This window comes from Glandiceps talaboti, chromosome 16 (assembly GCF_964340395.1).
Source record: "Glandiceps talaboti chromosome 16, keGlaTala1.1, whole genome shotgun sequence".
Classification (NCBI taxonomy): Eukaryota; Metazoa; Hemichordata; class Enteropneusta; family Spengelidae; genus Glandiceps; species Glandiceps talaboti.
Window position 1 is genome coordinate 10,689,877 of NC_135564.1, and position 121,897 is coordinate 10,811,773.

Here is a 121,897-nt window from a genome sequence, read left to right on the forward strand (position 1 = left end):
ATAAATACCTGCCAATGGGCTGATGGAAACAGCGCAATATGGATGGAAGAGTGTATCAGAGTATAGAACACATGGGTACCATTAACCTAGCCCATTAACATCCGTGTAAATCATGTTATCAACGCACATACAATTTTGAAGTAGGTGTTCTTTACTAGATTGTAATAATTGATTGTGGGGAAGCTGTTCTGTTGTAAGCACACATAACAATAAAAAGCGATGAACATATGACTTACCGTATATGCAATAAATTTGAACACAAGTAACTGTTCAAACCAGGAAAGACTCTTCAATGACACCTTCAACTCTCTCACCCGTTCCTCTGTTTCTTGCATGTCCTCCATATGGTCAATTGCCATTATTAGGTGCATAAAATGGGAGATTCCTTTTCGGAATGGTAACACTTTTCCCGTTTTCCCCTCACTTATTGTTTGCACTGTTGCCTTGGCTTTTTGTATCATCTCTTTGGAATACTGCAGGGTCATTTCTTTATAGACTGTTTTCTGTGAATGGGAATTCTTCACTAGTTTTCTGTTAAAGTTGAGTTTCAAGGCTGTCGTGTGGGTTTGATCACTGCATGCCCAAGCAAGAATCAAGCTGCAGATGATGTTGCAGTACACCTGCATGTTCAGCAGTAGACACGTTGCTGTGTTCATAGACACCCCGATGGTGCTTTCCAATACCAGCAAATCAGTCAGTGATAGAATCTTCAGACACAGTAAATGACCAAGAGATTCTAATGCTGCCTTTTGTACTCGTTCAGTAAACTTACAGCATATCTGTGATAGGGTTACATAGTCCGAGTCGTTTTCCGCAAGAGGAATAACTTTACCTATGAGATAGTTTTCAGCGATGGTCTGCCCTGGTGGCTTCGTAACGAAATTTTTGAGAAAATTCTCGCCATGGCTCTGTTTGTCGAAGTCAAAGTGTTCGAATTGTGCTTCTGTAAAGTAGTATGGAGAATGTGTTGAAAAGGAGCAAATCAACAAACCATCAAATGACTTGAATATGTTGAGATTATTTTAAAGTTTTGACTGGAACTGGAACCTATAGTGTGACATAGCTGTCAAAACACTGTTGATAATAATAACATACAGGCAAGTCCATCACAAGCTAGGCAAATACTGTCAATTAAATTGCAAGGAGGAGCATATGGCTTATACTTCAAACTACAATATAGTGACAGATACACATAAATCTAGAGAACGAGACTGATGAACACTGTGGCCAATAAAGATGGCGACTACACTAGCACCTCTTGACACCCAAATGACATGAGGAAGGCGCTTTAGGGATAGGCATGTTTGTTTGAGCTTTTAAGTGTTAGATGCACATGGGGAAATTGGGCTCAATGTCCTTTGAGGTATGGTCATATATTTCTGTCAACTAATAGCAGTAGTACAGATACAAACATTTGGGAAAGTGGGAGTAGATTTGTGGGAGTTACGGAGCCTTCAGTGATTAATAAGTCATGGTGGGGGGGGGGGGGCAAATTTTACAAAGCGGTTGTCGGGGGAGGGCCACATTTTATCAAGACCTTTGTGAGTGCTGCCACCTCTCACCCATGCCACCATTGTTCCATACTATCAGAACATTTCATTGAGGTCATTACTGACAGCCATCAATTGGTGTCAGAAGAGTAGGTCTCACAGAAGAGAAGGCAGAATAGCGTTGTAAGACATGGAGAGTGTTGTGGAGCAAGGATGTTGACCTCAGCCCAGACAATATCGGTAAAGTATTTTCTAGTCTTTTGAGGTCTGGCCTTCAACGTTGCCATTTAGACTCGGATCAAACACAAGGATTAGTTAATAAAGAACGCCTTCACACAAATTCAATGTGGTGGCAATAGTGGGAACAACCACTGCATCGATGTGGTGGCAGCGGTGGGGTTGAGTAATACCATTTTAATTTCTGACAGCATATTAATCCATGTTTTTGAAATAGTAGTATTTGACAATGAAGGGAATGGGTCATATTTATATTTTAGGAAATGGAAATGGGGGATAAACACACTGATTGCACTTGATACCCTTTGTAGTGCCTTATAGCAGTTCTGAAAACCATGTATACATACTTTATATGGTTCGATAGTCTAGTTTGGATCTTATCATAAGTTGGATTTATGGAATCGAATTACAATGAAGTTTTGGACTCTTGTTGATGAATTTATTCTTGCTTGTACCATAGACCCTCACGGTCTATGCTTGTACTGAGTAACAAAATATTGAACCACATTTATAACCCCCTATAAATGTCTCGGGGTTTTAAAACTTGGACATGCTGCAGTGAACCTTGTAAATAATACAATGTCGTTATTAAATATTATACCTGTTTCCCGCAGAATATCAGAAGAGATATGCGGTCCGAACTCCTTCCGGTCACCAGACTGTATTGACACAAACGCTACATTGTTGCAATTTGGCAAACTTTCATCATCATCTATCATATAACCTGCGCTACTCTTTACCTCTAAACGACGATAAACATAGAGAAAACACATATTTAATGATATTGTACAAAGGTATTACAGTTCATATTGTATTTTTATTGAATTCAGTACAGATTTGTTAAGTTTACAGTCGCTATCAGTGAAATCAATACTTCTAGGGATATTTGCAATGACTTCCATCACTCAATCTCATGTCGTGCCTTTAAACTTTTCTTTTAAGGTGTTATGTGTTAGTGAGCGCCCACTGAGCACTTCCCCAAACGTTGCAAGTTCTCATTATCCTTTTGAAAATCGACTAATAAAATCACAGTCCATAGACAGAGTGTCTTTTATACTATCCATCTCAATTCTTTTTCTGATATGGCTGTCTCTGTTACCGAAATTAACTTTGAAGTCGTTGAAAAGTGACTTGATGGCAAAGCTTTCGAAGCAGATTTGATCCAATGCCATTTAAGTAATATTGGAATGTCACTGCAGAAATCTGCTCTGGCTTGTGAGAATAAGAATCGACAGGGTATTGGCCTTGTCATCTAGTAAGCACAACGAAGCACGTCCACTCAATTGCCCAATTGGGCATCGATGAGTCGTCGATGGCAGCCAATCAGCTTAAAAGTGTGGGGCGTACTGCCAGGAACACTTTGAAAGCAATTAATTACAAAGTACCAAGACATGTATGTGCGAAAGATAGGGGAGTAAGAATGCCTTATTCAAGAGGAATACATGAACTTACTTACCTGTCTTATCAGTGTCATCTTCTCTTTTTCGCTTGAAATGTTTTAGTCTTTTCTTTGATACCCTTATCATTTTGGCCTTTGCTTGCTCATATTCCTCGGCAGTGCCAGTGAAATCTAGAGGTCCGTTGTTTAACAGAGAAGGAATGGTCGCGTCCTTCTCTAATAACACACATACAAAACGTCTCAAGTTTCGAGGTATGTTGGTATCTTTCTGCTGTAAAATCACCTCATGTATCTCTGAATCTGGTATTTCTCGATTGAAGTTTGCCGTGATGGCTAATATCGTCATCGGATGGAACTGCATTGCTTTCTTTCTTATCTGCTTTCTCGTATAACCCGGTAAGCAGTCACGTGGTTCGAAAAAGTATTCAATTAGTTCCTCTTCCAATGGTTTGACAATTTTGTTTCTGACTAACTCCTTGTCGCCAGTAGCATGCAATATATATACACCATATGTCTCATTGATGTTCTTCACATCAGAACCTGTACGTAATAAGATAAGCAACAGTGTGATTTCAGCAGTCGGTCAGTCCCCAGACCACTATATTCTCTATAATAGTGGTCTGAGGTCTGTCGGAGTGTATAGGATGTATTTTTGAGTGGATAGATTGATGGATGCATGGAATGGCAAGTTAAGGAACAGCAAGGTAGGTTGGTAGGTATATTATAGCTAGGTAAATGTAAATAGAGCGGTAAAAGGGGAGATGTGGTAGGTTGATTGGTATTTACAGCTAGCCTGGTCGCTAGGCAGTCAGGTAGCTTTAAAATAATATAACTAGGTAGCTAGCTAGATAGGTGGGGAGTGGATTGATTGATTGATTGACGGATTGATAGATACTGTAGATAAATATATACTTTTGTGTCACTTTATCATTTTGTGTATCACTGTGCATAAACTCTCACCTGCAGAGGAAGAACTTGAGGGAACAGATTCCTGATCTCCATTAGAAGTTGTTCTTCTACTTGAAATCGTATCTGCTGGATAAACAGTTGAGGATGAATTTTCAGAATCTTGTTCCGTTCTCCGAAACTGAAAAACAACAACGGTTACCGTTACTTAGTTAATTAAAGTGATTTGTTGGTTAGTTTCAGTAGCTGAGTCTAATTATAACAATTGATAGCTGACGTATACAATAATTGATAGATAGCTGACGTATCAGGTAGATTATTAGTTATGTATGTATGTATGTATGTATGTATGTATGTATGTATGTATGTATGTATGTGTGCATGCATGTATGCGCGTGCGCTTGTGTGTGTGTGTGTGTGTGTGTGTGTGTGTGTGTGTGTGTGTGTAGGTAGGTAGGTAGGTCTAGGTAGGTAGGTGGGTGGGTTGGGGAAAGTTTACACAAAGGTAGATATTTCAATATACATGTGTCTCGTCGTCATTGGCATCTTGTTGTATCTGTTCGCAGTAGCAGTTATAACTCTGGATTTAGACAATACAGAAGCGCTAGCGTTGATGCTCAAGGGTGGGGGGGGGAGAGACAGCACATCGTCGTAGAATGACAGACCCCGAGTCTTTGCGGCAAATGTACATCGGCTAGAAAATATTCTTGCCAGAAAGCTACAGCTTAATTTTAAAGTTTGCCATTTGCTGTAAACTCAGAATAGTCACCCCATCTATTAGCTCAGTTTATCTTCTGAAATGTAATGGTTTCCATGCCCCATCTCATGAAAATTGAACATATTTCAAGTTAGAGGTGCCTACCGTTCTAGCTTGTGGTGAGGTTGTCACATTGCGATTGTTTGGACCTGGGCTTACGTTCTTCTTCATGGTCGTCACAATGTACGTCCCCGACTCGACCCTTTATTCGCATTTATAGTAATTTTGTGATAATCTATGAACAGAAAACGAACGATTAACAAGTTGAGTCATTACTCCATTGTAAAATGTTGTTATGTGCCGCATAAAGCCGTCTACTATTTTTTAAACAAAAATTTCACAATTTTCTAGGGGGGGGGGGGTCAAGGGAAAAAACATGATTATTTAATGCAACATAAATCGACCTGCGATTCTGCCACTTCTCAAAGTAACTTGTAACAGACAGACAGACAGACAAACAGGCAGGCAGGCAGGCAGGCAGACAGACAGAGAAGACAGACGGGCAGGTAGGCAGGTAGGCATACATACATACATACATACATACATACATACATACATACATGCATGCATGCATGCATGCACGACATACATACATACATACATACACACACACACACACACACACACACACACACACACACACACACATATATATATATATATATATATATATATATATATATATATATATATATATATATATATATATATATTGTGTATGTATAGTGTGTTTGTGTATGTGTGTAAGTCTATGGGGGGGCATGGAAAAAAATCAAGAACTTGCGGGGGGGGGGGGCAGCAATTTTTTCCAAGCTTTTGTGTGTGTGTGTGTGTGTGGGGGGGGGGGTTATGAAAAAATACACAAGGAAAAGGGAAATCCTCCGGGATCCCCCTGGAAGTAAAATCTGGACACTCCCTAATTTCTCTCTGAATTAAAAAATACAACACTTGTACAGCGAAAATGCTTGTTGTACGAAAAATATGCTTAAATCTATGAACCTAGAGTACACTTGAAAATTACTGATGGCTGGTTGTGGCAAATAAATCTACTCACAATGTTCGACGTACAATCTCTTTTGTCTTGTATGGAAGCAAAGACTTGACACTGTGGCACTGCAGCACGCACAACTCAAATACAAAGCACTGTTGCTCACAATGTAGTATTGACAGTCCCGGCAAAACGTTGAGTTTCCAAGCAATAACAGAGTTCAGAACTTCTCCACACAGGAATCCAGCAGCATACTACTACAGAACGTGTAGGTTTATCATAGATCAAATTCCGAGGATCTATTTTCCAGAACTGTCAACACATTTATCCTTTTTATACTAGTACCAAAACAAATGTCTTGCCGCACATGATTGGATGATCCTTATGGCCACCAGGTGTCCTTCATAGTATATGCAAATTCAGTCAACTTCTTTATCTACTTTCCAGCCATCTATCGAAACAAGTTATGCTAAATTATATGCGAGTAAACATGTGCTTCTGATTTCAATTTTAGCCTGACCGGTCAACCGAATGTCGTCAACCCAGGCCAATAAACTTTAAAGATCACCACTTTGTGACACATAGTAGGTTATTTGTAAAAAAGACTCTAAATATTAAAACTAATGATAGAGAACGTAGGTGATAAATAGAGTCAGGAAAACCACCATGGTTCAGACACGAACATACTATTGTAGAAATTAATTATTGTTCTATCACGAACCAAAACACATTAAACCCCTCCCCCCCCCATTTGAAAACAGCATCCCCCCCCCCCCACTTCCAATTTCAAAGACGGGTGACCACCAATACATCAATTATCCCACCTCTCCCCCCCCCCGTCGAAGAAAACGATCGGTACCTTATTAAGTTGGCGAAACATTTACTATGAAGTAATACTAATAGAGGGAAATCACCTGACCGTCTATGACATCATTTGACCCTAGAGGGCGTCAATGACCTCTTATTCGTCACTCTTTTCATGTGAACAAGATACTAGTAGTTTCAACAAAGCAAGTGAAGAACAAAATGATATATAAATGGCTTTTGTTGCGAAAAAACTGTGTGATTCAAAATAATGCATTTTTCAGTGGAATGTCATTTTAATCGCTGTTAGTGCCATTTGCGTATAAAAATGAAATGTAGTCGTCGCTGGCCGAAAAACACACGTACGCCAAAGTACAAACATGGGAAACAATAGATTAAAACATCCTTGACCTCTGACATGCATTGCCCTAAAAAAAACAATATCTGTATGAGAAAGTTTGATGACTTGCACTACTGTCTACTGTCTGAAGCAAAGAGCACTCGTTGTAGAAGTTGCAAAATGTGGTGCTTTGGTTTTGGTCGTTGCAAACTTGAGGGGGCATAGTTTTCAGAAACCCCAGTTCAATTTCTTCAAAGAAACCCCAGCCACTTCAAATAAACCAGCAACTTAGTGGTCATTGTGTAGGGGGCGTATACGCATATTGCATATGCAGAAACAACAATACTAGAAGTCATAATTTGGAGTTGAGCCGCTATATTCGTATATCGTAGTTCCAAACCTGTTGAAATGGCATTTTGGATTAGCTGAATGCTAAAGTATCATCGATTTATTACCAGACAGCATTGCTGACGAAATAACGTCACCTTTTAATAGCAAGGAATATCTCTGATTGAGATAATTAAAGTTTATCCCGATCGTGGGACATTGCTGACTGAACTTAGTAAAAGACAAGGATTAAATGTTACATTTTGAAGAGTAAGAAACCCGGAAAGGGCTAATCCGAGTCAACACCCTTAGACCTGTTACAGTATACGGTAAGCTTATAACCTCAAACTACTAAAGATTGTAGTGGTCTGAGATATAAAGTGCGTTCTTACCTGTTGTTTGAGTTCTCCGTCTGTCCACGTCACACACCACACGACCCTGTCAAAGTCAAATGTGTGGCAGCACGTAGATAGGATGCCAACGTAACCAAAGGGACATTCCAAAGCAAATTTACCGAATTACGACAATGTGAACCCGGAAAAAGTACTTCCATTTATTACTGTGTCACCACTTGAAGACTCAGTGTAACAATGAAAGACTCGACCCAAATACCAAATGAACGCCTCACTAATCTAGCTAGAAATTCCAAACAAAACGTACTATAAGAGCGGCCGTACTTTACCACTGTGTTTCTTATGACCCGACCGTATATTTCCCCAATCTGGTGAAACAGTAAGAAAATTGACACCCCTTTACGGCAGGATTATAAAACAATGTCATCTATTGTACGATCCGAGCGAAAACCTTATCGTGTTATTGTTGAAAAAGTAGTAGTTTCAACGTTTCCCTGACTTAAATTGTAATTAATAAATCATTTGGAATACTAAAGTAGGACTATGAAAGGAAAGTATCATCATGTACACATACTGGTACTTTTATTTCGAAAACTCTGTAAAAAAAATTGTTAACCGACCGTCTGTGCAGTAATTGTCCAATAAGTAAATCTATGGAGAAATAGGTAAAAGTGTTATAGATACACTGGTCATACTTGCAGAGGAAATGCTGACACAAATCAACTTCACCATTACATGTTAAATTACAGCAGTCAATGCAAGTTTTTTAAGTATCATGATTCTTGAAAATGGCTCAGCTCTGATGACATCAGGGTAGGTAGACACTTGAACTGAGTCTCTGTAATATCTTACATAAGCCATTGTACAAAAATAGTGAACTTTAATTTCATACGACAATGTGACCACCATCTATACAAAAAGGACACAGAAGTAAACGATGTATAAACCCCTATTGGATGTCACATTTGTGCTAAGTTTGAATGTAATTGGTTTATACAAGTAAGAGATATGGCTGGTTATAGACATACAAATGCATGTAGATGTGCTACTTTTGTGCTAAGTTTGAATGAAATTGGCTTTATACGTATGAGATATATGGCTGCTATGGATATACAGAGGTATGCAGACATGCATACAAGGACAAAACTGATTCTATTGGTTCCTGCAAATTTCATTTGTTGTGACTTTTCATATCATTTTGTGCAGCCAATCATGAGATGAAAATGAGAAGTAGAAGATATAAAGGGTGAAACTGTATTTATGTTGCAGCTTTTGACTTGCCACCAATGCTTAAATGCTTTACAATGACCACATCAACATATCTTGTACAGGTGGCAGTTGAATTTAAAAGAGGTACCTGAAATAAAAATACTTGCACACATCACATTTACATTGTAAATAGTAATAGCTACACCCATTTCATGTTCGTGTTCACTGGCTCTGTCTGATACAACCATGCAGAAACCAGCATGATTGCAATTTCTTGCTACATTTTGTCTGAATGAGATAAATCATTCAAAAGTACTGCAACTAGATGCAGACACGTGGGCACCAATATTTTGATGTCTGCATGGTGGAATTTAGTCTGTAAGGTACGCTGTGATGGGGCGCCCTCACACATTGGTCAAGAGAGGAGGTCGGTGAGGGCGTAACAACATGATGTATCTTAGTCTATGTTCATTTCAGTTAGACAAAATGTTATAAGAAACCATCCATACAATGTTGCTATCTGAAAGTGTAACGTACTGTTTCTCACTATTTTCTGTGCGGTTGCGTCAAATATAGCCAGTGCATGATAACCTGAAATGTATGCTAAATGAATATTACTATACACAAATTGAGCTTGATAAAAGTGAGTTTATTTTCTTTCACAGTTATTTGATATGACAATGGTATATCTCTGAAACATTGTTTGTGTGGCATAGTACAAAAGTATTACAATTTACTAAGTGTGTTATGTTGACCATTACTAATTATCATAAGTACAGCTGTCTGCTATAACCTGAAACTTACTTTGCTTTCCCTAGCAATATGGTACTTACAACTGGTAACATCATTAACTTCATACTTTCAGAAGTAATTTTTCTTCACTTTCGCATTTCGCTTCATGGTGATGAAGTATCGACCTATGGCTATGAAGTATCGCCCTATGGCGGTGAAGTATTGACCTATGGCGGTGAAGTATCGACCTATGGCGGTGAAGTATCAACCTATGGCGGTGAAGTATTGACCTATGGCGGTGAAGTATCGACCTATGGGGGTGAAGTATTGACCTATGGCGGTGAAGTATCACTTGCAGGTGTAGGAATAAGAAGTGACTGAATAGGATACAAGTAGCCATTGCTTAATATGTTAATATAATGTACCATATATTACCTAACACATTCCTGGTGAGCTATGTGGTTAAACCATGTACAAGTTAATCAGAATAAAGTCAAGATGACAAGGCAAGTCTATTTTTACACATATAATGATCTCTCTCATCTATTTGACTTTCCTTAGATTCACACAATCCTTGTAACACTTTTTACCAATTCTGTAGTTTATTATACAATGCGCGAGCCAATTTCAACAACAAAATATGGAATTTATATTCTGGTCGTTCTACATCATGACAACGCATGTCAATGTCACTATTTCTGCTGTGTTCGAAATATGAGTCAAAACTTTCAAAATGCCATTACTTTCCAATATCTTTCTTCATTCAGCTGGAAAATACTCATGACCTAAGGGTTTTGTCACTATGAGTCACTAGACGAGCAGTGACAAAGACCCCTTAGGTCACTTGTATTTTTCTTGGCTGAATGAAGAAAAAATTGGGGAATAACAGCTAATTAAACCATCTATGCACTGTTCAAATATTACTTGCATAAACTGTTCATGTGATGATGACAAGTGTTTCATTTACGGTAGAATGCACCACGGGGACCAATTTTAGTAAATCAAAATCTCTCCAAATTATGCGACATAAAAGTTTGTTACTGGTTCTTTTGCAATAGTAAAAGAAATTCAGATGTCCACCATCTTGTTTTCAAGGAAATCCTCAAACTATTTTTCCAAAGAATTACCACAGTATTCTGCGACCATATTGGATTCTAAAATGGCGTCATTTTATATCACTTGTCCTCTGTTTCAAAGCTTGTATGGTGACTACTGTATTTTTTTACTTGATGTTTAACCAAGAACTGGTTAGAGTTTTCTTAGTCCAGTTCCTGACTAGACATAATGTGTGAAGATAATGTAGTGTAAAATCGGAATACGGTCGTCAGGAACTAGACTAGAGTTTTCTTGAACAAGGATACAGTAGAATTTAAGACTTCTATTTCTGAGACTCATACTAACTTAAAACCATCGATGGACAAATGACATAATTCTAGTTTTAAAAAAAAGATCTATGCGACATTGACAATTCTCTGGCTCAACTATCAAGTATTGAATACCTAGTAACTAAAAGATGACATATTTATTAACTTTACACTTGAACAAGTGAAAAACAACAAAAGGTTAGTACATTTTCTGTTTTATTAAAAGATGTAGTTTACTTATGTGCAAAAAAGGTCTTTAAGATTATAAAACATGATTTCATGGTTTTGATGATGAACACTAAATTTGGATGCAAATGTTGACACTCTTAGTTCAGTTTTTAGTTTGACACACCTTAAAGTAGTTAAACAAGTTGTTTGTGTTGACTTATTAGTAGAACCTGAGAATTTTACAAAGGGTGAATAGGATTTATTGTTAAACTCACTTATTTACATTTGAATAGTTTATATTTGTTCTTCACCAAAACATATATGACAGTGGCAAGTCAGCTATCATAAAGATAGCAGAGACACAAATTTAAAACTATGGTTGCAACATATTGATATAAGCAAGTGACAGACATTGATATAACAACACTCACGATAGGGTGGTTTCTAAGAGAGAAAGTTTCTCTCAAGTGGCCACACATTCAATGTTTACACTATCTTGATTACAGGATGATTATAGCCATGTAATCAAAACATCGCTATCACCTACTTAACTAATCTACCACACAGTTTCAATAATTACACCCAGAGTAGGGTGGTGTCTCCGTTAGCGAATTTACCTCAAATGGCCACACATTCAACCTCATTCACTATCTTGATTACAGGGTAATTATGTCCACATAGCAGAGACTTTGCTATCGCCCACTTGTGTAGTCTACCACACTGCACTCAGTGAACAATAATAGTTTTAGTTTGTGTCTGTCTTCATTAGCCAATAGCTTACTCTCCATAGTAGCTAATAGTAGCACACACAAATCGACAAATGAACAAACCAAGAATCAGTAATGATAATAAGTATCAATCATTCTCACACAGTGTCGGTAGAATCAAGTTGAAACCTTTTTTTCCCCATTTACACTTGTTTGCTTTGTTCAATATATATGCTAAATTGAACATGATAAAGCTGTGTGCATATTGACAGAATAATTTTACGAATACAATATCATTTCAACTCAGTTAACTGATTTAAATATTAATGTTTACAAAAAAAACCCCATAATTGCACAAAGCATTTTTTTTCTATATTCACAGTATCAATTTGGGATTACAAAAAAAATGATTTTTATAAATCTTGTTTATTCCAAATTTACATAATATTGTTTCTTATTACTCCATGTAAATGTTCTTTCCCTTTACAATGTCACCTTAAATCAAAAGTATATATAAAGTATGGGTAAATAAAATTGCCATAAATTTACATAATTTTGCATAAATTTGCATGCTCCAGTGACAACACTGCAAAAATTGTACGTGTACATAATTAGATGGCACCGATGACTTTTTAAAAATGAAACATGCATAACAAAAAACAAAACTTTTACTTCGGTACCAAAATCGTGAACTGTTAATGTAAGACTAAGTGTCTAAATGGTACACTTTTTCAGAATTACGTAAAGCAAAAGATAGAAATTATGTCCTAATAATAACAAAAAAAGAAGAAGATTTATCATGACCTTTGACCTTTCGTTTCTCGTATTATCATGAAATCAAGAAACCAAAGTTAACTCCAGCTTGGAATGATCAATAGTAATGACTACATTCGTATTTATTTGAAGAGACCATTGAAAGTAAGTTTTTTAGAAGGCAGTATACTATACACATCAGTCAAAAGACTGCCTTCATATTGCTAAGTATTACCTTTGTGTTTACACATGAAACACGAACCAACACTATAATTATTTTCGTCAGGTATTTGGTCCTGTCTTGTATGTGATTCTCTTGGATATCAACTATGTGTACATGTGTTTTGTGTACAAACTGTCATGCGTTTGTGTACAAACTATCGTGTCTTTGTGTAAAAACTACCAAGTGTCTTGACTATAAAAAGTCTATCGGAAATTTCTTAAGCACAATTTAAACACCAATATTGTCCTTGTCCTTGTATGTATGGATAAAGACCGACATGTACACAAAACACATTTCATTGGGAATACTGAAAGCCTTTGGCAAGTGTAACCATGGCAACAGCATGGTACATCATGACATTCAAAACTCTACAAACATATCATTGAAAGCAAAAAAATAAACTTGCAAACACTAAACATATCATTCAAAGAAAAGATCGTAAAAATTCAACAAACTTGTGGCCAAAGTAACTGTTTGATCAAATTTTTCAAAGATGTTGATTTTTTTTTCTTTATCTAAACACCAAACAATTTTAATTTAATGATTTGAAGTAGCACCTCATATGTCTCCTAATATATCTCTGTTGACTGCACTGATAGGGTAGTTGCTATGACTACATAAAAATATGCATGTGAAAAATTAAGTGTTTACAGCACTATGCTTACATTCAGTGTAGGTGGGCATGACTTATACATATCATGTACACATACATCTGGTACATGACTTTACAAAGTCATGTATGATCTTATATGATGTCGGTGGCATCTGAAAGCCTTGTACATATATAACCTATAAACTGAAAAATGAAATAAATTGATGTTTCATACACGAACTTCCAACTTCTTACAACGTAAATACATTGTTGTCAACGTACAGTGAGAATTAAAATAGCTGTGTATTGCTCTGCAAACATAACCAAAAGTGACCCTTCTACCATCCACACTAGACAAAGAAAATAAAAACACACACACTTATAACTGATTGCCTACTGCACTTCGTAGCAGTATCATGGCATGGGGGCAAGTTAAAGTTAATACATAGCTAACTAAATCATTTAGTCTGTGTATACAACTTACATATACATCAAACTACATGTGATCATGTATGCTTACAACAAAAGTATAATTTCAACAGAATTCATGTAAACACAGCTACTTAGAGTCAACTGTAAAGGTGCCATGTATAGCTTATAACATAATAGTATATCTATGTTTATACATCACTATTTCTGAGTGCGACTGGTCTCAGACCACGACGTCAAACCGAGATCCTTTCCGTTTGCATACTGGTTCTTTCCTTGTGCGGTTTTTATCAATAATTTGATAAGTCAGTTGGATCTGACTTCCGTTGAAGTGTAGTGGAAACCTGCAAGAAGGGAGAAAGAAACACTTATGAATGTTTTACACAAGACTGATTTCAGAAAACTTGACTCTTGTGGTACACAACCTTGTATTTCCATTGTTACTTTGGACACAAGACGAATTGAAAATGACAATGTGTGCTTAAACGCTAACTATTCACCATCATGACTCCACTAATGATGACAAACAGTGTCAAATAAATATCTGCCATCCTCTTGTTTTAAAAATCAATTATCATCATATTATTAATCAGGAAAAATAGTAAAATTATAATAACTTACTTGTTATTAACTTCTACTGACACGGCTCTGTTTGTAGCTTGTTGAATAGATCTGTACAACTTAGTCACAACCTCAATGACTCTTTCTGACACAAACAGGAAATCACCTTTCTTATTATTGGGATTACTCTGAAAACAGAAAAAAATGAAACGAAAATTCTAAACTTGTCCGAAGATTTTGACAGTAGTTTTTATCAGGCTAACAGTCATAAAAGTCATGAAATGAAATGAGATATGACTCTCAAGAGCCCAACATTTATGAAAATGTCTTAAAGCTGTGTGCCCCTTTAACTGAGAACTTAAACATACAACTGATGGTGCCTGGGACCCTATTTTGCATATGACTGACTGTATGTTTGGAGGTGGAGAACTTGTGATGACTCACTGGCAAGTTATCACCAAAATATAAACATTCCCTATATCTGGGGTTTTCACATGCAAATGCTGCATATTTGAATAATCAGACACACAATCTAAGCAGCTGTTTGCAGGGGAATTTGTCTCATTTGGAAAGGTTTTTTCATTCTATGAAACAAACAGACTGATTTTCAACTAATTTGTGTATCAAGTTACCATCCTACGACATTCACAAACAATTTGTACATGATACATGACCTGTGTGTTTCTCGAAGCATAGAAAAAATGCTGAAAACAAGACCCAGAAGCTCGTGCTTTGTACAGCAGTTTGAATTTCCCGCATTTGCATAGATTAGCCAAAATCCTCTTTTTATAGGGCAGTTCTGTCTTTAAAGACTTTTTTTTATTGAAATTTCATTTTAGCGGTGTCTTAAAACTCTAAGCCTTTCTATTCCATTGGAATATCTGCCGGACTGAAATGTCACAGATTTATTGCTAAATTTGTATATTAACTTGGTTTAATTTGCATAATTTATCAACTTGACAGTTATCCCATTTAGTAAAATAGGCCAAATAAAACATGGAGAATATGGAATCATAATAAAAGCCAATTGTATGATAACCTATTTCAGATTTTTTCCCCGACAATGAGTGATATAAGTTTACCTTGTTGAGATGTAAAGCAAACAGCCCATCATTGTAAGGACTGACTGATAGACTCAGAATTTCTGGTAATGGCATACGATGTTTACGTTCCAAAGTCTTGGAGTCCATTAATTGCACTGATGCTGTACTCAGAACAAATAGTTGAGATACGGCCTGGAAATAGACAACAAGTTTAACATTAATAACATTTATTTGTAGTTTATGATTTTCGATTATAAAATCCCTTAACCTTCTCCCACTACATACCCGTTTTGTGTGGTGTAGGCTCAATACAGTGTTTTTGCTAAATTTGCAGGAATGCCAATAACAGAGGCTGGTAGTACGGTAAAATTTACATACCAAGGTATATTTTATCTACCATACTGGATGCTGTGATCTTGTTCATTACAAGAAATCTTACGAAAGATGTCATTTCCTGACAGTAAATTAGATCTCTGCAGGTAGTCTCTACAATGTATTTACCTTTACTAATGATACTCAGGGTTGGAAGCGAATTCCGATATATATGACATCCCTGATATGACAACAAGTAAAGGGGTTGTCCAATCATATAAGGATATTAAGAAATTGTCAGAAAAAAGAAAGAAAACAATATACAACCAGATATCAATCAGAAGCCTTCATTATCATATTAGTTTACAATTTTACAACATATTAAAGGTGATTCAAAATGTATATCTAGTCTAGCCGTTTTGATTTATTTTGCCATAATATGGGGACATAATATTTTAGCTTTTATACCCACAGACACTGACAATTAGTCAGAAAGTGTGAGTAAATATCGGCAAATGTTGGTTAGTAAGACATGTACACTGTAGTTTTTGTTTACTGATGTCTATTTTAACCACCAGCAATGTATTTTTTCACAACGCTGTTGAGCTTTATTCACCTAGAGACTACGCTCATCATAGCCTAGTGCTAAGGAGTACCCCTTATGACATCACAAAATCCTGTGGTCTAGGTGGGACCGGAAATACCCGAAAACTCTCGAAGTAAATCCGAAGGGAACTGACTGAAAAAAGGTCATTTTAAGGTGTTTGCAGACGCTTTTTTAAAGTTTTAAAACCAGAATGCGTTTCACAAACATGTCGTCTAGCAAATTAGCGATAGTGAATGTGAGCATTTTGAATCACCTTTAATTTGATTAGAAACTGAATGTAAAAATGTAATGTAATCTGAATAAATAATGTTAAAAAATACTAAAAGTTTCTATTTCAAAGGAGTGTTCTACAATCATAGTAGATCTGTGATTATGAACACTAAAACGTACCTTTCCATTGGATCTATTGAGTTTAACTAGAATATCACTAAACTGGATATGTTGGTCATTGCCTTCCTGAGATATACGTTTATATTTGGCATTATTGCGTAAGCTGACGTAGTCCCCACTGAATGGCACGGCTACACTGAAATTAGAAAGACCAGAAGCATTGTAAATTATTATTCAACAAATTCTCAGTACCTGTAATCACATTTTAAGTCATACTAGAGGGTCAAAATGGAACAAGAAGTTGCACACATCCATAGTGATGCATATGTAGTGCATGGAGCAGAAGTAATGGTGTCAACCATGTGCTGCTAGATGCCAAGTATAACAATGTTAATGGCACTTTATTATTATTTCTTTATATTTTGTTGACCGCTCTGTGTGCTGTCATGTGATTTTAGCCATCATGTGGGGCGCCCTCTTGTGGCACTAGGTAGATGACTGCAATATGAGGTATTGTTTCTTGGAGCAAATAGCTACTGTGTTTGTGATAACTTACGTTCCTGGATAGAGTTCTTTCTTATCTTTGAATAGATTGCTTGCAGTGACTTTCTCACCAATTCTATGTCTGGTTGTTTCATCAAATTTCTGTCTGTATTTCATTGCCTGTGGTGAAAAACATGTGAGTATTACATGTAAATATCCACAAAGTCACTGTGGAAAACACACTTGTCACAATGTCTGTGTGTGCTTGAAAACACACTTGTCACAATGTCTGTGTGTGCTTGAAAACACACTTGTCACAATGTCTGTGTGTGCTTGAAAACACACTTGTCACAATGTCTGTGTGTGTGCTTGAAAACACACTTGCCACAATGTCTGTGTGTGTGCTTGAAAACATACTTGTCACAATGTCTGTGTGTGTGCTTGAAAACACACGTGTCACAATGTCTGTGTGTGTGCTTGAAAACACACTTGTCACAATGTCTGTGTGTGTGCTTGAAAACATACTTGTCACAATGTCTGTGTGTGCTTGAAAACATACTTGTCACAATGTCTGTGTGTGTGCTTGAAAACACACTTGTCACAATGTCTGTGTGTGTGCTTGAAAACATACTTGTCACAATGTCTGTGTGTGTGCTTGAAAACACACTTGTCACAATGTCTGTGTGTACTTGTCAATATACTGTCTTTGCAGTATAGTGTGTGCATGATGTCTCTCTTAGGGGCTTCACAGTTGATAAGTTGTGTTGACTCTGAGGAGATTCTAACCTGACATTACAGAAAAGTTTCCTAGATAAGGGTTCAAAGGGACCATTACAGGGTCAAAGTTCACAGTTACTGCCAAATGACTGGAACAAATGGAGGCTACGCTAACATTGCATGATTTTGACCTGTGATTTTTTTCAACACTGAGTGAGGTACAAAATACAATGTCAGCAATGGGGCCAAAATACAGTTTATTAAATTAAGTTTTTCAACTTATGTCGCCTTAGCATTGAAAAATGATTTTGGACCATTGTATTTTGTACCTGACTCAGTGTTGAAACTCACATTTGCAGTCTAAACATACTGCTGAAAACATCGTTGCGAGTAAATTTCCCCCATCATGAAAGTCAAACAGACCTACATGACTCAACATGAGCCTCATCATTGCCATTTGTTTCTGATTGAATCAATAAGAGGCAGTAATACGTTGAATGCTCCCAAGGGATTTGAGGAATTCACATTGTGAAGTTGGGCAGATATAGGTCTGTGTCTTGGGTGATAATTGTAAAGTGCTATGATCATGACATCCATTGCAGAAGGCATTTTATATGTATGCTATTAATTCTCTTAAAACAAAGAGTACACAGTGTAACTTACCCTCCAGCGTACAAAGATGTGTTTGAGCTCTTCATTGGCCTGTCTGTGCTTGGTACCACATTGAGGCCATTCAGGGGCAAGTGGAGACATCGATGGTAAGTTACTTCTCAACTTTAACAAGTATCTCACTTGCTGTAATCAAACATAGTATTATCAAATTGATGAAACATTAGTTATTGACAACATCAACATCGTCATGCCAACCAGCAAAGTTTTGAACCATTACTTAGAGTGATTATTTAGCTTCTGGAAGGTTCACCTCCTGAAACATCAGTTATTTTTACAGCAACTTTGTTGGACAAAAAACTTTTTATATCTTAACAAGTTTTTAACAACTTTTCCATCACAGTTTAACATTAGAAATATAATGTCAATTAAAAATACAAGTATCTATTGTGTGTGTGTGTGTGTGTGTGTGTGTGTGTGTGTGTGTGTGTGTGTGTGTGTGTGTGTGTATGTGTGCATATGTATATATGTACATGTATGTATGTATGTATGTGTTGTGTGTCTGTGTCTGTGTCTGTCTATTGAGGGTGTCTGTGTCTCTGTTCATCGTTTAGCAAGTGATGGCCTTGTATCCATTGTCCACATAGTATGTATAACTGTTCATCGTACAGAGGATGACATATATGAGATGGAGGTATTGGATATAAGTATTATTATTAGACTGAGAGATTTGTAATTTTGTTTTCATTACTCATTAAACTTGCCCTAGCTGCAACTGGAGCATTCTTTAAAACTGTTTTGTTACATATATTAACTTACTCATAATATTGTACACCCTGAACAGTATTGAATCATCTGTGAGTAAACATATCTATTTATGTATAGCTGTACACATAGCATGGGTCCATAAATCCAATTAAATTGAGTTTTGGGACCGAACCCTAAAATCAGAACCCCAACACGATAATGATTTCAACCTGTTATTTTATGACTTAAGAATAAAATTGATCCTTATTTAACTTGTAAAATGTCTAATTATTGGTATTATAAGTTTTCAGTGAATGTATTGTTGGTTATCGTATCGAAAAATTGAAACTCCAGTTACAGTTAGTGTAGCTGTAACATATTTAGCCAATGATTAACAGGAGCAACAAATCTTTCAATCTATGCAATTATACCACCAAATTTAAACTTTCAATGAACTGCTAAGTGTAAGGTTCAAAGGTTAAAGTTAAAAGGTCAGTAGTTCACACAAAAACTTACCATTCTCCTGTTCAGGAAAGCAATAACCTTAGGACCAGCATTGGAACGGAATTTCTTCCTATATTCCCTTCGTACCTGACAGACAAATAAAACATGTCAAAAATTAGGTATGCTGTGTAGCTGTCTTTATTTACACCATTTATTTATTTTTATTTTTTTGGGAAGACATCAGTGAATATTATTGACAGGAGGGAGGTATTGAAATGATTATAATGTATTACTTTGAATGAAATAAGATAAGGATAAATTTTATCAGATTTAGTGAATCATAGACAACAGTACAACAAATCATCACACAAACAGACAGAAATTTAAATTTTCCTGACCAGTTTTAGTCTTCTAATATTCCAGACATTTTTTCATACCTTCATAGTGACATACATACACCACAACAAGTGAAAAGACAAAAGTGGTATCCCCAATGTACATGAGACAAGTATAAATACAAATAAAGCATAGATACTTGCAGAATGTCTTTGTGAAGTGGAAATGACAAAGTGAATTTCAAAGGTGGAATACAATAAAGACAAAGTGTACTGAAGTGGAAATGCCAGAATGCTATTTCAGTGGAAAACTGCAGAGAGCAAATTCAGGAGTCTACAAAACAGCAGAGTGCAATTTCAGAAGTTGAAAACAGCAGGGTGCAATTTCAGAAGTTGAAAACAGCAGGGTGCAATTTCAGAATTTGAAAACAGCAGGGTGCAATTTCAGAAGTTGAAAACAGCAGGGTGCAATTTCAGAAGTTGAAAACAGAAGGGTGCAATTTCAGAAGTTGAAAACAGAAGGGTGCAATTTCAGAAGTTGAAAACAGCAGAATGCAATTTCAGAAGTTGAAAACAGCAGAATGCAATTTCAGAAGTTGAAAACAGCAGGGTGCAATTTCAGAAGTTGAAAACAGCAGGGTGCAATTTCAGAAGTTGAAAACAGCAGAGTGCAATTTCAGAAGTTGAAAACAGCAGGGTGCAATTTCAGAAGTTGAAAACAGCAGGGTGCAATTTCAGAAGTTGAAAACAGCAGGGTGCAATTTCAGAAGTTGAAAACAGCAGAGTGCAATTTCAGAAGTTGAAAACAGCAGAGTGCAATTTCAGAAGTTGAAAACAGCAGGGTGCAATTTCAGAAGTTGAAAACAGCAGGGTGCAATTTCAGAAGTTGAAAACAGCAGGGTGCAATTTCAGAAGTTGAAAACAGCAAGATGCAATTTTAGAAGTTGAAAACAGCAGAGTATGATTTCAGAAGTCTACAAAACAGCAGAGTACAATTTCAGATGTTGAAAACAGCAGGGTGCAATTTGAGTGGAAAACTGCACTGTATAACTGTGTGAAAACCAGGACTAAAAGAGCACATTTCCTGTGAAAAAACTATCATAGAGTCCAATTTCAGAGGGAAAACTCCAAACTGCATTTTTTTTAAAAACAACAGAGTGCATTTCTTTGGAAAACTTCAGTGTATATATGTGGAAACTAGAAGTCTCAGAGTGCAATTGTCAGAGGAGAAACTGTAATGCATTTCTGTGGAAACTGGTTGAGTGAATTCCTGTGGAAAACTACAGAGTGCAATTTTGATGGAAACCTACAGGGAGCATTTAGAGATTTACTATTTAGCATTGATAAACCAAAACTATAGTCTAAGCACATTAGATCAATAATTCTACTTCTAATTGGATTGTTTTAGCCTCTAATACAGTAATAGCTTATATTCATGTCCTTTCAATGAAAACATTCTAACACAAAGACCACACCTCTACCAAATCAATATTACACATCTGTGCAAAATTTTGAATCTTCATGTCTAGCTCACACAAAAATAGTTGGGTATAATTTTCGGTTAAATTTGAAAATAACTTGTGTATATTACAGTTTCATTTCGGGCATTTTTGTATGCTTAGTTGCTGAGCACTCAAGAAATTGACTAATATATCCATAGTAGCCATGACCAAAAAGTGTTTTGTACATTTATATACAGATTATATACAGAACTAACCACTAGCAACAATGTAAAACCTGGATGTATTTGACTACATACTAGCAAATGATTACAATGTAAGACCTGGATGTATTTGACTACATAGTACCAAATGATTATAATGTAAAAAAACCCCACCCCACCCCACCCCCCCCCCCACCCCCACCCCCCCCCCCCCCACCCCCATGTATTTGACTACATAGTAGCAAATAATTACAATGTAAGACCTGGATGTATTTGACTATGTATACACAGTGGCAAATGATCATAATGTAAAAGTGAGATGTTATAGGCGATATAGAATGAAACCACTAGTAGTATAAAACTGAGCTCCTTCAGATGACATAGAATGAATGCACTATAGTGTAAGTCTGAGATGTTTGAGATGACATAGAATGAAACTACAATGTAAAGCCATGCATGTTATGTTACTACTACACATCAACTAAACACTACAATAGGCAAAAGTGTAGAACAGTGGACTTGTAGTACAATGGGCACATTTTATAATCAAGCTAGGGAGTCAGGGTTAGTATCAGTGGTTTGTACCTATGGTTAGTAAAACAAATAGGGTAATAAAGACTCCCTAGCACAAGTTGATTTGTATCGTCCACACTGTTTTACACCTGCCTCCTACAATGTGCAGCCTGGATGTGACAAGAATCAAAGACTAGATGAGGTTTGATTCCTACCCTCCATCCCATGAAGTACTTCTTGATGATAATGACAGCTCGTAAGCATTTGGCTTCATACTGCATTCTCCTATACTCTTTTCTTACCACAGTTCCACGCCAGTATGAGGCAATCATTATAGCAGCTGCCCTTTGTTTCATGTAGTTTTGACGGGTCTGGTAATAAAAAGCAAGTTAAAATAACGTGTCAACAATTTTTTGTGTTAGAATATATGCTCATAGACTCTGGGTTCATAGCAATCTGATTAAAATCCGATGTAGTGTACACACGTCATTTCTTTTTGGCTGTTACGTTAACTGTTGTTTGTTCTTTTGTGAGTGCTCGTTACATATATCTGACACAATACATATACATGTAGGTTTTCCCGAGCCACACAAGAGCACTGATTGAATTCACTCAACCAATGAAAACATGTAATGTCCTGAAACATACAAGTACAGTACTTCAAAGCGCTCTGTTCAAAAAGAGCATGTGCACAGAGCGCAGATAATGATATTATCGTTATTGTTTGGTCGTTCTCTTTCTTTCAATTTTGAACATTGAGTATTATAATGCACACAAAACTTAGTAATAATGTTTCTGGAGTTTAGCCTTGAAAGTATCAGTGTCCTGACAGGCTTTCATATCATGATTTAGTGAATTCCAGTCACTGATAGAAACTGTGTTGATATACTTGGTGTTTAAACTCCAGGCGTTTGAAATGACCTCTTCTACTAGTGCTACCGGTGCTAGGAGATCAGTGTCTGAATTAAATCAGTTTATTTATAAATCAAATTATCAGGATAAACACACTACACGGCTTTTGTCAAACAAACAAATAAATCTAGTAATATAGTAGTTTCACCTCTTCACAAAGCAGGGTTTATGTTGACTCTAAACAAACTCATTTCTAGTAATTAACAAATCTCAGAGATTTTTAGCATGATTTAATGTACAAAGAATCATTGTTCTCCCTCTTTACTTGTTTGACAAAAATATTAAGACTAAATGGCTAGGGGGAAAATCAATCAATTTAGCAAGTGTTTTTGTTAACGGAGTTCTCATATTTGTTTACCAGATTCCCTACAAATTATATGGAATTTATGCAAGTTATACAATCACGCCCCTCCCCCCATTATTTTCCCAACACACTCATCAGCAACCATATTGGAGTCTAAAATGGCTTAATTAATTTTGATATTGATTGTACTCTATTTAAAAAATATGTGTAGTGACCCAATTTTTAATTTTATTTCTCAACTGACCAACTGAGAATTGGTTTGAGTTTCTTGAACAAAGTATTCGCAAAACTTAATGAGATTTATTTTTTTTCTGAGGCATTCTTCACTGTATAAATATTTCAAATGAAGATGAATAAGTACAAAAGATATGCTACTACAATGAGCTGAACTAGAAAACAAAAAGATCAAATCAATGAAATTTAACGCAGCTGAGATTTACATGTAATCCAAAGTCTTGATAACAACTTAGTCTCTATATCTGACTTCAAAATCAAAACATCGACACATTGAATATACAGTATTACAAAATAAAAAGTCATTTTTGTATCCGTTAATGTATGTTAACAATAGCTGACCACTCCCCTGCCTAATGTAATATACCATGATCTGCATAAATACTAAAGACATAAAGACTTCTAATATCTCTCCTACCTGATATCCCTTTACTCTTGTCTGTATAACAATAGCTGCCTTTCTCTGTTGCTGGTACCATCTCCACTGTCTCCAGCCACGGTACATCTTCTGAATGACGGTAGCGATGTCTTCCATTTTCTTTCGCCTCCAATCCTCCAAATCAAAGAGCTAGAATGATGTACAAAATGAAAGCAAAGTCAATTAGTCGCCTAGATCAATAAACTGTTCAAATTTACATAATTGGGACAAAGAGCAGCCAATCGTGTATAGTGAATAGCAGACATACTGTAGAGAGAGAAAGAGAGAGAGAGAGAGAGAGAGAGAGAGAGAGAGAGAGAGAGAGAGAGAGAGAGAGAGAGAGAGAGAGAGAGAGAGAGAGAGAGAGTGAGTGAGAGAGAGTGAGAGAGCGAGAGAGAGAGAGAGTGAGAGAGAGAGCGAGAGAGAGGGGGGAGGGGGAGAGAGAAACTGAGACAGACAGACAGACAGACAGACAGACAGACAGACAGACAGACAAAGTGCAAATAGAGGAGATACAGTCCCTGTGATAGAGGGACTGTGGAGGAGAGTAGAGAGAGAATGAAAGACAGAGACCGATGTGTCCATACATATACCTGAAACACCACATGCACACCACACATGTAGGCACACATAAACACATACAATCACACATGCATATATGCATACATCTCCATACACATACACACATTATATCATGTAAGCCATAGATTATACAAAGTGACAGATATCAATCAATCCATCCATCCAACCAACCAACCAACCAACCAACCAACCATCCATCCATCCATCCATCCATCCATCCATCCATCCATCCATGCATCAATCCAACCAACCAACCAACCAACCAACCACCCACCCACCCATGATCATCATCACTTACTGTTCGTGGATTCCTTATAAAGACCTTTGTTCGTCCAAAGGCATACTCTTTCTTATCTAACTTCTTGTGTATGAGTATGTTTGTGACACCAGCTCTGGGGTCCCCTTGCCAATTAGGCCATGTCTGTGGTGACAACATCTTGTATCTCTGCAGACATAACTCATAGGGGTGTCTGAACGCATAGCCTGCCCGGCGGACACGAACATTCTCCATCAAACTATCAACAAAAAAGTAAAAACGACTTTCAAAACTTTTATCCATAAATTTGTCTAAATACATTGAATAAACTCAAATTGTAGACAGATACACCATGTTGAAATGACCTTTGACCTATGACCTTTGACCCATCTAACATAGAGAAGGCTCATGTTTCATATTAATCCAGCAACATAAAAGGGTATCTGATATGATACGATTGTTATGTGATCGCTTTAGTGGTAGCAGAGATTGTAAGTTCTCAGGAAGTTTACAAAGTTTACACAGGTATTCCATGTTGGACCATTGCACATGTAGGGCCGTATCAGAGGTAACAATTGTAACAATTTTAAGCAGTGCTTAGGGAAAGTTCATAATAAAAATTTACCACATAGTTGATATGAGTGACAAAATTTAGACTTACCCCAAGTATCGCACTTGATGTTTAACGATGGACTCATTGAAATCATCCGGTCTCTTGAAGTCATTTGGCTAATGTCAAAATAAAAGAAGAACAATATTCTAACATACTGATATACAAAACTTCACAAATTACATCAGCCACTTGTTCAAAAGACACATTGTACTTTCTTGAGTTAGCACCTTTAAGATAACATGCATGTAATACATGCTCTTGATGGTGATTGGTTGGTTGTTAAATATGAATTTAAATGACTGGTCACTGATTGGTCACTTTAAAAGACATGCATTTATCCCTAATTGGCTATGCAAAAGTAACCACACTTCCATATAATCACAGATTGGTTCATTGGTAAATATAACATTTTATGCAAATTACATTAATACAAATGCTGATTGGCTTTTTGGTATAGATAATATGCAAATTACATTCATATAATCACTGATGTGGCTTATAGGTTAGTTTAATATGCCAATGGTCTAATTTGACAGATGATTGGTTTGTAATACATAGAAAGACTTACCTTGATGGTTCTGATATAGTTTGGACTTTTGGCAAGTAGATTTGTCATCAATGAAGAAATGGAGCTCTGTTAGGAAAATAAAATATATAAAATTCAACTTTTTTCAAACGTTTATGACTGCATAACCTTAAACTTTAAAAGGGCTATTATCAGAGGCTCAAAAAAGTAAAACTATTATGACTGAAAACTAGTGTCTTTCGAAGGTTTCTTGTAATACTGTACTGTCATCGAAATCAGAGGGCACCAGGAATTTGAAGGGCTATTGTAACAAGTGTAACTACTGACATTGGAACTCCAAAAAATTATCAACTTAGGGTTGTTGTAAAACTGTACTCTCAATTATAGAGGGTGTTATGAATTGGAAAGGTCTATTGACAAATTGTAAAACATGGAATATAACTTTCAGACTGGTATTAAATTGAACCTTGGGTTTTCTAAAGTAGACACAAACTAAAACTATTGTCACAACATGTTGATACAACAGTGATAGTATATTGAATGGATGCTGGTTTAACTGTATATAGTCTCAGGTAGAGAGGCATCCCAGAGTTTTATTGACTAGAGTTCCATAAACTTGCAATGTACTGTTTTTGGACTTCCAATGTTTACACTATCTCGATCACTGGGTGTTTAGAATTGCACAACAGAGGAACCACTATCACCCACTTGTGTCATCTACCACATTGAAGACCAATAGATTTAGTGTGTGCCTATCTTAGTAAATGAAGGCTCCATTACCAGAGTCATAAATTCAGGGTTGTTGTACAACTATACTCTCACTAGACGGTGTCATAAATTGGAAAGGTCTATTGTCAAATTGTAAAACTATTGAGGGTGCCACGAATTTCAAAGGTCTATTGACAAATCATATGGTAACAGAGAGTGGCATACCTTGAATTGAGAGCCAGCAGTTGGTGGTCTCTTCTTGTTGTGATATTTGGTATTCCCTTCAGGAAACAATTTTTTCAACAAGAGATGTTCAGCTTTGTACATTGCTTGTGACAAATCTCTGAACAGCAGATCATTGTTCTTGTCAATGAATCCAGTTGTGTTGTAAGTCACCTATTGGTTGAACAGAAAACAGGGTCAACCAAGTGGTATTGTAAGTCATCTACTGGTTAGGGAGAAAACACAGGTGAACATACAGGCATTGCAAGTACCCTATTGGTTGAACAGAAAACACACAGGTGAACCAAGTGGTATTGTAAGTCCCCTATTGGTTGGGGAGAAAACACAGGAGAACATACAGGCATTGCAAGTACCCTATTGGTTGAACAGAAAACACACAGGTGAACCAAGTGGTATTGTAAGTCCCCTATTGGTTGGGGAGAAAACACAGGTGAACATACAGGCATTGCAAGTAAACAGAAAACACACAGGTGAACCAAGTGGTATTGTAAGTCCCCTATTGGTTGGGGAGAAAACACAGGTGAACATACAGGCATTGCAAGTACCCTATTGGTTGAACAGAAAACACACAGGTGAACCAAGTGGTATTGTAAGTCCCCTATTGGTTGGGGAGAAAACACAGGTGAACATACAGGCATTGCAAGTACCCTACTGGTTGAACAGAAAACACACAGGTGAACCAAGTGGTATTGTAAGTCCCCTATTGGTTGGGGAGAAAACACAGGTCACCCTAAAGGTATTGTAAATCATTTATAGGTTGAATAGAAAAGTTATTTATTGGTTGATCAGAATATACAGATGACATTATAAGTAGTTTTGTAAGTCAGCCAACAAACAAAAACATAACTTGCAGCTACATGTATCACAAAATGTTATATTATCAATATTGTTGTATTCTTTGGATATATAATTTCTTTGTCAAGCTGATGTTTAGAAAGACAGAGACACTCACTCACATAAATGTCATGACAATGTTGAAGATCTTTGTCAAAGTGATATTTATAACACACACACACACACACAGACATACAGACAGACACACACACATACACCGACACACACAGACAGACAGACACACACACACACATACACACAGAGACAGACACACACACACACAGACACACACACACATACATACATACATACATACAGACACACACACATACAGACACAGACACACATACACACAGACAGACAGACAGACAGACAGAGACACATACAGACACACACAGACAGACACATACACACATACACAGACATACACACATACACACACATCATACATATACACATTATGATTTACACAGATTATAACTCACAAGCAGTTCAAAGTTTGTTAGCATTGGACTTATCTAGGTCGTGGACCCTCATGAGAATGACAAATTCCATAGTTACAGCTGACCACATCTGGTTATTTACATACAAATTATGGCAATATATATTATCCTACATGTATATGAATGCCTTACAGAGAGTTACATAAGAGCTTTGTCATACTGACATTTCTATGAGACAGACAGTCACACACACACACACACACACACACACACACACACACACACACACATACACACACACGCACACACATACACACATGCGCGTGCACACACATATACACACACGCGCATACACACACACACGTGCGCACACACGTGCGCACACACACACACACACACACACACACACACACACTCACACACACACCGTGACACTTATATAGACCTTGTCCTACATGTATATGAATGAATGCCTTACATAGAGTTACATAACACCTTTGTCATACTGATACCTATATAACACATACATCATGACACAAAGATCAATATTTTGACTTTCTTAATTAAACCATATTGATTATCTAATAATAAACACACCAATTTGATAAACACTATATTTTAGAATGATCTATTGCTATGGTTACTACAATTTGAATACCTATAAAACCCATATTTTAGAATGATTCATTGCTATGGTTACTACAACTTGAATACCTATAAAACCCATATTTTAGAATGATTCATTGCTATGGCTACTACAATTTGAATACCATATTTTAGTATGATTCATTGGTATGGTTACTACAATTTGAATACCTATAAAACCCATATTTTAGAATGATTCATTGCTATGGTTACTACAACTTGAATACCTATAAAACCCATATTTTAGAATGATTCATTGCTATGGCTACTACAATTTGAATACCATATTTTAGTATGATTCATTGGTATGGTTACTACAATTTGAATACCTATAAAACCCATATTTTAGAATGATTCATTGCTATGGTTACTACAACTTGAATACCTATAAAACCCATATTTTAGAATGATTCATTGCTATGGCTACTACAATTTGAATACCATATTTTAGTATGATTCATTGGTATGGCTACAACAATTTGAATACCTATAAAACCCATATTTTAGTATGATTCATTGCTATGGTTACTACAATTTGAACAGATATTGTGGAGATATATGAAGTCAAGATGTAGCTTTGGTTAATTCTGAAGTACAAACCATGGTGTAGGTCACACTGAGCTGCTAAAAGTGAACACACAATAACTGATTTTAGGTGCAATTGATATCAAGACATTCCTACACTGTATTGAGCCAATTCGACATCATTAATCAAAACCCTAGCTGTGTCATTATATTTTGTGATTATTTTATTTAACTGGACAAAGGAAAATATTTGGAAATACAATGACAGAACCTCATGACGTGTGAGTGCAAGTGTGGCGTACTTGGGGTATTTGCACGAGTGCTTGCAGTGTTCTCTGCAGCAGTATACTTAATAAAGTGCAGTACACTGCAAGCATGAGTGCACCCCCCCCCCCCCCCATACCCACACTGGCACTCATATGGCTTGAGGTTCTAATATTAATTACACATGTTTATCTGAAACAACAACATTTTCATGAAAATGACACTATGCGGTCACACGCTTTTGTGTAGAATGAACTAGTGTCCTCATTTGCATATCATTAGCATACAGGTATGCAATAATGTTTGTGGTATCACACTGCAGTGTAAATACCGCTAGTATATGCACGCACCAGTGCAAGTAATCTCTGGTACACAATATAATCTTTCTAATATGTAGTTTATAAAGAACTTGTACTTACATCTCCAGCGTAATGCTTTAACCTAAAGCAGTTATGGGGAATGGTTTTATCTGACTTCAGTTTGGTCCGACTATCATAGTGTTTGTGACGTGAGATGTATTGGTGGGAGTTAAGTTTCTGAAGGAATGTCAAGTCTGTTACATTTCCTGGCCGCAAACATTCCTCATCCAACATTGCCAGGATGCCATGGTTACTCTGTAAAGACAACACAGAGAACAAATCACTGATCAGTGATGAAGAATACTGATTGAATGTGATGATAGAGAGAAGGTTGGCATGGCAACACCTGAATTCAAACACCGTTTACAATAATAATTGTAAAATTTTCACGGTCCAACAAAAGTTTTAAAAAATACCTGATGTTTCAGAGGTAACCTAGCCCAGAATCCAGTAACATGTGTTTTACCTTTTCAATGAGATCACAGATGACAGCATTGTTAAAGAAGTCAATCTTGGTCCATTCAATTCCTTCCTGTATGTACTCCTCTTGTTCTTCCTTCAATGTTAACTCTATAAAGATCTGTTGTAGTTTCTCATTGCAATAGTTGATGATGAATTGCTCAAAACTGTTGTTCTGTAGATACAAGGGGGAAAAAAATCATAAAAATTGTGCCAATGGTGTTGTAGTACAACTGATACAGTATGGGCAATGATTGGTGATGAATTGCTCAAAACTGGTGTTCTGTTGATACAAGGAAAAAACCCATAAAAATAGCACCAATGGTGTTGTAGCACAACTGATACAGTATGGGCAATGATTGGTGATATGAATTGCTCAAAACTGTCAAAGGTCATTAATAACGAAAATGCATACGGTACGACATGCATAATTTGCATTTAAGGGTAATGAGGAGAGGTTGGTCTCAATTAAGGTAAGGGAGTTGGTCACAACTTTCTGGGGGTTGCAATTAAGAGGAGGCAGTAGGTAGAGGGGGGGGGGGGGGAGTTATGTGCTTACCTGAAAAATCTCAAAACCATAAATGTCAAGTACACCCATGACTTTGTTAGATTTGGCTTTTTTCACCTACAACATAAACACATACATAAATTGGTTGATTTCCGCCAATAAATTGAATGTGACATGACAACTTGGAGTTGATAGTAGTCGACGGCTGAGCAGAAAGTCTGGAATGTGACAGTCTATATTGAATTAAACGTACACACAAACATGATAATGTACTTTAAAGTCAAAATTTGCTGTTTAAGATAAACATATAATATCTGCACACCAGTGTTGGTATTGGGACAATTGCGCTCTTGCTTGCGATGCACTATCACTCGCTACCATTGTGCAAGTAAAGCCATGCACAGAGAACTTGCTGAGTACATCTCACTGGCTATCAAGCATCATGATGTTATCTTTATTAAGTTTGAACATAACTTCAACAAATGTCTGTCATTTCTGTAGGAAATGTGGAGACAACTTAGAAACCACTACTAGTAAATCTATCAACACAAATCTAAACATTTTGTCCATTCTTCTACAATGACTTTAAGTCACTTGGAAAGTACTATCTACCATACCTTCATACTTTCGTTGATGGTATCAACAATCCATTCAAACATTCTTGCATAGATGGCTTTACAGATAGCATCTCTGGCATACACAGCTGTTGATGGGTCTAGAGACGTAACTACACGGTCACCTTTACCGCCAACCATACTACGTTTTGTCAATGACTGCAGCAATTCCTCGGCATTAAAGTCCAGTAGGTCACAAATCTCATTCATGTCTGACGTAAGGAAGAGTAAGCAGAGGTCAGAGGTCAGTGCAAAGAATGTCTGATGTAACTACACTGACGAAGTAGATATATATTTATATATACTGTATGTATGTATGTATGTATGTATGTATGTATGTATGTATGTATGTATGTATGTATGTATGTATGTATGTGTGTGTATGTATGTATGTATGTATGTATGTATGTATGTATGTATGTATGTGTGTATGTGTGTATGTATGTATGTATGTATGTATGTGTGTATGTGTGTGTATGTATGTATGTATGTATGTATGTATGTATGTATGTGTGTATGTATGTATGTGTGTATGTATGTGTGTATGTGTGTATGTGTGTATGTGTGTATGTATGTATGTATGTGTGTATGTATGTAATAAATGCCGTCCGGGTAAATACACGCCGACGTAGGAGGCGTGTATTGCCAGGATGGCATTTATCTTGTACCCCGGCTAATAATTCAATGGTGTCATATTCTTACCAGGAAAAAGTTCATACACCCATTGTTTATGTTTTGATTTTCGACAAGACACCCTGACGCCAACGTGACTTCCAATCGAAGCTGACACGTGTCAACAAACTGGATACACGCCTGTGTCAACATTCAATGTCACACACGTATATCGCTATGTTGCACGACGAAAATAGCAATTTACATCCCAATGTACAGTGTATTTCATACCACTATGTATTTGCTCGATATTATTATGCAGGACATTCATACTACAAACTACTCAATACAATCACATCCATCATGTGTATGCAACTAGTGATATGAAATTTAATCGCCACTGATAAAACGTAAACCTGGCTACTGACATCAAAAATACAACTTTCAGCGAAATTGTTTATATGTGTCTAGTGTAAAGAAACAGCATATTAATTACATGCAAATGAAATACATCATTCAAACTTTTGAAATGTCGTGTATTACGAAGCAATAGAAGTACCGTCTACCTCTCGCAAGTTGTAGTAAAATACACCATTCAAACTACAATGCAATACCGTCCACAATTATTGTGACTTTTTGTCCATTCCGTCTTCATCCCTATCTTCGGCCCAACTATTCCAAACTTGCATGATGAGCTAGTATTTTTTTCAGTGTGTTTCTGAGGTAATGTTTATTATTACGAAAATAGTGTTCAACGTGTGAACGGAAGTCTTATCTGTTCAGTCACAGTCTGGGGTCATGTTTTTGTTATGATTGTCTGCGTCTAATCACTCTTCCCTGGATGCCATTAATTGGATCTCATACACAGAAAATACACTCCCGCCACTAACATTTGATAAATTTGCTACTCTGCTCATACACCTGTCTTCACGCTTTTCCCTGATTGGTCAATAGCCCTCATTTGTAACTGTCAGTTGAAATTTAACGCCCAGCCGGAGTACAAGTATGTATGTATGTGTGTGTATGTGTGCGTGTATGTGTGTATGTATGTATGTATGTATGTGTGTGCATGTGTATGTATATGATATATATAAATGTGTGTGAGTATATATACTTTACATATATATATATATATATATATATATATATATATATATATATATATATATATATATATATATATATATATATATATATATATATATATATATATATATATATATATGAACTACAATATGAACAAGAAAACAAAACTGAATGTCTTCCATAATAATTCAGTCGTTGTATTTATTCTATATATACATGCTTTTATACCTGTCCTCTAAACATTAAAATTCAATGAAAACAAAATGAAGTCGAAATACTGTGCATCACTTGAAATAAAAACCTGTCAGTATACATACCATCTGGCTGTTTGATTTTCACAGCATCCATTCCATTCTTTGAAGTGTAAGTTTCGAACTCAACATTGCCAAATTTTAGAATTGCTGCTAACAATTTGTATACACCGAGAAGTTCTTCATCAGAGAAACCAAGGACCTGCATAGCACGCTGTGAATACAATGACAAGAATATAGATGGGTTAAAAGTAGGATACAAAATTTACTGATACTATCTGACATTATATCATGCATGTGCCATTTAGAACAAAAAATATGGAATATATACTCTGGTCATTCTACGTCACAACAACATGTGTCAATGTCACAACAATACGCATCTACGTCACTTGTTCTGCTGAGTTCGAAATTTTTGTCACAATGTTCAAAATTACCATTACTTTCCTGGTATAATTATGTTATTCTCCAATATTTGTCTTCATTCAGCCAGAAAATATTCATGACCTAAGGGTTGTCACTACGACAAAGACCCATTAGGTCACTCGTATTTTCCTTGGCTGAATGAAGAAAAATATTGGGGAATAGCATCTAGTAGTTTGCTCTAATAAATACCATGCATACAATCTATGATGGGGAAACTAATGGCTAGAGGGTGATATTAATATACAGCCCCCCTCGGTGGTAGTATCTGACCACTTCTTTTGTTTTTTCATTAGCATGTTGCAATAATTATTTATGACAAACATAAAATCTTGTTCTATTCCATTCTATTTTATTGCTGCATAGTTATCTAAAAGTAAAACAATAATTAGTCATATCAAACATCAAATTCCTAAATCTGTTTTATATCTAAAACCAAACCAATCAACCTGTGAATGAATAAATTTCAAATTCAAACCGACCTGTGTCTCTGCAAAGTTAGCCTTGTCGTCTATGGTATCCACATTTATACAACCACTCTGGTTTAAATACTTGTAAGCTGTGGGGTCCTTCTTTAACTGAAGCTCCTCTGTTAAAATATGAGAAGGGAGTAGATAAGAATAGAGTTGAGAGATAAAGACAAGACAAAGAATGGATAAGAAGGATACAATTGAAGGTACCAAGAAATTTGACTAATGCACCACAGTCTCAGTTGCCAAGTCTCTCTGTGCATACTGTATCATAGCGATTTACTTCAATGTTTCAGTGTGCTTTATTTGCTGTATTTAGCTAGGTGCTAAATATGTGGTCTCAGCTATACACTTAATCACTTTCATAATTTCTATACAATGCGTGTGTTGCATGCTCACTATCATATCATTGTGGAACTGGCAAGGCTTTCTCAGTCAGTTCTCAGTCTGTCCAAGAAGTCACTCACCCCATAGGCGCTACCCTTTTGTGGAGACTGAGTTAAAACCTAGCAATACATGGGCACCTGCAGGCCTCGTGTGAAAAAATGACAAACTTACCCAGAAGTAATTCTGGTGCTCCTGCTATCAGCTGGTAGAACATATGAAAGTTTCTTTCACCTTTACTCTGCACTATAACCCTTGACTTCTCCAGTAAATCTGATAGACAGAAAACAATGACATCATTAGTCAGTAACATACAGCATGTTAGGGCGCCCTCCTCACACACTGCCTATATGTGAAAGAGAACACTGATGCCAGAGGGCAGGATAACACAACAAATCTGACAGACAACAATGACATCAAGTTTCATTTTTTTCAAATACTTTCAATAAATAACAACATTTGTGAAACATATTGTATGAAAGTAGCAAAAAATGCAGAGTAATTCTTGTAGTGATTTCCAGGAGAGAATTGACAAAATATATAAAACTGCAGTTATACAAAAAAAACATCACATGGGGATGCATTTGAAAAGAAAAATGAGGGAAGTCAATTCTGCGACTTCCTAAACATTTTTGTCATTTTTAAAGAAATAAACAGAACTATTTGGACAGGCGGAAAATGATATCAACTTTAGATTTGAAACACTGGGGTGAGTTATTCAAAGGAGTCTACAGTATAACAATCATAGCCCTCATTATCTCACTTCCGGTCCAAAAGATATTTCTGAACAGCACTCCTAGTGGCCAAACATTGCTATCTTTTGTTTTCAAGCATTCAATAACGCCACTAATATTGGGACATTTAATTCATTATCATGTAGCATAATCAAATACTTACAGTTTGTGATAATTCCTCCTAGTGGATGTCCTTTGAAATCAAATTCAATGTCCATATACTTTCCCTAAAAATAAAATATTACACATTTTATAATTTTCAACACAACTTGGCACATCTCTTTCTCACATCTCTTATTACAAATCTACTTATAGACACAATTTGAAAGTCAGCAAAATGAAGACTGGTTATGAATCTACTCTTCTTGGTAATTAATTGTTTACTTAATTATAAGAAAAATCAACAAAATCGTACAAAACAGAACTCATAAATGTAACTATCATTTTTTTTAAGGAGGTATGCTTTGAATTTTGTCTTGTACACAAAATAACTACAAGTGGCCAGAGAACATTATTATCTCTGTAACCAAACTAATGTGTTAAAATTATTCACAGACTTCTTTCTGACATAGCTTTTAACACTATTGACTAGATTTACATTTAAATTAAATTGTGGTTTTACAAAGAATGTTGTAACTTTTGAACATATGTAGTGCTTGACATAGTGACATAAACTTAGAACAAGCTAAAAAAAGACCCTATATAACAACATGAACATATCCTATGTTAAACATGGCAGCGTGAACATACCTCATGTGAAAAATAATGACATGAAAACGGGCTTTGCCCAAAAAAGACAAACTATGAGAACATAAACATATCTACTGTGAAACATGACATAAACATTACAAAAATAAACATAGTCCATGCTAAACATGATGACAGACATGCTACAATTACATGCAAAACATGACAGAACAGAATGTTATACATGACATGAAAGGTAGAAAGTAATTATACAGAAGAACACAAAAAACTGAGTGGCAAAACTTACAAATCTAGAGGAATTATCATTCCTGAGGGTCTTGGCATTACCAAATGCTGAAAGTAAAAGATGAAAACTAAAAATTGTTGCAAAGGAGAGTTCAACAAAAAGATTGAGATTGAAGTGCATGTTCATTCTAAACACAGTGCTGTACATTCTGAAGACAGTCAAAATAGTGTGTGTGTGTGTGTGTGTGTGTGTGTGTGTGTGTGTGTGTGTGTGTGTGTGTGTGTGTGTGTGCATGTGTGTGTGTGTGTGCATGCGTGCGTGTGTGTGTGTGCATGCGTGTGTGCGTGCGTGTGTATGTGTGTATAGAATATGTACCATACATCATGACATTGTATCACTATATGTATGACACTGTAACAATGACAGCAATTTTGTAGCAGTTTGTACCTTCTGATATGGCATTGTATCAATCTCTTTGTGACATTGTAGCAATGACATTAACTTTGTAGCAGTCTGTACCTTCTGAAATGACATTGTATCTATTTCTAACACTGTAGCAATGACATTAACTTTGTAGCGGTCTGTACCTTCTGACATGAAATTGTATCTATTTCTAACACTGTAGCAATGACATTAACTTTGTAGCAGTCTGTACCTTCTGACATGACATTGTATCTATTTCTGACACTGTAGCAATGACATTAACTTTGTAGCAGTCTGTACCTTCTGACATGACATTGTATCTATTTCTGACACTGTAGCAATGACATTAACTTTGTAGCTGGTATTACCTTCTAATACTGGATTGGACTGTAACAGTTGTTCCTTGACTCTATCGATATCTTTGCCTTTTCCGGATACTGCAGCAACATATTGCATCACAATCTTGCTGGCCTCTGAACAATAAAAATATGAATTAATCAATTACACACACATTAACAAGTCACTAATTGAAAACATACATAGGCAAGTCATTCAATGAAAGCATACACTAGACAGGTTATGCAATGAAAGTATGCATTGAACAAGTCATTCAATGAAAGTATCCAATGAAAGTATACATTGAACAGGTCACTTAATGAAAGCATACATTAGACAAGATGTTCAATGAAAGCATACATTGAACAAGTCATTCAATGAAAGCATACATTGAACAAGTCATTCAATGAAAGCATACATTAGATAAGTTATTCAATGAAAACATACATTGAACAAGTCGTTCAATGAAAGCACACATTAGACAAGTTATCCGATGAAAGCACACATTAGATAAATCATTCAATGGGTGCATTAAAAGTCATTCAATGAAAGCATATATTAGACAACTCATTCAATGAAAGCATACATTGAACAAGTCATTCAATGAAAATATACATTAGACAATTCAATCAATGGAAAACTTGATGAAAACAAGTATACAAACTGCCATACAATATAAACAAGAAACATTAATCATCTGTAAACAATACCTAACCTTGAAGTCATTCATGTATAATATACCAGCGACTTCACATCCCTGGGGAAAGTGTGAGGGCGCAGTTTGAAAGTGGGGATTGACGTGAGCATTTTGCACTGCAGTACAATCATTTGCAAGTTAATGGATTGCCTACCTGTTTTACCAGCTCCACTTTCACCACTTATGATAACACACTGGTCCTGGTTTCTATCTCGCATAGCCCGATATGCATCGTCTGATATTGCATAACTAGCAAAACAAAACAGTAACGTGCATAAAAAATCAATCAATTTACAGTGAACTGCACCTCGGAAATAAACTACATGTATTAAAAATTTTGTTGTTACTTTGTTCAAGAAAAATCCAATCAATTCTCAGTTGATATGAAGAAAAAAAATCAAGGGTCACCATACACATTTTTTAAATAGAGGTCAAAATGTTATCAGAATTATGTCATTTTAGAATCCAATATGGCCACCAAACATGTTAACTCTATGGGAAAACAGAATCCAATATGGCCACCAAACATGTTAACTCTATGGGAAAACAGAATCCAATATGGCCACCAAACATGTTAACTCTATGGGAAAACAGAATCCAATATGGCCGCCAAATACTGTGTTAACTCTATGGGAAAACAAAGGATTGTTGATTTCCTTGAAAACAAGACAATGGTCAGTCCAATTTCTTTTAATATTTCAAAAGGAAAAGAAGCAGGCTTCCATATGGCAAAGTTTGGAGAGATTTTAAGAACTTTTGATTTTCAGTGAAGTTAAAAAAAAACAAAAAAAAACTTTGAAGCAATTTTCAAACACAGGCATTTCACCCAGGCCCTTTGGCAGTGGAAAGTTTTCTAGATTGCTCAGCATTACTATCATCACTGTAAACCACAGATAGCCTTTTCAATGCACCATCCATGATGCAGTGTCTCAGAAGAAATATCAGCTCTGGTTTGTGAGAATCAGCATCATAAGTTAATGCAAAGTTTTTGAAGATCATTCCTTCCCAAATACAAGTAAACAAGAGAAATGGCAAGTGGCAACTGAGTATTATGTAAAATAACTTTATATGATATAACAAATCAGTGCAATTCAGGAACTGTAGTTGGGGACATGGTGATACAGGATGGCATATCAAATAACTGTAACTAGAATTCTTGGTACCTACAATAACATTTTACCTCATGCTTGTGGATCAAAATTTGACAACAATGTTGACTCATTTTCACTCACACACTTAAAGTTATACATGTCTAGGGTATGGAGCGGACAGTTATTTCTATAATATCTCCATGGTAAAAATCTATTTCAAGTAATGCAAATTGATACAAGCTATATGGTACTTACATATGTGGTGGCAATTCATACAGATTTCTTCCTCGATATTCAAGTATCTTGTTTTCTCCATATAAAGGTAACTTTTTATAAGGGTTGACAGACACTACTACATTACCTATGTAAGTCTAGTGGGAAGAAAAGAAAACAGAATACAAGACTAGAGTTATCAGTGGTTCATCACCTTCATTTGTTAAGTCAAAAGAAATTACACAGACAGACAGACAAATGAACAAACAAACATACAAACAAACAAACAAAAAACAAACACTATCGTTGGTATCAAAGACAACTCTTAGGTTTTCAACACACACACAAACAAACAAACAAACAAACAAACAAACAGAAACACATTTACATATATATCATTGGTATCAAGGCATATTCTTAGGATTTAAACAACACACATACAAACATATTTAATAAGAACAAACATACAGTGTACTTCCATATGCATCATTGCTATTGGTATCAAAACGTATTCTTAGGCTATCAACAAAACACAAGCAAACAAACAAACAAACAAACAAACAAACAAAACAAACATACTTACATATACATCATTGATATCAAAACGTATTTTTAGGTTCTCAACAAAAGCTTCTTCTGTAAGTGGATCTAAAAGCACACAGTCACTGACTCCCACCATATCATCCAATATGTTCTGAGTCCGATGACCATAAGTTGGGCCATTTTGTAGTGCCATTTTGATGCATCAGTTAATCTCTGTCTGTAACACAGAAAGAAAAATATTATACAGTATAAAAATAAATTCACCGAATCTGATCACCATGATAAGTTGGGTCATTAGTCTATATATGTACCTGTAACACACAGAAATAAATGAGAAACCTTTAACGGGAGGAAATAAGAACTCAGTGGCTGCACAGGATCAACAGACAACTGTCTATGCCATTGACGTCCTGTGTGAAAATTCTACACTTTCACACACATATTTTGAATGCTAGATAATTGTGTAAACAGATATGTGGAATAAACTAGAAATGTAGAAACTGATTTTTGTAACAATATCCGTGTGAAACAATGACAATCACCTGAATACATTACAAACAACCAATGGAAGACTAAACCTATCGTATTATTTATTCATAAACATGTAATGTTCTGAATAGCAATGTAATTTAAGCATACTTTAAACGTATCTGTTTTGGTCAGATTTAAACTCTGCCTGTTTATGATATAATTTATAGACTGTGCTTGGGTAGTCGAGAAGATACAATGGGGGGGGGGGGGGGGGAGTTATCTATTAGGTATTTTAGTGTGGTGCACACCCATGGGTTTCCAACCAAATATTTAGTACATGTACAAGGCACAGTTTACCAATTTTCCCTCTCTGGGTTCCCAAACTCCAACAAAATTAATAGGACAGTTAAATGCTGTATGATGAAATCACATGACATATTATTAATATCAAAACTAAAAACAGTAAGTTTTCTGAAATAGCATTCTCCTTTGGGTTCAAAATATTTTTCATACTTTCATTATGTTGGAATTTCACTCAGGTTACATACAAATGTGTCATACTCTGTGTATCTGGTGAACCAAAGTGTAGGTACTACATAGGGGTATGTTTAATAAACCATGTCATTCCATACATAGTGTAACAGCCACCTCATGGGAATTTGGTGATGCTATATAGCAGAACTGAAAAATGTTTTTGTTTTTAAAAGTTAGGTACACGTACGTACGTACGTAGGGAGGTATACATACATATGTAGGGAGGGGGGAGGCTGGTTGGTCAGGTGGTTGGTTGGTTTTGAAACCAATAGGTCATCTATAGGCCAAAGTACAAAGGCAATTTGGTTAGCAATTTGTCATATGCTGTGATGCTAGCATCTATGGCTGAGTGCATACAGGGCAGTGATAGAACTTAGAAGCAACTTGCAATGACACATAAAATCCTACATGTTGGATTCATTGTGATGCATCTGTCAACATAGTCTGGATGCAAAAGTGGTCTCTAGCTAAACCACCCATAATGATACCATATACATGTACATAGGAATTAGACTACTGTCAATACCAAAAGGCACTGTGATTACACAAATGTATGTGAGTATATGGAGCAATTATTTGCCTGCAATGAATTTCTACATAATAAGTGTGCTGCTCACCAAATTACCTTGTGTATCTCTTAGCCTTATTCCAATTCACTACACTAGAATGTAGAATGTAAAGATGACACAGGTATTAACTGTAGTACACAATATACAGGTACAATCCTACATGCACAACATGGAAATTACAACACAGACACAAGGTATACAAATTGCTAAAACCATCATAAAAACATCGGAAAGTGCTATCTCTTCCTCTTAAAACAACGGCTATTATTGTACATCTTTATGACAGCAGGTTATTAGAAAAGGTAGGGTTTTCAATAAGTTGCATTTTTACTACCCACGCAAAATTGAAATTGTGCTGCCCCTAGGCTAGTCTTCTGACATATACTATAATACACTTGCCGTACACCATTCACAAATGTCACTGTGTTTATCATTATACATACTTTACAGATGTATTTTTTTACATATACTGACTGTACTCAATTTATCATACATGTATGACGAGTTAGTGCCAAAGGGCCTAATGATACTTTTTGTGATTTTTCAACAATACCCCCAGTAACAATTTTGTATACTTTTCTGTTATTGCTGTGATCTCACAAAGAGCTGACCTTTATTCTGAAAGATAGCTATGCATAAAATCATTTCTCGTTATTTCACAATGGTCGCATATTTCTCAAATCGGTCTAAATATGTTGATAGCTTACTGTTTCTCTTCACATCTCACTACTGGGTAGTCTGTGTTTTTGAATGATAATGGTTTGGTAAAGTTCTGAATTAAAGTTGGCTTCGAGTTAGGAAAGCCTCATACTAAAAATGTTGCTGCTGCCTTTTTTTCCTCAAAATGGCATTTTGTCAGTAGGTTCTTTTGGCTAAATTAACCCCTCCACATGCTTCTCACACAAGAAAGGTTGCACAGAAATAACTATACTCAATTTGATTCTTGTTTTATTAGTATCTGACACAACGAGAATTTATAGCAGTTACAATAATACCAGTTCTTTATATTCACTAGTTAGTATCAAAATATTTGAAGTAATGAGAATTTATAGTTGTTGCTGTTAACAGTTCTTCAGTAACTTTGAGACTCTGAAGGCTTCATTTATCATGGGAATAATGATCTCATATTTTAAAGAGCTTGATACTTTGCCAGTTTCCTTCAAAATTATCAAAATACTAAAGTCTTAATATGATTTTTATATTATTGTAAATAAATGTATCACTTCAAAGACAAAATGACCACAATATATTCATAGATGTCATTCATGTCATAAACTATAAATTTTACAATAAAATAACTACAATGTATTTACTAATGTGTAAAGTACAATAATTTTACAAAGCAAGGGTTCTGGTACATGTACATCTTTCTCATAAACTGCGCCCTCTAGTGGCAAAGTCTAGTAGAACAAAAGGTTAGGTAGGTCAAAGGTGAATATTTGAACAATACCTGTCACACATACAGAGGCTAAACAATTCATTTATATTTGCTGTAGAGCAAGACAAATAGGAGATATGAGTACAAACCATTGTTCTATTTGCTACACTCAAACAAATGTGAGATACACTGTAGGAGTATAAGCCATTATTTTATCTGTTTGAAAAGTACATCACATCAGATGGTTGAGTGTTGGAGTAACATATACATGTATTTACATTTCAGGGCTTGAAAATAGCAGAAGTAAAGGGCGCAGAGACTAGAACTCCCAAAATCAATATCTAGACTACCAAATTAACTAGCCCAGGGCACATATACAACTAAACATTGTATCTAGACTATCTAGTCCAGGGCACGTAGACTACTAAACACTATCTAGACTACCAAATTAGCAGTAGTCCAGGACACATAGAATACTAAACATTGTATCTAGACTACCAAATTAGCACTTGTCCAGCACATAGACTACTAAACATTGTATCTAGACTACCAAATTAGCAGTTGTCCAGCACATAGACTACTAAACATTGTATCTAGACTACCAAATTAGCAGTAGTCCAGGACACATAGACTACTAAACATTGTATCTAGACTACCAAATTAGCAGTAGTCCACGATACATAGACTACTAAACATTGTATCTACGTGCAGACTAGCAAATTAATAAGAAATTAATAGGAAATTCTGGTCGAAACAGTTCACTTGCTTAAGACGCTGGGTATATCCGTAGCCATGCATATAATATATTGTAGAACTCATGGCACCTAATCTCACTGCATTTCACAGCAGTGTTCATTGTAAATTTAATTTATTGATTTCCTATCCGAAAAACTTTGGGTTAAGTATGGGATAATGCTTGACAACTTTAACAGCAACAACATTCAAGGAGGTCCTCAGACTTAGGATTATCTAGAGGACATGTGATAAATATTTGGCTGGTAAAGCTTGACAAGTAACAAGCCTGCAGAACAATAGAATAATCCTCATTGTCTCCATACTATCAATTCATCCTATAGTCTAGAGGCTATCCATGGCTTTGAACCATTCTCCAATCTTTCTCTTCTTCTGGAAAAGGCTTCAAAGCCATGGACAGTCTCTGAATCCAATCCTACTGTCTCTGAATTCAATTCTAGTCTCTGAATTCAATTCTACAGTCTCTGAATCCAATTCTACAGTCTCTGATCTCAATTCTAGTCTCTGAATTCAATTCTACAGTCTCTGAATCCAATCCTACAATTTGTGAATTCAATTCTACAGTCTCTGAATTCAATTCTACAGTCTCTGAATTCAATTCTACAGTCTCTGAATTCAAATCTACAGTCTCTGAATCCAATCCTACAATTTGTGAATTCAATTCTACAATCTCTGAATTCAATTCTACAGTCTCTGAATTTAATTTTAGTCTCTGAATCCAATCCTCGTCTCTGAATTCAATTCTAGTCTCGGAATTCAATTCTACAGTCTCTGAATTAAAATCCTACAGTTTCCAAGTTTCTCCCTGAATAGTGTATTTTTTATTTTATTTTTTTGTATGACACTTTTTAGTATTTCATTGTTTGGTACATTTTTGTACTTTAGTCTTCTTGTCATGTATGTAAACAGCCCTGAGACGTACTATACATGAAGTGCGCTTTTATGAAATTAAATAATAATCATAATAGTTTAAATTGAGGTTTTGATCCATCTCTCACCTCTAAGAGAGATCTCCATGAAAGATAGCACCACTGTATGGTTTTGATCATGACTAGTAGTGATTATAGAAAAATAATTGGATTCTGTCTATGACTGCTTCATTGCCTGATGTAATGCTGTGGTTCTACATCAAAGACTAATACTAATCCTATAAGGAATGGGTATAGGATTTGTGGGCATACCCTGGAGTTGTACTACATTTAGCCTGACCTTGTAACCTGTATCGAGTCGGATACACATATATTCATACGAAACATTAAAATACATTAGAAAACTCACATTCCTTATTTTTGGAGAAAACAATGGTTCAACAATTAGAGTAACTGACCTTATTTGGGCATAGTGTGCCTGGGTACGATATGGCAAATTATTGCATGAATGTGAGGGCGCTGTTCCCCACTGAATTACAATGGAGGCGATACGGATGTACGGTAATTCCACAATCAACAATAATCATACATTCAACCAACTGTGGTTTCTTTGTTATGAAGACACACATCTACACCTACATTTGTACAGCTACATCACAAACACCCAGCTTAGCTTGTAAACACTGTAACTATTAAATTCATGTCCTTTTCAATAAAATCCACCTGGAACTTACACATATAATCAATCATCTGTACACAACTGAACTATGCTAATGCCCTGCTTGTGATATGATTTACCAAGCACACACACCTGACTATTGTGAAGAGCTTCGAACTCATCCCATCATATAAATAAAGAAATCAAGGTCCATATGATCCGTTGGCCTCTAGTAACCTACAGACTTCAGTTCAGCATTCTCACCCACAAAAGTTATATAATAGATACCCAATAGGTGAGAAAGATTTTTTCACTTCTCATCTCAGACTCAAAGTAACAAGGCCCCCTAGGTCACTCATATTTTACTTGGCTGAATGAACAAAACTATTGGGGAATAATGTTGGAAAGGTCCAAGATTGGACCTTCTTTGGTAAAATAGGTCATTTTAACTTGGTGACTCTTATCTGTTCTGTGTACCCTATAAATATATTGAAAGATTCAAACCAAAGCTCATTTAAGAAATACAGAGAGAGCATTTATATGGACACTATTATGTGTATATTAAACCAAGAATAGCCAAGGGCCATTACGAGGTGGAAGATAACGTAGAGTAAATCATAACATGGTCATATTGGAACTAGACTAACTAAACTGAAACAAATCATTATTTTTAAATCTACCCATGTGGCGATTCCTATGATATAAAAATAACGTCTCAATTTATTGCTTGATTATAATCTATGTAAATTACACTATCATTGATCATAATCACTAAATAAACCATCATATGCTACCTTTCACATTCAAAAACAGAAAGCTTTTAAACACATTGATGTGATTTTGAAAGTAGTGAACGTCAGTTTATGACAGCATAAAGGAGCGTTGTCAATTACAGTGTGATTTCATAGATAAGACTTGAATGTTGTCTAAAAATAACACTCTTTACTAAAAATGAATTAAATCTCAATATTTCAATAAATACTCAGAAAGTCAATATTCAGTTTCAAAGTGCATACAGCTGAATTGGTATTTTTGTAAATATAAAGTATGTAAGTAGGTAAAATCTATCTGACTTTTTGAAGTGTTTTACCAGGGTGTTATACCCAACCAAAAATAAGGTACAACATATGGAATCTATATGCGTTTTACCAGACCTCTCCTCCTTCTGTTATCAGGGTTCTCAGGGGTTCAGGTAAAATTTTCAAAGTTGTGTTTGGAACAAACGTTAAATTAAACACTAAGGTTTCCCAAACCTTAAGTCGAAAATAAATATTAGATAAATTCAAATAAACAGCAAATGAACAAATTGGAATGTGTTAGCTTGTGTACTGATCTCATTTCAAAGCTATACATTACAAACAGATAAACTTGATGTATTTCTAAAAATAAACTCTTGACTAAAATATGCTGATGTTCTTGAATTAAATCCATAATTCAATGTATATACAGTCTGGTTCATTTTAAATGCATACAGCTTAATATTAGAGGATACAAATCAATGGTAATCTTAGATTCTTATCTTGTATATTGATCTTATTTCAGTACTTACACCTTACATGCCCTATAGATGTGCCACACCCACATGTGACATTTAAATATGAGATGAATACACTGTAGATATACATATAGCTGACAGTTATATATGAATTGGGTAGGCTATTCACAGAAACACAATTCTCTATGTCTTGTCTTTGCCACCATGTACTTTGGAGATGGTTTGCAGATAATCTTCATGGCCCGGATATGGGTTTAGTTGGGCCTGTAAGCAGTACTGTCAAAGTTTTATCATATGCCCCAAGTAGTGGAAACATGATTTGAATCACATACAATTGTAATCATATAAATTGGCACTGAAATATTATTTTATTCATAGAAACGTTAAAATAGTGAAGACAAAACAAAGCCAAATCACTGAGCGAATGGATATCGATGAGTGTGCCACTTGCCATATTTGGGCAAAGTGTGCCGGGTCATGATACAGATAATTATTGCTTGGGTTCGCTACACATGCTCTCCATAGCATTGCAATGGAATCGATACTGGGTATACATGTATGATAATAGTTTTAAAGGCCCTGTTAAGATAAGGATTGAGATTTATCGGCTTTTGGAAACAGGTCGTTGGCAGAGCTGCAGGAAAACTTGGTTAGAGAACAAATAATTGATCCTATGTAATCCTTATAACTCAACTGACAAGATAACACTTACAACATGTATGTAAGAACCTGTGACTGAAAATCTGACCTTCAAAGTCTTACTTTGAATCAGGATTAAAATCTAGGTATGAAAACTGATTGTCTAACAAAGCTATAGAAAAAGTTGGTCCTGATCCTGAACAAAAGAATGATCCTATGTAATCAACATAGCTCCACTGATTAGAAAATGCTAATGTGAGAACCTGGGATTGATTCGCTGGCCTTTAAAGGTCCAGTTCAGATAATGAGATTAGGATTACATTTTGGTATGTAAAATAGCTTTTCGAGCAAAGCAATAGAAAAAGTTGGTCAAGAACAAAGAAAGATCCTATATAATCCTCAAATTAAAATGCCACACAGTGTATATTACTATATTACATGTACATATGACTGCATGACAGTTAGTGCTGCAGCAGGTCCGGTATTTCTGATGTCGACTGCAACCGGAAAATAACCGGCATAATACAGCTTTATCCTGAAGATAATGTAAGGTTTCTATATATCAAATTCTTTTTTAGAGTCTAACAAATAAGGAAATATATGATGACAGATGTGGAGACTGATACAAAGAAAGTTATAACACTTTTTGTAACATGATGCAGGAAGACTAAGACCAACATCTGTTCAGATAACATACAGGTACTATGTGTTGGGTTCGTGTATCACGTTAACGATTTAATGTGTTTAGGTTGAATATTTACATATTTTGTGTGTGACAGGTCACACAAGAAATATGCGTGTCACCATGGCAATGGCCATGTTTTAAGCCAAAATCATATAATGTCTCCCAGTAGTTCAGTAATGGAAACCTGGAGAGTAACTTAATGTTTTGTAGGACAGCTTTATCCTGGAGATAATGTATGGTTTCTATATATAAAATTCTTTTTTTAGAGTCTAACAAATAACGAAATATATGATGACAGACATGGTAGCTGTCCTACAAAACATTAAGTTATTTTCCAGGTATCCATTACTGAACTACTGGAAGGCAAAATGTGATTTTGGCTCAAAACATGGCCGTTGCCATGGTAACATGCATACTTTTGGGGAAGAATGGTTCCTGTGTGCGGGCTACTTCCTATCACACACACAAAACATAGAATGTTCAACCTAAACACATTAAAACTTTAATATGATCCACAAACCCAACACATACATGTAGTATCTTTATTTTAACCGAACAAATGTTGGTCTGAGTCTTCCTACACCATGTTACATACTGTGCTCTAACTTAAGTTGTAATAATTTTTGGCTCTGTCTGGAAGAGTTTGATAGAAGAGTCTAATTTCTTGAAACAGTGACAGGGTTACAGGAGAAATTGGCATAAAAATTTGATCTCTACAAAATAATATTAAAATTAACCTCATTTTAAAAAAAAAATCCAAAATGGCTGCCAAATATTACATGTACAGGTGAACAGATTGTCAATCTCCTTGAAAACAGATGGCGAAACCCAAAATTTACTTTATCATTTCAAAAAGACCATGAAAAAGCTTTCATATGGCAAAGTTTGGAAAGATTAGAATAACTAATTTTCATGGAAGCTAGTCTAGTCCCTATACAGTATTGACGTGATTTACACCAGTCCTCCACTCACGTATAGTCAAAGCCGTTACTCTAGAAATCCTGAGATGCATGAGCCACCCTCACAGTCATTAACATCATGTCTTTGTTAATCAATCACAAAATCCTTACATACAGTCCCTCATAAAGTTAGTGTTTATTGGGGCAGATATGTAATAAATGTTCAAGTATGGTATATTTGTCAACTAAGGGTGCTACTTATACACTGTTTACATCACTATAACAGTTGGGGTTCACTGATTGGATGAATAACTTTTTTGTGCTGATTGAGGGACTTTGACCAGAGGAGGTTTAGTTAGAGACCACATTGGCATCCAGACTCGGAAGTTGCACGTTTTACCTTAACGTCTTTTTAGTAGAGTGTGCAGGCAGGCATACATACATATACATACATACATACATACATACATACATACATACATACATACATATACATACATACATACATACATACATACATACATACACACACACACATACATACATACATACATACATACATACATACATACATACATGCATACATGATACATGCATACATACATACATTCATACATATGTACGTACATACATACATACATACATACATACATACATACATACATACATGCATACATGATACATGCATACATACATACATACATACATACATACATACATACATACATACATGCATACATACATACATACATACATACATACATACATACATACATACATACAGACATACAGACATACAGACATGTACATGTCTAAAGTCCTACAACTATAAAATGCATTCCTTACATACAGAGATATCAATACAAGATAACAAAGATCAGAATCCAACATACCACACCACTTACATCACATGGTATATTTCCAAACAATATACATTATTAATAATATATATATGTAATATATAACTGCCATACATTATTTTTCTCTTTTTTTTTCATTGAATAGCTTTTGTAGTTTATTAGTTTTCTTATGTTATGTAATGCTTCTTTTAGATAGTTTATTACTTTTGTTATTATTTTCCTTTTATGCTTTTGTACCATTAACAACTCCCCAGGGTTTTGTTACATGTAAACTAAACTAAATAGAATGGCAATTCACAATTTCATTTTCATGTAATACTTATTATACCACACACACACACACACACACACACACACACACACAAGCCAAGTTGACTGCACTCAAACAAAAAATGTGGAATTTATACTCTGGTTGCTCTATGTAAAATCAATGTGTGTCTACATCATTCCTTTTATGGTGTTTAAAATATGCGTCAAAATGTTCATAGTTATCAATACAGGTGAGATTACATGTATATTATTCCCCAAATACTTCAATTCAATTGAATTCAATAACTTTATTATCCGTATATGAATGCAGAAATTTGTCTTTAGGCTCAAACTTTTCATCATTCATTACCTAAGTGTTTTGTCACTTCTTGTCTTTTATTGGTTAGTCTAGTAACTATACTCTCTCTCTCTCTCTCTCTCTCTCTCTCTCTCTCTCTCTCTCTCTCTCTCTCTCTCTCTCTCTCTCTCTCTCTCTCTCTCTCTCTCTCTCTCTCTCTCTCTCTCTCTCTCTCTCTCTCTCTCTCTCTCTCTCTCTCTCTCTCTCTCTCTCTCTCTCTCTCTCTCTCTCTCTCTCTCTCTCTCTCTCTCTCTCTCTCTCTCTCTCTCATATAGTCAAATAGCTTTCTCTAGTATGACATTCTATTCTCATCATTGACAGGACTAGTTTAATGCTCTTTGAGTGTTGATATAAACGTGATGACATTATCACATTCTCATTTGACTTACATAATCTAGAGGCTATCCGTGGCTGTGAATCTGTGGAGAAGGTAGCTATGAATAGCCTCTAGACTAAGCCACCAACTCAACCACGCGAAGGGCTTTGAAAACAACGAAATGCTGAATGGCTCCTTCCAAATCAAACATAATTTTATCAAACATTGTATATTTGTATGCATACAACTATCAGCTACAACAGGTACAACATGTACACCCCTATTGTCTCAATGCAATCAATGGATTCCTATTATTTTTGAAAACAAAAAAAATACTTTGCTAAAACTTGCTACCATAACAGAGGTGAAAATCAATCATCAGATGTTACTTAACTACTATTTGTTTAGTAGACCTACACAATACTAGTGTCCGATATCAGTATCAAGTTCACATTTGTGTTTGGCTCTCATTCTACAATGTTCACACTAGCTTGAAATTAATTCATGGATTCCATACTGTAATACTGTCTTTGTGCAGACATACAAAATTTAACAACACATACGATCCACCGAATACTGTGTTAAATCAAAGGGGAAAATAATGATAGTGATGAGGTGATAGCAGAAATAACTACACATCTTGATTAACTATATGCTAAGTAGGTGTTGAATTCTTGAAACAAGATGGTAAACCCTTAGAATTTAATCGTATTATTTCAAAAAGACCAGGAACAAGCTGCAGTACAACACAGTTTCAAGAGAATACCAGAACTTTCAGTTCCCCAGACACAATACTTGCATGTGCAACTAGTGTGTGGTTGTAACCTGTATATGCAAATAGCCAAGGTCAAAGGTCAAAGGACAAAGTTCAAGTGAATGTCTTTAACTTTAAGCAGAGCTAGGGCATGTTTGATTTGCCCAATCATGATTGTGATTAATCTGACGTCATTTCTTGAAACAAGGTTGTAAACAAAACGTGCAATGACAATCATGATTACTTCTTACATATAAACATTTAAAAAAGTTTCACACATTTCCTATAAATTAAATGACTTCACATTGTCAAAATGATTACAATGATAATAAATTACCAATCTCACCAACACACAATTTATTTACAGAATGTTTTCCATCATTTCTAACCTGCCATCAGCCACGCAGCGCATGCACGATCTCCGAAATCATGAATGTGATCGATAAATCATGATTATGATTGTGCAAATCGAATGCGCCACAGATGTATAAAGTTCAACTAATGCTCATGTACATTTGACCAGAGAAGATATACGACTGCATACCATTATTACCTGGTTACACACAATGACTTTGATAATAATGTATAACTTAATGCTGCAGACACCTAGCACAATTGAAATGTTTCACTTACTAATTCTAGTGCCTGATATAACTACTATTCAGGGTTACTAAGTTCAGACAAGCAACAAATTATTTTGTAGTTCTGCCATGTCACACGTCAGTCACAGGGTCAAGGAACAGCTAGCATATGAATTATGCTTTAGGAGTTTAAAGATTTGTTTTTATGGGGACTAGAAGTAATGGTTTTGTTATTTACTTTCTTTTCAGTGTGCTGCTGATTATTCTGTCTGTTTATTACTAAACTCATATATGTATACATGTAGGGGGGGGGGTCACATTGGGCAAGTTGTATCAACTCTGAAGTGAGGGTTTACACGGGACTAGTTATGATGACACTGAGGCGACTACATGTATAATCTTACCCTGACATAATAAAACAAATGTAAGCAATTTAAGCCAACGGGGTGGGGGTGGGGAATGTGTGTGTGTGTGTGTGTGTGTGTGTGTGTGTGTGTGTGTGTATGGGGGGGGGGGGGGGTTAACTGAGTTAGGCCAGGTGCTAACAGAAAATTTCATTGCATTAATACCATTACGTCAGTTGGGTTTAGTTTGATTGGTAAGGGTTCAAAGTTTATAGAGTTAAAGTTCCATGTTACTGCTAAATGATTGGAACAAATGGAGGGTGTGCTAATATTGGACGATTTTGGTATGTGATTTATGCGACACTGGGTCATTACAAAATACAATGTGAATGGGGGTCCAAAATCCAGTTTATCTGAACTGTAAGATATTGCCGCTGTGTCGCCATGTCACCTTGAGTCGGAACAAACATTTGTAGTATACTAATCTCAGATGTAGGTACTTTGAAACTATAGTTTATGGTTGTAACCATACACCCTCCAACTACTATGTTATGACCACACACTACTAGATATTCAAATAACCAATGTCTTGATTTATGCAAATACCACAGTCCAGTGAGTATGCCAGCTCTAAGTCATACTACTGATGCATGCAATTTCTAGAGAAGCACAAATATTTGGTGTTCCACTATCTCTTACTATGTGGTGACTCACAAGAAATCCCAGTTTTTCTCATTTTGACTCACAAAAACAAAAATTTGGTTATCATTTAGAGGGCACACTGTCACAGTTCCTGTAACAGGATTAAGGCTTGACTAAGTCTCTGTCCAGTCTTCCAAATCCCCTTATCTAAATTAAAACATCTATAATCTGATGATTGTAGCCATGGTATCATATCAATGACCTTGTATCTAACTTTTGAGTCTTATCAACACCAGATAACACATTTGAGGTAAGCTGTCTAGGTGAGACATCAACCCCCCCCCCCCCCATCCCACAAAATCATAGTGTACAGTATTCTGCTAAAAATTGTTTCACAATCTACCATGTTACAAACACAGCCTTGGTGTATGTCATTTCACTTTGTTTTGTGAGTCAAAAAACATATTATACCCTTTATCTGTCATAATGTTGACACATTGTTTGACATGTACAGGATTAGCAGTCCTCTACAGAGCTAATATTAAAGTTTGTGTAGCGGGTTATAACCAACTCCTTGTCTGATCGATCAAAATGTCAATATAAAGACCAGTTCCTCATCCATATGGCTACTTTAAGTATAACAAAATCAGTATTTCTACATGTTTGACATTGAACTACAGCCCATTTCATGTTAGTGTTCACTGACCCTGTTTGATACAACCACACAGAAACCAATAAGAAACTGTGCATGCTACACTCTAAGATAGCAAGATTGAATTGATACTTTCTTGCCATATTTGTCTACACGAAATGAACCTGCCACCGTGAAGACAACAAAATATTAGCCTGCAATGTCTGCATCTAGTTGCAATATGTTTAAATGGTTTATTTCATTTAGACAAAATGCAGCAAAGACATTGCAATTTGCTATCTTAAAGTGTAAAATGTAAAGTTTTTTATTTGGTTTCTGTTTGATTGTACCAAACAGAGCCATTAAACACTAACCTGCAATGGTCTGTACTGTATACATGTATGTATATGTATGCCAGATGCTCTGTTGTTTCTAACAGAATAGCCTAGAGTGTGGTATATTTTTAGCATACAAAATTTTACAAGATGGTACCTACTTACACAATATCCTTGGACTTGGTTCTGAAACTCACCGCACTTATGACTAGTACAGATAAGATAGCCCTTAGTCTGAATATACACACACTCTGGGAATGTACAGCTGGGTAAACTCAAGTTTAGAAATACTATCTTTTAACTTGTAGCCATATATGTTTTAAAAAGCGGTGTTTACATTGTATATTTTAACATGGAAAGCATGAAACTTAAGAGCATTTCATTTGCACATGCAATATGGAAAGAATGTGACAAAATGTATACTGGATACAGGCTGGTGTTTGTTGGTTACATTCTGATATCATTCCCTAATTATATTTTTATATGGAGTAAGTGAATCAGCTAGTTTAGGTAAGTAAACTACATAGCTATAGACACATTATGTATTTACTCAAGATTGTTCTATAAATGATATTTACTATGGCTGTAATGTAAACAGGTACACACCCTTAGGAAAGGCTACCATTCTGAGATACTCTGAAACAAAGTACATAAATCAAAAGAACCGTAATTTTGGCTCCAGTCCAAGTTTTGCTCCAGAAGTTGTTATAATTTTACTCTGGAAATTGTGACTTTTTACTTTAGAATTTGTCAAGAGTTTTAATCTGGACTTGTTAGACTTTTTACTCTGCAAGTTGTTAGAATTTTATTCTGGAACTTGTCAGACTTTTTACTTTAGAATTTGTCAAGAGTTTTAATCTGGAACTTGTTAGACTTTTTACTCTGCAAGTTGTTAGAATTTTATTCTGGAACTTGTCAGACTTTTTACTTTAGAATTTGTCAAGAGTTTTAATCTGGAACTTGTCAGACTTTTACTTGGGTAAGTTATTAGAGTTTAACTCTGGAAACTGTCATGAGGTTATGATGGAATGTGTATGGAGCTTGTCAGCATGTTACTAAAGATCATGCTGGAGTTTCATGGAACTTTGAGAAATTTATCTATGGAACGTGTCAGAATGTTACTACATGTATAGTATAGACCTTGTCAGAGCTTACTATGCTAGGAACTGGTCAGCATTTTGTGGTGCAGCTGGTCTGTATTTTAGTCTCCATCATGTTAGATATTAATTGTAAATGTAATACAAACCAGGTAACTAGAGGATATCAATATTAAGGCTATCCCATTTGACACAAATGTCATGTAAATCCAAACATAGATCTGTGAATTTGGTTTTTCACTAGGTTACAGGTCAATGGAAAGGTCAATTATTTCTCATTCTGATATCTATGTTACTGAAAATAGTGGTCTTGTCTGCCATGTACCTGGCAGTTTTATTATGGTGATTAAAAGATGGTTGGGTGTAACCATGGTTACCATTTACCAAGTTTTAATTTTGATGAGGATGGAGATAACCAGCTGTTCTAAACTGGAAAATACTAGGTATTATTACATATTAGTGGTATCTGCACTGCAGTGCAATACCGAAAACATTATTGCATACCTGCATGCAAATTATTCCTTGCACATTAAATCACATGATTGGTACAGTATGATTTTTATGAGAATTTGTTGTTTTAGATAAACATATATAATAATAACAGAACCTCAAACCTTGTTGAGTGCCAGTGTGGGTACTCAGGTGCTTGAAGAGTTTACTACTGTACTTTTACTCGCTTCTCTCGCGAAAGTACAGGTGCAGAAAACACGGCAAGCATCTGTGTAAATACCCCGAGTACGCCACACATCATGGGTTCTGTCATACTGTATTGATTACAAATCTATACACTCTGTAGGGAACCAAAAATTGTTCTCACAGAGTGTAAAGTTCAAACATAATTTATGTGCAAATACAAACATTTTATTGGAAAGTAATATATCACAAAGATATCAAGTACCTCAGCCAGACATTTACTGATTGATTAATTATCAAAAAAGGAAAATATTGGCAGTTTAGGTCTCCAAAAAAACTGTCTGGTTCCAGTTACCCAACCCCACCCCACCTAGTTTTTGACCGACTCTAAACTTTGTTTTACATATTTCGAGAAAAAAATAATAAAATCGTGAAAACTGTGAAGACTTGCAAGAAATAGTGGATGTGGAAACTGACATCAACTTAAAAAGACAATATAAAGCTGTTCTTCCATTCTTTAATGGCTGTACATCTGATGAGAAGAAACCAATAACACAGAGACCATATGCAAAACAACGGAAAACATAACTACCTGAACTAGACACTTACATATGAAAAAAAATAAATATATAAAAAAAATAAAATAAAAAATCTACCTACCCCAACTATTCTAAGATTGAGCGTAATCAGAACCACACAACATTTTTTTTGTTAGGTGTTATATTAAAGACTAAAGTCCAGTCTCAGAAAATAAACAAAACTAAATGTCTATCTTTTTAATGATGGAATATTTCACAATTTCAATTCTTTTCTGAATATACATATATATTAGAAAAAATATCTAAATTACTCAAAACCTATCCCCTTACCATGTGTAATTTAGATGAGAACATGTCTAGGGTGAAAAACATGCTGATAAGAGAGTCCATAATATTAATAATTAGTAAAATCACCAACATTTTGAATTATTTTAATGAATAATATTAATTTACTTTTATACTGGTTAACTCAAAAAATTTCTATCTATGGCAATTATAGTGCTGTTTGTCAAAACTGGCACAAAGGCCCAACATAACTTCCTCAACTACTGGGGTGCATACAATCCATTGAACTGTTGCAGGCTCTGAAACCACATACAAAATACAATATCACATAGCGATATCTGTCCTAAAGTCCCCAAATATTGGTGCAAAAGCCCTACATATTAAACACCCTCAACTCCCTGGGATGCATACAATCCATTGCAGGCTCTGAAACCACATAGGATTTCATTCACATAGCAATATCTGTCCTAAGGTCCTAAAAATTGGTGCAAAAGCCCTATATAACACACTCCCAACTCCTTGGGATGCATACAATCTATTGCTGCCTCTTTAGAGCACATAGGATATCACATAGCAACCTATATCCTAGCAGGTCCTCACTCTTAATTAAACAGCTGGGTTGATTGGAGTAATCGTAGTTCAAATCTTGCCAAAGGACTTATTGGTAAGCTATTCAGAAAACAAGTGGCTCCACTACAAGCTTAAACCAACAACTTGCAACTTCAAAACTGGGCATTAAACCATTCGACCACCACAACTTATAGATTTCTTCCTTTTAATTCACAAAGTTGTTATCAGGCAGTACTCTGTGGTGACTGGCACTTGTGTGAATGGACACAGCAGTAAGGGCACATCAATAAATCAAAAAATAATGACCCATATACATTTGTAAATGTACAACTACATGAAGTCACTACATAATCTGTTTCATTCAACTAAGCTTTGTTTTATGACAGGTCCATTGATAACAAAATACAAGAGTAGCTGGGGACCTTTGCTTGGTTGATTTTGACTCTGTCCTCACAATCAAATCAACCATGCTAAGGTCAAGAGCTAGTACAATCGTGTACATGTACGACAACAACATGATGCAGTCTGTTTCCTACTACAATAAATAGTACGACAACAACATGGTGCAGTCTGTTTCCTACTACAATAAATAGTATGACAACAACATGGTGCAGTCTGTTTCCTATTACAATAAATAGTACAACAGCAACATGGTGCAGTCTGTTTCCTACTACAACAAATAATACAACAGCAACATGGTGCAGTCTGTTTCCTACTACAATAAATAGTACAACAGCAACATGGTGCAGTCTGTTTCCTACTACAATAAATAGTACAACAGCAACATGGTGCAGTCTGTTTCCTACTACAATAAATAGTACGATAGCAACAAGGTGAAGTCTGTTTCCTATTACAATAAATAGTACAACAGCAACATGATGCAGTCTGTTTCCTACTACAATATATAGTACAACAGCAACATGGTGCAGTCTGTTTCCTACTACAACAAATAATACAACAGCAACATGGTGCAGTGTTTCCTACTACAACAAATAATACAACAGCAACATGGTGCAGTCTGTTTCCTACTACAATAAATAGTACAACAGCAACATGATGCAGTCTGTTTCCTACTATAATAAATAGTACAACAGCAACATGACACACTGTAAATCAGTTTCTGGATGAAATCATACAACTATTACTCATCCACTTGTTGTAACACAGTCTTCATACAGATACATGTATTTCTATCTATCTGCTACCTACTTATAAAGGAGCGGATGTGAAACCCTCTCCACCTAATAATATGTATCACCATGGCAACATAGTGTAGCACTAGTCTAACGATGTTTCCGTTCAACCTTCAAGCATCCATTTTAGTATTAAGTAATACTAAGATATCACACTTTGTTTTGACAGAGTGTTTTCTAAAATGGTGATATTTTTTATCACATAATATCAGGACAAATATCAGATATTCTAAATTCAGAAATAAAATGATGACACCTGTTTTGGTAACGATTTAGATTTTCATTGCATACTCTGCGTATCGAGACCAGAAGAAGGGATGGAATTAATTTACAGGGTAGACTTTGTGAATTTTGTTTAATCAACGACCATAATTTTATTGAAATCGAGTATCATTTTCTGTTTATTGGTGATTTGTTTACTCCTCTAAGACAGCAATTCCTTCCATGTAATATTTGGACTCGTCCGTCACTAGATAATTTTTATCATTTAATGGCAAGTAAAAATCCTCATCACCTAAGACAGCTTGCAATGTATATTTATAATGTATTTAGATTTAGAGAAAACTTTTCTGCTTTAAGACTATTTTCACTTCTTACGCTGGAAATTACGCCGTGCAGACATAACCTTTATTTTACTGCCTATTTTATTGAGTATGTTACTGTGTTCACTTGTTTCCAGTTTATCATTTCTTGAGTGGATTTGTTCAAGATTAAATCTGTTTTGTGGCAAGCATTTAAATTTTCCTCAAAGGGACTCAATAAAGTATTATCTTATCTAAAAACATATATATATAAAAAAAGCAAATTGACTCAAGAAATGATAAACGCCAAACAAGCAAACACAGTAACATACACAATAAAATATGCAATAAAAATAAAGGCCGAGCAGCGCGGCATAACTTCCAGTGTAAGAAGTGAAAATATTGTTAAGCAAAAATGTCCAGGTTCACAGTATACTACGTACATCAACTTTATGCAATATTATAACTAAATATCATATTATGGAAACCTTAACACAGACAGAATTCAGATTCATTGCTTACAATTTGCAACGTATTAACCCTTTCATGACTGGAGACGAGTTTTAAATAATTTTGGGACCCAATTTATATGAACATTTTCATAATTACAATAATATTACTTTATTAGGAAATAACATTTCTTTAATTCCAGTCTAAAATGAAGCTGATATATGCCAAAAACTTACATAAAAACAAGAATTTTGTCCACATAATTTTGGCGGCAAAGTTTTCAGTACTGAATGGGTTAAATCTGAAATGATATTACTAAGAAGCCTATGCTGTAGTATAAAAAGAAATGACGTTACTATGTCTATATATTCATAACCAAAAACGACATTTTTCAATAAGCTTTATCAACCATAACACAAAATTATTTTTCTAACCTATATTTCGTAAATGCTCAGTAACAACAATTGATTTGCTACGATGGGAAAATATAGAACTAGAAAATTCCCGTCACAGCAAGCATTCTTAATACACTTATTTATTGTACATGTTATTGGGACTAAGGTTTGTACACCCAGGGGACATACCAAGCCGTATACAAACTTATAGTACTTATTGCAGAGTTTACTACATGTACCGGTACACAGATTCAGTGTATGTGATATCTTGATATCAGAAAACAATATACATTATAACACAGGCTTTAGTTGTAAAAGTTCAAACAGAAAATATTGGATTTGTTTTCTCTAAGATATAATTCTATATAATTGGTTCTGTGGTGCTCAGAATTCAAAATTGTCATTACTTTTCTTTTAACTTGTATATGTATAATATCATCTGATATTTTTCTTCATTCTATCCTGAATATGCTTGTGACATAACAGGTTTTGTCACTAGTCATCGTACAAAGTTCATTACGAAACTTCTATTTTCTTCAGCTGAACATAAATAAAAATATTGAAGAATAATATACATATGATATAGATTTTGTAAACAAGGGGCATAAGCTGTGTTTTTGGGTGCAATTTTTCCTGAATTAAAAAATAAAAGGTAATTGCAGAAGTCTTCATACTGTCAAAGCACATTTAACCACCGCTAGACTGTCGACAGTCGCTTGTGCCTTTTTTGCTAAATTTTATCAAAAACTAAAGTCGTTGCCTCGCTCCGATCCAGAGCAATATTATAACTGTGTACTGAATAGCAACAGCAAGTGCCTATGGCACTCGCAGTTCCTATCAGTACATTGTTAGTATTCAGTGCTATGGAGTGAGGCGATGACTTTGTTTTTATATAGATGAAATGTAGCGAAAAAGGCACGAATGACTGTCGGCAGTCTAACCTCGTATTAAGATATAACTTATAAATGATCTGATGATGTAATTGTTTAATATGTGTATTAAAAACAGTTGATAGAAGGTTGCATAAGGCCATTTTATAGAGATCTCTATAATAGAGGGTGCTAGTATACAATCAATAATTCCAGGGCTTGAAATTAACAGTAGTCCTGTGTCCACAGACTAACAATTCTTGTCATGGGGCTACCATAATTTGTAGCTGGTAGGCCACTCAGGCTACCACTAATTGTGTGATGATATAAAGGATGGAAGATTTATGGACATGAAAGTATTTTCATAACACACATGCACAATGTATTTCCAATAGAGGAACTCTGTTTTCAGTTTAGGAATATAGGACTACTGGTCACCATCCTTGGGCTACCACTTTCTGAAATTGGTAGCCCACTAGGACTAACCCCCCCCCCCTCCCCCCCCCCCAAGTTAATTTCAAGCCCTGAATTCTAACAATGCCAGAACACATAATATCATAGAAGGCATACATTAACATTATACTAGAATAGTTAAATCAAGGTTTTATGTAAGTATTTTCACTTGAATAAAAAATTTATAAACTGAGGCTTGTTCCACTTCACATGTACCCCAGTAAGTCATGAGATAAAGGTAGGGGACAATATATAATGTATCCGCCATCTTGCAATACACCAAGATACTATGGGACAAAGTTTACAAACACACCCTCGATAAGTATGTACATGTATTATAAATCACAAAGTCTAAAGAGAAAATACTTCACTAGAATTCAACATTTCACACTTGAAATTTTTTTTCGTATTTATTTATTTTACAACTGCGAGTTTAAACATGAATTACCTGATAGTTTTTGTAAAGGATATCTTTAATTTGGGCTAAAAAGTTGTACAATATTGATAAATTCTTTCAATGCAAAATTCACAACAACTGAAACAAAATTGGGAAGTCATAAATGATAAAAATGGCAACTCACAAATAGGAGTGCCAGGTTGTCTCTATTTTAGTGTTTTGCCCCAAGACATACCTTTCCCTCATTTGACAGTATTTATTAATGTATGCTGAATATTTCATTATCACCACAGGGGTAATAAACTGAAAGAAAATGAAATATCTGTGATTTTCTACTTCCCTTTCTTGTGTTGTTAGTGCAGTAATTTTAAAATACCCTTCTCCTTGTAAAAAATTAAAATGCAATAATTGTCAGTAAATCCAAAATGATTCCAAAACATATCACGTTACTAACTATACATGTATATGTTTACAATGTGTAGGTGTACTTTTCAACTGTCATAGATTTTTCGAGCCTGAAACGAATTTTAGCATTTAGTCGAGATAATGCAAAATAAATGATAAGTAAATATATAAAGAACTGGGTGTTGGCTGCCATCTGTAGTGCTCAACTTTAAACTCTACACATACACAGACCATCTACATGTCTGTCTTGTTTTATATCAATGGTGCCCCAGGAACAAAAACTAGAAAACTCAAACCTTACCTGATTTTTCTACAGTGCTCAGCTGGTTACTGTAATCATAAAAATAGAGCCTGACACGATCTTTTTAAGGTATATTTATGATGATTACACAGCAGTGAAAAACATGTACCTGTAGCAGTGCATGGATCCCCTGCCAATGTGTACTCTGAACTTAGCTATAACATACCTTGGTAAAATTTAACAGATAACAACTGACTTTATCTATATCCACCTAATGTACAGCAGGTACCAAAGCGTGTAGATGTAGATGCACATGTACACAGAGGTGATATCAGGTCACACAATTCAAACGTTACAATGAGTAAACATTAACAATTTATTATTGTCATTATAAAAATTTACCAAAAACAAGAAGTCAAAGTGTCTCCTTTTTTCCCCTAATGTTGGAGAATTTGATATACTCATGGTACGGACTTTACTTTGGAAAACTTAGTTCAAACCCTAATTTGTAATTATTGACTAAGTCAGTGGTGCCTTTGTTAACAAATAAACATTAAGTAAACATGAATTTTGGATTGACAACTTGACATGGGTACCTCAAGAACAAAAACTGTCAGAATTAAAAGGTCAAAGTTCATCTCTAGTTTTTAGTGTTACAATAGTTGCCATAGTTACATTTGCACTCTACGGCTTAAAAAAATTGAGTGGTTCCAATTACGCTCAATTTTAGAATGAACTCTAGGTAGATTTTTTTTTTAATTAGTTTTTTTTTTCATGTGATTGTGAGAGTCTAGTTCAGGTAGTTATCAGTATTTTCTGTTGTTTTCCATATATGGTCTTGTTGTTATTAGTTTCTTCCCAACAGATATACAGCCATTACAGATTGAAAGTTATATCATCTTTTAAGTTGATGTCACTTTCCACATCCACTATTTCTTGCGTGACTTCACAATTTTCGTGATTTTAATTATTATTTTCTCAAATACAAAAAAAAGAAGTTTAGGCTCTGGAGTGAAAAACTTGGTGGGTTTGGGTAATCGGAACCAAATAATTTTTTTAAAGGCCAAATCATCTTACTGATAGGGCTGCCATTTTGCATTCTTTCTGACTGCTATTTTAAACATTTCTATGGTAACAAATACATGCATAGTGGCTGTCAAATACCACAGATATGATGGTTGACAGCCACCCTATATGCTGGTCTTTGACAGTTTTCACAAACCACCACCATACATGTATCTATTGGTATTTGAGCGTCGTAAAGTGGCCATGTGGATGAGGATTTGGTATCTATTTTAAATTTTTAATATATAAAACAAGTTTGTCATGGCTTCCTACTTGAAAAGTCAATGTAAATCAACATTGACAAAGTCTGTGTTTGTAACTCAATAACATTGCAAAAAGCTTAAAAATGTGTTAAAAGTTTGTTGTTATACGTACAATAACAAAGATTTTACACATTTATCAATCTTTTGCATGTAATTGTATGACAAACAAGGACTTGGCAAATGTTTCACATTGACTTTTCAACTAGGAAGCCATTTTAAAATTGTTTCATAAATAAAAAATCCAAAATAAATACACCCAATCCTCATCTATATGGCCACTCTAAAGAAAAAACATCATAATCTGTGGTATAAGACAGCTACCAGATATATTGGTATTTGATGGTGCTTTTTGTTAAGGCCCTTAAATACCAACAGATATGGTGGTAGTTTATGTGAAAACTCTCTCAAATATCACAGATATCATATCTGATGGTAGTTTTTGTTTTGACTGTCAAATACTAAAAAATATGACACATTCAGTTATGTATTATAACATGTATATATATGCATTTCAAACTGGGTTGTGTCTATCTGAATGTGATATCAATTAATGGAGTTCCAAATGACCTAGAAAGATACTAGGAGACACCAAAGATATCACAGGGTCATTTTTACAGTACAAAGTATCATACCCTGTGATGTGAGCGTGAAACCATGTACCTGTCTCAATACAGAAACAGATAGATAAAACATGTAGTTATGACTGGTAAGACTATGTACCCATCTAAATACACAATATCAACAGGTACAAATATGAGCTGGTTACAGCTATATTTTGTAAATTATATGCACCTGTCACCATACACAAATGTATAGATAATGGTTATGGTAGGTTAAGCCTATCTCACAGATATACATGTATGTACATGTAGATAACTTCATGGCCGGTTAAGAGTGTACCTGTCTCAATACAGAAATGTGTAGATAATAGTTATGGTCGGTTAAGACTGTACCTGTCTGACAGAAATGTATAGGTAATAGTTATGGCCGGTTAGGAGAATGCCACTCCAGGAAATAGACACATTTTCATAAACTATGGGATCTGGAGAGTCATTCATAATGTTACATCAATTACAATTTCTTACAATTTCAGAGAAGCATCAAGTTGATCTTGTGCCTGTATAGGTATCTTTGCTATGGGCTATTGCACCATGGAAGTCAGCAGAAATAATATATTCAAGCTGTACACTGAATATTCATGAGTTTGGATTGACTATACCATTCAGTATAAAGCATCTCTCATGCATATTCATTGTGCAACTTGAATATATTATATTTGCTAACTATCATAATGTAATATCCCATAGCAAACACACCCTTTAAAGGCACAAGACCCACTTGGATGTTTCTCTGAAATTGCAAGTATTTGTAGGTGATGTAAAATCATGAAATGACTCTCTAGTATCTATATTTTGAAAATGACTTCATTTCCTGGAGTGGTGTTCCTCTTTAATATTACTTATACCAAATTATATATCTTACAATATGTGCTATACATCTATCACCTCTCTGAATGGGGACTGACCACTGATTAGCTTAGTTTTTGGTACTTGTCATCCCCAGTTTCAGATACATAACATCATTTTGCCAAATATCAGATTTCAAAATGTATTTGTCATTTGTGCACTAATTATAACAGTTGATCTTAATGATTCCCTAAGAGCCATCATGTCTCTTGAGTTTTGTGTATTTTTTCCTGTGTTTCTTTTATTTTGTAATCTATCTTGCGATTGTGTGTATTTATTTCCTGATTGTGCATGTAATCTTTATTGTTTGACAAATAAATAAAACAACAAATATATTCATTCAAAATCCACCATTACAGTATAATGCTGCAGGTGATATGTCAAATGTTTTGTTGTCATCAACGCATACATCTACATTTGTAGTGTACTTTACTGGGGCAGATATTTATGAAGTAATTTTACGAGTCTTGATTTCCATGGTTGTAGATCCATAGGGAGGTTATAAGTAGAATTCAATGAAGTATACAGTAAGTGTGCCTAACAGCTTCACATTGCTATTCACCCTTTATGCACCAGTATGTTTTCCATGTTAGGACCACTGCATACAGAGTTCAGGGCTTTATGAATAAGACTTTCATACAAAAAGTTCATTTTTCTGAAAAAGACTTTTGTATACAGAGTTCACTTTTCTACCTACATATACCTAAGACTTGTAAACACACAGACTTTACTTGTATGTGTGTAATATACAGACTTATACTTAACTATTCTAAACAAGGATTACAGTAAGTTACATACCGGATTCTGTTTTCTAAACAAAACTTTACAGCATTCACTTTTCTACATCATAAAGACTTTCACAGAATTCACTTTTTCCTGAACAGGACTTTCAGAGTTCACTGACTAAAGACTGTGATTCATAGAATTCACTTTCTTTTTAAAAAGATTTGTCCACAGTTCACATTTCTAAACAAGTCTTTCACTTCTGTACATAAACATTCTCAGCTTTGATTTTTCTAAAGAAGACTTTCTGCAATTGACATAGCTCCGTTTTCTAAAGAATTTCAAAGACCTCAACTTTCAAAGACTTCAAAATTCTAAATAAACATTTCACAGACTTCACTTTTCTATACAAGATATTTTGTGATTCATAGAGCTTGCTTTTCTAAATGGGAATTTCATAGTTCACTCAAATTGAAAATAAAACTTTTAAAATTTCATTTATCTGAACAAAATTTTAACAGACTTCACTTTTCTAAATAAGACTTGTAAGTGACAAGTCTTTCACAGACAAAGATGTTTTCTAAATAGCATTTACATGTAATCATCTTCCTCCTAAGGGGTATTTGTTTGTAAACAAGTAATTACTACTTGGGCATAACATGGACAAGAGGATTAACTGCTATGGATATCGATATTAAAATCTTTCACTTTACAAGATTTCTTTCATTCAATGTCTTCCTTTGAAATGAAGAAGATTCTCTGAATCTGGTTGGTAGAGTATGCATGATGACAACAATACTGGACTGTAGAACTATACATTATGCTGGTTGATAGAATGACATGCAATGAAAGCCTTCAAGGCTACATTTGAATGTAATTCTATACAACTCTTGAAAAAGAAAAATTGGTACTGTACTGTACTGTACTGTACTGTACTGTACTGTACTGTACTGTACTGTACTGTACTGTACTGTACTACACTGTACTGTACTGTACTGTACTGTATTATAACTGCACTGCACTGTACTGCACTGTACTGTACTGTACTGTACTGTACTGCACAGTACTGCACTGTACTGTACTGTACTGCACTGCACTGTACTGCACTGCACTGTACTGTACTGTACTGCACTGCACTGTACTGTACTGCACTGCACTGTACTGTACTGTACTGTACTGTACTGCACTGCACTGTACTGCACTGCACTGTACTGTACTGTACTGCACTGTACTGCACTGTACTGCACTGTACTGCACTGTACTGTACTGTACTGTACTGTACTGTACTGTACTGTACACTTTTGGTGGTAATATGTTCCTGTCAAAGCTACAAACCTCTAACTTCTTCCTACATTTTAAAATCAAATAGGGGGAGAGGTGGCTGTTGACAAACAAATGCAGGGGATGGCTGTCACAATATTCTAGAAAATTCAGAAAATAATATTATCTGGGCAATAAAGTACAACTTGAACTTACTCTGTGTAAATCAATTCAGTTCATATTCTTCAACATAACATATACTGTCAGTGTATTATAATTTGACATATGAATAAATTCAGGGTGACTTCAGTTAGTTACTAGACATATTTTAAATCCTGTATTTCTTTCTATGCTCAACAAACAAGAAGCTTTAGCTACCTGCAAAGTTTCATTGTAAACTAGAAGTTAAAATATTTGATAAACTTAGTAACAATTGTATGGTATTTGTCATTGTATTACCATCACTGTTTGTAAAGGTACGTTGAGACAAACTGGAAAGAAATTATTTCTGTACATTTCATTTTTAATACTTTTTTTTACTTATTTTACTTTTTGAATGAGCAGTGGTTACATATTAATTAATACCCATTCTTAACATTTTAAAATACAATTTATTTCATATAATATACATTGTAATAAAATGTGCAGAGTTATTATATAACAGTATATCCTTGACAGGGAGACTGGCAGTATAAAAACGGTAATTCCTTTTATAAAGTTTTATTTTTAAAAATATTGAATGGAGATTTTGGTATTAACAGGATAAACACGGCAGATGTGAAGAAAAAAAAACAGTAGCCAATTTGACGGTGTAATATTGCCCATCAAAATTTAACGACTGCACTTTGCCATAACATGGATTATTTTACGTTGAACCATAGACCCTCTGTCATTTCGAAACCAACCAGTAACTATTTTACGGCGCAGACCAAAGACGGAAGTGTTGTATAGTAAACTATACTTCCGGGGTTAGGGTTTTGGTACGTTTTAATATGTAGCGTTGTATGACTCAAGGAAGCACTGAAAGTTAACTCGCCGGTAATTGAAAGACCGACAACTTCCACCTTTTCAAAATAAAGTATGTGAGACGTAACGCGAACACACCCAAATACACGGATTCCCTTTTCAAAAAATTACCGTAAACACATTCATACAATATATACAAACACTTTTCCACTCTTCACAAAGACCACTTTAGAACGGCTATTTTCACTTACACGCATTTTATATCGATTTGTCTGTTAAACCGTCATAAATATACCGGCGAACGTTAAAACTTGCACACACTGTATATACACAGTGCAGGTACAATACAGGTACGTTAGCACATATCATACATACCTCAACCACTTTCACAAATCTTCGTGCACTTTCCTGACTTAGCCTCACAAAATTTGACAAAAGGTCGGCCGTTATTGTAGTTCACTTGTTCCCAATGAAGCTCGGTTACTGTTTTGTTAAGTGTGTACCAAACAATTCTGGAATCGTAGGAAATGTTATATGAAGTCCCTACTAACAGTAGCTAGTAGTCAGTCAACGGTCCGCAACCGCAGCCATCTTAGCCTAAATGAAACTGCGACTGCGCAGTCTGGTAGGCCAAAGGTCAATAATACCACGCACGTGTGTCGTAAGGTGTGCACCCAGACTTTGTCTGGATAGATGGTGGGGGTGGCGTGTACTTCATTATTTTGGCATGACTGTATTTTGGTAGACAACCCGTACAGTAGTAGTCAAACCAAGGAATAGGACCCCGTGGTAAAAACCAAATACGTACTGCGAATGGGCAACTTCCTGCTATAGTATATTTATCAAATGATTTATAATATTACTCGTACAAAATGTGATGTTATTGTTAAACATAATAGCCTATATTTCATGGAGACAACATAACTGCTACTGATCCAAGTAGCGTGTTTATCAACGAGCCTATAAGTAGGAGGAATCCATGAAAAAATGAAGATGTTGTGATTGTGCGGTATTGTTTGTTTGTCACAAATATAGATTATTATATTTACAATCGACTTTTTCGTTTAAAGCTTACCTCTATACTGTGTTATCCTGTCAGCTGCTGACTGAATTGGTCACTCTGCTTCGCTCGTCTCTTTACAAGAATAAAAACTAACATAACTTAGTCACGGATTCAGTCAGGAGACAGACATTAGTGGTGTGGGTGTATGCACAGAATATTGGTTCGGTGTATTGTGATGTCATCCGATATACTCACCGTCCATGTCCATATCAGGCATTCTACACCCTTCTGGATAGGTTACAATATATCCGCTAAAACCACAACATTCTTTCAGGGGTGATATATTATTACTACAGAATCCCCATCCCACCCCATCCAGAATATAGTAGGGAAAGAAAGTGATGAGAATACCCCCATATGTACTTAAATAAAATTTTAATAGTTTTAGTAGGTACTGTATCTAAAAATAGTAAATCATGAACAAGGTGGGGCCAACATATACAGAGGTGCATATATACATACATGCATACATACGTACGTACGTACATACATACATACATACATACATACATACATACATACATACATACATACATACATACATACATACATACATACATACATGCATGCATGCATGCATGCATGCATGCATGCATGCATGCATGCATACAGACAGACAGACAGACAGACAGACATACATACATACATACATACATACATACATACATACATACATACATACATACATACATACATACATACATACATACATACATACATACATACATACATACATACATACATACATACATACATACATACATACATACATACAGATTGATACTCACCGAGTTACATACATACATACATACATACATACATACATACATACATACATACATACATACATACATACATACATACATACATACATACATACATACATACATACATACATACATACATACATACATACATACATACATACATACATACATACATACATACATACATACATACATACATACATACATACATACTCTCTCATTCTCCCATTGCGATATTCCTAAGTAGACCACTTAGAATTGTTTAGTCTGTGTCCTAGCTAGTCATAAAAGTGTTATTCTTTCTTCCTGTGATTAGAGTGCATGTATATGAATATGTGGCATAGGTCGGCCAGACTGGATAGTATCCTTTAATTCAAATCAATGAATAAGTTACTAGTTGAAATCTGCACATATACTTGTGATAAAATTGAACATGTCAGTTTCATAAACCATGTGATTTTCCAAAAGTTTGTGAGAAATATCACAAAATGTTTAGTTTTAGACCATATTGAACGTTTACTTTATAGTAACTGATATAAGTCGATCTTTCAGTTCTACAGTAAGAATAAATACTTCATATTGTGAAAACTGACGAATAATCTTGTTTATTTTTAAAACATGTCCAGACTGGTCATGTGATGTCCTCTTGTTGAGTTCTACGCCAATATATATACTAGTATCACATTGTTAATCTACATCGGTATTGAATCAGAATAGTTTCAGAATGAACCTTGCTACAAATGACCTTAAGTACAAAAGAGATATCAGAACTAGAGACGTGTGTAGACAGTGCAGTATTGTCATGAGTTATAAGGTCTGGGTACAAATGACATTGGGAATGCACACAATTTATTGCGAAACCCCCCACCCCCTGAACGCGTTCACATACACGCGCACATATAGCTTGAAAGACATTATGTTGATCCTCTAAATCACAGACAACTAACTAGACCCATACAACTAACTAGATTGTTAGTTGTCTGTGTCTAAATCAATAGTAGACAAAGTCAGAAAATTCTCTCCATCCGTGGGTTCACTACTTTCAGTTTTCATGTTCGTTTCACGATTAACGTCGACATACTATTCACCTTCCCTCCTCTCGTTGAGAGCTTCTGCACGTAAGAATTGATGAATAAAAAATACAAGAAAAAGTAGCCAGAATATATTTTACGTTTGGGCCAGGTGTTGAATACAGCGTTTTGTGATTATGGTAGAGAAAAGAGAAAAGTTAACGTTAGGTTAATTTTATGATAACTTTGTCATCATCGGAGAAATAGTTTATAGGAAAGAACAAGGAGAAAGAAAATATGGACTGGTGCGTCAGGGTTTTAATATAATAAATTCAATTCTTTATTTACTTTGAGCAATTTCTGCTCATCAGTTACAGAACTAGAAAAACAAATATCGTCACAAAGAAAACGAACAAGTGGCCAAGCTTGCCAAATGAATGAATGAATGAATGAATGAATGAATGAATGAATGAATGAATGAATGAATGAATGAATGAATGAATGAATGAATGAATGCAGTACTAACATAAAATTTACTATCCTTGCGGCTAAGGTGTGAATGCACATGGATAGTTTTAATATAAAAACGTTGAATTACGGCTTACTTTTGTATCATTCGAATTCTACAACAAATCTGTCATCGTGATATTGTGATGATCAAAGAAAGTGGACTTGTTTGTGTCTCCATTGTTTCATTGAAATCGAAATAAACGAAGATAAGAAGGCAGCCATCAATTGAAACTAAAACGAAATGTGTGATATTCCCTTATTGGAGCATCTCGATAGCCAAAACAATAACAAAGATAGGAATTGCATGAGACATGACTCACTATGTATCATTATGATATGTACATGTTGGCCTATAATGATAATGACTGTAACGTGACGATTCCCATCTGTCGAAATTTAAAGGCGCAATTTTAGTGGCGAAGTGCAAGATTGAATTCCATCATAATATAACAATTTAAAAAAACGAGAAATAAACAAGAAACTGTCGAAAGTCGTCGGCATACAAATACGCTTGTTTAAGGAGCGCCCGCAACGACAAATCATTCAGATTGTTTTGTTTAATAATAAGCTACGGGCTCGCTAACATTCCCTGACGAGTGTGAAATTTGATCAAAACTGCTGTGGCTATCATTTACAATTACAAATAAGTTAATCCTACGGCCTTTCGAGTAAACATGCTATTCGTAATTCTACATCATTTTTCGATGTAATTTTGCTAAAGATACTGGTGCCAGACTGAATAATGTCTCACATTAGAAAATAACAATATTTTAGTATTTGGTAGTACACAGTACTGGTATTGAGAGAGCATGCCAAGAAAAACATACAAACGTATGATGGTCATATATTCGTTGTCTCTTATCTACTAATATTGTACACACTATCTCTAAAACACAGGCTTGCATACATATATTGTCAATTTGTTTACCCCAGAACTTTTCTTACAAGACATAAGCTAGGTTACGTTTTTAAAACAATTGTGAGGAGTGTGTTCTGTTGTTCTTAAGTACCCACCCATTGGTGAAGGGCATTTGTGCATTTGTGCCCCCCCCCCCCCATTAAGCTACCTACTGGATTTCAAGTTGCCCGCCAGCCCACTGCCCACCCAATATTGTGAATGATTTACCCGATCCCGCCAGAGAAACGTTTGCACTTTCTACTATTCCAAAAATTCACAGTACAACACTCACCGCGTTGTGATTTTTTATACGAAAGCGTCTAATTCTAACAGTGCATAGAACGTCCCGATATGGGATGTTTGATTCATAGCACTTTTATAGCGCCCTCTAGTGTCAATCATACACATGCCTTCTCAGCATCACATCCACACTTCTGCCGTCCTCAGAGTGCAAACAGCATTTATTCATCATAATCACATTTTGGATATTTAACACTACTGAATAGAATGATTTGTTGGTACCAGTGTCATGTCAGGATCAATTCCTAGATTTTTTTTAAATTCAGAAGACATCATTCATGCATACCATACATACATAGATATATACAAACATACACCCGTACATAGTGTAGTACATACATACATACATACATAGATAGATAGATAGATAGATAGATAGATAGATAAATGCATACTGCACAGTAAAGAACATATATACATACATAAATACATACATACATACATACATACATAAACACATACACATATATACATACATACATGCACACACTACATTCATATACATATATGTACATTACACATACACAAACAACCAACCATGAAACATAACATTTAGACTTTTATCTTTTTTATTTCCAAAGTTGTCACAACGCAACTTGACTTTATTTAAATGTTGCATTGATTGTAGGACAATTAACCTTTATGCAACAAATTGTTTTATCTTGTGTGACAGACACACCTTGGGATGTCAAACAAAACCCCCCATCCTGTGGAGCATCACAATAAATAATGTACAAATACAAAAAAATGTTACAAAAATTGGTAGACTTTCACATAGACCATTTCCTTTACATTTTCATTTACCCTTAATTTGCAGTTGTATTTCGAATTATTTACAATACACATTTTTTTTTCTTGTGCAATAACTGTACAGTATACTTATCCATGCTACTCTCATCAACCTCAGCATGTAGGGAAAAGAATAGAAAAGTTACACACACATGAAATGATGAAACGGTATCTTGCCTGCTACCTCAAGGGAATGCATATCAAGAATGTGTTGTTCTTGTCTTGAATGGGACATTTTATACTCTGTTGACCTCATGGAGATTTTGCTATGTTGCCATACATGCAGACATATTTCAGATATCAATGGTACAGTTTACTATGTTTCCATAGATACAGACAATTTAAGACCTCACTGGGACATTTTAATATGTTTCCATGGATGCAAACAAAATTTTGAAATTAGAGATCTCAATGGGACAGTTTGCTATGTTGTTCTAGAAATAACCTAACAGACAAATTTCATATAAATTTCAGATCTCAGGGGGACATTTTGGTGTTTTCAGGAAATCTGGGATCTCGTGGGGGAAATTTTGCTATTTTTGCCATAGATACAGACAATACCAGATCTCAATGGGATAATTCCCTATCATGGTGTTGAACATAGCAACACATTTCAGATCAAAGTGTGTTGAAAAAGACATTCCTGAGATGACTATCTAAGATTACAAGGTTTTACAGTAGTTTTATTGTACTTATACACACACAGATATAGGATTATGAAACTTTGAATTCAATTTAGTTGTGACATGACATGACATGACATGATATGATATGACAGGACATGATCAAATAATCTAATATGGCGAGTAATCTTCATACCTATAAGCATGTATGGTTCTTGAAGCATGCAATCCTGTATGTGACTGACAAAACGCCAAAATTTTGGGGTTTTTTGTTCTTAGCATTAAAGCTGCACTAGCTGCAACTGGCACAATTTGTTAAAACTCTTTTGTTAGGTAGAATGACTTACTGGTAATATTGTACATCCTGAACAGTATTGTGGGTAAATGTATGTGTGCTGCTGTACACCTAAAACGGTACAATAAACCCAATTAAATTGATTTTTGGGTCCACACCTAAAAATCAGTGCCCCAATGCTATTACAATTTCAATCTTTTTCATGTAGTACTTATGGATACAATAGATCTCTGAGTAAAACGCGGTGTCTAATTATTGGTATTTTAACAATTTTCAGTGAAAATACGGTTGATTGTCTAATCCCAAAATATACTACTCTAGTTACAGCTAGTGCAGCTTTAACAAAACTCTACAACACAAAGGACCTGTAATGCTGATAACCATACGAATGCACAACCAACTGAACAGTACAACTTGTTAATCTCCACTAACTCCTTTCCAATGTTGGCATTCTGCATTCGTACTACTTCTAGCAAGAGTTAAGAGAAATGTTTAGTGTTGTTATCTTGTGTGATACGTAACAAAGGGTTACAAGACTACTATACTTGGCTACTCTGGGTGACATAAACAGTTACCATAATTTTTGTATTTCCATAATATAGATATGATATGAATTGACAAAATCATTTTTCGTTTGTTTTTGTTTTTTGGGTTGATTTACAAAATAAACTTCTCAAAATGTACATATTCAAGTGATGTTAATACAAAGTAGGTGCCTTTATTTAATGTAAGACCACTTAAGTGTGCTGTAACTGTGGATGTATCGGTAATAGTTTATAATTTTTGTTGTTGACAGGTGCAGTAACATAAACTAACATTTTCGGCAAACATGTAGTAATTTGTTGTAAACAGTCAAGGTAGATGGTGATTGGAAGACAGAATTGGTATGGATACAAGCTATGGACAGATACTCATACCTGATTGGATAGTGGGTAAGGTACAGGTGCAACTTTTCACATGATATTCTAACCTGATTGGACAACTGGTTTAGAATATTGAGAATACTTGCATTTGATTGGACAATACTGCTAGACAACATGGAACTAAGACCTGATTGGACACTCGGTTTGATACTGCTACAGATTACTATGTACTCACACTTGATTGGACAATAGACTTTTGTACTCTTGTGGACTGTAACATGGAAATGGACAAATAATGAGGTTGTTATTGTTGAATGTAACCTGATACCTAAACTGACCAGATTATAGGTTTTGGTACTAGCCTATACTGCCACCATATCTAGTACAAAATAGCCGTGGTTACAGTAACAGAACTCTGCATTACATGAATCAATATGCCAGCCAAATAATGAACACAACATCGTACATTTCGGATGATACAATACAAAATTTTGGGGGCATATACAAATAGCAACTAAGAAGTGAAGTTCAGAGTTTACTGAGGTTGATGAGAGCTACTAATTTAAACAGATATATCACAATCTTTATACAATAAAAATACTTTAAATCCAGTCAGTGGCATTCACAGATCTTTTCTCTCTCAGAATTCCTGACACTTTCTTGCTTCCTTCACCTCTCTCTTCCACAATGATTCTTCCGTGTTCCTTCCTCTCTTCGTTGCTCACTGTCTGTGAATTACTGCCAAGATAGATCCTTGTACACATTAACACAGCTAAACACAACTAGAGTCAAGTCACTTCCATTACAACTGTTTGGTCATTACCTATACTTGTTAGTGATTTTCTTTTATCGTGTGCTTCTCTGCAACACAAAAGTAAAAGTTGACAAGTCAGTCAATAATTCACCATAAGCAAAGTTCTAGTTACTTGGTTGTAATAGCTGAGCATCAATATTTGTGACTCCTAAGTGCTTATTACCTCAAATAAAACAATATTGATGTTCAGCTTTTACATATGTACGTCTACTGACTCCCTGTCCCATACGACAATGTGTGTCAATGGCAAAGAGTCCAATGAACAATGAAAGAGGAATAAGTTTCAACTTGTTATTTCTCGGTAATCACATATAATTTTTTGTAAGTGACGTCTAGTCATGAAATGACTCTCCATGACGCAATATTTCCGAAAATGCCTTTATTTTCTATCAGCTGTATTCCCTTTTAACCAGATTCAGAAGTATTGCAGTTCAGATTTCTAGTTTTTCTTACCTTGAAAGTCCATCTAAACTGTTTGGCGATGAGGACAGCTTAAACAAAGTACTAGCTGCCGACGTTGATGGCACAATTGATGATGTGACTGGCTTGGATACATTGGATGTTGCATTGAGTGTTGTCACTGTACTGATATTATCAATAGCTGAAGCAGGACTTCGTGATTTGAGCAAGTCTGTTGTGCTGGTTGTTGTTGTTGTTGTTGACACTGCTGTTGCTGTTCTTGTTAACGAGGTTGCATTTAACGTCGAGAGTCCTGTACTCGACGTTGTTGCTGTTGTGGTTGCTGTTGAAATTGGATAATTCAATTGAAGAACTGTTGCAGCAGGTGCAAGGGAATGACCAGGGGCAGTAACTACGGAAAAAAATAAATAGATACATGTCAGTGACTGACAATATCATGGATTTATGACAGATTGCAATAATCAACAACACATATCAACAGACTAGTCTGACAGATTTGTTGTGGATGCTCCCTTGAAATCTGCACTAGCTGGCAACATGAACATTGATAGAAACTGTTTGTTCGATATAATGATTTACTTGTTATATCATATTGTACATCCTGAACAGTGTTGAATCACGTGTGGGTAAATGTATTTGTGTAGCAGTATATATAGTGTGTAGTAATAATAATAATAATAATAATAAATAATGTTGGGTTCTTATATAGTGCTTTCCCACGCTGTGCTCAAAGTGCTTTACAATTACAGGTAAAACAGCGAGGGATCGCAGAACGACTGTGCGTATCATGCACATTTTATGTTCCCTAAGAACAATTTAGATAGATAAGAAACAGGCTTCCCACAGACCACTCAATACAAATATAAACAACACCACACTCCTGCTGACAAGCAGGCACTGTATGTGCACACACATATCACTTGTAACTTAGATTCAATACACATGTATGTGTCAAAATCTGAGCCTGTAATGCAATAACTTTCAATAGCTTGTTTGTTCCAAGGACGATGTGTGTGTGTCTGTGTATCAGAAGTAGTATTACTGATCAAGTTGTCCACATCCAAATATCAGCACCCCTAATGAATCAAGACTTCAAACTTATCACTATACTACTTATAGATAAAATAGACCTTAAATTGACATGTACAAAGTCTAAGTATTGACATTTTCACAATTTTCAGTGGATAAATTATTGGTTGTCTGAAAAAAACAAATAACCTAGTTAACTAGTGTAGACTTAATTACTCACTACATGTAGATTAGTAATTAAAGTCAATTAAAAACACACTGACCTACTTTGAGTACATTCTCTGTAAACCATAGCCTATTTTTTTTTTATCAAGTGAAATGACATATGTAGGTCATATTGACAGTGCAAGTAATATCTGTGATAAACAAGGTAGAATTTGACTTTGAACTTTCGACATGAACATTCTCAATCAAGAAAAAGATGCAAATTTGTGGCTTCTTGAAATGAAACTGGCTGCCACTTGGTAAACAAATGATATGGGTTATCATGTAAAGACAATCATGATGTATCTGTGATTGTACTTTTGTTAAGTTTGGTAACCTTGGAAACAGCAGAATTTCTGTAACAACGGACTTGATGGTTTTTACGATGTAATGGCTTCAACTGTTTACTTTCCTACTGATAAAGTATATCTACTTGTACACCCTAACTGTTTACAGCACCTCTACAATTGTTTTACTTTGTGTTTGAATTTGTTTCTCTTCAAATGTTGCATCTCATCAGTGAAACAGACACCAACCCTGTAAACCAACTCTGCTGTAAACTTGAATATTTAAGGTATGTTACACCAATAAAGATAAACAGGTCATATTTTGATACTGAAATGTTCCTTTAGACAAATAATAGTTTGATTTCTCTTCATCAAAACACAAGAATGATACCATTGCTATGGGCCTGATGATTATAGTTGCTAGGGTTTTTAATATAATTTTGCTCTTGCTGCTGTTCAAACATATGCAGTTATTATGGGTATGATCATGGTTGCTAGGGGTTTTCAGTACAGATTCAAGTAAGTATTCACCTGGCCACCTAAAATACCACATGCAGTTACTATGGGCATGATCATGGTTGGTAGGAGCTTTTGGGGAATAATTTTGAATTATTGTTTTGTTAAAGTAATAAGCTGGTAAGCTGGTAAAATCAATGAGCTCCCCGGGTATTTTACTGGGTTCCTGACCAAACTCATGGTACATTTGTATAGGAATCTATATGTGTTTTACTAGACTTCTCCTCTGTTAGGGTTTCCAACCGTAGCAAAAAATACTGATGACCAATGCCAAGTGTTAGTTTGTCATTTACAGTCTGGCAACCATACAATAAAACACTGCCTGTAGTTCTAGCCCACGAATACCAGTGTACATGTACATGTACATGCAGTTGGAATTTTACTTTCTTAATATAACTCAACCCAACTTGCCTCCATGCTACCTGGAAATCATCTCAAATCACACAAGGATAACAAACAACACTTGGGTATTGCAGTAGTTTTGAAAATCGATACTGTTGCAAGTACGCGACACTGTAATTTAATTCCAAATGTCAGAAGTCAGATGGCCTTTACCTATCATACTTACCACTCTGAATGTTCCAGTACATACCATATGTAATGTTACCTAGTATGGCTGAATATCATTTTCTTTCTTTATTCAAACCAAATCTCTGTAACTGCATAGCAATCATTTTGCTTTCCAAAAAATTTACCAACTAGACATCCCCAATAAAACAATGGTCATAGAAAATTACAATTGGTCAGGCATTTTTATGACTACCACTTTTAGTTTTTAACCCAATCTCCTTACCTGTGTAGCAATCGTTTTGCTTTGAACAATTTCAAAACTAGATACCCAAAATAAAATTGCCATCGAACAAAATGACAAATGGGCTATCATTTTCTAACTGCATGTGGTCTATGCACAGGACAGACATACACAGACTGAACCAATATGCAATAAAATCATGCCATTATGGTAGAGGGAAGACAAGAACCTACAGACAATAATATTCCTCAGTATGGCCTACAAATCTTATTTGTAAGACTACTTCTCATTTGTGCCCACAACATATCTCCATATTCTGGTCATGGCAAAGAAAACAATACATCAAATTGCCATTGCTTTTCAGCAGGTATAACTTTCTTGTCCAGTTCCACAGTTATTTCTTCTCGAGTTGCAACCTTTCGATGCCAGGCTCACAACCATTCACTTGTTTCAAAACAAGGCAACATGCCGCTGTAGTACTGAGATGATGAAATTAGACGCCTAATATAACAAGGCATCTGATGTTGTTTGAATCCTTGCTCTCTGTAGGGTATATTAATCCGTGAGTTGCCTAAAACACAAGTGCTGGCTGGTGCCAATACTTACTTTTGGGAGTTGGCTCATATATGGCACTGTTCGTAACCTGGTTTTTAGAAGTCCTTGAATGTGCTGTGGCACTAGGTTGCACTAGACTGGGACATTGGTCCGTGTTAATTAAAGCCGACACAGCAAATTGAGCACTTGCTGAGTCCAGTGTGAATTTGGAAGTCGGTTGCGAACAAAATGACGCTTCCAAGTTAATTGAGGAATCTAGGAGGGACTTTTCTTGTGTTAATTGTTCAAGTTGCTGTTTCTGCATTTGTGCTAACTGTTCCTGGTGATTTAAAAACTGTTCTGCATTGAATGCTGTAGTGTCCTTATCACTTGAAGCAGCCGATGAACACGACGTTGATGATACAGGCACAGAGAAAGGCGCTTTGGTCTGACTACCACTCGGTTTGTCTGATGAAGGTGGTGATCTAGGTCTAAAATGTAACCTACAGAGGGAAAGAGAGAGAGACAGAGAAAAATGACAACATGAGAAACTTACATATATAAAGTCAAAAGTAGATTGAAGAGAATAAGACAGACTCGTAGAAACTGTGATAAATATGTACCAAATAATTTATCCACATACATCATCTTGATTGGTTTCGTTTACATTATAAAACTGTTGTTTTGTTTATTAAAAAAATATAATAAGGATGAATTTAGATGAAACTTTGCAGAAAGACTGCCTATTAGACAAGGACCAAATTATCTGATTCCACATCTGGATCTTAGTGATGCCATGGCATTACTAGCATCACCTATCAAGCTCCAACCATTGAGGGCACACATCTTTGGTTTTTGAATAGTATAGTTGGACTATTAGGTGAATGGCTCTCTGTTCTGCCTTGGCAGAGGTATGCAGCTTTACCTAGTGCTCTATATAGTTTAGATTGAGAATGGAAGGAAACACTTACCATTTGTTGTCTCTGATTTCTCTAAGAATTTCGCTAAGAGGAAGACCATTTGGCAGTGATGATGAAGTATTGGAATTTTCTAAATCACTAAGATGATCATCTATTGGTGTATAAGCTCTGTCTAAAATCACCCTGTAAAAATGAAGGAAGTCTGTTAGAATCTCAATGTCTAAAATCACCCTGTAAAAATGATGGAAGTCTGTTAGAATCTCAATGTCTAAAATCACTCTGTAAATATGAATGAAGCATGTGAGAATCTCAATATCTCAATCTTCAATTTCATGGCATGAAATATGGCTCAATTCATAATATGAGAATGACTGCAAGGTTGGTAAATGGAATATGGTGCAACTCTGAGTCTGGCAAACTATATCTACTTATTGTCACTTCCTCCCCCTTCCCCCAACTCTTCATCAGGCAAACCCTGTAAATATTCTGATACTCACCGTCCACCCCTACCAACTCTTCGCCTGGCAAATCCTATACATCTACGAGGAGTCCTGAGTGAGGTACATGTAAAACGATATCGGTGATCACCCCAACCACCTTCTTCTTTACTACACCATGGCCAATTACCTGCCTTTTCAGTATGTGCCTGTCAAGAACAATAAATGATTAGATTTGGGCACACAAACACAGATACATGTCCACACACACACACACAAATACACACACACAGTTGGACACATGAATACACACTGTGACACACAGATATAGACACAGACACAGACACAGACACAGACACAGACACAGACAAGGATTAGGTGCAGTATCAAGTTTGCCCAGCACCCACACACTCAGATGCAAGGGACAGACATAGAGACACACACACACACAATCTATCCCACCCAGACAAAAATGCACACAGACACACAAATTCAGGATTTACACAAAAAGACTTGTTCCCTGACAAGTGCCTTCAAGTAACAGTCTATGTCCTCCACTTTATAAATATATCACATGTTCTTGAAAAGATGCCAAGACTTTCAATTGTATCATCTATGACAAATCTACATCAATGAAGACTCATGTCATATTCTCCAATTTTCCTGACAATTGCAATAGAGAAATGTTTACTTACTGCATAATAACTGCAGCCTTTCTTTCTTCTAAAAGCAAACTGACCATCTGGATCATTTTCATCATCTTGGTCAGAAGGAGATTGCACCTGTTAGTCGAAAGGGAAGTTGCGTATTAGTTGTCATTTTATCAGTCTTAAAAGAAAATTCCAGTCAGAATTATTTCTGCCTTGGTCAGGACACTAGTGTTGATTACTGCTATTAACTTGCTGATGGTGATGAAATATCACACTGATAACTTGCACTCAATTTTGAAATCTACCCTGCTGCACTGAACATGTGTTCAGCCAATTTGGAAATTTCCTGCACGGGTTTAGAGGAAAACTTCTGGTAATGATATCAATCTCTTTATCTTGACAAATATAGTGTCACTTCCTTCACCAAAATGAGGAATTCTACTTACTGGTGAGAATACTTCGTCATCAGAACTGACATCATGCATGTGTGAATCTAAATCATTGTAGGTGGGCACTGTGCTGGTACTCTGTTGTCTGGCTTGATTTTTCAATTTCTGTTTTCTTTCATATTTCCTCTTTTTCCGAACAACTTCTTCCTGTTAATCAAAGATTGCAATTGTTTGTTAAATACATGTAGATACTGCTATTTCTTGATTACTGAAAACTACAATGCATTTTACATAATTATCCAACACAAAAATATATACACGCAAAAAAACAAAACTTTTGAACCCCCCCCCCCCCTTTATTTCATTCAGCCTAGAAAAATACAAGTGACCTAAGGGGCTTTGTCACAACGAGTCAAAGATGAGAAGTGACATAACCTACTGTGGTCATGGGTATTTTCTGCCTGAATGAAGAAACTTAATGGGGAATAATACAACTACCCAACACAGGTATAACTTATGAAAAATCATAGAGTTGCAACTTTGTATAATTTGATTCATATTCTTAGCACTACAGACATGCATTGACATAACATACATGTAGAACAACTAGGGTATAAATCCCTTATACTTTGTTTAAACATGTTCAACTTGGCTTGCAAGTGGCATAACCCACAATAACAAAACATGCACTACATATTGTAATTTGTTGCTGATCTGAATATAAGGTTACCAATTCAGTCCCCAATACATTCAGATACATACGATTTCATCAATATTCACAACTCAAAACTAAACATAATATACTTGCCCCTACTTTGTTTGCCCATGAATCATGGCGATGTAGACCTGACGCATACTGACTACCATTGTGTATTGATGGTATTGTATATGACGGTCTCTGGTTGCGAAGGGCTTCACACTCTGCCAACAGCTGACCATTATAATCACCAGCTCCATATCTGTAATAGTTGCACAATTTTAGCCAGAGTTAGAAATGTATGAAACAGACAATGATTTGTGGTTTGTACACGTTCATAATTAAATTTTAATCCCTGTTTGCTGTCACAAGCATGGCAACATGACATTCTTTGACACTGCCTTGTTTCCTTGTTAATAATGTACAGAATACCTTTAAAATTGTTAGGATTCTAATTCAGCAGTGGTCCAGGTAACATTGACTAATAAACATTGTATCTAGACTACCAAACTAGCAGTAGTCCAGGGTACATAGACTACTAAACATTGTATCTAGACTACCAAATTAGCAGTAGTCCAGGGCACATAGACTACTAAAACATTGTATCTAGACTACCAAATTAACAGTAGTCCAGGACACATAGACTACTAAACATTGTATCTAGACTACCAAACTAGCAGTAGTCCAGGGCATATAGACTACCAAATTTATAAGGTGATAGTCCATTAGACCAATGGAAATCAATAGAAAAATTAAGCCGGAAATTGGCTAAATCTGACTACCATGTATAAAAAAAATAAATGAAAGCCTTTACATGAATTTATGCAATTACTCATCAACAATAAAAATTCATCCATGACAAAGAATATTTAATTATGACAATTCAATTTCAATGACCTATGCCTGCCATTATAAATTCATTTTATTATCATTATTATTACTCTGTTGCATATTGGTAAATTTACACGTAATACCATGACAATAATTTTTACCTCTTCTCAAAGATTTCAACAGTCAGGTGGAGGTTTTCTCTTTTGCTCTTTTCTCTTCTTTTGACCATTTCTAAAAGTGTTACAGCTCTACTCAGATCCCTTCTGAGTTTTAGCATTTTTTCGTATGACGCTTCATCATTTTTTCTATTTTTCCTGGTTTGCATCTTTTCTGTCCGCCTTCTGAATGCTACGTAAGGATTGTTACTTGTTGAACCATCTCTCTTGTCCTGTTTTACTTGAGGTATTAAAGCATGACCCTGTAAAGGAAAATGAGTTGAGTTAGAAACACAAAGAACATATTTTAAGCAGAAAACTACGTTTGACCTGAATGCCCGCTGTAAGGTTATGTGTATGTACCATTGTAAAGAGCGCCACCAATGGTGAAAGTGTGAATATACATGCATGGCCTATTCCATTTTTACACGAGTCTAGCTACATGTACCACGAGGTCAGCTGACGGAACATCATTTATTTAGTTTGGTTTATTCCCCAAATTGAGCATAGCAACTTGTATTTTACCAAGCTACTCATCTGACTTCAAGTCCTACTCCTGGCTCAACTAAAAACAACATGCGAGAATGAATGTTCATCGACGCTGGGTTCATACTTAGTTCTGACGAGGCCTCGGCAAAAATTTGGGATTCATGTCCAAGAAATATTTTGACTCTTGCGAGTAGAAATTTTCATTACTAAACATGTTATACTGAAATAGTACCCAGTTACAACACTGTTTCTGCCAATTATACTTATTACATTTATATGAGTTTCTGAAAATTTTAACAATCGAAAACAGGAGAAGCAGACATATTTCAATTAACTAATAATGTTAGCAGCATTTGCCACAAAACTTTTGGAAGGGATGAATGCTGTGGTATGCTGTAGTATTTGATTCTGGACAACATTAATGGCCCAAATACTGCTGTCAAAAGAGGCCCTCAAGTGACCAAATTAGACAGTCCTTTGTCTTTCTGATAACTGGTACATGGTACTCAAGTTTATACTTACAACTTTGAGTCTCTTGTTTAGCCAGTAATCATATACTGCTATTATCAGGTCATCATCTTCTTTTAGAAGTAATTTAGCTTCTTGTAAAGTCACCACCTGTGAATCAATTGTGCATGAGATATCAACAAATTGACGATTTGAAATTTATTACTAAATGAATTATTTGGGCTAGGTATGAAGTTTGTTACTGATTACATATTATATCCTAAAATTGTCTGCAATGAATGAGTACAAAAATGGTAATTAATTATAAATTACATGTAATACATACATCCTTGGATCTGATATTAGATCATCTTTAATTTCACACAGGTTCCTGGTTGCTGATTCGAGTTTATTCATTTCCTTTAGACATTTTTGAGATGAAACACATGTAGCTCAGAACCAGTTTATAGAAATTTGCCCGTATCAGTGTTTTGCAACTATTATAAATATTAGGTAAAACATATTTGAAATCCCCACGGATTTCAATAGGGTTCCATCATAGTTCTGGTACAAAATTGGAAAATTTATACCCCTTTTCCCGTCTGTCACAGAGGTTTAAAAAGCTCAGCCCAAACATACTCATCATACAGAGCCAAGACAAAGTGATCAGTCAATTCTCGCTACCTGCAATACAATTCTACACATCACTGTGGAGTCAAATGGAACGAAGTCGCGCGACAACACGTTCTAATGTCGACAACTACACTTTCGGTCGGCTATGCTAATACACAGGAATGTTTCTTTCCCATTTTCAGTTGCAGACATCTCTTGTAATTTTGCTCTGGAAAGATACTGTACATATTTAAATTTCCCACCTCCATAATTATATAAGCTTAAAACTTGCGTTTATCTTATTTATTACAAATTAAACTGTTTGGAAGAAACATTCACGTGTATTGACATTGGTGACCGGAAATGTAGGTGTCGACAAATGCAAGGGCGGTCGCGAGACTGCGTTCCATTTGACTCCTCAGCGATGCATAGAATTGTATTGCAGATAGCGAGAATTCTAACTTCTTGTTACTACCTACCTGCTGTCCACTCCCCTTCTCTAATCTATCCATCATTTCTTCAAATTGTAGTGGTTTGATTTCTATGTTCTTTGATTGTTTCTTCATCCAAATCTCATCCCCTGAATCCATGTCGTAATCTGGAATGTCTTGTTCAATACCTAGAGCTAATGATAAGAGTAGACAAGATGGACGACATTAAATATGGATATTGTGCGTGACGTACAGTATTAATGAGTTTTTCTTTGACAGCACTGGATTCATCATCTGTCTACGTTAGTATCTGCCAGCCAAGTGTCAGCCTGTTGCTAACATCAAACTAGCCCGGTATTAACACCGGTCAGGTACACTGTACTTGAATTTCATTTGAAAATATTTGCAGGTGAGGCGGTGGTGCCAACTTGGTGTTAGCACTGAGCTACATTGTACATTGTCACAGAGTCAGAAAGCAGGTTTGAGCTGTCTTGCATCATAAGACGCATCAGGTGAAAGATCTACCTCTATCACATTTCCAAAAAACTTTCCAAAATTCCACTCTTTTTATTTTCTGCAAGTTTTGAAGTACTTACGTTGTACATGGATATATTGCTTGTTCTGTCTATATGTAAGATCATACAATCTGTCATAATGAGGGACACCACCAATAAACTCTGGAGTGGGTATAACTAAATTACTTGTAGTTCCATAGACTTGTTGTGCAGTCATCGCTTCTTGAAGATGGCGTTCCTGTACAAGAGGCAAGCAAGTCAAGAAATTAGTTTGAAAGAAAACTTTCCATTTGTTAGGGGCTGGATCATACTTCTGAAGTAAACTCTATAAGTCAAAGACTCAGTGAATACTACAGGCAAGGGTTTCAATACAGGGTTCTCACATTAGTGTTATCTTATCAGTAGAGACATAAGGATTACATACATGTAGGGTTATTCTATTATTTCTAATGCAAACTGGGCCACTGAGGCTGATGTGCTACCTATTTTTGTTCTGTTCAATATCTGGAATTATTGATGCATGGACACCGTAAGATAAGTAGCCCTCCCCCCACCCTGATAATTTAAATAACATTAAATAAATAAAACTAAGAAATTAGTTGCGACTCTCTCCCATTCTAATCTAAATTAATAGGGACTTTATGGATAACATCAATCAAAATTATATTTTTGTGGAAAAATACACCAGTGATATTTTGGAAGATACATTTAAAAAACATGTCATTCATGATTGTATTGCATGTAGTAATTTATCAAAATGCAATTAAACTAATACATTCAAGTCATTGTGTATTTAGATATGCATGAACAAAATTAATATGAGTACTAAAATTTTAACTAATACACCAGTAGTATAACATTAATATCATGTCATAAAATATACCAATGTAGCATTTCTATTTTAACACTTCAATGTACCGTAAACTTGGAAATTTGAACAAATGTTAAAACTAAGTAGTAACTATCACTAAAGTCTTCTTGTATATAAACACAATGCACCAGTCTGGTCATTTGTCAAAATTTATCTTTGAGACCTAACTGAAGACTGTAAAAATGCAAATTTTTCTGGGTGTCAAATATCAAGGTTTAGAATACCAGTATGAGAAGCAATTTGGAGTATGCATTATATTTGCATAATTATTACTTGAGCACAAATTTTTGCTAATGGCTTCCTCTTTGCATGTAAATGAAAGTACAATGTGCCTTGGGGACCACTTCCCTGAAAAGTCAATTAATTTCACTGACTGCCATTATATGATGAACACTTGTAATGTTCCTGGTCTTTCTTATTATAATAAAAGAAATCTAGGGTTCATTGTTATGTTTTCAAGAAAATTGACAATTTTTTATTTTCATAGAGTTTGGAGATAGTATTTGGAGGACATATTCAATTCTAAAATGGATCAATTTTGATTTCATTTTCATCTCTATTTTCCAATTTATACAATGACACCCTCTAATGATAACCAAAATTTGTTGTGGGTCAAAAATGAGAAAAACTGAGTCACCACATAGTAAGAGATAGGGAAACACTAAATTTTGGTGCGTCACTACAAATTGCATGCGTCAGTGGCGCGTCAAATTGGCTTAGAGGGCACACTGGGTCACATGATTCTTGTTGTTGATTTTAACTGAGTTTGAGTTTTCTTGAACATAGGAAGTAACAGTAAAAGTTTAAGAAACACTTTTATTTCTGAGGTGCATACTACAATAAAATGCACCCACCGTCCAGACCCAACTCTTTTCATGTAGTTATTGTTTATTGGACTATTTAATTTCAGGATTAATTTGCATATAAAATGACTTTCATAAGGTGAACATATAATGAACATTTTTCTTCTTCATTTTGACACTCCATGACACTGCAAACCTCCAAAGAATTATAACTGTCACTTGTCAGATGGAAAATCTAATTATTATCCCCCTCCCTCCCTACATGTATATTTAAGTAGGTCTTTTGTTGTTTCTTTGTATTTGCTTGTTTGGTTGTTGTTGTTGTTGTTGTTGTCCACCTATATCTATACAATGTATTTTGTAAATCCTTTATGATTTTTTTCTATTCTGTCAATATTGCAATATACTCAATTTGACCAGCAGCCCCAGTAATTAGTAATTCCTAATCCCTAAGATTGTAAAAGGGGACGGACTCGACTAGTTGCAAAGACAACTATTTTTCGTCTCCCTTTCCCAAGTTGAATACTTCATATATTGTAGAATTGTTATATATGTATATGTATATATATATTTCTGGGAATAAAGAAGATTATGAGAAAGTCCAGGACTGGTAACATCACCACCAATTACATTTTAGAAGTAGTTTACTGCAGATATTTTATGTGTGAACATAAACCCACACACATGAATCCTCAAACATAAACTGACAAACTAAACAGGTCAGAGCAGCTAAACCTCTCTTCCATCCAATGCTATCAGTATAATCATTACGTACCATGACATTCTCATTTGATTATTCTCAACAACAGATAGCTATAATTTAATTTTTTTAATTGAGTTTTGACAACTTAATGTCATTAACCTATTGTCACTCTGTTAGCAATTATCTTCATATAGCCAAATGAAAAAAATTGTAGGTTTCTGATAACGCTACCAGCTCTAGTAGTAGTTTCAAATGCTGCCCCTAAACATTTTTACATCCAAAAACTAGTGAGAATTTTCTCTATTTCTGTGTAAATTTTCTGTCAAAGTGTCTTTGGGTCAAGAATTCTTTTTAAAAATCCCATTCCTGAAACACTGAGTGCTAATTGAAATTACATGTACACTGTACTGGCTGTACATTATGTTCATCTACTTCACACATACTTGTCTTTCTTATCCTTTTACACCTCATCAAACTATCACAGAAGTATTGTGACCAATTAGTATCTCGTCTTTCAGTTAAAGCAATTTCTCCTTCCCCCACACTCCCAATAATAAAATTAATAATAAAACTTCAACCTACCTACCTTAATTTCAGAAGTCATGTTATCAGAAACAAACATTTTTGTGTGTGTGCATAAGTAACTTTATAAATGCTTTGAGGTGTCAAAACTAATTTGTTTTCAAGAACCTGTTAAAATTTTGATAATTTTCTGCCACTGAATTTGTAATTCACATTTTGACAAGTTGAATTTGCCTTGACATTATGGTCACACACATAAACATCAAACTACTCTGACAAATCATCAATCATCTTCAAAACTTTTGTATATTTTTTTAGTTAAATGATGAACTTTAATATCTGTAACTTATACTTCAATTTTTCTAATAAATGTTAGGCTATGCCTTTTGACAGAAATAATATTGATAACATTTAAAGTATGATATTACAAAAAATCTATTGTAATCTTATTGAATATTATGTTTATTCATATCCTGATGCATGTTTATAAATTTACTAATAAATTGTAAAAATATTTTTACTGAAATCTCAACTTTGAAGAGGTCAGAGGTGTAGAAGTTTTATTTAAAAAAACTCAAAATAAAGTGAATAGACCCCCACAGCAAAACAAAAGTTTTGGATATGTCAAATTATAATCAGTTACATTCACACTGGGCAATATCTATGTTTCAAAATGCTCATGGTATTTGTATCTCTCATATAAATTGATTTTAGCTGACACCATATCTCTTGCTCCAATCTGGCACCTAGCCTCCCTTCACAGCAAGGGTGACCACAACAATCACATTAGTCGCACTGCATTTTCATTTCCTGGGTCACAATTAATTATTCATGACGGCCATAATTAAATTACATTTTCGTCAATATTCATACTATGGTGATGAGTGATCACACCTAAACAGTCAACAATTATGCATAATACTGTTAATTTTGCTGTTGGAGTGTTTACCTATAATTTAAAGACGGTTCCTTTTATATATATCTTTGTATCGACAGTTAATTAATTCATACCAATATTCAATATGGCGGACAGCATGCACATGGTCACGTGACTTTAGCACTTTCACTGGGTTGAAAAATAAAAGACTTTGCGACATTGGCATGCAAAACTTTTCGGCAAATCGTTATATTTCGTGACAAAACCTCCAACAAGAACAATGCACCATGCATAGCTTTGTCTCGCCCATCCCGATGCATGTTCTTTGATACTACCCGCCATTTCTTTGCTCATCAATGGCTGCCCAATGACATTGCGCAGAATCAGATGAAAAGACACTCACCGATTCCTCCTCTTTTTCCATTCCAGTGGGCATTTGGGGTACTGCCCTGTTGATTGCCGAATAATCCGGCAAGTCTGGTAATTCCTCACTGCGGTACACTGGCATTGGTTTGCTGGCATCCAATGCCCGTGCCCGGAACGACAACTTACTCATGATGATCTTGACACAATAACTAACTTACGATCCCTTCACGACACCTCTTAACGAGGTCGTAGACCCAAAGTTGGTATCCGCGGTACTTTTTAGCTTTCCCTAGTTGGCTTCCATATAGGTTTTAACTTGTGAAGCTACCTGTGCTTTACACTAAAAGAGTCAAAATTTCAAATTTTTTCAAATTCGTACAATTCAACATGGCGGACACGAAAATTTGCTGTCCCAGGATTCCCTGCAAAATGGGTGTAAATAGCATGCGCGCGCATGTCCAAGGTTTCATTCATACGAAGTGGTTGGGATTTCATCTGGAATGTTTTGTGTTCATTCAGATTAGCTGATGAACGACTAAAACGACCCCTCCCTTAAAATGACTGTCAAAATAATTTCACAACTGTTAAGGTTTTGTCTTTCCGTGCCTGTCTTTATTTTTTTCTCTCCAATGGGCAATTTTGTTTAATTTGTCAAAAATTCTGGGGTAACTCTATGAATGACAAACATTGGTCTGGACCCAAATATCTAAATCACAATAAATGATGAAATTTCTTAAATTTCATGATAATAATTTCACATCAGAGTCTCTTTCTTTGAGCGAGGTTTTCAAAACAGATTCCGGTTAAAAAAAATTGAAAACACAGCATTTGAAACTTTGAATTCGATGGTTATCTTGGTGATCATTATATCGAGGTAGCGATAATATCACTGGGCTATAAAAAACACATTCTGGTCAGACATTTTTAAAAATCAGTTAATCTATCAATACCGTTTTTGTATCTACTCAATTTTAAGACTTGGATCAACGATTCTGAGAGGAAAAATTGACAGAATTATCGAACCTTTCCAAGATGTGTTTAAAACATTACCTTGAAAATCATACTAACAAGAGAACTGAAATACCTTTTATCTTCACGCGATTCAATTACAATACCATCATGAGCTGAGGAATAGACAGACTCTGGAGTCAAGAGTTATAGGTGAAAGAAGGGGAGTGTGGGTGAAATCAGACACAAGCACACCATTTCAACTGGAAGAGTATTATTTCTATCATTGGAATAATATGAAAATATTACACTTTGTGATGAATTCAAAAAGGTTACAAAGAATGCAACGACTTCACCTCAGGAATCAATACAATATATGCAGATACACTATAAAAAGCCAAGTATTTTCTCATAACCCTAAATATTTCTAAATACTTCTTTCAAATTTGTCGAATAAAATGAAGAAAACATTTCCATTGCACACAGATGTCTACTATAGTAATTACATATTTTTACTGTTTGAATCAGTGAATCCCTATTCGTACATTTCTACACATTGGTAGAACCCCAATTTTATAAAAAAATTAACAAAACAAAAAAGTATATTCTTTCATGTTCAGCTGATCTATAGAGTGACACAAAAAGTCATTTATGTCAGCAAAAAAAAAGATACATTTCATGCAGTATAGTCTGTACACATGCCAAATTTGCAATAAGTGATGGCAAATAAATAAAATACGGCTTTACATTTGTACTAAACTCTGAAAACAATAATAATAATATCAACTTTCCTTTAAAAAGACAACATGGCTATACTATAGATGTATTTCAGTGTATCTGAAAACTTTAATAAAGGCTATGGTAGTCACTACTACATACATACACAAAAGACACATCCCTTCATGCGGCTAAATTCATTTCTCACCTCGCAATCATCATTTTTTTGCCATATACATTTGTGGTATGTATACATTATCATTCATTTGTTCTTTCCTACATACTAGTGTTTCACGCATCAGATAATTTACTGTGTTTTCAACCTCTATGTCAACCATGGAGGTATGATATGATGCTTGTGAAAACGCAACTACTCTCTCACATCTTTCTATTCTTAATATTTCAAATATCTCTTCATCCCCCTCCCCCTCCCCAAGCAGGAAATCCTCTCTGTGTTAAAAGGAGTTGAAATATTCAAATTCTCTTTGGATAGCTTGATGTCCATTTGGAAAGCATCTAACGTGGATGTGCATAAATCTGAAAAAAAATATTATATACTGGTAGGTATTGCCTAATTATGTCAGCATTCCTGCAGCACATCCATGACTTCTAGTTCAGGAGTTAAGGACACAGTACCTAGTTTATAGCTCTAAATCATTTCTATACCTGACTGTATCCAGCTCAAGTGAACTTCTCACAGTCAATAAACTTCTCAACACTGTAATAAGTTGTGTGTGTTTATATTCAGCTCCAGTGTGTTTGGCCATTCTCATTTCAAATTATATTTGGTACTTATAATAAATAATGTGTTCATGTTTAACATGTCACAAAGCAGACATGATACATATATACTTGTATGTTATTAACTCTCTCTCTATTACATTCAAAGAAAATTGTCATGAACTAAGTGAGACCATTACTGGCTAGTATAAAACACTGCTATTGATTAAGTGGATTGTTGATGGCCAATGAACTAACAGTACTTGCACAATTGACCAAGAAAAAGATCTTGGCACCCATACCCCCCTTGGATTATGTCTATCCTATTAGTCATCCATGATCTCATTTAATCTGTGGCAAAAGATATTTGATGGGTAATAACATTGCTATGTGAAAGTGAAATCACTGATGTCCAATCCACTAATAATAGGATGGACCAAGTGAGATTTTTGACGGGGACTATCGCAATGGACCAATCATTATTTTAAATTCCACTTGGTTAACTGATATGTAGTCAGTCACCAACTATCGCATAGCACAAGATTACACATAATGGGTAAAAATACTGCTATGGACCAAGCCTGATCTTTAATTGGTAAAACCATTGCTATGGACCAAATCTGATCTTTGATTGCTAATACCATTGGTAATATCTATACCATTGCTATGGACCAAGTCTAACTGCTATGGACAAAGTGTGATCTTAAATAAGTAAAACCATTGCTTTGGACCAAGTGTGATCTTTAATTGGTAATACAATTGCTATGGACAAAGTCTCATTGCTATGGACCAAATCTGATATTTAATTGGTAATACCATTGCTATGGACAAAGTCTGATCTTTAATTGGTAATACCATTGCTATGGACAAAGTCTCATTGCTATGGACCAAATCTGATATTTGATGGCAACAGATCACTTTCTAGTGTGTTAATGATACTATCCACATTCAGAATTTAGAATGCCATGACAGATTATTTCAAACATACTAAGTAACCACTCTAAAATACTAGTATCATGGAAATATTATACTAGATATAAAAAGCAACTGAAAAAGACAAGTTGGTTTGCGAAAAGTCTTCATAATAATGATCCAGCTAATATCCTAATAATGATAACATCAACAGATATGGTAATACAAGTAGGAAATTTCAGGTAATTTTTCATTTATCAATTTTCTACATTTATAAGTCTGCATGAGCACATTCGCATTCCTTATATAACAAAGAAATCATTAAAAATATAAAAATTCAAGTGCTCTTTTGTGAAAGTGAAATCAAAACTGACCCATCAAGCTGTGTCGAATACCCTGTTGTATGCTATGCAGTGTTGCATATTACAAATGAAAAACTGACAAAAAAATGAAGTACTAAGACCATTCTATTAATTTAAAACAACTCGCAAAAGACTTAATTTTCAAAATTCCTACTTGTGAAGTCTAAACCAAGTACTGCATCAGTTCTACAGACATATTTCATATGCTGAACAATATAATATTTTGTCAGTACACCAGGCACCGACTACTATAAAAACTGACAACATAAATGAAAATAATTCAAAAGTTGCTAGTAACAGGTTCACCATGTTGTCTCATAAATAATGTTTGAACAGAAAAGTTACAAAATGAATATTTTTAACAGTCTCTCTGAATATTTCACAAAAAACATGGTCATTAATTTTTGCGCCATAGAAATCCATGGGTCTACCTACTGTACTGGCCCGGAAATCTACTGTACACCGTTTCTATTGATGAATCATTCTTATTACGCCATTTTGTAATTAGCAAGCTGTCTAACTTGTTTGAAATTTGACATTTGTACACAGAGTGCAATGAATATATATGTATTCCTTACATGTTACATGTATTTACAGATTTCTACCATAATAAATTCTCGGTACCTGAAATAGAATATTACTGTGTAGACATGCATCATAAAAATAATAAATATTTAATTTCATTGTTGACACCGTAACTTCCACTCCATGTGCTTTACATGCATTACTATAGGCACATGTGAAAATAAGTCGACTTTCTTGTTCTATTTTGATCCCATAGCATGAGGTAAAAATACTATTGCAGGTACTGAGAATTGTATAACAAAGATTATCATTAGCGAGTAAGAATTAGACTTTGCACAATCGATTTCTATCGAATCAAAGAACAAATATGCTTCCAAGACAGAGAAAAAGAGTGAAAAATAATTACTTTTGAACAGTAAATTGGAAACACATAAGATATTTTGATATGGAGAAAGACATTGAATCATTTGTGTGACCAAGGTCCATAGTAGATGTAGATGGAACAAAATGTTGCATTCGTTTCCAACTTACTAAAGTAATTACCATACTAAAGTAATTATAGTTTACCGTCCTATTAATTGCATGAGCAATACATTCTCCAGCAAAAAATGGTTCATACATACATGGTATGAACATTTCTTTTTAATTTACTGGCAAGATAGGCTGTAAAATATATTTTGAAACTATGATTTTCACTGGCATCATTTTGCAATGCTGTCTTCATCACTGTATGTAAAACATAATGACATGTCGTGCCATGCCTATCAGACCTAATTAGGCCTAATAAAAAAAATTCTATGGTTCCAATTACGCTCAATTTTAGAATAGGTGGGGTAGGATGATTTTTGATTTTATTTTTTTAAATATTTTTTTTTTCATATGTGAATGTCTACTTCAGGTAGTTACGTTTTCCATTGTTTTCCATATGGTATCAGTATTATTGGTTTCTTCTCATCAGATGTACAGCCATTACAGATTGAAAGAACACTTTCGTATTGTTTTTTAAAGTTGGTGTCAGTTTCTGCATCCACTATTTCTTGCGAGACTTCACAATTTTCGCGATTTTATTATTTTTCCCCCAAATATTTTTTTAAAAGTTTACGGTTGGCGTAAAAAATTAGGTGGGGTCTGGTAACCGGAACCAAGCAATTTTTTTTTTTAGGTCTTAGGACTGAACAGCATGATGTGTTTTACAGTTTATTTATTGTAAGATCAGCAATAAAAATAACTGTAAAACCATGATTTTCATTGGCACTACACATACTTTTCAACACTCTGTATCCTTGCGTGTAAAACACCATGAATTGATTTGATTCCTACTTCGGCACATACAGCTCTAACTTTCTACAGTCGCAACATTTTGTGTCAGTGTTTTTGGTAAAGTTTTGGGAGCCATGGTAACAGAGATAGGGAATCTAGAATGAGTTGGCTACACTTCCATACATGGTATCATTATTTTGGTGGGAAACTCTGGCAAGGAAATCTCAGGTAGCTTTTACTTGCTTATCATCCCTTACCAAATTCACTGCTTTTAGAGTGCACATTACTCCTTTTATCAACAGATATTCTACTGGTACGTCTGCGCAAACTTAAACTTATGCTTTATCAATTTTGTAAATAAATAATAAATATGTTGCAAATTGGACTTATTTGCTCTTGTTTGTGAATATGTTTTTGATACTCTACGTGCATGATTCAACTATGTAAAATAATGTCATTCCTTATTAGAGTTGTCATGATTTTTTTTTTCAAACTTGCAAAAATAAATGATTCACATTTTTAAAAAAACCGGTATACAGTATTTTGGGTAGCATGTGACCATTTTGTGTATATGTTCAATAAATAATCTGTATTTGGGTACAACTCTGCTAACTCCTTATTACAGGTTCAACTAATCCATTAGTTGTACGAGGCGAATTACCACACCATCAGATTGGTTGTAGAAGGATTGTTTGGTGTCCATCTGGTCACAAACTTCTCCTAACTACTGGTACTACTCCGGCATGATGAAAACAACTCCAACATCTTTATATACCCACAATCGTTATTGCCGTTTCCTTTTCCTGTTTTCACACTTGGCGTCAGACTCACTATTTCCAATACTTGTTTGAAGTGTCATTCACTTCTAAAAACCATCATCTAAGACTCCCCATAACACTGACACACCATTACAATCATTATCGCAATTTCCTTCTCTTTATTTTGGGTCTAGATTTATAGAACATCCTCCTTGATTTGGAATCAAATGGCTGAAAATAAATGAAATTAGAGTTAGTTTTAAATAAATCTACTAGAAAACTTTCTTGCTCCTTACATAAAGGTGATACAAACATTAACATACACACACAGGCACACACACACACACACACACACACACACACACACACACACACACACACACACACACAACTGTCAATTGCAAGTATTCAATTCATACATGTGTTTGAAAAGTTCAAAGCGCAGCAGTTATTCTATTTACACAGGGCCCACACTATGAAAAACTTAGTCTAGTTCCTATACATGTATCGTTACAATCAGAAACCATGTTGGCATTCAGACTATGAAAACCTAGACAGTAACAAAAGATGCTCAAACAAAATTTTGCTTCTGAGCAGAAATTTACATGATTAATGAAAGACTTCATTATGTACACCTCCCTGAAAAGACGAAGTACATGAACTTAACACCAAATGCCTTACCTTGTCATCCAATTCCATCATAGCTTCCTGAATGGCAGCTTCAAGGTGGCTGTTCATTTTTCTACCCCTGTGGGTACAAACAATCCAAACTCACAATGAGAATTTAGAGGTAGTGGCTACACAAATATGTGTGAAATAGACACAGTGAAAACAATGTTTAGACACACTTGGTACAGCAGCAATGTGTTTACCATATGTAATGATCACTGAGTACTATATTCACCTACCAAAGTCTTAATAATTTGGTGCCAATGGCACTGAAACACAACTGAATACTATGCAAGTATTTTGGAAAGGTTTGATAAATGGTTCAGTTATGCTACAAATTACTAGAGATGGCACTATGTATTTGTATTAGAAATGGAAGTTATCTCCCTGCCCAGAATCTAGACTAATGAAATGACTGGTTAGGATAGTATTTTATGACATTCATGCTCTTTTCCCTCTCTTCTGAAAGGTCTAAGTATTCACATTTTTCAGGAAAATAGTCACATATACATGACATCCCAATGTTTTTGATTCTGTTACTAGAGAGTAACATCACATTAATCTGATGGTAATAAGTACTTGGGAGTCATGACTATTCAATGTTCATCTAATCCATATTCATGTCAGTGAAGACCCAGTTGAGGGATGTCCGCTATCAAATACTTTCTCTTTGTTTCAAATTTTTAGCTGAGGAATACATATATACTTATTAAGTACATTGTAAAGATTCTTTGTGTTATTTATCTTGTGCATTTACAGATTTAAAATTTGCCTTTATTCCTTTTTAGGATACTCTGTATCTTGTGTTTCTTTTATCATATCAGAAAGATTTCACTCCAAAAGCTAAGGAAATGATAGTAGATTGTATTACCTCCTGTTTCGTTTTCTTGCCCTGTAATGCGTTTCTAGACCTTCTGATAAAGTTTTCAATTTTTCAGGTTCCACCTGGGTATATGTATGGTCACCAAACCACATCACCCACACCTACGATGAGAAAAACCAACCATAAATTGTGAGGATATTCAGGCAATACACAAGAAATAGTAATACCTTCTTGGTAGTAGGTTGACAGATTTTTGGCATGATGGATAAAGAAAGATAAACATAGTCACAAAGAACATTACAAAACATTGTAACATTATTACTATAAGTCCATAGGACTAAAGTGACTCAAGTTGTGTACCCCTCCCCCACTAGTCATGAGTTCAGATCCCACCACTGCCACCAATGTATTAAACACATTTGGGTTCTGATCATGGTCTTGTGTTCCCAGTAGAAGATTGACTGACTGTTTGGCATGATGGATAAGGAAAGACAACCAGAGTACCCTACAAAGCACTGCTACCATTACTGTTATGAGTCTGTATCTTGACCTCAGTTACTTGAATTGTGAGTTCTAGACCAATCATTTAGATGATATGGGTTAAAATCCCACCACTGCCACCAATGTAACACAATCAGGTTCTGATCATGGTCTTGGTGTCTTGGTGTGTGGGTTGACTAGTGTTTGGCATGATGGGTAAGGAAAGACAATCACAGTCACAGGGTACTCTACTAAACACAGCTACTTTATTGCCAAGTCAAAGGCTAAGTTACTTGTCAAGGAGTCATATACTGTGTGCCCTGTAAGCCAATTTGACGCACCACTGATGCACACAATTTCTAGTGATGCACCAACATTTAGTATTCCTGTATCTCTTATTATATGGTGACTCACAAGAATGCCTGGTTTTTCTCATTTTCACTCACAACAACAACAACAACAACAACAACAACAAAATTTGGCTGTAAATTGTGGGCACACTGGTCATATATCTACTTAATATTCAAAAACTATATCATGAATAGTAATATGCACAAGTAAACATCTAGCATGTCAAAATTATACAACTATCACACATGATCCTTATTTGATACAGGAAATATCACCTGTCACTTTCTTTCACTATCACACACATTTTGATGGATTGAAAATACCAACCTTTCCTTCCTCTGATTCTAAATCCTCCAACTTGAGTTTGACATCATGTTCTGGTACAATCTTCCCAGGCCATGATGGGAAACCCTGGATCTGACCCCAAACCAAATCACCAAGATCAAAAGTCCTTGGTATGGTGGAGTCCATGAAATCAGGTGAGTCAGGGTTGTCAACTTCTCACACAAAAAATAAATAAAAGATTATATTAGAGAATATCATTTGATTATGTAATTTATGTAACTAAGGAGATGTCTAAGAGGAGCAAAAACTGAAATTTTTTTGAAACTGTTCTGTTAGATATAATAAGTTACTCATAATATCATACACCCTGAACAGTATTGAACCACCTGTTACTGTACTAGTTATGGATAAAAATGAGCTCTACATAACATGCACAATGCATTTTAACAGTTTGTAGGTTGTCTGATCAAAAAATTAGTATTCCAATAACTAGTGCAACTTAAACTTAGAAATCAATATTTTTAAGTACAGATATATAATGTACATGTACGGCAGCCAATTTGCCTGAAAATCAAACTTATTCAAATCTCTCAAATCATTGTTATGAATAAAATGATGCATAGACTGAAGATTCACCACTGTTGGTGCTCTTGTTAACCTGTACATGAACATTACTAGGTTGTATCATGGGGTTGTATGAGTTTACTCAATGATGAATTTTTCAGTCTAGCTATGGACTGTTTTTAGGCTGCTTGGCATGATTATTTTTCATCTTTTTGCTGTATGTAATACACACATACACACACACAAATGCACGCACGCATGCACGCACACACACACACGTACATACGTACGTATGTATATACATACATACATACATACATACATACATGTACATACATACATACATACATATATAAATACATACATACATACATACATACATACATACATACATATATAAATACATACATACATACATACACATCATACAATTACATACATGTACATTTGTAATATTATCTATAATTACCTCCATCTTGCCTTACTATCATCTCTTCCTCATCCTCCTCCTCTTCATCGTAAATATCGTCATCATCATCACCGTCTTCATACCCATCCATTCCTCCATCTGTTGTGAAATGTGCATCATTCTGTACTACATGTCCTGCCATTTCCTTAAACCGATGTAAATTTGAGAAACCTGAATGATATTCAGTTTGTCTGATGACTATTGTATTTCTATCATTGGCAATGTCTTTTGCCTCCTTGTCATTGAATTCACAACCTTCAGTAACAGTCACAACTCCTGGAGTTGTGGCAACACTGTTTGCTGTATAAGTAGTTTTGCTGCTTGAATTAGTACTTATCGCTACACGAGTTTGTTGACTGCAATGTCCAACAGACAACATGTCATGTCTTGCATCCTGCAAGCTGCATATCTGCCCGGTGGAATCATTTTCATGGACGGTATTATCACAATTGTTTTCAGAATGCCTGATGTTCTCAATTTTGTTTTGCTTGTCAGTTGGACTTAAATCAACATGCTTTCCGTTGTTAACACTCTCTGCTTCCTTTAATCTACTTTGTCCGTTTTCACAGTTTTTCAGGTTTGAATCACACAAGTCATCATTGTCAGTATGTTTATTAGGTAGTGGTGACGGTTTGGTTCCAGAAACTAAACTGGAGGTATTCTCGGCTGAACAAGTTCTGCTAGATTCAGGTATTGGTGTGATCAAGGCACTCTCAGAATTATTGTCTGCTGACGATAGCGAGGATGTGGATGACAATGATGGTGGTGACGAAGATGCAGATGAAGCTTGTACTACTGATGTTGTTTCCGTGACAGTAGTCTCTGCATTTACTTTTGAGGAGTTCCCCTTTGAAGCCTGTTTATTCTTTCCTCCTGTGATAACAACCCTTACTCCTGAGTTTGCAGCATCAACGACTGCTTTGTATATGGCATCAATTTCAGCATTACAAGCTGAGGGATTACTAACACTCTTTGGTTTTTTAATTAAAGGGTTATCTTTCCCTTTCCTTTGGCTTCGTGGTTTGGAATGCGAGTGTCCAGAATTCCCAACACCTGCTCTGGGTGATGTTTTCCCTGATGGTACATTTGCTGTCCTGCTTGGCTGTTGTGCAGTTTTAATTTGTTGATGATTACTATTTTGAAGTTGATGTCCACTGTTTGCTGGGTCTACCATACAAGTGTTTTTAGGACTGGGGTTAATTTGGAAGTTATGATACATAACTTGTTGTTGAATGACATTTTGATCTACACACTGTGTATGCACTGGACTTGGCTTACCCTGCAGTGGCACGGTTTCTCCCATCATCTGTTGTTGTTGCTGCTGCTGCATAGTTGGAAACATTTGTTTGTTCACTGGGGAACACTGAGGAAAGTTTTTCATCATGTTCACTCTTGGCAATGGAAGATTCCCTGGATTACTATTATTATTACTTTGTGGGAATTGGCAAAACATCGGATTGTTTGGTTGGTTCATAGCTGCCATACTGAAAGACAAATTACTACTCTGTTGTCTCAACTGTTTCTTTGATGCTGACACAATGGGGACAAAATTGTCACATGGGTTCAAGGAGTTGCTTACAATGGATGTCGGTGACTGGTGCACTTGCTGCTGTAATTGTTGCAACTGCTGCTGTTGTTGAAGCTGTTGCAGTTGTTGAGGAGACCACTGTTGCTGTTGCTGCTGCTGTTGCTGTTGTTGTTGTTGTTGTGGTTGGTTGCCATGACTGAGAAAACCTTGGTTAAAGTGTTGGATATTTCTATCATCTGAAATGTGAATATTCCTATTTGCAGGATTCATCAACATAGCAACATTCATATTCATTTGTTCTCCAGCATTTGTCATTATTGGCATTCCTCCACTGCAAGGTACTTGCATAGATTTACTGAAAAATGCATTATTATGGACCTGTAGTTGCTGCTGTTGCTGCATTTGTTGTTGTTGTTGTTGTTGTTGTTGTTGTTGTTGCTGCTGCTGCTGCTGCTGTTGTTGTTGTTTCTGCAATAAAGTTTGTTGTTGAAGCATCATGTTGACTTGCTGTGAGTTCAGTTCATTGAAGTTGCCCTGGAAGGCCATAGCACCACTTGGTGGATTCATTTGCATGTATTGTAATGGGTAACTTGTTTGCACATTTCCTGGCATTGTCCTGTTCACTTGCATTCCTGTAGATGCACTGATACTCATGTGAATGGCATCATCTCTGTTCAGCAAAGTATTGCCTAACATGTTCATAGATTTTAACCCTTGATTGTCAACAGGCATATTCATAGCACTACTAACAGTGTGAGCTGGTCCATAAAAATCTCGCCTTGGTGATACGTTCATTTGTTCTCTATGCGGTTGACCTTCAATCATCATTTCATGACTGAGAGGCCTTCCTGTTTTCGGCATACCTACTTTCATGACACTCGGACCAGAGCTTTCAGCTTCGTGTATAAGCACAGAATCAGATTTCATTTGTGAGATCTCTGAGGGCACCAACCCTGAGTCTGCTGTACAGTTGATCACAACATCTGGTTCTTTGTAAGACTCTATACTTTTGACTGTACTCTCCAGGCATTCAATAGGAGACTTATCAGGAATATTTCCAGGAATGAGTTTTTGTCCACCTTTTGTCCCCAACATGGCAGTGTTTATATTTCCCATTATTGAAGGCATTTCTGTCAACTGTCCAGGTGGCACAAATGTATCAGAACTTACTTTCATAGAGCTGAACATCACGTTTGGCGAATTTCCACATTTTGCAACATTGTTCATTTTTGTGGACCATGTTAATTTATCCTGGTCAGGGGGTTGACTTACATGTGAACTGGTTGACAGTAACGTATCATCCTTTCTGAATGTCTGTGTGAACTGTACACCAGTGCTGGTTGGCAACACGTTGGTTAGAGTTACCGTAGTGGAATTCACATCCCCACTTGTTCCAACGGTACTTGGAATATCAATTCCCATTCCAGACATCACAGAAGTCCTGGAACTCCGAGTGTCTGTTGGATTTGATGCTAGAGTTGTGGTATTAGACTGTGAGGCCTGACTTGCCATCTGTGCTTTTGCTGCGGCAGACAGAAGACTACTAGCTGGAAATGCAACTGGATTTTGACTGAAAATCTGCTGCAGAGTAACTCCTGCTAGACCAGGCTGAGATTTGGTTTTGGTTTCATTTGCTTGTTGTACATAACTATTTAACAGTGATTTAGTGAGGTCATTTTGTTGTTGAATGAAAGTTTTCAATTTGTCCTCAATCACGACAGTGTTGTTTTTCCCTTGCTGTGATGAAGTTGCTGGGTTCATAGTGGAAAGTATCTGTTCTGTAGTACTAGAAATTGGAGCTGATGGAAGCAGTTTAGTGAGCACACTCGAAATCAATGTCTGATTGTCTTGACTTGCCGTTGCTGTGGTTACAGACACGTCAGTTGGACTTGATGTTACACAACTTGTGTCTGATGTTAGAGTTCTACCACTTGACTTATTTCCAGGTTGTTGTCTGGTAGCTGGAAGCATTAAATTACTAGGCAATGGGATAATTGTGGGCACATTTCCATTTCCACTCCCTGAAGAATTCCCAGTAGCGTCACCAACGGTCGATTTGCTTCCAGCCGTACCCAGATTATTGAGTGCATTTGTATTTGTGTCTCTGGGACTTTGTAGAGGACTAGGATTGCTTGGTTCACTGGATGCAGGACTACGTTGCTGTTGTCTCACCGATACTGCAGGACTTGGTAAAGACACGGCTGGACTGGGAGTTTGCCTTAAATTTGGATTAGGAGGAAAACCAGAACAAACTGGACTTTTCCTCATAGGTGATGTCCTTGCAAACGGATTGGAGATATTTCTCTGCATTGAATCTATGGCACAATCTGGATTGATATCAGCTCTCATAAACTCAAATGGGTTTCTTATCGGTGATTTTGTTGATGGTGACCTGAGCGGTGAATGAAGTGGTGATCTCATAGGCGATTTTGCTGATGCCGGAGACATGCTTCTCTGGTCAAAGTTCATTGCACCCATTTTGGGATTTTGTTGATCTAGGCAACCCTGCATATGTTGGTATTGGTGTTGTTTCTGCTGGATCATCTGGAGTTGTTGTTGTATCTGAAGCTGCTGCACCTGAATGCTGTGCTGTTGCAGATGATGATCAAACGGTATATTGGGTAATGATGGATGTAAATTGGTTATTGATGGAGGTCTTTCTCCCCTCCTGGCTAATAGTTCATAAACTGACATGTTTGGGTATGCATGGTACACAGCATTCGTATTAGTTGATGCCTTCTTCCTTGGACGTGTCCTTGAACGTGCTCTTGAAGTTGTCGACCTTGTCGCCCCTAGAACATAAAGAAGAGAACAATCTAGATCAGTTTATTTGACTATGTATGTGATCATACATGTACATGCAACAGTTAAGACATACATAATGCTTTCAACAGTCAGTAATCCTCTACCTTCACAGGACCATGATTTGAAATGTTTAGCACATCAGACTTAGAGAACTCATACATGCTACAAAGTTATACAAATACATAGTAACGATATCCTGATATGAAGTTATTTGATGATTGGAAAATTACAGAGATGATTATTTTGTGACTACAGAAGACAGCATGACATTGACATTTGAGCTGTAAGATGTACCGGTATGTGTAAGATGTGGTGATGTATTTCAGATGTAAATGTCTGTCAGTTAGGAGAGAAGATATTCTTGTAGTAAGATCTCAGATCTGCATTCAGAAGGTTGCTGAACAAAAGCCAAGGATGACAGTACCTTGGCAAAGTGAGTGACTTCAGTGCTACGCGACCTGGTGTCACTTTTAAAGTTAGCAGAACTGTTCAAGGGTCTACCAGCTATGCCAGAGAGAAGATAACTTTTTATTTCTCTGCCCCAGCCTTTTAATTTTTCATAACACCACCACCATCAACATCACCACAATAACAACCACATAATCACATTTATAGCACCTCTTTGGCTACCAAGCATTCTATTATTTTCCTATGGTATTCATCCAGCTGTGTAGCCCCTAGGAACTGCGACACACAAAATCTGACTAGTCGACATAGTTGTTTTTAAAGCTGTTCACATATTTAATTAGACTTTTTATTCAATAGATACTCTGTTATACTTTTGGTATGATGGAATCTTTAGAATCTTTAAAGAGAGTGAAGTTTCAAATATCTAACATTATATTATACCAGTATATTGATGGCGTGAATCGAGAGATCTGATTGGTCTAGACATCGAACTAGTGCATCTAAAATGAGCGGTAATGCACAGTTGGCACATATCCAAATTTTGATGTTCACTGTACGTCTAGAACGTTGTAGTCTGTGCAGGGATGGGGGCACAAATGAAACCAGAAAACATTGCGTCTTATCTTGTTTCTGATATTTTCAATATACTGGTATAATATAATAGCGATAAACCATCCCTAGGAATGGTACCACTCGGTTTTGACCAGTGAACTCAATATATGCACTCGCTATCGCTCGTGCATATATTTCGTTGACTGGTCAAAACCTCTTGGTATACCATTCCCAGGGGGTGGTTTATTGCTTAATCTATGTTAACAATGTTGGTGTGATGGTTGCACAACATAAATTTAGGTACACATCAGATTTATCAATAATTTGTAAAGATACAAAGTGTTCTTCCACCCTATCAGATACCACTTTCAGTAAAGAGTGACCAAAACAACAAGAAGACATACTGTAAACCTAGATATTTTCACCACTAGAAAATTTATCGATTTTATAGTATTCAGCTAGTTCTCAAAGACTTATTTTCACTAATTACCAGACTGGCACATTGTCTTTATGTACAAGAAGTATTTTAGTCAGTGCTTATTTTTGCATTTTTGTTTTCCAGCAAACAAAAACAAGTCTTAAGCAAACTTTCCAGGTTTATAGTTCTTGACAGTAGTTTACTTTTATCACTATGCTGGTATTTTTTTGGATCAACACCCACCTGTTTTGGTCTTTGTAGGCCGGCGTTCTTCAACATGTGCATTCGGAAGAGTTGTACCAGTCTTAATAGGTGGCTCCTCAACACTGCTTTGCAATGTTGCCATGGCAATAATCTTTCGTTTATGATTACACAAGTTTGTAAGAGCACCATCTTGCTTCAGGTCTTCTGTGGTCCTTTGCTTGGAAAGTATATGGACATCAAAATTAAAGACTTTATCCAACTCTAGGGGGCACTCTAGTCCACACTTGCATGTACCTTCAGTCTGTAGGTATTCTTTGATGTTTTCTAAACATGTCAATAGGCTCTGATTGGGACTACAAGTGAACGAGAAAAATAGAATTCATTAGCAAAATTTTAGTCACAGTGTTCAATACAGGGTTCTCTTTTTTCACAATATTTCGTTCTGATATGGTTTCCCAGCAAGTGATACGATCAAACTGATGCCTTTAATCGCCTAAGTAATATCCAGATACTAAGAAATACTATCATGATACCATATACTTTGGAACTCAAATCAACAAATTTTCCCAAGATGTAACATAAAGAGATATCTGTATGTCTTCGTTTTCTATGTAAACTCAACCCTGCCTAATACAGCTTCATCTTTACATGTATATCTCTATGTCACAGGAAACTCAATTTTCAAATTCCATACCCCAATATTCATACACGTTGTCCTAAATGCTCCAAAGTTTGATACAAAAAAAGTTTTGTCCCGTCAACTGTCAGATTGTTAAATCGATGCTAAGTTGCATTTGTTTAGTTTCCCTTTCTTTTTACTCATCTTTTTCAGGGTTTTTGTGTAAACAGAGTATATTGTTTTTATTTGTTCTGTTGTGAGCTGTGAACTATGTATCCTTTGAGGACTATTAAATGAATACTGATAATATTCAGCTCGGATCATGTATTCTTTATCATTATCTGACATTGTATATTAAATCTAATACATGTATGTATGTCGTGTGGGAATGAATGTTCATAAAACCTCTGGTCATGAGAAAGTTTCTACTCAAAGTCAACACAATTTTTGGGTGGGAGTGGGGATGGAGTATCACTTCCAATTTTTTTTTTACTCGGCCAGTAGAAATGTTCACTTGTAATTGTATCTATAATGTTTGCAACCTAACAAAAAATGTTTGATGAACCCCTCATCACTATTGTCTACTACAGCTAGCTGGGATGATAAGATGAGGTTAGACATTGGTGAAACTTTGGGATTCATTTTCTGCAAATGATTGACTAAGAATCTAGAATTCATTAACATTTATTCCCACAGTTGTATTTATGTTGACCTTCAACAGTTATAGTCTAAACATCAAGTTCCAATGCCTAATTGACTAAGAGTTCTAAGTAGATTTCTCTCATAAATAATACTGTCCTGTTACCTTATATAGACCACACAGCCATTCTGTAACAGCCTCTGCCATCCAAAGGGTACTTTCACAAACTCAGTACCCGTCTTGTTGACATCATTTTGATGTTCAATAGTCTCTTTCTCACCATTCCAATTGTTGTCATCTGTCTTTCCTTTATTTACCAAAGGAATTTCTTGGTTGAAATTCATACTGATATGAGATTACTTCAAAAGTCAGCAATCTTCAGATACAAGTCACTGCTACAGTGGCTTTACATTGTTTTTCCAAATGTCAATTCATATCAGTAGATATCACCATGACATGGGTTTGACAAAGAAGTATCATTGTCTGATAAGACAGTACTGTCTGTGTTTGTCCTAAACCAGGGAGTTAACAGTTTGCTTGGCATTCATTTAATCACCCATCATAGTCGTATAAATCTTCTCACCAGTAATCTGTAAAAGATATAGAAAATATACTCAAGATTAAGAGTTGAACTTTGACTAGGTACCAAAATCAAACCATTTTATACAATGAGGGGTTTCATGAGGAGTTTCAAGCCACATCTAGAGTCAACAGTCTATATGTACATGTATGTAGACTCAGGGTTATGATAGATCAATGGCAACAGTGGCCAGCTAGGAATTGGCAAGTTGCTGATTCCAGGCTTGCTATTATCACTTGTTTCAAAATGGTGTAAGTCCTTGGGCAAGTCTTGAACTACAACTTTGCTTCAGTCAACCTGACTACATGTATCTAGTTTGGGACCTGATAGGATAGGCTGCTTCGTAATTGATCTAAACCTAAGCGCTAACAGAGACAGCAACAGGATTACATACTCCCCAGGAAGTTGAGAAAGTATAAAGGGCTGTTGTGTCTAAGTCTTATACAAAATGTACGTGAATACCAGTATGGGGAAATCACTCTCTAGCTCTAACTACATTAATATTACATGTATTGCTACATGTGTAATAATAACAGAACCCCATGTCACGTGAGTTCCAGTGTGGGTAATCTGGGATATTTGCACTTGTGCTTGCAGTGTGTTATGCTGCACTTTCACTCATTATGCTGGTGAAAGTACTGCTGCAGAGAACACTGCAAGCAAGAGTGCAAATACCCCCGAGTACCCACACTGGCGCTCACGTGGCACGGGGTTCTGTCATATAATTGAAAGAAAGTTGCTGCAGGCCTACATATCATGATACAATTTGAACTAACAATGTTTGTCTTTAAATGGTATCGTAATTGTCTAATTACATTAAAGTATATTCACAAATTTGAAATAATGGTTGTTTCTAGCTCTACTCATACACCACCAATCATTCACATAGCTGTTCATTAAATATAGTTTTTATTCAGGTTTCAATAAGGTTCCATTAAACTGTTATTGCCAGTGTGTAATTTACATAGTGGAAATAGGTCACTAACATATACATGTAGTGATCTCTGTGTATGACCCCTGATTTTCATTTAGGTATCTCTGTTTCTACAAAAGGTCATCTCCATCTTCAACTTGAATTCTGACATTTAAAATTCTTGGTTCAATGGCAGTGGTATAAAATACCACAACTCTTTCAAGAAGAATTTTTACCACTACACATATGATATAATACTTATTGGGAATACACATACACATACAATGTACACATACACATACACATACACACACATACACATACACATACACATACACATACACATACAAATGTATGTGTACATACATGTACATGTACACAAACATACAGACAACTAAAAGACTGTTCGCTCCTTGCCATTACAACCACAACTAGGGTATATAAATGTACTGTTACCATACCATACATGTACATTTATACTTATTATCTTCGGATAACAGAACCTCACAAGGTGACCTTGTGTGTGTGTGTGTGTGTGTGTGTGTGTGTGTGTGTGTGTGTGTGTGTGTGTGTGTGTGTGTGTGTGTGTGTGTGTGTGTGTGTGTACATATATATAGATATAGATATAGATATATCCCTGGTTGTTGAATTAGCATAATGGTGCAATGAAATCCAAACTAATGTTATTATTTGAGGCAATGCCACAAATAATGATATTATTATAGTTTTTTAAATGTATGTGTAATTTTCATCTTCTATGTACAAATGTATTGTCTACAGAATATGTTCAATTCTGTATATGTGGAGGAAGTGTGTAATTTGTTGCAAGACTACCTACAAATTACAATGTACACTGCAGCTATACTGGAAAAGTGGGACATTGTGGCATCACTTAGGCCATTCCATTCCTTTGTAGGGTAAAGTTTTTTTGATATAATTATATGTCAACCCAGCTGTATAATTGGGGACCTGGTAAAATAGAGGTTGTGTGAACGCTTAAATCATTTGTGTTTGTAAAGGCTGCAATGGATTGTATGCTCCCCAGGGAGTTGAGGAAGTATAAAGACCACTGTGCCACTATAGATCCATGCCAGGGGTAATAATAAGCGTAAAGCGCTTTGAGCACCCAGACTGGGGAAAGCTGCTGTATAAAAATCAACATTATTATTATCATTATTAACATTATTATATGTTCTTTCAAATCTATTTGGATTTCAATAAAATTGATTTTTTTTGCATGTTTACTTTATAAGCAATTTTGATCAAATTCTTCATCGTGGAAACTAAATTGCTAAATTAGTTAAACTAATTACAATTTGAGAAATTACACTATCCTAGGCTATACCCGTACAAGTACATTGTATAGAAGTAACACTTTAACTTTAAGGGCCATAGATTCAATCCTAGGTTCTCACATTAGGGTTATCATGTCAGTGGAATCATAAGGATCATTGTTTTATACTGGACTAACATTTTCTACAACTACATGTATACCAGACTGTCATTCATATCTTAATCCTAATCTGAACTGAACTGGACCTTTAATTTAAAGACCAGAGTTTCAGTCTCATGTTCTCGTTTCAGTGGTACCATTAATATTGCGTACAAAATGTACATGTACACATGTAGGTTTGTACTGGACTAACACTTTCTATGAGACAACTATTATTCATAGCTGAATTTTAATCTAACTCTGAACTAGATCTTTTTTTTTTTTAAAAAGGCCAAAGTTTCAATTCCAGGTTCTTGTATTAGTGTTATCATATCAATGGTGGTGTCATTGTTTTGTTCCACACCATCTTTTCTATAAGTGTGCCAGACAACTGTTTTTCATTTCTAAATTTTAATCCTAATCCAGGCCAGACATTTGACAGATTATTAGATACACAATGTACATGTACATGTACATACATACATACATACATACATACATACATACATACATACATACATGTACATACATACATACATACATACATACATACATACATACATACATACATACATACATACATACATACATACATACATACATACGTACGTACGTACGTACGTACATACATCCATCCATCCATCCATCCATCCATCCATACATACATACATACATGTACTACATACATACGTATACATACATACATACATACATACATACATACATACATACATACATACATACATACATACATACATACATACATACATACATACATACATACATACATACATACATACATACATACATACATACATACATACATACATACATACATACATACATACATACATACATACATACATACATACATACATACATACATACATACATACATACATACATACATACATACATACATACATACATACATACATACATAAAATACATTGTACATGCATACAAACATGTGCATAAATGTATTCACCCAGACATTCACACTCACCCACATTTATGTACATATCAAAATAAAACCTCCCTTGCACCATACCACCAATGTACACACCACTATTGTTCAAATATTTGGGCAGCTGTTCCAATTACAATTTAGAGCAGATGATACTGTCTAGTACATGCATTTAATTACTAAAGGTATTCTTGTATCAGTTATTACAAGAAACTTGATCAGTTTACTATCACTATTCGCAAAATTGCTATGAAGTGTACAATAACGCAAGTTGTCATATCCAAAAGGAAAAAAGAGAAGTACTTCTACATCATGTAATGTCTTCTTTTCTTTCTCTTTTTTGGGGTGGGGTGGGTCTTTCGTAAGATTATGACTATGAAAATTGAATATCATAATTATTTTTTTGAATGTAAATATATTGGTATTAGCTACAGATTGTCTTTAAAACATCACAGATATGCAAAAAATGACATTGAAAGGTTCATTTCTGACACAGTAGCAGACAGACATGCTACACCTTCAAAGTATGAATAATATGGTGGCGTAAAATGATATACAGAATTCTATAAATAGCACATGAGTCATGGTAAAACATACACTATTAAGAGTATGTACAATATCAAATATGAGAATGAGATATAGAGAGCTTGGAATATCTAACGGTACCCAAACATATTTTGCCAAATGCATCTTATGTAAAGTTTTATCACAAAGTAATTAGTATGATAGAAAATCTATACCTACAAGGCTCCATAGAATACACAGACCCCATTTCCTTTGTTTTATTGTATGTGATAACATGAATGTGTCAAATATAATGATATAAATAGAAACGCTGTGTCTAATAACACAATGGTAATTATCTGACCTTGCCATGGTAGACATCTGAAGTATGTAAGTAAGTACATGGAACTTTTGGTTCAGGAGCTTCAGTACAAATAGTTGATATTTACAATAAATGTGGGTGTCATGCTGTAAACAGTGGTATAAGCATCAAAATAATGCACGTGTATATAGCCTCTTTTCTGTAATATCTTTGCACAAGATTTAAAAACAAATGGTTACACTTACATACCATAAAATGGTTGAAATATGATTTGGTTTTGGTAATGACCTTCAAGGTTAAGGTCAAAGGTATAGGTCTTAACATCCTCCTGGTAACATACATATAGGGTTAACACTTCAATTTAGTGAATGTTTATTACATGTATTCTATCGATTTCTATAATAAATAATAATTATAAAGATCTATAGGTGCCTAATCTCTGCAAGCAGATCTTGAGGTGCAAAAGTGAACGGAAAGAAAATTACTGTATGGTAAGGGGAAAAATGGATTTACAGACACTGGATACAAGGCAACTGGAGAAGGCTGAGACTACTGTTTAAAGTTTAACGTTTATGACAAATATCCCTTCAACTTATTGATCGAGGTCAAGGTCAAATATAACGATACCAGTTGAAGGATGGTTCCTGAACAGTGCGCCCTTTAATATAAGACAAATTTATGAGTCCCTACATAACAAGGGATTGGGGGAACACCAAATTTTGGTGGGTCAAAATGTGATGTGTATTAGTGACATCTCAAACTGGCTTAAAGGACACACTCTACAATGTATGCCCTTTGTATCAGGTTTGGATGAAATCAGCCATTGCACAGCAGACATTTCGCTGTGCATGGATGGATGGATGGAACCTATACTTACATATGTAGCTCTGTCCCTCAGGCAGTGCCTATGGGGGTCTAAAATATTACAGATTGTGTATCATCTTGAAGTTGAATCAAGGATAATTATATTGTATATACATGTAACCTCCATACTACACCTTTCATTTAACATGGCCATTTCTAAATGTTTATGTACACATCCCCATACATGTACATCATAGCCATAAACTGTCATGAGCCTGCAGTTTATCAATGTTTTTGCTAAGGTTGGGGAACCCTATTACAGCAAGGGGGAATGGGGTAAAAGAGTGACATACATGTAACTTCAACTTGCAATCTACCACAACTTTGTTTGGGAACCCTGGACAAAATACTGGGATTTTATCTGCTTACCGCCCTCATAAAAAACACAGTTTATTTTCCTTATAATTCTATGATTTTTTGATGAAATTGTACACTTCTAGAGTTGATTACTCATCATATGGACTCAGCCGTCTTGTCACCTCGGCTTTATGAACAATTCTATGGATGTGGCAAATGTTGGATACATCAACTTTTTTTCGTTCAGCAGTTTTTCAATGAGAATGACATTGATGTCCTTCTGTGGCCAGCAAATTCCCCAGATTTGTCACTGATACAGTGCACATGAGATGAAATGCAACGTTGTATCTAATGTTTTCAACACACACGTCTGACATTTTAGAATTGACCAGGAATCTCTAACTTTGTAGAATGACATATCACAAGGGTTCCAAGCCCATTTGATTTCATCAATGAGGCGCCGATGACACTACAGTGATCAATACAAAATGTGGACATACCCATTGTTAATCTTGTGACTTTCAAATTTGCAGCATAAACTTTGACCCCGTGGATGAGACGCAAACATTAGCATTACATGTAATGCGCTACTGTCAACCGAGTACTTGGCAGTAACACTGGACTTCCTAAAAATCTTAATGTATACTATATACATGTAGACAGTTTTGAGCTCATGGGTAAAAAATTATTATAATGCACTTTCTTTTTGTGGCCAGTATATGTAAGACAGACATTTAAATGGAGTCTCTATCAGTGTGCCCTCTAATGATAGCCAAATTTTGTTGTCATGAGTCAAAATGAGAAAAACTTGGCATTTCATGTGAGTCACCACATAGTAAGAGATAAGGGAACACCAAATTTTGGTGCTTCACTAGAAATTGTGTATGTCAGTGGCATGTCAAATTGGCTTAGAGGGCACACTGGTCTCTATGTACATGTATTACAGTTTTTGAGTTATGCAGTAAAATATTTATTTTGACCACAAATATGGCCACCATTCCTTCAAATTTGCATATGGTATGAAGAAAAGTGACATGCATGCATGTATGTATGTCCCATTTAAAGGCACATTTGTAACAAGTTTGAATAGAATCAGATATTGCATGCCTGAGAAATGACATATTACAGATGCATAGATAGATGGACAGAGCCTACTGTAATAGTCCAAACTACAATTTACAAAAGACAACAAAAACAAAGTTGATTCATGAATTGGGTATAGGAGTATCACAGTTACAAACTGGAAAACATGAGATAATTCTGTTACTACACATGAAATATCTTTGAAAGAAATATTTTATAAGGACCGACTTTTTTCTTGAAGGGCAAACTAAGTATTGTACTTGGGGCAAGCAAAACATTACTCAGGCTAGAGTACACATTACAAGTAATTTGTTTTTGTGCATGCCAAATAGCTGATGCACTGCAATGAACATTGTGATTGTATAGAAGCATTGTCATAGCAGTAAAGCAATCAGGACGTACAGTATGTTTTGTACATGTATATAGAGCCAAGAGTTAAAGAGAACCATCACTTTTCTCCCACTGTAATAACAAAATGTCTCGTATTACAATAATGATATTTACATAGAAAGGCCAGCTATACAGAAAAGAAAATGTAACAGGCAATGACCATAGTGTTTGTAACAATTTGGACCGTTTCCTTTGAAATGTAACTCTCCCCCCCCCCCCCCCCCCCACCATCATATCCGAACAGGACATTAATAGCGCCAATGGCATTATAGCACAACTGTACACTTTTTAAAAATGTTTATCCACATGCTGATCAATGCTAGGTATAGGTGTTCATTTGCTGAATAACTATCTAGTTGCCTATCATATCCAACCTTGTTGTTACCTTTGCAATGCACGCAATTATTTGGCTGTTGCTAGGGTTGCTAGACATATTTGCATACATTTTTGAATGTTCATTCACTTGTCTATGAACCCTGATGTTATCTTTGCAATATATGTGATCATTTGGCTGTTGCTATGGGCATGGTCTTGTTGCTAGGCACATTTACATACATTTTTTGAATATTTATTCATTTGTCTATTAATTCCTGTTATTATATCTTTGCAATATACGAGATCATTTGGCTGTTGCTATAGGCGTGGTCTTGTTGCTAGGCACATTTGCATACATTTTTGAATGTTTCTGTTATCTTTGTGAAATACACCATCATTTGGCTGTTACTATGGGCATGGTCATAGTTGCAAGGGATATTTGCATATATTTTTTGAATGTTTACTCACTTGCCTACCAGATGTTGTTATTTGACCAAAATATACTGCAATTTAGTTGTTGCTAAGGGCATGGTCATGGTTGCTAGGGCCAATTGTGTCAAAATGTTTTGAAGAAAGTCTGCAGAATAGCATTTCTAGAAACATCTCACCAAGTTTCAGTCTCATCAAATCTGTGTCACGAGTGACCACAAAAAAGAAGTGTGCTGATTCGTTGAAGAAACCTCTCAAAAGTGCGAGATTTGAACAAGAATTTCTAGTACGTGGGGTTAGATGTGGGACGGCGGCAATCACTCGAAACAAAACAAACAATGGAAATAGAGGTACATATTATAAATAAAGACATCTAGCCACTTTCACCACATCAGATTTTAATCAGATTGCAGTGATCAAACTCAGATAATTCCTTTTGTATTTTCCCATTTGCTTTTATACCTCTATGGACCATTACATACATGTAAAATATGAATTTTAATTGATATATCTTTTAGGTCTGAAAAAAATTTTCCTCTCAAATTTTCTAATAATAAATGATCATATGTACATTAACTTGTAAACCAGATATATATGTTCATTGTTGTATTCACATAATAATTGCTGAAATCTGACAGAATCACCCCTTTTTAAGTCTATAATTTAAATAATATAATTAAAAATACATATAACTATCAACATAGAAATTCTTATCAACAAACAATCTGATTACTTTCATGATTCAATTCTAACATTAGTGTTAAGGCCCAGTGACACAAGGCAACTCGATGAGGAAAGCACTAAGCAATTTGTCGCATGTGATAAAATTGCTTCATGTACGCACATTATTGCCGGACCGTGATGTTACTAGTTATGTTGCAAGGAATCTGACATGTTGGACTTTCTGCAATTTGTCACAAGTTGCTTCCTACACTATGTGATGAATTGCCCCGTGTATCTGTCTCGTCGCACTGCAAGCAGTAACAGTTACTGAGTAACCTTTGTTATATGTGCATAAAAAGAGACTTTTCTTGTTTAGTAGATAACAGTCAGTGGTCCTCAAGCTCAGACTCTCCACTATAACTACATTTATCTTACATATCCTTTGGGTTAAATTTTTACTGTTCTCACTTTCATATGCTTTTTTTTCAGTTTCATAAACATACCTTATAAATATCTTTTGTGTAAAACTATATATACATGTACATGTAAATAGTATAAATGTGGTATTCAATTATTGAATTTATTCCTAAGCTCCAAACATTATTGAGTAATTGAGCAATAATAAGATGGCAAGTATGCACCAAGTATGCAAATGAAATGTTACCTGAGGGGTCCAAAAAATAGTCTGTCTGACTAAAAAAAAAGAAGCAATTTTTCGTTTATTTCCCTACAGATTCCTACATATACATGTACATGTACATATGGATACTAACTTAGTCTGTATTCAGACGCAGATTATATTTGTAGTATTCCTAAAAAAACTTCTGAAATATGTTTTATTTAAATATTAATTGTGTGCAAATACATAACCTATAATACAATCTAACAGTCAGCATGCACAATGTGTATACTACTCACTCACTGAGGATTCGAACACAAAAAATATAAACTACATGTAGTGTTATGCAAATAAACGAGGACGCTCATCAACAATTCATAAAAATGAAAGTCCGGTGGGTTAGAACGGTTGTCTTGACAGTCTAATGGATACGCTATGAGGAGTCTTTGGAGGTGTGGCTACAATAATACTTGAAATTAAGGACAGGAAATGATAACGGTAAAATGATGCTTCAAAATCTGAACTGTGTCCAACATGCAACACAAGACCAGGCTACTCAAGTGATCCACATTTTGGTAAATTTGACACAATCAAGTCATAAATGCATACTTTTGTATCACCAATAATTTACTATTTAATTTAGTGTCTTTTACTTGATTTTGACCTTTGACCTTGAAAATTAATATTCAAGGAAAATTACATCATACATGTACAATCAGAAACAAAGCTTTTAGGATTCTTCCTAAAGTCAGGTACCTCAGTAACAGAGGTGAATGATGAAGATAGGTCTGGTAAAACTTGCTCTGGTTGCTTTATCTACTAATGGTACTATAATATGGTGGGGTGGGGTGGGGTGGAAGACAAGTAACACATCTCAGGTACATTGTATCATATGAAAATCCTTATTCACACATTCGATACATTTTTTTGAAGTGAATCCAATATTGTTGCTGAAGTCTCCTTTGTATTGCATGGGGTGTACTATAATGGGCAGGTATATCCACAGCCCAATCACGCAAACAATACCAATCAGATGTTAAATCATAAATATTTATGAACTTATAAAGTGTAAAAGCAGGGCAATAAAAGACCCGTTGTCATTCCTTGCACAGTAAGGGCTGACAGCGCAGTGAGCTACATGTAAAGAGCAATATCTACACATGACATACATGTTGTACTCTGTAAATGTGTATGGTCAGTCACTCGATCAAGGACACCAAGCATAAGGGACATTTTTGAGTTTCCCACCCACCCTTATAGTGACATCAGTGAATACTTTGCTCAGAATATGCCTTCAACAATGCTTGCATCCCAATCTTTTCACAACAGGCAATATTCTTGAGTGACGTGATAACGTTTTAAATATTACTGATTTTGCCTACTACACGTACACGCATTTACAACTCAACCTTACTGTTACATGTATATCTCATTATAGAATGGTGCATAAGCCAAAAATATGGAATATATACTCTGATCATTCTACATCACGACAACACATGTCTATGTCATGACAATGCATGTCTACATGTGTACGTCACTGGTTCTGCTGTGTTTGAAATATGACTCAAAATGTTCAAAATTGCCATTATTCCCCCCCCCCCCCCCCCCCCCCCCCCCCCGATTTCTCTTTGATATTACTGGTGCTGTTATAATTATGTCATTCTCCAATACTTTTCTTCATTCAGCCGAAAAATACTCAAGACCTACATGTATGGGTTGTCACTACAAGTCGAGACGAGTAGTAACAAAGGTCACAAAGGTGACTCGTATTTTCCTCGGCTGAACGAAAAAAAATAATATTGGGGAATAACATCTTGTACACACTTGTACACGTATTTGAATATCTTTTTAATATAGATGTAGATCCAGATCTTTATTATATTCTAGCTGGTAATGGTACACAAATCCCTCTTCACGTCAAGTCTGTGCATGCCCAGTATATAGAAAATCATACATGGCAGGAGATTCACCTTGAAAACCGGTTAACCAGTCCAGTCAGTGGCCAGCATATGGGGAAAACGGTGTATACATTTTTGTAAATCAAGTCAAGGCAGTTATTTTCGAGTTCATATGTTGTCAAATATTAGTGGTCCCTGAAGAGGTTTATGAGAATGAAACTTTTAGTTCAGCCTTCCATGATGAAATCTTGAACATGTAAAAAAATATGCGGGTATGTGGGCAATCGATTATCGGCAATCAATTGCCGATTTTGTATGGTGTAAAATTACCGTTTCAGCAGGTCAGCATATGGGTATGGGTAGTCTGTGGACACTAGACTACCATTAATTATGAACTCTGTTGTGTTGAACACATTTTTATCTCCACATCACAAGGAACATCCCAAATATCAGAAAGTTCAACCTCAAGTTTTTTAGCCACTTATCAATCACCATGGCATAATTAATTTGTTATATTGATCTTATCACTTTAGGTATCTTGAAAAATTATTAGTATCTTACAACATATCCAGTCAACTTCTCCTTCATGTGTAGAAAAATGATATACCTCGAAATCAGCCAAGACATTTTTATATTTAGACCTGCTTTAGATTCAAATATTTTTTAACCTGAATTTGCAGTCACATAATTTTATCTTGCATGACAGAAATTTCCATCTAGACACCCCCTTAGGAATATTTCTGGTAGTCTTGTAGTTTTACTGTAATTGAGACCAAACACTACACTGTTTACCTAACTTGCATTATTACTGATTACTACAGTCCATTTAGCAGTGCTAGCAGTATATTCCTTGTAATCTCTCATACCTCTCTTGTGACTAGAATTGCACACCACTGGTAATATGGTTTGAAAATCTCCATGCATAATTGCCCAATCAGGTTGCTCGTCAGCTAAAGGGCCCTATAGGGGTGTCGCATATGATTATTCATGTGAAGGGATACAGAGATGAACAGTCCATGCTGCTGAGACGGACACACAGGTGAACATTAATTAACGAAAAAATAATGCAGGTCAGTCTTGACGTACTTACATCACTGAAAATACACTGTAAATATTACCTTTTAGTGGTTCCTGGTCAATGTGGTGAAAGGAAGAGAGACAACATTGTGTTTGTAGGGAAATGGGACCCAAAATGGAACGCAGATGGCAGAAATTGGAAGAACTACCTTTGATTGAACCTTGACCCCTTTACACATACAGAAACTTGTCCAATTCTAGTCACAAGCGGGGTATGAGATATTAGACAGTACATGTGTATATATCCTGGTTACCGTTAGCACAGTAAACTGGCTAATTACTGATTTGATTTGGCCCAGAACAATCTCAAAGTTATCTAACTTTATAGTTCTGATCACATTTTGCCTACAACAAGCCTCCAACTTATCTAATTTACATTTTACTGATCTGCAAGAACAATCCTCTAACTTACCTACTTTGCATATTAATGATACTGTTCTGATTTTACCTGGAACAAGCCTCCAACTGATCCAATTTGCATTTTACTGATCTGATTTTACCAAGAACAATCTCTCTAATTTTTCTTTCTTTATAGTTCTGATCACATTTCGCCAAGAACAATCCTCTGATTTACCTAATTTGCATACTGATTTTGCCTTTGACAAGCTTCCAACTTATCTAATTTGCATTTTACTGATCTGATTTTGCCTAGGGGAAGCCTCTAATTTATCGTATTTGCATATTATTGATCAGATTGTGCCTAGAACAATCATACAAGCCTCCAACTTACTTAATTTGCATATTACTGATCAAATTATGCTGAGAACAAACTTCCAATGTACTCAATTTGCATTTTACTGATCTCATTTTACCGAGAACAATCATCAAAGTACCTACCTAACTTGCTCTGATTTTGCCTAAAACAAGCCTCCAACTTACATTATTTGCATTTTTTTTACCTGATTTGGCCTAGAACAATCCTCTCAGTGAATATGAATATTTCTAGTAATTACTATAGCCCTATCATTTGTGACATTTAAACCCTATCTGCATATCATGATGTTCATCTAGGGTTTTATACCTAATTCTCACAAAGATAAACTGAGAAATCCAATTATTTTCCTGGGCTTTACTTTCATCATTTCAGTTTTGACTCAGTAAAAATGTTGTGTGACATTTCAAATATATCATTATGGAATCGGAAATGACAATTTTTCCATATTTTCTCTTTACATATTGTTTGTGGTTGTGGTCACACCCATTTTTCTATGTAATTTTTCAATTTTTTTACTTTCACTTCAGTTTTACCATAGATCATAAAAAAATTGGGTTGGTAGCGAAATTTTGTTTGTCTTTGTTCACAGATTTCTTTTTTCATCTTATTTCTTAAGTTTTTGTGAATTGTTATGTGGCATCATTCAGTAGACTAGTGATCAGCTGGTAGTCATAAATTGTTTGCTTAGAGCATGTCTGGATAAAAGAACATATTCCTATATGCACATAACCATGACAACAGCAATGCCATCCTTTATATTGTGTCATTATTAGAGGTGTTCCTTGGAGTGCAAAATATAAAATAAAGACTGACTCTTCTCTGAGCAGTGCTGATGGGTGAAAGGTTACAAAATAATATATATACCATTCGCCAAGTGACTGAGCTAAAAAGATGGGAGGACTCTGCAGTTAGCATTGCTGAAAAAGCAAACAATGGGGACAGGTCTGTGATGATACAAATGTACATGTAGCTGTTCCCTATTAGAACAAGAAGTTTGGTGAAGAAGGTACAATCTATTTTTCAAGTTTTTAACATATCTAATAATTTTATTTGCATAAAAGCATGTGTGAGTATTGCGTGTATTCCCTCTCTGTCATTCATTTGTATCAGTTGTTAAGAACTATCTCCCTGTTTGAATAAACTTGTTTTCTTAAATTCTGATGACCCAAAATTGTCCCTGAACATACAGTGTTCACATCATTGGTCAATACTATATGTTTTCCGTAATAAAGCAGATAGAATTCTCCAAAGTTGTAAACACAACATTCAATATCACAATTTCAACACCAGATCTAGCCAATCAACACTTGCTGAGTTTCACATGCTGGTAAAGACTGAGCAAAAACACAAGACAAAATTGGCTTCATGAATAATTAATTTCCAATTTAAATCACATAAGGAATGCAAGAGACCTGATTTCAATACTTGTTCATAAAAGATATACCCCTCTTCAAAAAATATAAATGTGTGACGTGAATTATTAAAATTCTCTTGTATATTAATTTTTACATACCATAAATGTGGTGAGATATGGTTGAAAATATGAAGGTTAAATTACAGTAAAAATTAATAATTACCACCCTTGTACAATGTACATGACAACAATTACATTTGTTCGGGAATAACACTGTAACAGTAACAGCATTTATACTTTTCAACTTAATAACAATGATAATTTCTAAAGAAACAGACTCTGACACTGGAGCATAATAGCTTTCAATCAGGGCTGTCATAAATTTTGACATATGAATACTGTTATATTTTACGGATTTTACATATTATAATTTCATTTTTCAAAATTATGTGCCTTATTTTTGAGATTCC

The 121,897-nt window shown here is 35.4% G+C and overlaps 4 protein-coding genes across 5 annotated transcripts in view; all 4 read right to left on the bottom strand.

Moving 5' to 3' along the window:
* Positions 1 to 4,960, bottom strand: part of LOC144447787 (uncharacterized) — a 12,609-nt gene extending 7,649 nt beyond the window's left edge. The window contains exons 1-5 of the mRNA XM_078137869.1: positions 4,895 to 4,960; positions 4,087 to 4,213; positions 3,184 to 3,666; positions 2,329 to 2,469; positions 237 to 943 (exon numbers count right to left, since the gene is read on the bottom strand). Coding sequence (XP_077993995.1) covers positions 237 to 943; positions 2,329 to 2,469; positions 3,184 to 3,666; positions 4,087 to 4,213; positions 4,895 to 4,960 — 1,524 coding nt within the window. The remainder of the gene's footprint in view (positions 1 to 236; positions 944 to 2,328; positions 2,470 to 3,183; positions 3,667 to 4,086; positions 4,214 to 4,894) is intronic.
* A 7,287-nt stretch (positions 4,961 to 12,247) lies between these two features.
* LOC144447017 (unconventional myosin-Ia-like) lies at positions 12,248 to 68,139 on the bottom strand. The gene is made up of 27 exons (XM_078136876.1): positions 67,973 to 68,139; positions 39,827 to 40,003; positions 39,286 to 39,401; positions 38,094 to 38,188; positions 37,275 to 37,379; positions 36,544 to 36,590; positions 35,713 to 35,776; positions 34,990 to 35,088; positions 34,444 to 34,550; positions 33,605 to 33,752; positions 31,593 to 31,801; positions 31,027 to 31,092; positions 30,475 to 30,642; positions 30,069 to 30,263; positions 26,921 to 27,091; positions 26,030 to 26,095; positions 25,510 to 25,577; positions 24,891 to 25,107; positions 24,011 to 24,160; positions 22,358 to 22,513; positions 19,704 to 19,778; positions 18,495 to 18,626; positions 17,188 to 17,294; positions 16,692 to 16,827; positions 15,422 to 15,574; positions 14,400 to 14,527; positions 12,248 to 14,122 (listed from the first exon to the last, which is right to left on the bottom strand). The coding sequence occupies exons 2-27, from the start codon at positions 39,977 to 39,979 to the stop codon at positions 14,002 to 14,004; spliced, it is 3,252 nt and encodes a 1,083-aa protein (XP_077993002.1). The 5' UTR covers positions 39,980 to 40,003; positions 67,973 to 68,139; the 3' UTR covers positions 12,248 to 14,001.
* Positions 68,140 to 72,778: 4,639 nt separating this feature from the next.
* Positions 72,779 to 90,371, bottom strand: LOC144447244 (enhancer of polycomb homolog 1-like). 2 transcript variants are annotated; one of them, XM_078137147.1, is made up of 13 exons: positions 90,023 to 90,371; positions 85,925 to 86,081; positions 85,377 to 85,522; positions 84,361 to 84,456; positions 83,356 to 83,612; positions 82,481 to 82,625; positions 81,724 to 81,873; positions 81,323 to 81,409; positions 80,688 to 80,836; positions 80,242 to 80,373; positions 79,343 to 79,773; positions 75,983 to 76,340; positions 72,779 to 75,576 (listed from the first exon to the last, which is right to left on the bottom strand). In XM_078137147.1, exons 1-13 carry the CDS (start codon positions 90,173 to 90,175, stop codon positions 75,504 to 75,506), a joined length of 2,334 nt encoding a protein of 777 aa, XP_077993273.1. In that variant the 5' UTR covers positions 90,176 to 90,371; the 3' UTR covers positions 72,779 to 75,503. The 2 variants fall into 2 exon arrangements, with proteins under 2 accessions (XP_077993273.1, XP_077993274.1); XM_078137148.1 differs by having other exon boundaries at positions 82,475 to 82,625.
* Positions 90,372 to 96,003: 5,632 nt separating this feature from the next.
* Positions 96,004 to 100,067, bottom strand: LOC144447843 (methyl-CpG-binding domain protein 5-like). The gene is made up of 5 exons (XM_078137958.1): positions 99,829 to 100,067; positions 98,838 to 99,007; positions 97,728 to 97,840; positions 96,869 to 96,935; positions 96,004 to 96,418 (listed from the first exon to the last, which is right to left on the bottom strand). Exons 1-5 carry the CDS (start codon positions 99,968 to 99,970, stop codon positions 96,347 to 96,349), a joined length of 564 nt encoding a protein of 187 aa, XP_077994084.1. The 5' UTR covers positions 99,971 to 100,067; the 3' UTR covers positions 96,004 to 96,346.
* Positions 100,068 to 121,897: the final 21,830 nt, after the last annotated feature.

Excerpts from the sequence above, each read along its gene's own strand:
- LOC144447017 (XM_078136876.1), bottom strand. The coding sequence starts at position 39,979 with ATGGCACTACAAAATGGCCCAACTTATGGTCATCGGACTCAGAACATA. Across the intron at positions 39,402-39,826 it reads TTGATATCAATGATGTATAT|ACTTACATAGGTAATGTAGT; the intron begins GTAAGTATGTTT and ends TCTTCCCACTAG. Across the intron at positions 31,802-33,604 it reads GAAAATCAAACAGCCAGATG|ACATGAATGAGATTTGTGAC; the intron begins GTATGTATACTG and ends TCCTTACGTCAG.
- LOC144447244 (XM_078137148.1), bottom strand. The coding sequence starts at position 90,175 with ATGAGTAAGTTGTCGTTCCGGGCACGGGCATTGGATGCCAGCAAACCA. Across the intron at positions 82,626-83,355 it reads GTTGAAATCTTTGAGAAGAG|ATATGGAGCTGGTGATTATA; the intron begins GTAAAAATTATT and ends CAACTATTACAG. Across the intron at positions 80,374-80,687 it reads AGAGTTGGTAGGGGTGGACG|GGTGATTTTAGACAGAGCTT; the intron begins GTGAGTATCAGA and ends TCATTTTTACAG.
- LOC144447843 (XM_078137958.1), bottom strand. The coding sequence starts at position 99,970 with ATGGCAGGACATGTAGTACAGAATGATGCACATTTCACAACAGATGGA. Across the intron at positions 99,008-99,828 it reads GATAGTAAGGCAAGATGGAG|TTGACAACCCTGACTCACCT; the intron begins GTAATTATAGAT and ends TTGTGTGAGAAG. Across the intron at positions 96,936-97,727 it reads GCAAGAAAACGAAACAGGAG|GGGTAGAAAAATGAACAGCC; the intron begins GTAATACAATCT and ends TTGTACCCACAG.